The sequence below is a fragment of the Saccopteryx leptura genome, chromosome X (genome assembly GCF_036850995.1).
Source record: "Saccopteryx leptura isolate mSacLep1 chromosome X, mSacLep1_pri_phased_curated, whole genome shotgun sequence".
Classification (NCBI taxonomy): Eukaryota; Metazoa; Chordata; class Mammalia; order Chiroptera; family Emballonuridae; genus Saccopteryx; species Saccopteryx leptura.
This window is the reverse complement of record NC_089516.1, coordinates 17,549,196-17,693,374: the sequence shown is the minus strand read 5'-3', so window position 1 is coordinate 17,693,374 and position 144,179 is coordinate 17,549,196.

The window sequence follows — 144,179 nt, the reverse complement described above, 5'->3', positions numbered from 1 at the left end:
TATTTCAAAAAATTCAAGAGGAAGTAAGACTTCCAAACTCCTTTTATGAGGCGAGCATAATTCTGATTGCAAAACCAGGCAAGGACAACACAAAAAAAGAAAATTATAGGCCAATATCCCTGATAAACTTAGATACAAAAATCCTCAACAAAATATTAGCAAACCGGATCCAGCAATATATGAAAAAAATCATACACCATGATCAAGTGGGATTTATTCTTGGGAGGCAAGGCTGGTACAATATTCACAAATCAATCAATGTGATTCATCACATAAGCAAAAGAAAGGAGGAAAACCACATGATAATTTGAATAGATGCAGAAAAAGCATTAGATAAAGTCCAGCACCCATTTATGATCAAAACTCTCAGCAAAGTGGGAATACAGGGAACATACCTCAACATGATAAAGGCCATCTATGACAAACCCACAGCCAACATCATACTCAATGGGCAAAAATTAAAAGCAATACCCTTAAGATCAGGAACAAGGCAGGGGTGCCCCCTTTCACCACTCTTATTCAACATAGATCAGGAAGTCCTAGCCACAGCAATCAGACAAGAAGAAATAAAAGGCATCCAAATTGGAAAAGAAGAAGTAAAACTATCATTATTTGCAGATGATATGATATTGTATATAGAAAACCCTAAAATCTCAGTCAAAAAACTACTAGACCTGATAAATGAATTTCACAAGGTGGCAGGATATAAAATCAATACTCAGAAATCAGAGGCATTTTTATACATGAACAATGAACTGTCAGAAAGAGAAATCAAGGAATCAATCCCCTTTACCATAGCAACCAAAAAAATAAAGTACCTAGGAATAAATCTAACCAAGGAGATTAAAGACTTGTACTCAGAAAATTATAAAACATTGATAAAAGAAATCAGGGAAGATACGAATAAGTGGAGGCATATACCGTGCTCATGGTTAGGAAGAATAAACATCATTAAAATGTCTATATTACCCAAAGCAATCTATAAATTCAATGCAATACCGATTAAAATACCAATGACTTACTTCAAATATATAGAACACATATTCCAAAAATTTATATGGAACCAAAAGAGAACACGAATTGCCTCAGCAATCTTGAAAAGGAAGAATAAAGCGGGAGGGATTACACTTCCGGATATCAAGTTATATTATAAGGCCATTGTACTCAAAACAGCATGGTACTGGCATAAGAACAGGCACATAGATCAATGGAACAGAACTGAGAACCCAGAAATAAACCCACAGCTCTATGGACAACTGATATTTGACAAAGGAGGTAAGGAAATATAATGGAGTAAACATAGCCTCTTCAACAAATGGTGTTGGGAAAATTGGACAGCTACCTGCAGAAAAATGAAACTAGACCACCAACTTACACCACTCACAAAAATAAACTCAAAATGGATAAAAGACTTAAATGTAAGCCGTGAAACCATAAGCATCTTAGAAGAAAACATAGGCAGTAAGCTCTCTGACATCTCTCGCAGCAATATATTTGCTGATTTGTCTCCACAGGCAAGTGAAATAAAAGACAGGATAAACAAATGGGACTTTATCAAACTAAAAAGCTTCTGCACAGCTAAAGACAATAAGAACAGAATAAAAAGACAAACTACACAATGGGAGAACATATTTGACATTGCGTCTGATAAGGGGTTAATAACCAAAATTTATAAAGAACTTGTAAAACTTAATACCAGGAAGACAAAAAATCCAATCCAAAAATGGGCAAAAGAAATAAATAGACACTTCTCCAAAGAGGACACACAGATGGCCAATAGACATATGAAAAAATGCTCAACATCACCAATGATTAGAGAAATGCAAATTAAAACCACAATGAGATATCACCTCACACCAGTCAGAAAGGTGCTCATCAACAAAACAACACAGAATAAGTGCTGGCGAGGATGTGGAGAAAAGGGAACCCTCCTGCACTGCTGGTAAGAATGCAGACTGGTGCAGCCACTATGGAAAACAGTATGGAGATTCCTCAAGAAATTAAATATCGAACTGCCTTTTGACCCAGCTATCCCACTGTTAGGAATATACCCCAAGAACACTATAGCACTGTTTGAAAAGAAGAAATGCACCCCCATGTTTATGGCAGCATTGTTCACAATGGCAAAGATCTGGAAACAGCCCAAGGGTCCATCAGAGGATGAGTGGATTAAAAAGTTTTGGTATATATATACTATGGAATACTACTCAGTCATAAGAAATGATGACATAGGATCTTTTACAACAACATGGATGGGCCTTGATAACATTATACTGAGCGAAATAAGTAAATCAGAAAAAACTAAGAACTATATGATTCCATACATAGGTGGGACATAAACATGAGACTCAGAGACATAGACAACAGTGTTGGGGTTACAGGGTGGGGGGAGGAGAGGGAGGGGGTTGGGGGAGGGGAGGGGCCCAAAGATTAGGGTTTTTCAGCATTTGCCATATTCCCCCTTTAATGTATAGACAGACAGCAAATATTTACTTATGGTGTTTCCACTATAAAGACTGCTGCCTTAGGGACAAATGCTGATGAACTATTTCAGCAGTTCCTCCTTCTTCAAAGACTTATATGTCAACATAGAGCTCCATGTTTTATAGGACATAATCAAGCTCACGCCATGCTCCCTGGAACTTTAACACAAGGGAATGCCCTTTTTTTTCCTCTTGTCTTTTGTTGTTGTTGTTGTTGTTTGTTTTTTGTTTTGTTTTTGCTATTGTATTTTTTCTTTTATTTATTTATTTTTTGTATTTTTCTGAAGATGGAAATGGGGAGGCAGTCAGACAGACTCCTTCATGTGCCTGACCGGGATCCACCTGGCATGCCTACCAGGGGGGAATGCTCTGCCCATCTGGGGTGTTGCTCTGTTGCGACCAGAGCCATTCTAGCGACTGAGGCAGAGGCCATGGGGCCATCCTTAGTGCCCGGGGTGGCTTTGCTCCGGTGGAGCCTTGGCTGCAGGAGGGGAAGAGAGAGACAGAGAGGAAGGAGAGGGGGAGGGGTGGAGAATAAGATGGGCGCTTCTCCTGTGTGCTATGGCCGGGAATCGAACCCAGGAATCCTGCACACCAGGCCAATGCTCTACCACTGAGCCAACTGGCCAGGGCCTAGGAATGCCCTTGTTGATCAAGCTACCCAAAAGAAAATTATATGGAGCAACCATGACAGACCGAGCAAGTCAGTCTCATACTATTCATCACCAGAACGTTGCAGCCCAGTGTAAACAGCTTCAACTTTCTCGGGAAGCAGCACGGCAGATTGGGAAATCCTGTCCAAGGGGTCCTATACTGCCCCTTCATTTAGAGTTAACCCTCAAGGACCCCTACCAGGACAACTTTGGCAGATGGATGTTACTCATATACCTTCATTTGGCAAACAGTCGTATGTCCACATTACAGTGGATACATATTCCGGATCTATAGTAACCTCTGTCAGAACAGGAGAGACTGCTAAGCATGTTATAGCTCATGGTCTGTATGCATTGTTCTATTATTGGATTTCCTAAACTGGCTAAACTGAAAATGCTCTTGCATATGGAGCAAAAGCATTTACTGTATTTTGTCATGCTTACAATCTTTAAAGTTAAGGTATTATTAAAGTGTACTCAGCAAACATTTTAAGGTCAATTTAAAAAAAAAATTTTAAGGGGGTTGTCATATCCTAGAACTCCTATGGGTCTACTATATCATGCTTTTTACTTAAAAAAAAAGAAAATTTACATTTCTTTTGAATGCTGATGAACAGAAGATACCAAATCTTTTTCGCCTGCAAACTACTACCTTCTTTATTAGATCCAGCTAATAACACTGTTTTGTCTTTTTCCAAATAAATCCAGATATATGGAAAAGATTTATATAGGTGGATGGGGACCCTCAAACCCCTCAGCAAGATCTTCTGAGCATGGATTTTAAGATACCTAGAGGCAGAAAAAGCCCAATAGAGATCAGGGGAACTACCAGCTTTTAGGATACACCCTTAAAGGCTCCAACGCCCCAAAGGGGTCTCATAGGATGCCATCTGGGTCCTGCTTCAATAGTGGAAAGGAAGGTCATTGAGCTAAAGCCTGCCAGGCTTACATGCCTCTGCTGTGAGGAAACAGGGACACTGGAAGGTAGGCTTCCCCCTCGCTCCTCTAAGGGAGGGTTCAGTCTCTTCTAGCCCTGCTCCAGCCACCTATGACCTAACCTTGCCCAGAAAACTGGGGTTTGCCACTGAAGGCTGAAGGTGCCCAGGGCCATCGGCCCCATCTATGACACTGTGGACGAGCCTAGGGTATTTCTTCCAAGAAGCAGGTAAACTGATCTCATTTGCACAAGGGCCACTTACTATATTTTGCCTGAATAGTCAGATTTTTTATTCTTCCCTCAAAGATCTCTGTTGTGGGTGTTGATAGTCCTATTTTCTGCTGCTTTGCTTAATATATAGTGTTTCCTTTATCCCTCCTACCTCAATGCCCCACTCATATTTCAGGCTGGGACCCACTCCTAGTTTAGAGCTCTCTTTCCCCCTTTTTCCAACTTCTATTATGAATCTACCTTTGCCACCCAGCTTAGTGTATCCCAAGTTTCTCTTTACCATGCCATAGTTGCAGAGCTCCAGGGAAAAGCAACCTGGTCTCATCTCTCCAAGCAGAGGAGAACAGAAGCTCCATATCCACGCATGCTGCAAATGGCTTTTCCAGTCTACCTGAATCATTACCAGCTAGAAGCAGCAGTCACTGGGACTTGGACATGAGCTGCAAAGTATAGAATGGTGACAACAATTCCAGTGCATGCGGACTTTTCCTGGATGTGGACTTTTCCTGGACTCCTGCTCCCTGTGACAGCTCCTAACAGACTGAACTGTGGTTGGGTTGCATTTTTCAGGGATTTGGCATGGTGATGGGGCCAACTTGGACTTGGTGAACATGTTAAGGACACTACTCTTTTATGGATTCTTGCTGTATTGGCCAAGAGTTTGCTTAAAGGCTTTTAATCACTGTAAAAAAAAATAGAAGACTGGATAAAGAAGATGGGGCACATATACACCATGGTATACTATTCAGCTAGAAGAAATGATGACATCGGATCACTTACAGCAGAATGGTGGAATCTTGATAACATTATGCGGAGTGAAATAAGCGAATCAGAAAAAAACAAGAACTGCAGGATTCCATACATTGATGGGTCATAAAGGCGAGACTAGGAGACATGGACAGGAGTGTGGTGGTTGCGGGGGGTGGGGGGAGGGAAGGAGGGAGAGGGGGAGGGGGAAGGGAAGGGGTACAAGGAAAACTGGATGGAGGGTGATGGAGGACGATCTCTCTTTGGGTGATGGGTATGCAACGGAACTGAATGACAAGATAACCTGGAAATGTTTTCTTTGAATGTATGTACCCTGATTTATTGATGTCACCCCATTAAAATAAAAATTTATTTATAAAAAAAACAAACCAGCTTCTGGTTTCATTGATCCTCTGTATTGTTTTTTTAGCCTCATGTCATTTATTTCTGCTCTGATCTTTATTATTTCCTTCCTTCTACTAGCTCTGGGCTTTACTTGCTGTTCTTTTTCTAGTTCTTGTAGATGTAGGGTCAAGTTGTTATTTGAGCTCTTTCTAGCTTCTTGAGGTATGCCTGTAATGCTATGAACTTCCCTCTCAGGACTGCTTTTTCTGTGTCCCATAAATTTTGAGTTGATGTATGCTCATTATCGTTTGTTTCTAAAAATTTTTTAATTTCTTCTTTGATCTCATTGTTTACCCATTCATTATTTAATAACATGCTATTTAGTTTCCAGGTGTTTGAGTATTTTTCAGTTTTTCTGTTGTGGTTGATTTCTAGTTTTATGCCATTGTCATCAGAGAAAGTGCTCGATATGATTTCAATCTTCTTAAATTTGTTGAGACCACTTTTGTGCCCTAACATGTGGTCTATTCTAGAGAATGTACCATAAGCACTTGAAAAGAATGTATATTCTGCTGCTTTAGGGTGAAAAGTTCTGAAGATATCTGTAAAATCGAGTTGATCTAGTATGTCCTTTAAGTCTGCTGTTTCTTTGTTAATTTTCTTTCTTGAGGATCTTTCTAGTGATGTTAGTGGGTTATTGAAATCCCCTACTATTATAGTATTGCTGTTGATCTCACCCTTTAAATCCATCAAAGTCTGCTCTATATATTTAGGTGCTCCTATATTAGGTGTGTATTTATAATGGTTATATCTTCCTGTTGAATTGTTCCCTTTATCATTATGTAGTGACCTTCTTTATCTCTTACTATAGTCTTTGTTTTAAAGTCCATTTTGTCTGATATAAGTATTGCTACCCCAGCTTTTTTTTTTCATTTCCATTTGCGTGAAATATTTTTTTCCATCCATTTATCTTCAGTCTATATGCATCTTTTTTTTTAAGGTGTGTCTCTTGTAGACAACATATGTATGGGTCCTGTTTTCCTATCCACGCAGCTACCCTATGTCTTCTGATTGGATCATTTAATCCATTTACATTTAAGGTTATTATTGGTATGTAATTGTTTATTGCCATTTTATTCTTTAAAATTGTATTCCTCTTTTGCTATATTCTTTTTCTCCTTTGATCTGTTTACAACAGGCCCCTTAGCATTTCTTGCAGCCTTGGTTTGGTTGTAGTGAATTTCTTGAGATTTTTTTTTTTTTTTTTTTTTTTGTCTGTAAAACTTTTTATTTCTCCTTCAATTTTAAACGATAGCCTTGCTGGATAAAGTAGTCTTGGTTGTAGGCTCTTGTTCTGCATTACTTTGAATATTTCTTGCCATTCCCTTCTGGCCTCAAGTGTTTCTGTTGAGAAGTTGGAAGTCATCCTTATGGGGGTTCCTTTGTAAGTGATAGTCTTTTTTTCTCTAGCAGCTTTTAATATTTTCTCTTTATCATTTAGGTTTGGTGTTTTTATTATGATGTGTCTTGGTGTTTATTTATTTGGGTTTCTCTTTAATGGAGTTCTCTGTGCTTCCTGAACATGTGAGATGTTTTCCTGCCTTAATTGAGGGAAGTTTTCAGCTATGATATGCTTGAACAAAGTCTCTATCCCTTGTTCTTTCTCTTCTTCTTCAGAAACCCTCATGATGCGGATGTTATTTCTCTTCATGTTGTCACAGAGCTCTCTTAGAATTTCCCCAGACTTTTTGACTCTCTTTTCTTTTTTCTGCTCTGCTTCCGTGCCTTTATTTGTCGTGTCCTCTAACTTACTGATTCAATTCTCAACTTCATCCATCCTGCTTTTAATTCCTTCCATTGTGTTCTTCATTTCTGATATTGTATTTGTCATCTCTGACTGATTCTTTTTTATTATTCAATGTCCATTTTTATATCTGCTATCTCTTTATTTAGGTGTTCGTAATGACCATCTATGGTTGTTCTAATATCTTTGAGCATCCTAATAATCATTATTTTAAACTTTACATCTGGTAATTTGGTTATATCTGTTTCATTCGGGTCCTTTTCTGGGGATTTCTCTGCCTTCTCATCTTCTCTGTGTAAAAGAAGGTCTTGGCCACTGGAGTCCACTGGGTGTGGCCTCTGTTCCCTAGGTATGGTCTGTTTTCAGGCCCGCCACCCCCTCTGCTGTTGCTGCGTAGGGCGTTTGGATATGGGCGTTGCCGGTGCCTTCCCACTGGGGCTGTTGCTGTGGTTTCTGCCTTTCCTTCACAGGGTGGCTGTGATCACATGCTCGGGTGTACAAGCCTTGGTGGCCTTGGCCTTCACCCCGCCCCCGTGGGTGGCATTATGCTCGGCCCTGAGGTCAGTGGCAGCACCTTTGCTCAGCTGTGGGTCTCTGCCTTTTTCCAGGCTTCTGCCTCGCCTTTGCAGGAGGAGCCCACTCGTGGGACGGCTGCAAGCCTTGGCTCCACAGGCCAGGCAGGACTGTGTGCCCACACTCAGTAGTGGATTCCGCCTGTTCTGGGCTTTTGGCTCCACCCCTACAGGAGGAGCAGGCTCCCAAGTCAGGCCACAAGCCTTGGTTTCATGGGCGGGACAGGGCTGTGCTCCTGCGCCCTTGCTCAAGGGCTGGTCTCCACCCCTTCTGGGGTTCCCGCCCTTCTCCCACAGGCTGGATTACAGGTGTCCCGCAGCTGGGCTTGACCACTTTTGTATGCCCCCTCCTCCCCAGCCGTGCAAGACGGAGCTCACACCTGGGCCCAGTGGTGGCCAGCCAGCTTCCGCCCTTGCCGACAGAACTGCGCTTCCATGTCCCGCCACCGCCTGCCCTCTGGTGAGCCCTCAGCCGTGTGGGTGGGGGCGCTGCAGCTCAGACCCTAAGACTCACTACTATAGCCCTGAAAGCTCCCTTCTTCTAAGCGACTCTGCTCTGAGTGCCCTGGGAGAGCTTATTTGGCTGCTCTCCTGCTTCCCTTTGCTGGTATTGCTGTTTCCAGGGGAAATATTCACTTCAGATTTGGGGAGTGACTCATCCCAGGGTTTAGGGTGGCTGTCTCTCAAAATGTTTCTCCCTGTACCTCCTAAATTACACTCTCTTCCTGCTACTCCAGTCCTCTCCTTTCTCCCCATTCCCCGGAGCCCCAGGTGAGTGGTTGTGAGAAAGGTTTTCTGCACGGTCCCTTTAAAAGTATCCTGGGTCTGAGAAATCAGTCTCTTTCTCACAAACAGTATCCTGTCTTGTTTCCACCTAAATACTGTCCATATGCCTCTTCTAGGCTCTGGAGCTGCAGGCTGGGGCTTTGTTCCTGGGATTCAGAACCCTACCCTCTCTGCTAAACTCACTTCCCGCCACGCAAGTCTCTCCCGGCTGCCATTCACTCCAGGGAGCTGGGCAGCCCTCTCTGTGTTTCCGCTTTTACTACTAGTCTCAGTGTGGCTTCTTCAGTGTTCCTTGGTTGAAGAGTCCTCTTAGTTTAGTCCAAAGTTGGTTTTCCCAGATGATAGTTCTTAAAATTAGTTTGTAATCCACTTTGGTTCTGGAAAGTGGGAGTTGGTACATCCGCCTACTCCAGCGCCATCTTGTCTTCTTCACCACCATAAATTTTTATTGAACACCCATAGTATGCTTGACAACCCCTCTTTGTTCTTTTTCATGTCATTTCAGTATATTTAGTGCTCTCTATAATATTATTTGAAATTATCTAACTAAGATAGAAGAGATACATTGCAATTGGATACACATGAGAGCACAGGGTTATGCCTCAGATGACAGATGGCAGAGAAAAAACTCTAGAGGACAAACTTTTCACCAGACCTTGTTAATTTATTTTTGCTAAACGCATCACATTTGAATGCTGGATCTCTGACCCAGTATGTTCACTTTTTTATGAACTTATGATTAACTAGTACCATAGTAGCAGAAGCTAAATTTTCTTCCATTTAAAACTAAATTTTACTTATAGAAGTTATAATCCCTAAATACTGGGTAAAAAAAACCAAATGAGGATAAACGTATTATAAAAAGATAAACAAGACCACAAAATTTAAGCTTGCATTATAATTACCAGAGCATCTGGATTCTATGAGCCAAGTCTAGTCAGTTCCAACCCTGATCAATCTGAAATACAGGGTTCAAGAATTAGCTGCATCAACTATTTCCGAGTATCTTGATCCCCCTAATTAATATGATCTCTTCCAGACCATGCAGTAATTCACAGCCTTGAATGGAATAATAACAGTGCTTACATAAGGTACTTTTACATCCCTGTTATTCAAAAACTGTAAGGTATAGGCACTATAATTCAGTGCCTAAACATTGTGGGAAGGATCTAGACTTCCAAATATATGTTCAAGATGTAAGATTGGCTTTATACTGTCTTGGAATAAAAAATAGGGCAGGGTTAAGTTATCAAACACATGGCAGGGTCCCCTGGCCAGGTAGCTTTATTCATTTTGAATACCCTCCCTACTCACAATATACCCTGTGGTTAATGAGAGAATTTAGAAAATATTTATTAAAGTTGATGAATAAATACTGATTTAAAAGTTTTCCCGATTCAGTCCCTGGGTGCAGGTATACAACTATCTATCCTTTATTTCATGCAATTAACCAAATCAACCAAAACAAACTTACCATGAGCCCTGGACAGATAGTTCAGTTGGTTGGAGTGTTGTCCAGAAGCACAGAAATTGCTGGTTTGGTCCCCAGTCAGGGCACATAGAAGAACAGATTGATGTTCCTATCTCTCTGTCCCTCTCTTCCTTCTTCTCTATAAAATCAATATAACAAAACAAACAAACCTCCAAACAAACAAACAAAAACTTACCATGAAATCCTGTATTTGCTTTTTAATACATGTATGAAATCTTTCATGTGAATGAGTATGGTAGTGATCCATTTTAAGGGAACCTTAATTCAGAAATATTTCAAACTGGTACAAACAGAATAGACTCTGTCTTTTCCTTTAAGGCTAAAGACAGGAATGTCATGTTATACAGGTGCAACCCAATCCCTGGTAATAAAACCATGTAGATATAGACATTTTACCGTTTGAAGTAGCTATGTCCCAACCTGTTGCCATGGATATTTTGGAAATGGCTTTAGAAGTGTCAAAGTTGTCCTTGAATTGTCTAACCATGGGCATCAGCAGTTGCCTTCCTTCTACCATGCAGAAAAATTTCACTTAATTTTCTTCTATATATATGGGCATACCTGTCTGTTTCACAAAGCATTTATTTACTGTTTTTCTATTTGAATAGAATTATTAAATTTAAAAACCTTATTTGAAAAAATTAAAAATTAAAGTTTTCCTTATGGATACTGGGTCAAAGGTAACTCACAGAATGCAGCTGGGCCGGACCAGATGGTAGTGCAGTGGATAGAGCATCAGACTGGGACGTGGAGGACCCAGGCTCAAAACCCCAAGGTTGCCACTTGAGTGCAGGCTCACCAGCTTGAGCATGGGGTCGCTGGATTGAGCGTGGGATCATAGACATGACCCCATGATCGCTAGCTTGAGCCCAAGGTTGCTGGCTTGAGCAAGGGGTCACTCAGTCTGCTGTAGCCCCCCGGTCAAGGCAAGTATGAGAAAGTAATCAATGAACAACTAAGGTGCTGCAGTGAAGAATTGATTCTTCTCATCTCTCTCCCTTCCTATCTGTCTCAATAATAGAATAACAACATAATAAATATTAAACAGGAACTCTGTACTTCAAGAATGTCTAACAAATTCTAGTTTGCTTTCTTCAAAATTTAGCTCATTTTTCACATTCTGCAGGGGAACTAGGTGTGTTGAATGTTCCACAAAAGTGGATTATCCTGTATTCTCCCAGATGGTCATGTTTTTCTACCTTCTTGGAATTCAAGCACTTGTCCTTAGCACTTTTTTAATCTAGATTTTTATCATTTTCAGATAAAGTAATATATACATATTATAATTTATATGCTGGTGAGTTTCTGGAAATTAAAGACCTCATATCTGTGTTTTTCTATCACACACTGAACCTAAAAAAGTACTAAAAAGTGCTGATTAATTGGTAATTATCTCCCACCTAAGGCTGGAATTTGGCAGGAGTGACAAGAAGATCACGTTCAAATCTCAGATAAGGCAAGTCAGGATCCAAGAAACCAAGCATACATTCAATCAACAGTTACTGAGTACTCATTCGTTGCCAGACATGAAGATACAAAGATAAATAAAACATGATTTCTGTTCTCAAGGATCTTACCATCTAAAAGTAGAGGTAAGATGTTGTGTGATAGTGTTATAAAACAATGCTTTGAAGGTGTCATCATTATCATCACCACCATCATCATCCCCACTACCATTTACTGAGTCCTTACAATATACCAAGCAAAATTCTAAGAACTTCAAATGTGTGTAACTTTAAATTACATGCTTCTAACAATCCTCTGAGGCAGGTTTATCTATAGAATGATCAAGTAATATGCTAAAAGTCACACAACTGCTGAGGAGTAGAGCCTGGCTTCAAACCTAAGCAGTCTGGACCCAGGAATCCAAACTCATAACCACTAGGTAATAACACCTGTCATAATCCTCAGGCAGGCACCATTACTCTGCTAGTGGGTTAGTATGCAAGGTCATACAAAAGGACTTCCAGGGAAGGTGACATTTATTCTAGCTAACTCAGGAACAAAATAACAAGTTGAGTCTGTGGTCACCCTTTTAGATTTAACCAACTTTTAAAAATTAACTTTTTATTTTAAAATAATTTTAATTTTAAAAAATTTAATATATTGATTTTAGTGAGAGGGAAATGGAGAAAGAGAGTTCTATTCCTGTATGTGCCCTGACCCAGGGTCGAACCTGCAACCTCTGTGCTTTGGGATGATGTCAGGTCTGGAATAATTTTAGATAGTACAGACAATAAAGAGAGTTCTCTTATATCCCTTCGTCCAAATTATCCTCCTGCTAACATCTTACATCTCTGTGAGATATTTGTCAAAACTAAGAAACCAATATTGGTACATTGCTATAAACTAAACTCTATACTTCATTTAATTTCATCAATTTTCCATTAGTGTTCTCTTTCTGTTCCAGGATCCAATTCAGAATACCACACTGCATTTATCTTCTTTTTTTTAAAGATGATTTTATTTATTTATTTACAAGAGAAGAGAGAGAGAAGGGGGGACAGAGGGAGAAGAGTGGGAAGCATCAACTCATAGTAGCTTCTTCTCATATGTGCCTTGACCAGGCAAGCCCAGGGTTTTGAACCAGTGACCTCAGCATTCCAGGTCCATGTTGTATCCACTGTACTACCACAGGTCAAGCCCACATTGCATTTAGTTGTATGCTCCCCAATCTGTTCTGCTCTGTGACAATTTGTCAGTCTGTCCTTATTCTTCATGACCTTGACAGTCTTGAAGAGTACTGACCTGTTTTCCTATATAAAGTTCCCCATTCTGGACTTTTCTGAAGTTTCTCTTATGATCAGTCTGGGATTAGTGGTTTGGAGAAGAATATTACAAAAGTGAAGTGCTCATCTTACTTACATCATATATGGCATTCTCATTATATCACCTGATAATAATAGCATCCCTCACTTGGTTAATGTAGCATTAGCCAGGTTTCTGGACTGTGAAGTTACTATTTTCCCCTTTCTCTAGTCTATTCTTTGAAACGAAGTCTAGATCAAACTTAGTTGGGGTGGGAGACTAAGCCCCACTTCCTGGAGGGGGATATCTGCATATACTATAGGGCAGTAAGTGTCTGGACTTCAAACTTCTGACAAAATTTCTATAAGCCTCAGTGAAGTCATGTATAAAGTAATACAGATAATTTACCTTTGTCTCAGAGTTCTCATCAGAATCAAATACTATGCTTCTTAATTCATAAATCTTGGGATGAAAGTTATAGACCTTATTCCAATAAAATGCACATGATATACACAACTTTTCATCTATTATTAAGTATTCTCATCCTTGAGTCTCCAATAAGAACCCTGTGCTAAATGTTAAGTCTGATCACATCAAAGATGACACTATTTTACTGAAATAAATTTCCAGGGAAACAAAACAAAACAGGGATAAATCTAAAAAATAAAAAGCCTATTTCATTTCATTGAAGGCCTTACACAACACAGAACCACGGAAAGATGTCAGTCCAGCAGGGATTTCTATCACATCCCCAGCTCATCCAATGTCTGCACTGCAAACTCCATGCCAGGGGGCTTACATTGGGTGGGGCTGGGCGAGCAGGGAGCCCATTCAGACTTTAAAGACCACAGCTTTCTTGGCTTCAGTATTTGAAGAAGTGTAGTTTGTGCTGAGGCAACCATTGCAGCAGGATTTTTTAAGCACGCATTATTTATCATTTTAAAACTTAACCATGAAAAGAAAAGATCTGTAGGCGGAGATTATTTTACGAAAGATAAAAAGATTGCTTTTAAGTTTTTACTTAGATGACTGTAGTGTTTAGTAAAACTGTTCTTTTTTTAAATTATTTAAAACAAATTAATGCTTATAATTCTTCAGGTTCTGCCCACAGATGACACACCACACAGATTAAGACTGTATCTGCTGAAGCGAATGAGTAAATTGCATTTAAATACCAACATTATAAGTCTATTTGTTCTGAAATTTTCCTCCCAAAGATTCCTCCATCCTCTCACCTCCCTTTTCCAAGCCAAAAAGGTCACTCGTTCTTGCTGTAGTGCAGAACTTGACTTTTTAAAAAGATGTTAACATTAGTCATCACGTTAGTCATTTTCAGCTTCCTTGAAGCAATATGGGAACGTCCTTTGCCAACTCTGTTACCTCCTATGGATGGAGCCGAACTCACCCCTTCTCCACTCCCGAGTATGCCAAACTCTCAAGCCAGTGACTTACAGGATGTGCATGTGAAATGGGGTATGCCCGGAGGAGGAGACACAGCAGAAGCCAGTGACACAGGATATTATCGCACCTCTGCTCTGAGCACAGTCCCTCATCAGGAAGAAATTTTCTTTCCTCCACACAATTTTCTCAGTGGTTATACTACTTTTCTTGCAAAATTAAATAAGAGTTATAAAAAAAAAATCCGAGAGGTTCACGGAGCAGCAAGGGATGGGTATTGTCCCTGTACTTCTCCTTCTTCTTATGCCCTCTAAACAATATGATTGTTTCAGGGGATATAATTTTACATTTCAATTTCTTCCCAACACAAGGCAGAAAAAATAATTGCAAAACTGGAGCCTGAAAGCAGAGAGTCATGCAGAGCTTTGTGTGTGCTTTGGTGGGAAGGAGGGAGCGGTGACCAGAAAGGAAGCAGAAGCCCATTGTGCAGCTCTGGTCTGGAGCCAAACCGCCCCGCTTACTCCTGCTTCTGGGGCCTCAGGGAGTTTGTTTTTCAAGCTTTTTATGGCAAAAAAGAAAAATGTATTGGGAGCTGGGGAAAATGATATTATTTAGTCCTATCCCGACAATCTAGGACACACAAAGATGAAGGCATGCGATTGACTTTTTAAAAAAATCTAGGAAAGATTTTCACATGCAATTGCAGTATCCTCAGATCAAACAACTTCAATTCTTTGATGTTAAAATCTAGACTTAGTTTTTTATTTTTCTCAATATTCAAATAAGGGATTCTTGTCTCCACTTGGACATTTGGAAGTAAAAGAAATGACCATATCTGCTGGCATCTCAGTAATGCGTCACATGGCATCACGTGCTTCATTAGATCCTGACAAGACAGTGCGGCGCCATGCTGGAACACCAAAGGCTAGCAGTGAGCAGACATATCACCAAGGCTCATTCTCAGTTTGCTGATGTCCCTAAGGTTGGGGATCTTCTCTTTCAGAAAACTCCTCAGTCTGGAAAGTTGCACGGTTTACAAAAGTAAATTTTCCCTTCTGTATGTCAAACTATTTTCTTTTCCTAAAAGTGTGCAGAAAGTCATGGATTAGCTATTAACTGTTTCCAAATAAATGTGACCAGAACTTGGCCTGGTTATGTTCTTCCCAATGGTAACCTCTGATAGATCGATAGATAGATGATAAATAGATAGATAGATAGATAGATAGATAGATAGATGAATGAAAAATTTTGAAACCTATGTAACAGGTGATTTATAGTATATGTGACATTATGTCTCTTTAATGTTATATATACAGCTATATCTAAAATAATATATAATAAATATATAACATTCAAATGCACATACACTACTTTATTTCAAGCAGCTAGCAGCAGTTTGACAATTTTTAGCTTTTTTAAACTTATGAAAATGCAGATTATTTATAGTGAGAACAAAAAATATATACTGTTAGGAGCCTAGTTTGTATTTCTATGACCCCATTATTATATCAGGACTAAGTAATAGAAACTTTAGGCTTAAGTAAACAAAAACATCATAACAATAAAGGAGACTTACTGACAAAACAATGTAAATACATTAGTTTATTGTCAAACAAGTTTTTTGTTTTGTTTTGTTTTACTCTAGTAGATGCTCCATTACTAAGTGGGTACATTGATTGCTTCCAAAGCCAAATAAGACTTAAGTTGTTTTGTTTATTATTATTCATTTTAGAAAGGAGAGGGAGAGACAGAGAGAGAAAGAGAGAGAGGAGAGACAGAGAGAGAGAGAAGGGGGGAGGAGCTGGAAGCATCATCTCCCATATGTGCCTTGACCAGGCAAGCCCAGGGTTTTGAACCGGCGACCTCAGCATTTCCAGGTCGACGCTTTATCCACTGCGCCACCACAGGTCAGGCTTTTTAAAATTTTTTTATTTATTTATTAATTTTAGAGAGGAGAGGGAGAGACAGAGAGAGAAAGAGAGAGAGGAGAGAGAGAGAGAGAGAAAGACTTAAGTTTTATCAACAGTAGTATTAGTTCTCAAAACTCCCATGCTGTTAGCCTTTTGTACTAAAGCACTTGTAAGTATATCAAAGCCAAGTAGACAAATAATTATATGTAGCATTTCAAGTAGTTTTAATTTATGACAATATTTCCAGGAGTACGGAAATTCACCAACTCTCATGGCAGTGACAGAGAATCAGTTGTTAATGTTTCGCCAAAAAAAACTATTCATCCGTTTACCACTTATTATGTGCCTAAGACATACCAGACACTGTGCCAGGTGTAAGATGTCACACTAACTCTAAATTCTATCCCTGAATGTTTTGCTTGAGAAGAGTTAATTCTCCTATTGGATTCCACTAAGCACTTGACGCTCTGTAAACTCAGGAAAAACCAAAGTACAAAGTCTTTTCTGTTTAATTTTTCATTATTTATATCAATAAATTTTAAGAACCATGAAATGCCTTTTTATATTTATGAAGAATGTTTAAAGATGCTTCTCACCTTAAGATGGGGTTACATTCCAATATACTCACCATAAATTTAAAATAGCGTAAGTCAAAAATGCACTTACTATACTTAACCGACATCATAGCTTAGCCCAGCCTACCTTAAATGTGCTCAGAACACTTACCTTGGCCTAGAGTTGAGCAAAATCATCTAACACAAAGCCTATTTTATAATTGTGTTGAATATCATGCAATTTATTATGCATGTAGCTCTTGCATCATCGTAAAGTTGAAAAAGCATAGGTCAAACCATTGTCAGAGACCATCTGTATTGGAATCCCCTTGAACCTATAACTTTCCTTTCTTTTAATAACATGAGAGGGCGAATCTCTATCCAACCTCTCCATCTATGCTTTTCTCATATAGCTGTGACATTTTTGTTTGCCTCCTCCTCTCTTTAGGACATACTCTGTTGAAGTTATCAGCAGCCCGGCTATTTATTTACCTTGTGAAATTCTGCATCAAGGGAGGCAGATAAAAATTCAGCAATTATAGAAACCTCAGCTTTCAATTCCAGAATCAAGGAGACAGCAGTATTAGAGATGTAAATAAGGGAATTTTCTACCTTATTTCTGCAGCCAAGTTCAGAAGATGAGATCAGGTTGCCTACTTTCCAGAAATTAGAGCCAAGGGAGCCAGCCAACTTCTTCAAAGGTACTGTAAAAGGAGAATTTGTTCATTCTTTGTCTTCCCCCAGAAGTATCTTGAAATAAAAAAGGAGCCATAAGAAAACTTACAATACACTCACCAGTTCCAGTAGAAGACTGTTATGAATGGCTGTGTTTTCACTCTTCAGCACCGATCTCAAATAATAGATCTTAAAAATCCACTGTGGAATTTTCTTAAAACTATTGAAATAGTGACATTTTACTATATATCACTTTCTCCTGGTCAGCTTAGCCTCTTCTTAGATGTACCAGAATTTTAGTCAGGTTCACTCCTATTAAGAACACTTACTTGTGGACTTGGTATGTTAAGAATTTGTCTTTATCTACTTTCTTCTCAATTCATTTTTTTTTATTTTTGTCACATTCTGCACATCTACTCCTATTATGTCTTCACTCTCATAATTTCTTAAGTAAAATGTGTATCTGTAACAACTTGGTTGTTAAATATATAGAAAGATTTGCCTTTGCTGGATAGCTTGGTTGGTTAGAGCATCATCTCGAAGTTCAGAGGTTGCCGGTTTGAACCCCAGTCAGGGCACATACAGGAACAGATCTATGTTCCTATCCCTCTCTCTCTCTCCCTTCCTCTCACTAAAATTAATAAATAAAATTTTAAAAATATATATAGAAAGATTAGATTTTAGACTTACATAAACATCAAGCACACAAAGCCTTCTACACAAGGATGTTCGAATTTTGGCTTGGAAGTGTGATGAGGCGATGTTCTCAAAACATAGGCTTGATCCCTGGACCATGCTGGCAAACAATAAAATAAGTGAACATGAGATAAATACGCTAAGGTTTTCTCAAATACTTCAGCTGCTAATATGATGAAGACCTCATGGGTCCTAAAGGCAAACATTTGCGGAGTAACATTTTAGTTTGGCAAATTTCACTCTCCATTTTTTTGGGTGCAGTTGGGTGGGGGTTGTCACTAACCCTTTTGACATGCCTGAAAGAGAAGGATTTAAGTTGAGTTCATTATCTCTTTAGTGCAGAAGTCTGGGAAACGAAGAGGCTAGACCAGGGAGACTGAATCCAGCTAGCATTTCTTTTTGTTTTTCAAGCTGCCCTGACAATAATGCGGCAGGGTGAAAAGATCAGGAACACTTTATACACATTGTGCTAATTACTGCAAGTACTTAAAGTTGTAATTAGCTTATTATACTGCAGAGATCCTAACATGGCATGTCTTTCAAAAGAATTTCTCTCCAGATCATTAGTGGGAAAGCTAACAACATCTGCTTCAAATAAAATCAACCAATTAGCACAGGCAACTCCACATAGTTTGCAATCAGAGAATTATATTGTGCCAAGTGCTAATTTCAATGTGAATGCTATCTCCTTCTCATATCCCACGCTTCTCTGCCAGCGCAGCTGGTGTTTAACACCACTGACTTCAGCGAAGTCTCCAAAAACTTATGTAAATTTGAAATAACCTAATCAGAAGTGTGCAATATAGACTGAGGTTGATCTCAGCTTAATTAAAACTGACCTTGTTATTTGACTGCCTGTAAAACACCATTATCTAGCTATTTATCGTTCAACTACCACAAATACTCCATTTATGTGGAAACCCAGGAAGATGAGCTCCAAACCACTAGAGCTATTTTCAGAAGTTCCGTGAGCACTGGAATTTAATGGAAAGAAAGGTCTTCCTATAAGTACTGGGCAACAATAAAGGTAATTCAGCAAACTCAAAATAACTTGTCAGCCCTACCCATGAAGGCTGCTTCTGCCCATTTCCGTTGGCTTGAATGGCGTATTCACTCCAGAGACTGACAGGCATTAGCAGATGTGAAGGCTTTCATTTTAAAATTAATATCTCACCCGGTACCTTTCAGCAAGCTGAATCGTTCAATCAATAAGCATGACATGGCAGGTGTGATGTGTACAAGGCACTAAATTCTCCTGCAAAAGGTACTAGAAAACATCTGCTCACATGCGTGTGTGTGCATGTCAATGGATGAACTGCTGAGAAAAATGATTGCCAGTGGAATATGTAATATGCTTGTATTCACCGAGATAAAATTAAAAACAAAATAAGATCATACTTTTATGGTGTATACCTGTCATCAAACACACCTTGTTTAACCTGCCTTAAGTCTATAACCCTGTATTTGTCTATGTGCATGGTCAAATGTCTGTCAAATTACAGAGCCACTGTTCTGGTATTCTGCACATTAACTTGGCTTAAAGAAACCTCCAGAGGCCCTGGCCAGTTAGCTCAGTGGTAGAATGTTGGCCCGGATTGTGGAAGTCCTGAGTTTGATTCCTGGTCAGGGCACATAGGAGAAGTGACCATCTGCTTCTCTACCCCTTCCCCTTCTCAGTAATTTTAATCTCTCCCCCCCCACCCCACTCCTGCAGCCATGGCTTGAATGGTTTGAGCAAGTTGTTCCCGGGTGCTGAGGATGGCTCCATGTCCTCACCTCAGGTGCTAAAATAGTTCTGGTTGCTGAGCCATGGAGCAGCAGCCTCAGAAGGGCCGAGCATTGCCCGGTAGGGGGCGTGCCTGGTGGATCCCGGTCGGGGTGCATGCAGGAGCCAGTCTTTCTGCCTCCCCTCCTCTCACTGAATAAAATATATATATAGCTCCAGCTTCTCCTCCTAGGCTTTGTTTATTTTCATATCATCTTAGTCCATAAAGTATTTGAGGCAATGCTGCAGACATTAAAAAACATATTCAGGAAATGATTCAAATGATTTACATCAGGAAGACTATTTGTTCACAGATCACATGGTTAGCCACAACCCAACATATCTGTTGATGCTTCTCTTTCATTCAGGCAAGACTCCCTTTCAGGCTTGTTCTATCTACCTAGCCAAACCCAACCTCTCATTGCCATAGCCCACACTGACTTCACTCCCTGACACGTATTTGTATGGTCAATTCTTTTGATACAATCAGATATGGACTATCTTCAATTGTTTAATGTGTTCCTGTCTTATCTTGGCCAAGTCACAGAGATTCTCCGGTCTTCTGGAACAAAAACAGACATGGTATGAAAATATTTGAATTCTTATCTTAGTTTGCTGACTCTATGACCTTGGACAAGTGTGACCTTGAACCATACACCAAATAATCCAAGCGTAGGTGTCCTCATCTGTAAATGAGATTAATACTACCTACCTCAGAAAGTTAATTTTGAGGCTTAAAAGAGATATTATAATAGATGTGACTGAGTCTGAGAGAACAATGGATGTTTATGGAATGAGGTACATGGGAGGTAACCAAACAGTTGGTGAAATATTGATTGGAAAAATAAGACTGCCAGGAAAGACATTTAAAAGTAAGAAAACAGGAAGTGGCCATTTGATAATGTTCACATGACTAGCGTATGTGCAAAAATGAGGGGTTATTTACATTCCAAACCCTATTTTCAAAACTAAAAGATGGTATTCAGGCACAAAAGAACGAAGCCCATTTGAGCTGACATAGGTGAGTGAAGATTAGGGCCCCGTGAGATGTTGGTATAATTGGAGGATAAGAATGCTTTGTATAGTAGTGCTAAGTGCTAACTTTCCTAAAAAAAAAAATAATAACAGGATGAAGAGCTTCTGATTCTTTCCAGAGAAAAGCTGAAATTGCTATGCTATGACTGTTGTTTTTAGACAATGTCACCACTTACACTAATCTCTCTCAGGAGATGATAATTTGATGAGACACTTCAATTCCAGATTTATGAATGTTACGTGATTTCATTCATGCATCAAAAATTTGCTCTTTCCTACTTGTGTGATCTTGGGCAGGTTACTTCACTTCAAGTTTCAGACTGCTGTTCTGCAAAATGATAACAAGTGTCTATCATTTTGGTTGGTGGGTATATTATAAGAAGATAGTCCATGCCAGATATTTAGAGTTTTGCCTGGCACTTAGTACATGCCATGTAATTAATAACTAATCGTGATATTCTTGCTACTTTATTCCTGCTGCTATGAAAAGAAGTGATTTTTTACTTCATAGGATGATCCTGCACATTTTCAGATATCAGATATTATCTCCTCTATGGCTCTTCCCCCCAGGTTGAATTTTTTACTCTCTTCCTGATTTCACAAAACTTTGCACATACTTTTATTGTACCATTTTTTTTAGCATAGTGTATAATAACAATTTTTATTTATAGCATTGTTTTCCTGTCAAACTTTTTAGCTACTCAAGAGCAGTAATTTTAATCTCAGTAATCTTTTTTTGGCCCTAATGTTGATCAAGTGTTACTCATCAAAAGAATAAAATAAATATTTGTTGACTACACAAATGAATGAATATATTGTTATGGTGTATAAAGATATGAACATTCAAGCATTATTCTGAAATACCACAGACCTCTGAATTTTACAATACCAATCTTAGAAATTCATGAACTTTAAATATAACACAAGGTGTTGATTTTAAACTTTTGACATTTTTGAAGCTTTTCCTTAGGCTATCATGGTTCTCTCAGAGTCATTTGTGGACCCAATGAATTCAGTCAGAAGGATTCTATTAACGTTTTCCATATTTACTACCAACTGGGCAATTAAATAAGGGACTTTGCTACTTGAAAACTCTTTCCCAAAAGAGCCAAAGTTTGGTGAAAGTAACTACTGTAGGGTAGAACAGCAAATGGAGACGTAAGATGGAGAAATGAAATGTATACAGAATATATCCATCTCTGTTTTGACTAACAATCAGTTCTATATTAGTTTACTATTATTGTTAATATATTAATAATTACGATATAGGTTACTTTGAAAATCCATATGAAACAGACTCCAAATCAGAAATTAATTTGCAACTAATCTCTCAGATATGGTAGAAAGCTTCCCAATAAAAATCTTCATTGGCCTTGGCTGGCTGGTTGACACAGTGGTAGAATGTTGGCTGTTGTGTAGAAGTTCTGGGTTCGATTTCTGGTCAGGGCACACAGAAGAAGCGACCATCTGCTTTTCTACCCTTTCCCCACTTCTCTTTCTCTCTCTCTCTCTATCTCACTCTCTCTCTTCTCCTACCACAACCATAGCTTGAATGGTTTGAGCAAATTGGCTCTGGGAGCCGAGGATGGTTTCAGGGTCTCGCCTCAGGTGCTGAAATAGCTTGGTTGCCGAGCAACAGAGCAGCCGCTTCAGATGGGTGGAACATCACCCTGTAGAGGGCTTCCTGGGTGGATCCCAGTTGGGGAGCATGTGGAAGTCTCTATCTCTGCCTCTCTGCCTCCCTGCTTCTCATTTAATTTTTTTTTAAAAAAAGAAAAAATTATTTCTAAGAGAACCATTCTGACAGAAATTATAGCTAGTTAGAGCCAAAACAAAACAAAACCAAAACCTATGTCCACTAAAACATCATTTATCTTGAGTAGATATAAACTAAAATAGCTTAAGGTTCAAAAACTTTTAATTGGTGGTCTTATGACCCGAGATCATTGAATCAAAAGATACATATTTGTTCTATAGTTTAGGACTAAATGTATTTTATCATCTAATAATTTTAACATTGTTGAAATTTAAATGATCTAACTCTCTGGTGACCATTATAGCTTTTCCAGGACTTTAATTTCACATTTTCTATTGTTGTATAAGTAGACATGTATTTGTCAGACCATATATACCAAGTGGAGATACAAAAATTCTATGCTCTATATTTAATTACAAGTCCTCAGTTAATTAGAATGTGTAATGAGCTAGAAACTCCATTCCAGGTCATTGGTATTGTGCCTCCAAACTTAAGTATCTAATTTGTGTTTTAAAAGAAATATTTGTGTATCACCTGTATGTCACTTCATATGTGGCTTTATTAATCAAAATGAGAAAATTCCTAAGAATGGATTTAGGGTAACTTTGCTTTAGCACATATTGGTAACTACAGAAATTCCCCTATTGTCTTTTTCTCAGTTTTATTAGCTTTTTTTTATCTTCTGCTCTTACCACATATAAACCTTACTGCCTATATTAAAGCAACTTCCATTCCAAAAAGCCCAGACAATGGACATTTACTTGCTGTTTGCAAATAATAGAACTCACACTGTTGCCAGCAGATGTCCTTGATTCATTGTGAATGACAGAAGGAATTATAGGAAATCAGTGTGCATTGTGTGTCCAGCTGAGATGGACACTGGCAGAGCAGGCTCCAGGCAAAATTTCGGAGCACAAAAGTTTATCTTCTGGGCCTTTCCCACTACAGTGCATCCCTTTGAGGCTGACCATCTCCTTTGTACCTCTGTTTGAGATATATTCACTTTTTATTTCTTTAAAACCATCTTTCATTTTTCTCAAGACCTGCTAGTTTATCTGATAAAATGATAGCTAACATCATACTTCGCAGAAAATCATCTAGAGATTCAATATCCTAACCTAAATCAATAGATTTCTAAAACAAAAAATGCCTTGCCTGACCCGTGGTGGAGCAGTGGATAAAGCGTCGACCTGGAATGCGAGGTCACCGGTTCAAAACCCTGGGCTTGCCCGGTCAAGGCACATATGGGATGACGCTTCCTGCTCCTCCCTCCTTCTCTCTCTCTCTCTCTATCTCTGTCTCTAAAATGAATAAATAAATAAAAATGAAAACAAAAAATGCCTTGTACCACATCAGGTCAGTAAAGAACTATTTATCGAGGGTCTGAGATTTTATCCTCCTTGCAAGCTGAACAACTGACCTGCCACATTTTCATAGATACTGGCATGATACTCCTGGACCAGAAACAAATGACTATATTATTCACAGCACAAGTATCATATTTGCATGCATCGATTCCTCTTATTCCACATGTCCCACAGGGAAGGGCCCCAATGGATGCTCACCTGTAGTGGGTGTGTACCACAGCTGAAGAACTCCAAGCATAGAAAACCTGAATCTTCTATAATGGGTGATCAGCATGCCTGTCCTTTGCCCTACTGGGAGAAACTCTTTTTATTATACCAGACAGTGAACAAATCTGCCTCATCCAGAGGGTTGTGATCTCTAACTTCTGAGGCTCTTTGCCTACAAACATCTTAGAAAAGAGGTCCAGAACAAAGGCCAGTCAGTGCCTCTGCTCACAAAATGTGCAAAAACAAGAGATTCAGTGAAAATTGTCTCCTCCCACTATTCAGAAAGCGATTTTTACCAGCTATCCCAAATATGTATACCGCTCACAAAAATTAGGGGATATTTTAAAATGAATATGAAGTGATACAATATCCCCTAATTTTTGTGAGCAGTACAATATCTTACTGACTGGTGATACTCATCTGGAAAACTAATAAATGTGCATATGCTTACACAAAGTTAGCTTGCTTTTCTAAGCTCAAGGTTCAGAACTGGGGAGGTACGATCCTACACAAGTCTAATCTGATAGTCAAAGTTCACACTTAACAAAATGCCCCTGTGGTCATTTGTTTCGGTTTTTAATTGAACTCCATTTTACCCTGACCTTGAGACAGGAAGTAGGTGAAGTTAGGTTCTCCTCCCAAGAAACATTTATCTACTGACATGGTATATTCAAGATATGCATGTTCATATTGGCATCTGTCAAATTGACAGTACAATAAATAGCGATTTTTAATTTTAAAAAATTTTTATTGATTGATTTTTAGCAAGCGAGGAAAGGAGTGAGAGAGAGAGACAAGGAGAGAAAAGAACATAGTTCTGTTCCTGTATGTGCCTTGACCAGGATGGAACCAGCAACCTACGAGTTTTGGGAGGATGCTCCAACCAACCAAGCAAACCAGCCAGGGCTAAATAGTAACTTTTACTTGATAAATTTTATCTTATATGATTAATTTTATCTTATATGATATTCTGAGGAGTTAGGCCAAATTATAGCTTTATTTTTATAAATACAGTTTTTATTCATCTCAGAGGCAGTGGCACATGAGTATCTAGAAATACCAATAAATACCCTGTTACTTATTATTTTTTAAGAATGGCATGGTCTCAGTTTCCCAACAGTAGAATGATCAAGACATTTGGATCCAAAATTAAACTGCATATGACTTTAGGAAAGCTGGTTAACCACAGTAGACCCCAGTTTCCCTACAGTAGAATGAGAACATCTTAGGTCAGTGTCTCCAATGAACCTTTCTTTTTTTTATCAGGTTAGAGGCAGGGAGGCAGAGACACAGACTCCCACATGCTCCCGGCCTGGATCCACCCAGCAAGTCCCATCTAGGGCTGATGTTCTGCCCATCTGGGGTCGCTGCTCCGTTGCCCAGAAACCGAGCTATTTTAGTACGTGAGGCAAGGCCATGGAGTATCCTTAGCACCCAGGGCCGATTTGCTTGCTTATTCGAGCCATGGCTGCAAGAGGGGAAAAGAGACAGAGAGAGCTAGAAAAAGAGAGAGGGGGAAAGGGGTGGAGAGGCAGATGGCTGCTTCTCCTTTGTGCACAGACTGGGAATTAAACCTGGGACATCCACACACTGGGCCGACACTCTACCACTGAGCCAACCTGCTAGGGCCTCCAATGAACGTTAAGATGAGGATTCACGCACAAGAAATTTATTAAGTGCTCCCAGAGAAGATAAGGAATCAGGAAGACAGAGAGGGAAAAAAACAAATAAGGGTATGATCTTAGGTGAAGTCCCAACCTGAGCCTAATCAGGGGACAGCTGGGTCACACAATAAAGTCTAACACTGTCCCTACTTGAGTCAAGGTGGATGGACTTTCCTTTTCACACCTGTCAGTCATTGAACAAGGATCCTTGATGCAAGGAAGGGGCAAAGGGTGTGGGATAGTAACACTAAACTCCCAGGCGCTTTCAGCTTCATGTTTGGGCAAAGTGGCTCCAGTAGCCTAAGGACACTCCTCTGAAGAAAGTCGCACCGGAGGACTTTAGAAACAAAAGAACACAGAAGTTGTGGGAGGGATGGCATTTTAGGTCGAGGTCAGTGGCCATTAGAAAGAGTCGTGGACTAGGTGACATCTAAGTCAGTTTTCTGAATCAAATTTCAACCATAGTCTACCATATTTAATAGAGAAGATATAATTATTCAATCTATTTGGAGGACAAAATGAACGTATATTAAGTCACTGGTTGCTAAGTCAATGCACACTCAGACATGAATACCCTTCAGAAAATGGGAACATACAGAGCTCAATCTGAAAGATATTCTATAAGGAGGTAAATCTTTTGAGTTAGCCATGAAGGAAATATGACCTTGTAACTGAACTTCTTCAACACACATCAGTTGCCCTAAAATCTTAAACAAAATGTTTCCTTTGACTCCAACTTTCTCTCTCTTCCCCTCACCTTCTTTCCCATTGAACTTGCATTTAAATTCTATGACTTTCAGGCTCTCAAACCCTCTGTCTCATGCCCCTTCTGCCATTACTTCCTCACTGTTCCTTCCACAAACACATATATTTATCCATATGTGTTTTCTTTTTAGTTCTTCGATCCTAGAATATTCTTCTCCCTTTCCCCAAGGTATCTAAATCACAGTTCCACAACAATACCTTCAAAAGTACTTCGGTGATTCTCCTGTTCATGAACTGCCCACAACACCCACAAAATGATTAGAGACAATATGACAGTGACCGACTAACATCTAAGCCCTATAGTACTAAAACTGGCTGCTACACGCTTCTCCCCTTTCTCCTCCCCTGGACTGTAACCCTCCAAGGACAATGCATCGTAGCCCTTTACACTACCTGCAGAGATCTAGGCAAGCCAAAGGTAAAATGTGAAAGCTGACATTTCTCCTTGATAAAAATAATGATTATCAAACATAATCACACATGATAAACTTCATTTTATAAAATCACACATGAATACAATGCAGAATTGATTTACTGATGCATTATGACATGTAACTTCAGGATGATAAAGTGGAAAATGAAAAAAAAAGAGACTATCAAAAACATTTCACAAAATATACACCTCTAAATGTATTTTCAGGTTAATTCATTATGTATTTATATGTCTAAGGATCACAATTTATCACATTATTTTGATAAATAGCATTCTATGAACAGACAACTAGTTCTTCAGGAAAATATGAGACAGGAAAACCTAAAGCAGTTAGAATAGGAGCATAGTAATGTAAAGCTTTTCTGATATGCAGGTGTCTGATTATCACATAATGACTATGTTCTATGACCAGGATGTCAATATTCAATTTTTGATATGCTGCCTAGAGTCAGTCTTAAGAGAGATTTCAATTTCCACCCTATAGAATACTTCCCAAAATGAGATAAGTATTAATGCTCCCTAGGATTGTTGCTTTCAGTGTTACCAATCCCATGAAAATATATTTATCAACAAAAAAGAAGATTTGAGGAAGACAAGAATGAGTTCAGCAGGCTACGCACATGATCTGCCCACATAGCGGAGACACCCACTCACCCTCTTCAATGGTTTCAGCATCTGCTTCGTAAGCTGCCCACTTCATTCTCTGCTCTGTCTTTGGTTCCTTCAACTTCATATTAGTTAATTATTTTAACTCCTGGCCTTAGAACTCTGGATCTTCTTAGTCTTAAGCATCTCCATATTCACTCTGCTGCATTCACTCCTGAGCATGGCCATACCACAGGCACTGGCATCACCAAAAACCCTGCACCAGCTCACCGATGCCAGCTCTGCAACTGCCTTCTCTAGCCACTGTCTCCTGTCTTTCAACCTGTTACACTCAGTTTCACCTAACTTTCCTTTTCCTTAACTGCATCGTCAGTCTCTAATGTTTCGCTACCCTCCAAGAAAAGGTAACTTCCTTCAGTTTAATGGATGCAGATAATAGAATCTAGATTTCCTCATTCTATTATATACCTCTGATTTCTACCTAAACATTTACTAATGTTTATAAATTCCAATTTATCAATGTTTCCTTTATAGTCATATCTAAGAATTCTTTGCCTAAGAAGAAATACGAATGGTAAGTACACAAAAAGATATTCAACATCATTTACTATCAGGGAATGCAAATTAAAACCATAATGAGACACTATACACACCTATTAGAATGACTTTTTTAGAGAGAGAGGAAGGGAGAAAGGAAGAGAGACAGACAGACAGACAGACAGGAAGGGACAGAGATGAGAAGCATCAACTCATACTTGTGGCACCTTGGTTGTACATTGATTGCTTTCTCACACGTGCTGTGACCAGGGGGCTCCAGTCAAGCCAGTGACCCCTTGCTCAAGCCAGTGACCTTGGGCTCAAGCCAGCGACCTTGGGGTTATGTTTATACTCTCATGCTCAAGCTGGTGAGCCCATACTCAAGCCGGTGATCTTGGGATTTCTAACCTGAGTCCTCAGCATCCCAGGTCAAAGCTCTATCCACTGCACCACTACCTGGTCAGGCTAGCATGACTTTTTAAAATGGCAATCCAAGTGCAGAGGAAGATGCAGAGCTACTATAACTCTCATTTACTGTCTGTATAAATGGCACACATATGCTCTACGTAGCAGACCGACAGTTTCTTATAAAGCTAAACATAGTTACCACACGATCCAGCTATCCCACTTCTAGGTATTTACCAAGTGAAGTTTGAACAAAAATCTGTGTGCAAGTATTAATAGTAGCATTATTCATAATAATCAAAATTGGAAACCCAAATGCCCCTCACTTGGAGAATAGGTAAACAAATTGTGGTACATCTATACAATGGAATACTACTCAGCAATAACAAAATCAAGTACTGATACACACAACAACATTGTGACTCTCAAATGCACTTGAAAGAAACCAGACCCACAAGGCTTATACTGTATGATTCTATTTATATGACATTTTTGGAAAAGGCAAAATGATAGGGATGGAGAAGAGACCAATGACTGTCAGAGCCTGGAGATGAAGGAGGGATTGGCTTCAAAGGGGCAGCAGAGGGGATTTATTGGGGTGAGGGGGCTGCTCCATATCTTGATTGCAATAATGGATATATGGCTGAATGTATTTGTCAAAACCCATAGTACCATAGCAACTTACAAGAGTAAGTGTTACAATACACAAATTTTAAAAAAATTACAAACTGTGGGTAAGGAGGTAGAGCAAATGGACATTTATATAATCTTGATTATACCATGTAAACTGGTAAAATCACTTTGGAAAACAACTTGGTGTCATTTTCTAGAGTTCTGTAAGGACATATGTTATGATCTGGCGATTTCACCCCATAGAGAAGCTTGAGCATCTGAACCAGAAAACATGAATATATGCTCGTAACTACACTTCGTAATTTAAAGAACTGGAAACAACCCAAAGTTTCTCTGGCAGGAAAATGGGTGAATATATTGGGGAATATTGAGATTCATATTCAGTTCAAGCGGAGTGGGCGCAGCTGGCATCTGCTACATGATCTTTGGAGGAATTCTTGTTGGCCAGCTCTTGATCCTGTAAAACCTCCTGCTATGGTCTGAAAGTTTATGTCCCCCCTCCCCAAATTCAAGTGATGAGATCCTAACCTCTAAGGTGATGATGATATTAAGAGGTGGGACCTTTAGAAGGTGTTACATCATAAGAACAGAGCCTTCATGACTGGGATTCATGCCCTTATAGAAGAGGCCTCAGACAGCTCGCCTTCCCCTTCCGCCACCTAAGGGTACAGTGAGAAGATGGGCGTCATTGGGGAAGTCAGTGCTTTCCAGACACTGAATCTGCCAGCAACATAACCCTGGACTTCCCAGCCTCCAGAACTGTAAGAAATAAATGTCTGCTGTTTCTAAGCCAGCCAGCCATTTTATAGTGATTTTGTTACAATACCCCAAATGGACTAATACATCTCCTATCAACTCTTTAAGCCCCAACCCCTCTAGCAATTTTCTTTTTTTCTTACGATGACCTGACCTGGTTTATGTTTTTCTTACACTCAAGAACCCAGAAAGGTCCTAAGCCTAATCCAAACTTAACATCTGCCTTCCACATATGGCGACCCCTCGTCTTCCGAATCATTCACACTCGAACCTGGCATAACTTTGCCTGCTTCATCTGCCTTCCCAAGCTGTCATTTCCGCCTCTGTAACATGTCACACACCTGTCTGAAATCAACACAAACCTCTGTGAAATCACAGCAGCAGACAAAACTGTTTAAATCCTACTTATCCTGCAAGAACTTATTCAAAGCCAGCTCTTGTCTTCTTGTTTCTTATTCTAAGGCAGATAAAACCACCCTTCACTCTGAACTTTGATAGCACAAGTTACCTATTTTCCTGCCCTGATAAGTGTGTTCAACTAATGTTTATTGTGTACCTACTCTGTGTCAGGAATTTTTCGAGGGGCTGGAAATACAACAATAAACCAAGTAAACAGCAATCATTTTTTCGTAGGGAGCAGAAAATACACAAAATCATAAGTGAAATGTACAACAGGTTACAGTGATGAGTGTTAAGAAGAAAAAGGAAACAGAGAAGGGACTAGCAAATGTCAGGGGGGGTGCCCTTTTACAGAAGATGGGTGTGGACAGTCACAGAACAGGTGAGAGTTGAGAAAAGACCGGAGGCAAGTGAAGGAGTGGATCAAGTGAGTATCTCAGAGAAGATCACTCAAGACAGAGAGAACAGTAAGGGCAAAGTCCCCAAGCTTGAAGCAGATCGGATGTTCTGTGGAAGAAGGAAGAGGCAAAGACAGCAAGGGGGAGAGCAGAAGGAGACGAGGTGAGAAGAAAATGAAAAGCCAGATCGTGGAGGGTCTATGAACCCGGGTGAGGATCTTGGCTTTCCTCTGAATATGATGGGAAGCCACTGAAGAGTTTTCAGTAACACAGTCTGACTTATTTTTAACAGGCTTGTTCTGTGTTTGCAAATGGACTTTGCAGGGAGGCTGAAAAAGCAGGGGAAGAGCTAAGAGGTCGTTGCTCTTTGGCAAGATGGTGGTGGAGACAGCATAGACTTTTTATCATCTTACACTCATCTCAGAAATACTAGGGAAAAAATCATGTAGGGCAGCATAAGAAAGCAATTAGGTCAAATGCATCTCCATGAACCAGGGATAAAGGCTGAATGCGAGAAGAACATGGGAGCAGCAGCTCTGCATAAAAGGAGGGAAGACAAAGGGGTTTCTGGTTGTTTAGAGCCAGGAAACCCAGAAACTGCCAGCAAATCATCGCCACGGAAAAAGAGTCATCCCTCCTGGGAAAGAGGGTTCAGTGGGCTAATCTGAGAAAAAATAATGGAAACAGCAGGAGGCTTCTGACATCCCCACTTGAGATGCCTGCTGCAGGGAGGACTCAGTTGTGGGCAGCCTGATCCCACAGGCTCCAGAGATAGTCAAGAGTCCTGCGTGGCAAACATAGTCTAGCGCAAGAACTTTGGGGGCTCTAGATTCCGGGGTGCTGTGGTAGGAAGCCAAAGGAGACAGCTTTCAGAAATAACTGGAGAGACGGCTACGTTGAGAGACCATGCTTTCTAATTCTTCGAAGTCACACTAGAAGAGGGAGCCCGAGATCTTTGACGCGTGGAAAACTATCCCAGTCCAACCCTCAGGAACTTTCTTGTGAAAGTACACATAAACTCATCTTACTTAAATATGAGTAGCAGGAAAAGAGAACATTCAATTCAATATGCAAAGAAATCAGTTTTGTTTAAAAAACTTTTCATGAGGATAAGGGTGACATGTAATTGTTACATGCTCTGGCAATGTTGATTATAACACAACTATCAAAATTGGAGGAAGAGGGGAGGCTAGAAGGGAAACAAAATGAGCTCGCCAGTTGCCTTATGAGGGCACAGGAAATGATTTTATAATAGTCATTCTGGGAGAGGGCAAGGAGGAAAGAGGTTACTAACTAACTTAATATTGCTCGTGGTAGACAACCAGCAGACCGTAGTCAGGGACCTCTATCCCTCTGGGATATGGAGGCAGGAGACTTTGCATTAGGACACCAGAGCTTCTGCAAGAATAATGGGAACAACTTTGGAACAAAAAGTCACACTCCCAGAAAACAAGTCACATTCCCAATTACTTGAACAACTGGGGCAAAGTGCCCCCCTTGGAAAGACAAGGAACTTACTCTGCAGTAATGAGAAACCAGAAACCATATGTGCACAAGCCAGCATGCGTTAAGGAAGCATATGGAGGTGCCAAAGGACCAGTTCTTATACATCCTTCCAGGATATTTGATCTAAATATTTGATGGAGGAGACAAAAGACCTGTTACATAGAAGATACAGCATCTATTTTAGCACAGGAGGTGTTAACAACTGCGGTGAAAAGTAGTATGGCACGGTAGGAAAAACTGTGAGCTTGAAATCAGACAGATTTAACTTCAATTCTAGTTTCACTAGTAACAGTTATCTTGGAAAAATTCCTCACTTTCTCTGAGCTTCAGATTTCTCATCTCTACAGTGCCAATAAGAATATATGTAGCAATATCATCATAAGGACTGGAATGTCCAGGTCGGACATGTCTTAGTTCTCTCCTTCTCTTGCTGTTTCTCCCCTCCCCCACACCCATTCTTTATAGACATATAGAGATAACTCTCTAGCCATCTGTGTAGATCAAGTCTAACAATATCTTTATATAAATACATTGGAAGACCACTTCTTATTCTGTCCTCAGAACTTAAAATAGCTTGCTCTCACTCTCCAAAATCTTACTTTTCTTTTTTTATATATATTTTATTGATTGATTTTTAGGAAAGGGAGAGAAAAGCATCAACTCATAGTTGCTTCACTTTAGTTCACTGATTACTTATTGTATACACCTTGACTGGGCAAGCCCAGCATTTTAAACCAGCGACCTCAGCATTCCAGGTCGATGCTCTATCCACTGTGCCACCACAGGCCAGGCAAAAACTTAGTTTTCTTAAAGTTTAACATCATGTATTAAATGATACTTTCTAGTCAGGATAAATATTAATGATTTTTAAATAGCTTTTTATAGTTCCTGTCCTACTGTTTGTTGTAGACCATTAAGCAGCTGTTACATTTTATTTGTGATGGAAGTTGTCTTTGCTTTGCTTTTACTGTGCCATATTGGTTTGTATGTCATGTGGGAAAACTTCAGGATGGAAGGCCTTTCATCAATATAAGACATTAGTATTCTTTTAAAAGAGTTTACTCTCTGGGCATATAGAATTGAATCTAATTAAGGGTGTTTGCATCATTTACTTCTAGAAAAAGCAAGATTGTGATTCTGTCACATTAATTTTATTTCTGTCAGCTTAATGTTTAATGGCTGGATCTAAAAAGGTAGGATGTTTGGCCATGTAGGAGAACTGTGAAGTAGGCATTGTGAACAGTATCATCAATCAGTTTATACTTGTTGGCAACCTGAGGGGCTCCCTAAACTAAGCTCTTGTGTTTATATAGCCTTGGGGTTCCCACATTATAGTTTTTCACAAAGTAGTACAGCCCCAGAAGACAAGAAATTTGCACCCAATGGACGAATACACAAAACAGGCTGGTTAAGAACAATCAGAAACAGTGTCAGTCCTTTTTAGCAGAAAGTGAAGGGGAAGAATCAAAAACCTGCCAGATAGCCAACAACCATTCTATCTAGCTTGAAATAAACAACTGTGCATAAACAAATATTTATTGTAACAGGAGCTGAATAATCTCCCCAAATAAGCCAGTCAAATCTCCATGACCCCACACTATGTCACAGCGCTGCTTAAAACTCTCCCCATTGACCTTAACGTTAAAATCAAAATCCTTAATAGACCTTATATCAAGGATTTCAAACTCAGGACCAGTATTAGATGACAAATGACAATTGACCCTAGGCCTGTGTATCAGGAAGGTATAGGCCATGGTGGGAACTCTGGTGAATGGCAGGGCACAAAATCTATAACATAGCAGCAGCTTCCCCTTAATTTGTTGTTAGATATTATTGGAGCTCCAGTGGTGCAATCGGTTAGCATTCAGTATTTATACAGATATTATTGCCAGATTTTCTCATTGGTCAAGACCGGTCAGTGAGTTAGATTTTAAAATCTGACTTTTAAGTAAGTAAAACTTAAATTACAGTGCAAGACAACATTCTGTAGAACAAACAGAAGCAAATCTGGACTAAAGACCATCTGCCCAGAACTAGAAAGAGAAGGAAAGAAAGAAAAGTATGTGTATCATATTTATATTACTATAATTATATGTATAATGTTATAAATGTATAATAAAATATATAATATATAGAAATCTCTACATAAATATAGTTATTTACAACTATATATAGAGTTACATGGTTATATGATACACACACACACACACACACACACACACACACATATATATGAGAATAAATATATGGGAGAATCTTCAAATCAAGATAAGACTATATAACCAGAACAATTTCTATCATCTAGCCTGAATTCCATATTTTTAATCATTTGGGCAGGAGCTGAGCTGAAGTATCACTTGGTACTGATTATTAAAGAGAGCCTCACTAAGCAAATTTATAATATCAACAAGATGATAAGTAAATTTTTAACTTCTTAAAATTAATTAATTCTAGAAACCTCTGAGTATACACTAACACACAAGGCAATTATGTATTAACCAAGACAAAAACTGATTCTTCATTAAATTGAAACATATATTAGATTGCTATTTTTGTCCTGGGTCCAGAATACATTATTATTCTCAATTGTCATTTTTTATAATAATTCAAGCCTTTCACTAATTTATATAGACATCTTCACAAATTACTTAAAAATAAAGACTTCTAATATATGCTGCTCACAAAAATTAGGGGATATTTATAGCTTCATGTTCATTTTGAAATATCCCCTAATTTTTGTGAGCAGCATAATTTTTCTTTCAATTCATACTTTCTATGCTTAAAATATAAAATCATTTCAAGTGACTTTGGTTTTGCTTCTAACAATTGGAAAGTTGTGTTTGAGTTTTATAAGAGATATCACTAATATTCTTTCACTAGTTTCTTGCGTGATAAATAAACTAGCTTCAAGGAAATTCCAGAAAATGGTTTTCAAAAATGTTTGAACAATGATAACATCCATATAATAAGAACCTCCTCCCAGAGTATAATTTTGAACAATAAAGTTGTTGGGATGCCTAATATATAGAATATTTTTAATCTTCTTTCTTTATAATTATATTCCATGCAGGAAAATCTAACAAAAATTAAATGGAACTCATTTTTATCCCCTCCAGTATGTGGGTATACAAATCTGTATAAAATTGAAAGATAAACCAAACCTCATGATGATTAAGGATTTTTACCATTTCCTCATGAATAATTTTTTCATGACTGGGTCATCAGATAATTAACTATTATACTCAAAAATCCACTTAGCATATTGTGCATTTACATGTATGAAAGCTGAAATAATTAACTCCTAAGTTTAGAAACACTTCTTCTTGTGTCTTGTCTCACAACTGCAGAAATAATACTTGTGATTCTTGAATGTTAATTGTTGTATCACAGCTTTACAAATAATCTGGAGCTTACAAACACAGCAGGGGAAGGAATTGACTAAAAAGAATCACTGGGCTGGTCAATAGGAGTCTTCAGGATGATCCAAGTATTTATATGCTTCTATCATCATGAAAAATGTCAAAGCTCATCTGGTTCACCCACTGTCTGGAATGACGAGTACTGGTGCTTTCCAATTCAAACACAGCTGTAAGGACACCAACAGGTGTCCTTCTATTTTGTATCTATTGTTGCCTAATGGAGAGAAAAATGATTACTGAGTATCTGCCAATTTGATAAAGTGCTACAATTATCCTAACTGTGTAATACCTATCAGCTTTTTAACAAGGGTGTAAGTGGAATATGCCCAGGGAAAAGTAGCTTAAGTCTCTCAGTAGTATCAGGATAAATTTCATTATTTTTGGTTTCTCCTTAGAAGTAATAGAAAGAGAAAAGTATATTTTTTTCTCTTGAAGTCAAATTTGGACACATTAAGATAAATATTTGTTTGATTTGAAAAAGATTATTGTTTGAATATCAGTCAGTGTAATTCATCACATTAACATATTAAAAAAGAAAAACCACACGATCATATCAATAGATGTAGAAAAAACATTTGACAAAATCCAACACTAATTCATGATTTTTAAAAAAATCAGTAAACCATAAAGAGAGGGAAACTTTCTCAACTTGATAAAGACTATCTACAAAAAAACCTAAAGCTAACTTTCTACTTAATGGTGAGAAACTCAAAGCCTTCTCACTAAAATCAGGTACAAAGCTAGGATGTCCCCTCTCATCACTGCTTCTCAACATTGTACTGGAAGTTATTGCTAATGCAATAAGGCAAGAAAAGAAATTACAAGGGACACATGTTGGGAAGACAACATAAAACTCTCATTGCTTCCAGATGACATGAAGGTCTGTGTAAAAAATTTGAAACAATAAACAAACAAACAAAAAGCCCTACTGGAACTAATAAGCAATTATAGCAAGGTTGTAGGATACAAGGTTAATATACAAAAGGCAACTGAGTTCCCATATACCAACAATGAACCAGTGGAATTTGAAATAAAAAAATACAACACTACTTACTTTTGGACCCCTAAAGTGAAATACTTAAATATAAATATAACAAAACATACACAAGGTCTATATGAGGAAAATGATAAAACTTTGATGAACAAAGTCAAAGTAGAACAAAACAAATGAAGAAATATTTCATATTCATGACCAGGAAGATGCAATGTTGTCAAGATGTCAGTTCTCCCCATTTGATTAATTAATTCAATGTGATGCCAGTCAAAATTCAAACAACTTATTTTATGGATATTAAAAAACTGATTTTAAAGTTTTTATAGAGAAGCAAAAGACTCAGAATAGCCAACACAATATTGAAAAAATACAAACATGGAAGACAAAAATTACCCAACTTCAACATTTACAATAAAGCTACAGGAACCAAGATAGCATGCTCAGTATTGGCAGAATAATAGATAGAACAGAATAGAGAACACAGAAATGGATCCCCATAAATATAGTTAACTGACCTTTGACAAAAGAACCAAGACAATACAACAGAGCAAACAGAGTTTCAAATGGTGTTGGAACAACTGGACATCTGCATGTAAAAATAAATAAATTTAGACACAACCTTTACACTCTTCACAAAAATAACTCAAAAGGATTATAGACCTAATATGAAATATAAAACTAAAAACCTCCTAGATGATAACATAGAAAACCTAGATGCCCGTGGGTTTGGTGATACCTTTTAACTACAACACCAAAGGCATGATCCATGAAAGAAATCACTAATTAGCAGGACTCACTAAAATTAAAAACTTTTGCTCTGCAGAAGACAGTATCAAGAGACTGAGAAGACAAGCAGATTGGGAGAAAATATCTGTAAAAAACACATTTGATATAGAACATTTAGCCAAAATATACAAAGAACTCAAGATTAAACAATATAAAACAAACAACCCAATTAAATTATGGGCCAAAGACTTTAACAGATACCTCACTAAAAAAGCTATACAATGTCAAGTAAGCATATGAAAAGATATTCCATGTCATATGTCATCAAGAAAATGTATTGATAAATGAAAATGAGATACTACCACACATCTACTACTAGAGTGGCCAAAATCCAGAACACTGACAACACCAACTGCTGAAAAGAATGTGAAGCAACAGGAACTCTTACTGCTGGTGAGAATACATAATGGTTGAACCACTTTAAAGGACTGTCAGGTTTTTGTTTTTGTTTTTACAAAACTAAATGTACTCTTACCACACAATCCAGCAATCTCACTCTTTGGTGTTTACCCAAAGGAGTTGAAAACATATCCACATCAAAAACTTTACAAGGATATTTATAACAGCTTTATTTATAATTCACAAAACTTGGAAGCCACCAAAATGTCTTTCAGTAGGCAAAATGGATAAATAAACTATGGCACTTACAGATAATAGAACATTATTCAGTGAGAAAAAGAATTGAGCTGCAAGCAATGAAAAGAGATGAAAAAACTTACATGCATATTACTGCATATTATTAGTAAGAGAAACCAATCTGAGCTATATGATTTCATTAGACATTCTGAAAAAAGTAAAACTATGGAGGTAATAAAAGGATCATTGGTTGGCAGGGGTTGGAAAGAGAGGAGTTAATAGGTAAAGTACAGAGGATATTTAAGTCAGTAAAAATACTCTGTGTGTGAGGATATTTAAGGCAGTAAAAATACACATGGATATATGTATGTCATTATACATTTGTTGCCAACCCATAGAATGTACAACACCAAGAGTGAACAGTAACATAAATATGGACTTTGTGTAATTATTATGTGTCAATGTAGGTTCATCGATTGTAACAAATGTACCATTCTGGTAAAGGATATTGATAATGGAGGACAGTGATATATGTACTGCCACAGGGGGTATATGAAAAATCTCTGTATCTTCCTCTCAATTTTACTAGGACCTAAGACTGCTCTGTAAAAGTAGGGTCTTCATTTAAAAAATTAAAACAACTTTTCCCATTATTATTATGGATTTATCTAGTTCTCCTTGTTAGTCTGTCCATTTTTGTTTCATGTATTTTGAACATATGTTACTAGGAAAATACAGATTTAGACTTTTTTAATCTTTCTTGGTAATTAGAAATTTCATCATTATGTAGTATCCTTCCATATCCACCTTAAAGTTTTATATCAGCTTTTGTGTGTGCAAAATGGGACATTAGTGTTTTCATAGTGGGGGTTTTTTTCATCCTTTAGCTTTCAACTTTTCTGTGTTCTTATATTTTAGGCAGATCTCTTATAAACAATGGATAGTTAAGTTCTGTTATTTTTTTCAGTCTGAGAATGTTTTGGTTTAATTGGAGACTTTAGTCCTTTATATTTAAAATAGTTGTTGATACATTGGGGTGTAAATATACCATCTCACCATGCCTAAATAACTTTTTTTCTTTTGCTTTCATTTGAATAGAATAAAAATTTTTTTCTGTTACTTTCTTCCTCTGTTGGTTTGGTATTTGTGTATTCTTTTACATTGCTTTAGTAGTTAGCTTATAGACTATATCTTGTTTCCTTATTAAGTTTAAAATAAATTGGCACATTTACTGCTTCTCAAACAATAAGAAAACTGTAAAACATTTCACTCGATTTATTCTACTACCAATATAAGGTGTCATCATATATGTTGATGCCACACATATTGTAAACCTCACAAGACATTATTATTGTGGTTTTATACAACTAATAATTATTTAGGTTTTCTGACATATTTACCTTTTCCATTGTTCTTAATTCCTTACTGCATTTTCAAACTTGTTTCTGGGATTATTATCCTTTTGCTCAAATGAGACCATTTAGTATTTACTTTTATGTTGTTCTGCTGGTTTCATATTTTCTTGATATTTGTTTTCCTAAACATTTTTTGTTTTATCTATATTTTTAAGGATATTTTTACTTGATATAGAATCCTGGATGGCAGTTTCTTTCTATACTTTGAAGATATAATTCCATTATATTGATTTACTTTATTCTCTTGAGAAATAAGTTGTCAGCATTATTATTGCTGTATTTGAAGATCATGTATCTCTTTTTTCTGAATTGTTTCAATACTTCTTCATTGGTTTTGGTTTTTGCAAGTTTTCCTGTGACGTACCTCAGAATTGTTTTCTTTATATTTATCCTTCTTGGGTTTGGTAGTACTTCTTAAAACATGAATTGATGTCATCAGTTTGTTATAATTCCCAGCCAATAACTCTTCAAATACTATTTCTGCACCATTATTTACCTTTTCTCCTTCTAGGACTCCAATTACATCTATGTAAAAAAATACTTGTCTTTTTTATGCATTTTCTATTCATGTTTTAATTTGGTTAATTTCTGCTGACCTATGTTCCAAATAACCAATTATCTATTTCACAGTATTTACTCTGCTAAAAAAACTCATCTGCTGTATTATCAATTATTGTATTTTTTATTTCTAATATTTCCATTTTTTTCCTAAAAAATCTAATTTTTGCCAGAGATTATCTATCTTGTCCTTTATTTCCTTAAATACATTAAGCTATTATTTTATAATGCTTTTAAAAGTGGCCTCTACTTATTCTTATTTAATGTTATTCTAAAATTCAATCTCATCTTAAAATTCTTAAATATTCTATTCTGACATAGATATAGATATAGATAACAGGACAGCAAATCCTAGAGGGAAGGGGGGAGGGAGTTAGGGGGAGGGGGCAAAAGGGCTATAAAAAGGGACACAGGGGTGGGGGGTGAGGGAGTTATGTTCAGTGGGACACTTGAATCCATGTAAACACAATAAATTAAAATTAATAAAAATTTATATATATATATATGAACCGATGCATGTAATGATTTGACAAAAGCATTATATTTAACTTTCAGTCCCATCAGAATCAACCTTATGATTAAAACTATTATGTAGAATATCAAAAAATATTGTAACTCTATAAACAATTCACTGAGTACAAGACCTACAAGGGTCTCAAAGGTCAGACAAAAAGAAATATTTTTTTGTTTAATATAAAAGGGTCTCCAAGGTAAGAAAACATAACAAACCAAAAAAAAAATACCAAAAACATAAACTAGCCAAAAGATATGAAGAACAAGGTGGAGGCTACCAAAGGTGAGGCGTTTGTAAAATGGAACAAGAAGCTAAAATAATAATGCATTTTAAAAATATGAAAGAGAAAAATGAAAATTTTAAATGCAGTACTATGATTCCTGTTGGAAATGATGCGGGTAAAGCATTTGAGGTCATTATGGCTGGAAAGTTAAAACTATACACGCTGTGAACAAAAAAGGAGCCACATGCTAAACCTGCCAAGTTCAGGGGAGGCCTGCATGGCAGCCTTGCAGACTCAGAGACCTAAAGTAACCACCCAGGATGGTGTGAAAGTAAAATTCTAACTAAAAGTTCATGGCGGGTAGTCCTGTCCTAGGACGGTATTTGCTAACAAAGGTCCATGCTTACCGTAATTGAGCCTGTCCCTTATCCTCTGCATCTACAGTAATGTACCTGTTAACATACTTTTGTAATGTAAGAATAATCTTCTTTTCCTGTCCCCTCCAGGCACAACTACCCCCACCAGAGCAAAAGCCATCGAACCCCCTCATTGTTGTTATCATATTAATTGTAAAGTGTTACCTATCTTATCCCTGTCTATGTAAAAGAATTTTTGAGTCAATACATTTTTACTTTTTATCCTAAAAATAAAAAGTGAGGTAACAAGTGTTGGTGAGGATGTGGAAGAGAACACTTGTGCACTGTTGGTGGAAATGTAAATTTGTACAGTCATTATGGAAAACAGTATAGAAATTCCTCAAAAAAATTAAAAATAGAGCTACCATATGGTCCAGCAAACCCACTTCTGGTTATATCCAAAGGAAATGAAAACAATATCTCAAAGAGATATCTACATTGTCATGTTTCTTGAAGCATTATTCACAATTGCCAAAATATAAAAACAATCTGTCTGTAGATGAATAAATGGATAAAGAAAAATGTGATATAGATACATCATATATATTACATATAATGGAATTACACACACACACACACACACACACACACACACACGAATATTATTCAACCGAAGGAAAGTCTGCCATTTGTGGTGACATGGGTGAGCCCAGAGAACATTATGCTAAGTGAAATAAGCCAGAAACAGAAAGGCAAATACTACATGATCTCATTTTTATGTAAAATTGAAGAAAGTGGAGAGTAGAATGGTGGCTGCCAGGGGTAGGGGGTTGGGGAAAATGAGTATAGAGTTTCAGTTATGCAAGATGAGTAAATTCTAGAAATCTGCTGCTGCACATCACACCCTTAGCTAACAATACCATGTTCTATATTTCAAAATGTATTGAGAGGGTAGATCTCTTGTAAAAGATCTTACCACAATAAAAAAAAAAAAATTTTAAGACAGCAACGTTCCAGTGATGACTATCAATCAGCTTGGATCCTAGATTGAAGACAATGTGGAGTAAGACTCCAGCCCTCGATAGATACATACCATGAATGAAAAATAAAACTCAAATATTTAAAGTAGAAAAAAAATTCAAGGGGAAAAAGGGACCAAAAACTCTATGGGGAAAAATGAGCAAAACATCAGAGATAGTACCCTAAAAAAGATACAAAAATTGCTCCTAAATATTTGACTAGATGTTTAACTTCATTTAAACTGACAGAAAAGCAGGTTAAACCTACACTATTTCTCACCTAGTAGATTAATCAAATCAAAACCTCTTTGTAACACATTCTGTTGAGGTTGCAGAGAAACAGACCTTTTCATTCTCTCAAAGCTTGGCTCCTTTGTCAACTCTGGTGTCACCTCGTCAAAATGACTTTACTTCATCACCCAATCCAAAGAATCTGAAAATATCTTTTTCTTAGTTGTCTATTTATTTTTAATATTTTTTATTTTTAATTACAGTTTACATACATTTATTAATTTAAAGTGTAAAACCCAGTGATTAGACATTATATAACTTACTAAGCAATCATCCTGATAAATCTAGTACCCCTCTGACACCGTACATGGTTATTAGGCTATTAATGATTGCATTCTCTATGCTATTCTTTACATCCCCATGACTATTCTATGACTACAAATTTGTACTTCTTATTTCCTTCACCTTTTTCACCCACACTTCCAACCCCTCCTCCCATCTGTGACCATCAAAATGTTCTCTGTGTCTATAAGTCTGCTTCTCTTCTGCTTATTTATTTTGTTTTTTAGATTCAAATGTTGATAGATATGTATTTACTGCCATTTTATTATTTATATATTTTATCTTTTTTTTCTTCTTTTTAAAGAAGGCCCTGTAACATTTCATGTAATACTGGTTTGGTGGTGATGCACTCCTTTAGCTTTTTCTTGTCCGAGAAACTTTTATATGTCCTTCAGTTCTGAATGACAGCTTTGCTGGGTAGAGTAATCTTGGTTATAGTTCTCTGATTTTAATCACTTTGATTATTTCTTGCCACCACTGAGAAATCAGCTGAGAGTCTTATGGAGGCTCTCTTGTAGGTCTTCTTATTTGCTTATTTGTTTATTATTTCTTGCCTCTACCTCCAAAAATAAGCTCACTGGAGGAAAGGATCTTATCAGTCCTGTTAAACACTGCATCCCATATAAATGTTCAACAGTTACACACTGAATGAATGAAAGATATCTAAAGGTTAAAAAAACTCTTTAGAGAAAAAAATATATCTAAGACATGACAACTTTAGAATAGAAGACAGTATTGATAAATTCCAAAAATATGGATTCTCTTAGAATTCTAAGGGCAGTTGATATACCAGCATTTCTTAAGATATGAAAATGTAGCAGGAGTAAAATTCTAGTTTCTATAGGTTACTTTTAACATTGTTGTTTTAATTTACAATTACTTTTTTCACAAAGTAGTCATGATATATTATAATTATAAGCCTTGAGAAGCACATATCACTGCTCCTTTAGAAAACATATAACAAAGTTTTCCCTGGGGGGTGAAATTATAGATCTTTATTTTGTTTTTCACTTTGGAAGTTTTGCACTGAGAAGCAATTACTTTTGTAATTAGAAAAAAGCAGTAAATGTTATGTTTTAAAGGCAAAAAATAAGTATAGCTCAGGAAAAAGCAAGAAGGATGATTTTTGATGTGAATACATCTTATCCCAAACAGTCTACCTGCCAAGCAGCATAATTGGGAAGAAAATACCAGGTGTTTGCTTTTCAGCTGCTCAATTCAATTCAAGGAGTTGGCTGTTGTTGTTTTGTGTTTGTGTGTGTGTGTGTGTGTGTGTGAGAGAGAGAGAGAGAGAGAGAGAGAGAGAGAGAATGAGATAGAGAGACAGAAGAAGAAGGGAGAGAGATGAGAAGCAGTAACTAGGAATTGCATCACTTTGTTCGTTGATTGTTTCTTATATGTGCCCTGATAAGGGGAGGGAGAGACAGAGACTCAAGCAGAGCCAATGATTTCTTGCTCAAGCCAGCGACCTTTAGGCTCAAGCCAGTGACCATGGGATCATGCTAATGATCCCACGCTCAAGCCAATGACCTCAGGTTTTTGAACCTGGGTCCTCAGCATCCAAGGCCAATGTTCTATCCACTGCACCACTACCAGTCTGGCTGTTCTTGTTGTTTTTAACATTTCTTTCCCACATGCTGAGACCAGATTCCCCAAGCCTTCAAAAAAAAATTTTGATGTATGTGAGTCCTGCCAGCCTAAATCTGGCTGGGCAAACATGAAATCTAAGTGTATTAAAAAATAAACTTCACTTTTGAATATATACTCCAGAAAGATGTTTTCTAAGCTGGTAGTATCAAATTTGCTACTTGAGTACTTGTTCCAAACACAGATTCCTGGGTCCCATCACAGAATTCCCATAAAAATCTCCAAAATCAGTCTAGTTCAGGAAACGTGAAGCTAGAACTTCGGTTAAGCTAGCTCCTAGTCCACATGTATCACAGGTACCTTGGGGGAATGATTTTTCTTTAAAGAGAATCTTTATTTTTCTCCAAATGTAGTGCTCTATCATCATGCCAGAGCCCCATACTTATGGTCAAATGGCATTAGCACAGCCAATGCCAAAATGGAAACATGAAAATAAAGGCTCTGAACTCATCACACTAGATAATTCATCACAGAAGTCACAAAAGTGATTTTCATGCATCTTCATCTTATTTTTATGTGAACCCTTTAAAGCAGTGGTCCCCAACCCCCGGGCTGCAAACCAGTACCGGTCCATGGGCCATTTGGTACTGGTCCGCAGAGAAAGAATAAATAACTTACGTTATTTTTGTTTTATTTATATTTAAGTCTGAACGATGTTTTATTTTTTTTAAATGACCAGATTCCCTCTGTTACATCCGTCTAAGACTCACTCTTGACACTTGTCTCGGTCACGTGATACATTTATCTATCCCACCCTAAAGGCCGGTCTGTGAAAATATATATTTTCTGACATTCAACCGGTCCGTGGCCCAAAAAAGGTTGGGGACCACTGCTTTAAAGTACTTGTTTGAGTATTTGGTTATATTTTCTGTGAGCATTTACAGAGGTTTGGAATCTCTAACAAGTCAATATTACTTTCTCAATAGCTCTGGAAAGAGTAAAAAAATTAGTGATCACGTAAGCACAGAGCATTTTGCCACAGGGACACTGTCTTCTCCAATATATACTGACAAAGACATTATGTCCAAAGGCTAACCAATTCATCTGTTGCCAGAGTTGCTCAGGAAAAGGAAGGTCAGGCTTTGCTCATTTCTCCTTGCTGCCATTACACATTCTTTGAAATCCACATGTTTGCATGTGCCCTGAAAGAAAACTAATGAATTCTATTTCTTCCACTGATGGCAATCCAGAAGAGTACAGGCAGCAGTGATGCAATTGGTTTGATTCATCATGCTCACAGTCTGCACCTGTGTCACTGCCAGCAGGAATGAGACAGTGTAACATAACACTTTGCTCATCCACATCCCCAGGGGTGAGAGAGTGTACACACCAAGGAAAATCAACTCATCCCGCAAATTATTTATATTAACAATCAATACATATGTACAGTTTATACAAGCTATTTCCTAAAACACATCTTAGGAGACATTAAAAAATATCATATATATATATATATATATATATATATATATATATATATATATATATATATATATATATATATCTGTAGCTTCTCTGCTCATCAGAAGGATAAAATCCTTCAGGGCTGTGGCACTTTTCCTTTTGTGGCCATCAACAAGGCAGCCAGTTGCTTACAGGCCAGAGCAGATGGAATATCCCAGCTGCTCTGGGTGCTTCTTAGAATTTAACCAGAGGGTCCTGACCCCATGGGGACTCATTAATCTGTTCCATTTTCTTTTGGAAAGTATTCAAGAGGGCTCTTCCTCCTTCTTTTTCTGATCTTACACCATCTCAAATAGTGCGACCTACCTCCCCCCCAGCCACATCTCTCAGTGAGAATCCTGGGGGAAGGGGAAACAGCTCTCAAACATGCTGGGTCTCATTTATTCCACATGCCAGTTAGTCTTGCTCACTTCTCTTCCACCTACTTGAGAGCTGACGTTAACCAAACATGTATAAGAAGCAGTGTCATTCCAGTCAAAAGACAGAAACTGACCCAGTAATTTGAACAAAGAAAATTCAAAAAGAGAAAAAACTCATGAATATAGACAACAGTGTTGTGATTGCCGAGGGATGGGTGGATTGGGGGAGTTAGGGGAAGGTATAGGGAGATACACGGTGATGGATGAAGACTTGACTCAGGAGATGAACACAGTACAATGTACAGATGACATGTTGTAGAATTGTGTACCTGAAACCTGTATAATTTTGTTAACTGGTGTCACCTTAATAAACTATAAAAATAAAATACGAAAGAATTGTTAACTAGGAAAGCTACAAGTGACTAAAAGAAAACTCTAAAGAATACAGGAATAGCAAATGTAGAGAGCAGCAACTCCCTCTAAGACTGAAGTAGATTATCTCAAGAAGACTCAAGCTTAGAAGAGTCTCCATTCCTATCCAAGACCGAGATTTTGATCCCATTGTAGGAGGTTTGACTGTAGCCCACTAAATAATAGAAGATTACAGGGATGCCACAGGCTGAGCTGATTCACAGCCAGTGGTCCATGATGATGAGTGGAAACCAGCCAGTTTGGTACCAAAGAAACTCCATGAATGGTGAGTATGTTTGAGTCTCTTACATAGCACTAGTAGCCATGCCATGAGAGTAAAAGTTAAAGTACTTGAACTGAGCAAGAGAAGCTCTTCTTCTGCTATGCCTTGCGTTAACATACAAGCATACTATACTGACAAGGCTTAACATTGTACTGCCTAGAAAAATAAATGTTTACACAATCAAGCTCCTGTATCGAAAAGCAGGCATCCTCCTCACCACTCCATTTCAAAAGCATGCAGGAAGTCCCGGCTAATGCAACAAGGAAAGAAAAGGTATATATATTAGGAAGGAAGACAGCAAATTGCCTTTGTACTCAGATGACACGATTGTCTATATAGAAAATCTCAAAGAATTGACACAAAAATACCTCTTGGAACTGAAAAGCAATTATAGAAAAGTACATAATACAGTGTGTCCATAAAGTCATGGTGCACTTTTGACCGGTCACAGGAAAGCAACAAAAGACGATAGAAATGTGAAATCTGCACCAAATAAAAGGAAAACCCTCCCAGTTTCTGTAGGATGATGTGGCAGCATGTGTGCATGCGCAGATGATGATGTAACACCGTGTATACAGCGGAGCAGCCCACGGCCATGCCAGTCAGATGTGGACAGTACAGAGGAAAGTTCAGTGTGTTCTGTGGCTCACGAAATTCGAATCCGTGACCAAAGTGCAACATGAATATCGGCGCGTTTGTGCTTGAGCTCACATTGAACTGCACTGAATAGGTATGAAACTGGGAGAGTTTTCCTTTTATTTGGTGCAGATTTCACATTTCTATCATCTTTTGTTGCTTTCCTGTGACCAGTCAAAAGTGCACCATGACTTTACGGACACACTGTACAAGGTTAATATTCAAAAGTCAATGTTTCTCTATACATCAACAACAAACAACTAGAATTTGAAATTGAAAACATAACATCATTGACATTAACACCAGAAAACAAAATATTTGGGTATAAATCTGACAAAATATATACCATATCTATATGAGAAAAACTACAAAATTCTGATGAAAGAAACCAAACAAGATCTAAATAAATAGATATTCCAGGTCTATGGAAAGAAAGACTCGATACTGTTTACATGTCCGTTCTCAACTTGATTTATAGATTCAATGCAATCAATCTCTCAAAATTCAGGCAAGTTACTTTGTGGATGTTGAAAAATGATTCAAAGTCTATATCAAAAGGTAAGAGCCCTAGAATAGCCAACACAATATTAAGGAAAAAGAACAAAGTTGGAAGACTGACACTACCTGATTTCAAGACTTACTATACAGCTGCAGTAATCAAGGTGGTATGGTATTGAGAAAGAATAGACAAATAGAGTCAATGGATCAGAATAGGAAGCCCAGAAATAGGCCCACACAAGTATAGTCAACTAGTCTTTAACAAAGGAGCAAATACACTTCAACAGAGAAAGGGTAGTCTTTCCAACAAAATGTGTTGAATACCTGGGCATCTGCATGCAAGAAAAAATTAATCTAGACACACATCTTACACTTTTTAGAAAAATTAAGTTAAAATGGATCACAGAACTATGTGTAAAATGCAAAACTATAAAACTTCTATAAAATAACATACAGTAAAATCCAGGTGATCTTGAGTTTGGCAACAAGTTGTTAGACACAACACTAAAAACACAGCATGAAAGAAAAAATTGATAACTTGGAATTCATTAAAATTAAAAATCTCTGCTCCACAAAAACACTGTTGAGAGAATTAAAAGGACAAGTTAAAAATTGGGAGAAAAATAATGCAAATCTTCTATCTCATATGAACATGTATCCACAATATACAAAGAACTCCTAAGATTTAATAGAAAGAAAAACAATCCAAAAGATCTGAACAAAAACCTCACCAAAGAACATATACAAATGGAAAATAAGCATATGAAAGGAAATACGTCATTAAGAAATTGCAAATTAAAATAACAACATGCCATTACACACCTATTAGAATGGCTAAAATCCAAAACACTGACAACACCAAATGCTAGCAAGAATATAGAGCAACAGAAACTTTCACTTGCTGCTGATGGATATGCAAAATGGTATAGCCACTTTGGAAAACAGTTTTGCACTTTCTCACAAAGTTAAACATAGTCTTACTATATGATTTACCAAATGTACGAATTAATATTTACCCAAATGAGTTGAAAAGTTATGTCCACATAAAAACCTGCATGTGAATGTTTACAGCAAGTTTGTTTTTAACTGTCAAAATTTGGAAGCAACCAAGATGCCCTTCAGTAAGTGAATGAATAAGTAAACTGTGGTACATCTATACAATGGAATGTTATTCAGTGATAAAAAGAAATAATCTATCAAGCCATGAAAGACATGGAGGAACTTTAATGCATACCACTAAGTGAAAGAAGTCAGTCTGAAAAGTCTATGTACTGTATAATTCCACTAAAGGGTGGGGACTACCGATAGCTTGTAGACACAGGACAAAGGGATGATTCACATCCAGGACAGGACAGAGCGGGACTCCAAGATTTTACTACACTACTCAGTTTAAAACTAACCAATTTTTTATTTATGGAATTTTCCAGTTAATATTTTTAGACTGTGGTTGACCACAGTAAATGAAACTGCAGATGGGGGGGACGACTACTGTAATTTGGTTTCTCCATCCACAATAGTCTCTTCCTTCACCTTTCCTTCTATTTCCCTTATTCCTTCCCTTTTCCAACATGACGCAGGTCTTTCCATCATATGCCATTTTACAGACTTTCTAGGTCCGTATTCACATTTGTAATGGTTTACATCCACCCACAATGATCATACAACAAATAAAAGCACTAAAGGTACAATTTTTTTTTTTTAATGTCACACTTTCAAACTTCCATATACTAACTAAAAGTATTAAAAGAAAAATGTCGTATTAGGAGAAACATTAGCAGCCTACATCTCAGAAAATATGTTATTTTCAAAGCCGCATAGACACAGCCAAGTTGAGAGTCAAGTCACTGCAAAAAAATGTTAAATGATGGTTATCTCTCAGGCATGTGATTATGGGAAACTTATTTCTTTTTTGTGATATTTGTATTTTCCAGAGTTTCTACAATGAATAGGCCTTACTTTACTAATCAGGAAAATGTTAAAATAATTTAAAAAATCACATTAGCTCAGATCAAAGTTTCTCAGCCTCGGCACTGGTGACCTTTGGGGCTGGGTCATTCTTTGTCTCCAGGCTGTCCTGTGCACTGTAGGCTCACCAGCATCCCTGGCCTCTACTCACTGGGTACTGGTAGCACCTCCTCACTTGTGACAACCAAAACTATCTCCAGATATTGTCAAATGTCACCTGGAAACAAAATCGCTCCCAGCTGAGAATCACTGACCTAGAAGGGAAATCTGCTTTTGGCATACTTTAGTGAGGAGAGAAAAAACTAAAATGTGATTGTCTTTCCCATCATTAGCCCTCTGGGAAAGGCTTTATGTTTGTCCAAACCATACAGTAATAAAAAGATAGTGAGTACGAGAGCAAATGTTGGCATTAAGATTGTGGTGGTACTTGCAACATTAAGTTCTTGTTTCTACTTTTTCTGAACTGTCTGATTAATCAATGCTCTGGACTTAAAACCTTAAAAGAGGGCAGATTTGAGGACATAGTGAGATAAATATACTAAGTCACATGAGTTATGTAACCATGAGTAACCACAACACAGGTTACTCAGGCTCCTACAATTGACAATATGAAGGTGATTCTTATCTTACCAGCTTATCTTTATATGATGTGAGGAAAAGTTTTGTGTCCAATGTATTCAATTGTGAAATATTGCCGAACTATATAGTAATCAGGTACTAGCACATGTAATGCACAAATAGCTATTTTGTTATTGACTGTTCCTCAACCTAAATCCATTCAAGTGAATCTCTTTGAAGACATGCCAACTACAGGTCACGGTAGTTCAACATCATTGAATTCTATTCAAGTACAATCTGTGACAATTTCTTCATTTTTACAATATTTGCCCTTTAAAATAGGCCTTGAGCTTAGGCATCTAAAGGGGGGAGTGGGACTTAGAGACTGTCAAGCAAGTTAAATGATTTGGGATGGTTCATTCTGTTTTGTCCCCATGAATAGCACGTGATTTGTGGACTGCAAATGGAACATTGCACAGGATAGGATCATCATGGGGCACTGCAGGATTAGTCTTGAAACACTCTCCAAACTTCTCTGTTTCTTTCTGACCAGATGGGCAAGACAAACTGAAAATATGCACAAATCTTCTAATAAGGGTAATTTTGATTGCACTTCAAAACATCCCATAACAAATGGCACTAGGAGAAAATAAAGAAAGATGGCAATGGAGTAGGCAGATGTTCCAACTGCCACCTCCCAGAACCAAATTGGATTAAAACTTAAGAACAATCATCTTGGAAAACCAACTTTGAACTAAACTAAGAAAAGTCACCAAGGATCATCCAAGGATCACCGAAGAAGCCACACCAAGACTGGTAAGAAGGGCAGAGATGTAGAAAGGGCTCTCCCGCTCCCATGAGAGAGCGGTGGCCCAGAGAGACTCTCACGGCAGGGTGGATAGCCCTGAGAGGTGTAGGTCCTCAGCCCCAGCCCTGGAGCCCCAGCCTAGAGTCCCAGAGCCTAGAAGAGGTGCCCAGACAGCATTTAGCTGTGAAAAGAGCCGGGTTTCTGTCCGCGAGAAAGAGACACACCTCTCAGACACAGACTCTCTTTTAAAGGGCCCATGCAGAAAACCTCGTTCACAGCCACTTACCCGGGGCTCTGGCGGGTGAGACCTGAGAGGATTGGAGTTGCATGAGGAGAGTGTAATTTGGAGGTCCAGGGAGACACACTGTGGGGGACGGCCAACAAAACCCCTGTGCTAAATCAATCTCCAGTACTAGAGTCACTATCTTTCTTGGGTGGAACAATCCCCTCTGAGTAGCATCAGCCTGGGGAAAAGCAGCTACTCCGCCCTTAGGAGTCTCTCATATCCCAGTCTTGTCAACGGGTCATTCTGAGAGGCCAGGAAGCAGGGGATGCATCAGTGGCTCAGTTTTCTGGTGTTGAGATCGGTGCTCCCCCCCACACACACACACACTCTCCTGAGTCTATGACTGGTGCTTCCACCTCACAAGAGACTCAGTTGAAACTGTGGGCAGGCAGGCCACACCTCTGGGTCTCAAAGGCCCTGACCACCAGATTCCTGGGGCCACACCCTACTGAGGTTTGTGAAAAAAAGCTGGACAGACTAACACCTGGGACCAAGGGGGAGAGCCACACCCACCACCCTTCCTAATCACTGAATTGGCAAAGGCCCTAGACTCTAGCACAGGTTTTTTCAGCTGCTGAGCCCAACAGGCAGCCAGCAGACAGTCCATAGGAAGCAAGACTCAGGGAAACTTGGCCATTTAAGTGGACTTTCCTGCAGGACCAGAGTGGGTAAAAGTCAGCCTAGGAGTGCAGCTTGTCATTTCCATGTACACCTGGGCCCAGCAGAGGCAGCGACAAACTCTGAATTTCTTATAGATCCAAGAAGGTTGCTGAGGGCCAGTCACGGGCAGCCATGGCTCAAATGGTTTGAGCACACAGGCCCCTGGTGCTAAGGGTGGTTCCATGGAGCCTCCACCTCAGGTGCTAAAATTAGCTTGGTTGCAAACATAGCCCCAAATGGGCAGAGCATCAGCCCCAGACAGGGACTTCTGGGTGGAACCCAGTTGGGGAGCATACTGGAGTCTGTCTCTCTATGTCCCCTCCTCTCATTTAAAAAAAAGAAGAAAGAAAGAAGAAAGAAAGAAAGAAAGAAAGAAAGAAAGAAAGAAAGAAAGAAAGAAAGAAAGAAAGAAAGAAAGAAAGAAGGAGAGAGAGAGAAGGGAGAGAGGGAGGGAGGGAGGGAAGGAGGGAGGGAGGGAGGGAGGGAGGGAAAGAAAGAGAGATAGAGAGAGAGAGAAAGAAAGAAAGAAAAAGAAAGAAAGAAAGAAAGAAAGAAAGAAAGAAAGAAAGAAAGAAAGAAAGAAAGAAAGAAAGAAAGATGTCCAAATAGGTATCAGCAAATCTGAAATAGCTGGATTCTATATGTTATCCTTGATGATGTTGATAATATTCTTCCTGTGTAATTATTTTTGCATGTTATTTTCACATATATTCTTCTTTCATATATTACATGTTTTATTTCTAATTAACTCTACTGCCTGACCAGGCAGTGGCGCAGTAGATAAAGCGTTGGACTGGGATGTGGAGGACCCAGGTTGAAGACCCTGAGGTCACCAGCTTGAGCACAAGCTCATCTGGTTTGAGCAAAGCTCACCAGCTTGGACCCAAGATTGTTGGCTCTAGCAAGAGGTTACTTGGTCTGCTGAAGGCCCATGGTCAAGGCACATATGAGAAAGCAATCAATGAACAACTAAGGTGTCGCAAAGAAAAACTGATGATTGATGCTTCTCATCTCTCTCCGTTCCTGTCTGTCTGTCCCTATCTGTCCCTCTCTCTGACTCTCTCTCTACCTCTGTAAGAAAAAAAAAAACTCTAGTACTGGTTGTAAATACATTAAGTTTATCTTTAGATATCTAACCTTTTTGCATTTATGCATTCATTCAATGACTACTGAGTACAAACTAGACTCAAGGCACTGGGTTAGGCTGTCTAAGGCATTCAAAATGAATAAAACATATTAGATCCTTTTAAAAGTCTGCGTTAGCTTACAGGAGATTAAACACATACACAAATATCCATAACATTATGTAGAGCGGGACAAGCGTCAAGAAAGAACTAAGAGAATTTGGATGAAGAAATCACTTCCAGGTGAAAGAGCAGGGGAAAGTGGCAGCAGCATCTGAAGTGGCCTTCACCCCGACAGAGGTATGGATAGATGAGAAGACATTATACAGTCAGCATACCACCTCACATAATATATTCAACTATTCACATTTGAATATATTGAATTACTGATACTTTTATAACATATACATAAGATCTAATGGAAACTAGCAAATTATTTTTTTCAGAATAGAATGTAAACAGAATAATCACAAATTCTGTTATTCTCTATTATAGATTTGATCATTCAAAGCTTTTGTCAGTAATTAGTAAATACCCAGAGTGTAAAGATTTATAACACATCCTTGCTAATAGCAAACACTTTCTTGGGTTAGAGCACACACATATGCACACACACACACACACTCACACACACACACACACACACACACACACACACACACACACACAGCTTGAATTCTTTGCACCTAACACTTAAAAGCAGAAAGATAATATTGTTATTTCCACCATCTTATCCCCAATCTTTTAGTGTTTTAGAACATACTCTTCCCACCAAGCAATGAGCCATGCATAATACATACCATATTTGGAATCTCATTTCCAATTCTGAATAAGTTGCAATTTGAGAAAGGCATTGACAAGAATTTATATAGGGGAAATAGTTTAAAAATCATAGTTTAAGAGAAATGGATGAAATAAAAGGTTATGAATAGTCCACAGTGAGAGGACTAAGGATGAATATTAGAACTGCCTTCAAATATTCAGCAGACTCTTGTGTTTTACTCTGGAAATGGATGGCAAATAATCCATTATTCATAATGGTTAGAGTGCGGTCTTTGCAAGTGATTTATTTTTATATAAACTAGAAAGGGGTCAATGTTACCAAGATACTCAACTTCCTCATTTACATTTCAGTGTTTTCTTAAGTGGTTCAAAAGTATAGTTATGTGTATAGCCAGTTATTTCTATTACCCATATTTCCACAAATGTATCAGACAGTAACTTCCCTAAGATTCAAACACTATAATATAAAGGGTGACACTTGCTACTCTGGAGCTAATGCGTAGAATTAGAAGCAGGCAGATTTAAAATCAACCAGGAAAACATATAATCTTGTTCCATCAAGGAAACAATCTCCCTAGAGTACTCAGCTGCCTGATACTGAAAGTGTCCAAGCAGAATCTACAGGATTTTTTGAATGCTGACATTAGGGGTCACCACAGTGAATATGGTCATAATCTCCAAGACCCCTTTAACAATGGAAATGCATGCAAAAGAATAGATGGAAACTTCTGGAAGACACACTACAGTTATTTAATTGCAAAGCCAGTATTTGCCAAAGCCAAAAAAATTGCAACAATCTTTCCTCTTTCTGAAGTTTTCTAGTAACACAATCCCTTCCATACGAGATGCAGTAGAGATAACTTTGACAACTGTGAGTCTCATTCCCTATATGTTAAATCCGTAGACTCCATTACACATCTAGCATCAAGGGAAATGCTATGACTCACAATTTACTAGAAGACTGAGAACACAGTTTCTCTAAGGGAAAATCATACACAGTCACATAAATAAGCATTTGAATAAGGGGCAACCCAAAGATAATTTGTTTAAAATCTTAATTGTTTTGTCAAGCATAGAGAACTGAATTAAAGACAGGCAATCAAAAGCAGTGATTATAAAGTACTTATCTAGTTGGAGTCACGCTAACAATGGGACTGCCTAGCCATCATGCTAGCACTGATATTATTTTGACACTTTTATAAACAATCTGTGAGAGGGAGACATCTCCAGATTTGAAGAATACATTTAGCTTTTCCAAGTACTGAGCTGTCAAACTGGTTAGGGATAAACTGCCTTAAAATGTCACATGATTGAAGGAGTAGGCAGCAGAAAAGAGGCATATGGGCTTCAAGATGAGTACCAGATAAACAAAAATTACCCCAAGAATCAGCCAGTTAATAATGGATGACTCTCCAACCTATACCTCTAATTCTGATCTCCCTTCATGAAGACCAGGCTTTTATAGCCCTCTGCCAATTATATATTTCCACCTGCATATCAAACTCAAGACATCCCAATATGAAATCTTCATCTCTACTTCTCCCCCACTTCAAATCCTCCTCTTGTAGTCTACACATTTGCTAGAACCCTCAATCATCAATTGCTTAAGCCAGAAACATGACAATCACCACATTCTACTTATAGCAGAGACTGCCAGCTCTCCACCAAGATCTATGCTCTCCTATACCACATACCTCTTCCATTTTAGAAGTAGTCTTACAACAAGGGTCTCTCCAATGAGATGAGAACAGAAGTGACGGAGGGAGTGCTTTCAGGCCTAGCCCATGAACTCTCCTGTGCTCACACCTTCATGCACTTTCCCCTCTTTGATGATCAGAATAGCAATAATCACAGCAAACTTGCAAGACATATATTGAAGATGGTCCAGGCCTGATGAACTAGGATCCCCAAAAGATGAATCAGATCCACCCACCACCACCATTAACAACCTAGAACACACTCTGAACCTGAAAGAGAAATATAATTTGACTGTTCAAACTATTCCATTTTGGAGTCTTTTTGCTATGGTAGTTACCTTAGCTTAACTAATATACTATTCTTATCTCCCCATAATCATAAATCACCAAATCCTGCTTGGCCTCTTCATCGTCTCTCTTCATACTTTTATGATCAAAGCCCCCTAGATGGAATTAACCAATCAGAATAGTTATGTCCCCCTTGGCCCAGTGAGTGGTGCAGTAGGCAGGTAATATCAGAAATTTGATTTGGTTGAGAGATGCTCTGTGTTTCTCTTTTTCTTCACTTTATACATGGACAATGAAGTAAGTACATGGTCCCAGGAGCTATCAGAAGCCATCTTGCAACAGGAAGTGGTAGAAACATCACAGAAGGCAGAGCTGGGAAAAAACTGTATCTTTGGTGATATCATTCAGCTACAAAGTAAAGCCTACCTTGCCACCTCTAGACATTCTACTTATGTGTGTCAATAAATTCTCATGTTATTTAATCCAATTTGAGTTTGATTTTCTATTATGTACAAAACAAAAGGTTATAACTGAAACACTCTTCATTCCAACCATAGTTCACTCTCTACATAAACCACTAGAACAGTGGTCAGCCAACCGCAGCTCACGAACCACATGTGGCTCTTTGGCCCCTTGAGTGTGGCTCTTTGGCCAGCTTAGGAGTACCCTAATTAAGTTAATAACAATGTACCTACCTATATAGTTTAAGTTTAAAAAATTTGGCTCTCAGAAGAAATTTGAATTGTTGTACTGTTGATATTTGGCTCTGCGGAATAATGAGTTTGCCGACCACTGCTGACTAGAACAGTGTCTTTGAAATGAAAACCTGATCATATAATCCCCCACTTAAAATCACTGAAAGATTCTCCATGGCCTTAGCCCAATGTAGAGGGCCCTTTACCCCATCTAGTGCTCCAAGATCATTTTATGGCTTTCAAATCCAAATATTTCACATCCAGAAAAACCAAAGGCCTTTTTGTTTCAGGAACACTGAACTGTTGTTTCCCTACACTACACTATCTTCCCCAAACTGCTTTCCTTATGACGCAGTAATGTCTTCCTCTTAGATGGATGCAGTAGCTCTTAGAATTACATACACCCTTCTCCATTTTGAAAGACAGACAGAGACACATTATTAGGAGACATTCATGCAGCATTGTGTGTAGTGGTAGAAAGTTGGCAACAACTCAACTGCCCATCCACAGGAGCATGGATAAATGAATTATGATATACTCAGCTAAAACTGCAAGGCAATAACATAAATGGCATATAGCCACATGGATAAATCTCCAACATATGATGTTGAGGGAAAATAAGCCACAGGAGAATTCACTCAGTGTCACTGAAACATGCAAAACAATAATATTTATTGTAGAAGTAAAAATATGTTTGAGAATGACATTTCTATGACTAGAATTATAATAAAGGTCTGGTTATCAAACTTTAGAAAAGATATAATCAAGCTCAGGAAGGTTCACAGAAAGCAATTGAAATAGTGCACTTTGTTGGTGGGACTATGGAAAAAGAGCTTTCGCACACTATTGGTAGAACTATGAATTTGTATAACCTACATGAGAACAACTTGACAACGTCTATTAAAGGAAAGAATGGAGAAAAGGAGGGAAGGGAAGGAAGATGAAAGAAGCCCAAGCCACTTTACTAGGGTTTTGGGTAATGCCTCCTGAAGAGTGGTCTGAGCTATTAATAAAGATTTCTAGATACATTAAATGCTTAGTTTGCTAACCAATATGACAGGAGGTAAAGCTATACTATGTCTTTTTCATTTTCTTTTCAAGCTTTACTTTAGTTTTCTTATAACAGTAAATGTCCTTAACCATAAGGTTTGCCTGTAAGAGCTATCAACTTATATTTCTACTGACATAGCAGCCAAAAAGTTGCTAGGTTACTGGAGGGCAATTTTTCATAAAATTGAATCTGGCCCACCATTCCTAAATCAAATAACGTCAAAAGGCCCAGGCAAAGCTAATGAAAGCCACACACATAGAAATTTTATACTTTACTTTGTTGTCAAATACAGCTAAATGATAGAATATGTGTGTGTGTAATATTCAATTATATGTATTTAGAGAGAGACAATGACATTTAGGTATATGCAGCCAAGAAGTTTATACTAACCACTTATTCTGATCACTGAATGTAAAGAATCACATGCAAACATAAAATAGGCTCCCTACAATTTTTAAGTTGTCAGTGTGGTAGTTTGATTATATCAATCAGTAATGTGAGAAACTGCATCATAAATTAGAAATAATACTGAGATTCTGGGCATTTACTGTGTGGCGGTCAAAAACTACCTTAATTGTAATCTTACTGTGCCCTTAAATCTTAGTTCTATTAAGGAGGAAAGGAGTATTTTAAGGAAATTCAGAGAAGAAACAAATTGAAGGTTCTAAAGGGAAACAAGATATAGAAATAGTCCTTGGAACCTGACCAGCGGTGGCACAGTGGATAGAGTATCGACCCAGCACATTGAGGTTCCAAGTTCAAAACCCTGAGGTCTCCAGCTTGAGCTCAAGCTCACCAACTTGAGTGCAGGGTCACCAGCTTGAGCCAGTCATTGACATGACTCCATGGTTACCGGCTTCAGCCCAAGGGTTGCTGGCTTGAAGCCAAAGGTCGCTGGCTTGAACCCACAGTTGTTGGCTTGAGCAAGGGGTCACTGGCTTGGTGGGAGCCACTTGGTCAAAGCACTTATGATATTCAATCAATGAACAAATAAAATGACACAGGTAAGGGTTAATGCTTCTCATCTCTCTCCCTCCCTGTATCTGTCTCTCTGTCTGTCTATCTCTGTCTAAAAAAAAATAAGAAGAAAAGAAACAGTCCTTGGTATGAAGAAAGGATGGAGAAAGCAGTAAATCTATTTCTAAACACTGATTAAAAGCACTACCTATCATAAATTTCAATTTTGTTAAATAACATTAACTTTTATATTAATTATAAATATAAATATTATTTGTTCTGATTCATAAAACACCTACTTTAGAACCCTGGCACACTACCATCAGATTTGCAATTATTTATTAACCACAGCACTACTCAAAATCTACAACACATATACACACACACACACCCTGAAGTCTCAGGATGTGTTGTTCAATAGAAGTCTTGACTGATATAGCCGTTGACCGGTTGTCTGTAAACTGTCAAACCAAAGTCCTCAGGAAAGCAGAAGAGGAGAGGTCATGAAAATCTAAACAAGCATGGGTGTGAGAATGACTCATTTCTAGAATCCATAATTTATCATAGAAAATCTTAAACTATTCTTGTAGCTGTATTCAGAATATATTTGTTAAGCACCTCTGCTAGGGACTGTAAATAAACAGCAATACAAAATTCTCCCTCACCTCTGCTATGCAATCAATCACCACATTTCATAAATTCTGCCTCCTTGTGTACTTTTTTTTCTAATTCTCTCATCTCCTCTCACTCCAGGTTCTTATGGCCTTAGTTCAAGATCTATGCCTGACCTGTGGTGGCGCAGTGGATAAAACATCATCCTGGAACACTAAGGTCACCAGTTTGAAAACCTGGGCTTGCCTGATCAAGGCATATATGGGAGTTGATGCTTCCTGCTTCTCCCCCCCCCCTTCTCTCTCTCTTTTCTCTCTCTCTAAACATGAATAAATAAAGTCTATAAAATGTTTTAAAAAGAAAGTATATTGTTTGAAAGTCAGTAAAAAAAAATCTATGACATTCTCACATCTGGGGGAAATGACATATATACATATAGAGTAGTCACTACAGTATTGTCTATAGTAGCAAAAAAACAAACGAAAAAATCAACCAACCAAAAAAAAAAAAGAAAGGAAAAGCCAAAATATCTAACTATTCATCAATAGGAAACTGGTTAAGTAAAATTGTGGTTCAATAATTGAATTCTATGAAGCTGCAAAAAAGAATGAGGCAAACATTTTATGTATTGATATGAAATGATCTCTAAGGTATATTAAGTAAAGAAAGCAAGATGCCAAACTTGTTTACAATGCACTACAATTTGATTTTAAAGTTATAATTGTTCAAGTAAAATAAAATGAAGATGAGGATTGAAAAGTCCCAAAGCAGACAAAATCATTTAAGCCACAGAAGCAAAACTAAATCTAACTTCTTTGAAGAGCACAAGCAAAACTTAGGTTACTTTTTGTGAAGGACTCTAATAAGCTTAAAAGAAACAAGTCTTTCCAAAATGGTATAAGATAATCACTTCTCACCAATGCTCTGGCAACCCTCTTTGTAATAAGCAATCAGTGTAAAGGTCGAACAACTTCCTCATGATAAGACGTCCTGTAAGGGCATGCATCTGAGCTTCACTGCAGCTTTGGACTTGAGACCCCCAATGTGAGAACTGTTCTTCTGTGTACAATCAACTTTTTTTTTTTTTTTTTTGTATTTTTCTGAAGCTGGAAACGGGGAGAGACAGTCAGACAGACTCCCGCATGCGCCCGACCCGGGATCCACCCGGCACGCCCACCAGGGGGCAACACTCTGCCCACCAGGGGGCGATGCTCTGCCCCTCCGGGGCTTCACTCTGCCCCGACCAGAGCCACTCTAGCGCCTGGGGCAGAAGCCAAGGAGCCATCCCCAGCGCCTGGGCCATCTTTGCTCCAATGGAGCCTTGGCTGCGGGAGGGGAAGAGAGAGACAGAGAGGAAGGGGGGGTGGAGAAGCAAATGGGCGCCTCTCCTGTGTGCCCTGGCCGGGAATCGAACCCAGGTCCCCCGCACGCCAGGCCGACGCTCTACCTCTGAGCCAACCGGCCAGGGCCAATAAACTCTTACTAACTCCTATTTGATGGATCTGGTTTTAATTGTCACTATTTCTGGATTTTTTATTATATATAATATAGATTAGATATAGACACTATATAGCCATACACACTTATATATATATATACACAAATATATATTTTTATGCATCATTTCTCTCTCTCAATATTTTTCTCCAAGTAAAGGGAATTTGATGACTGGGAGATAGGGAAGGATGGAGACTTATATTTTAATTCAAATCTTTTGTCCTTTTTCAAACGTGTACATGCTTATTCGCAAACTATACAAATGCAATGCTTTTAAAATAAAAATCTTTTTAAGATGTATCCAGACTGCTGCTGCAGTAGTCTCCTAACTGCTCTCTCTCCCACTCTGTTTTTTCTATTGAAGTGGAATTTACATAACATTAAATTAACTGTTATAAAGTGTACAGCTCAGTGGCTTTTAGTACTTTCACAATTTGCTGCAACTATCACAACTATCTAGTTCCAGAGCATCTTCATCACCTTATAAGGAACCCTGTATCCATTAAATAGTCACTTACAATTCTCCCCTCTGGCCCTGGCCGGTTGGCTCAGCGGTAGAGCGTCGGCCTGGCGTGCGGAGGACCCGGGTTCGATTCCCAGCCAGGGCACACAGGAGAAGCGCCCATTTGCTTCTCCACCCCTCCGCCGCGCCTTCCTCTCTGTCTCTATCTTCCCCTCCCGCAGCCAAGGCTCCATTGGAGCAAAGATGGCCCGGGCACTGGGGATGGCTCTGTGGCCTCTGCCCCAGGCGCTAGAGTGGCTCTGGTTGCAACATGGCGACGCCCAGGATGGGCAGAGCATCGCCCCCTGGTGGGCAGAGCGTTGCCCCATGGTGGGTGTGCCGGGTGGATCCCGGGTCGGGCGCATGCGGGAGTCTGTCTGACTGTCTCTTCCTGTTTCCAGCTTCAGAAAAATGCAAAAAGAAAAAAAAAAAAAAACAATTCTCCCCTCTGCTGGCAAACACCAACCTGCTTCTTATCTCTATTGATTTGCCTATACTGGACATTTCATATCCATAAACTCCTGCATTCTGTGATTTTTTATGTTTGCTTCTTCGGTCACCCTTCACTCTACTCCAGAGTTAAGTGCCCATCTCACGCATGGCCAGAGCCCATGCACTTGCCTTTCATGCTGTTTTCTAACTGGCTGCTTATCTGTATACTTCGATAAAATTCAGATGTAAGAGGGCAGGCTCCATGCCTGTCTTGTTCCCGTTGTGTCCTCATTGTCTAATGTGTATCAATAAACATATGACGGTGAATGAAGGCTTCTAAAACAATCTGATCAGCTAGCCCCTCACTTATATAACTGGTTTATTGAATAAACTGGACTGGTAGGACAAAAGCAAGAAATGACTTTTCTTCCCACCATTATTTCCAGACCTGCTTTGTGGGATCAGTCTCCTGATACCACCCCTAGTGGTATCTCAGCTTTTTGGAGGAGCAGAAAAAGTCCAGTTTCCTAAATAGAAAAAGTCCAGCTTCTTTCCAAAATCTGAAAAAGCCAGCATCTTTCCAGACTCTAAGAAACTAGAGTCCAGCCTCTTTCCCAAATCAGGAAAGAAGCATGAATGATGGATCTTAACACAGGACAGAGGCGCAAGGAATTCCCAGGTGTCTGCAAAAGGAGGTTCCAGGGTGGGGGTGCACTCTGGGCCTGGAGAGCAAGCCATCCTGCCTGCGACAGGAAGTTGGGATTTCCCAAAGAACTGCGCGAAAGAAAAAAAATGCCGCTCATAGATTTCCACACTATGTCAATCGTACGTTCAAAAGTTTGTGGTAGACATACTGAAGGGAACATAGAAAACTAAGCAATTATCAACACCCGGAAGAATAAGTAATACAAGGAAATATAACTTGCTCAGCTGTAAATCTGCCTGTTTACATACAAATAATATTATAAACATAGAATACTTAACAAAAATAAATCACAATAGAATTCTGTCGGGAAAATGGAGGGCAGTCAAGGGTAGTAATGAAAGATAGCTAAATCCACATTGACTCTAGACCCAAGTTCACAGAAAATGTTCAAACTTGAAAAATCAGGATATAACAGGAATTTCAAAGTAAATACCAGAAGCAGCAGCTAAAAGCACTGAGTTGAAAGTGATTGCCTCAAAAAAGTAGAAATCAGAGGGCAGAACGGAGTGGGGCTAGGGTCATGTGTTTTTGTGATCAATGTGACAGTACTGTTTAAATTATTCCAGTGTGAGTACATTACTTTCATAAAAATAAATCAAAAGGTCCAATTCCCACTCAATTTAAAGCTTCTCCCTTCCCCCAGCTCAAGCCTGACTGTGTAGAAACAGAGGCCTGAAGTCCACAGAACAGGAGTGTGGTCTCACAGCGGCCCTCTCTCACCTCGGCCTCCACACGCCTTGTTCCTCTCCTGCGCTCACTCCAAGTTTCAGACTAACACACCTCTTCCATTGTAAACAATGCCTTCTCTGGCCTGTGTTATACCCTGGGCTTGAAAAATTCTCTCCCCCACCTCCTTTATCCAGTAAGTTTGATCACACTTCAGGTCTCAGCTCTGATACTAGGGGTTTCCTCCAGGAACACTTTCCGAATCCTAGCATCCACCTACGTTACCTCATACTTTGCCCAGGACGACAGTGATCACACACGGAGAATAGAAGCTTCATCAACTCTGTCTCTCCTGGACTGTAAACTCTGTGAAAACAAAACTTCAATGCTATGCCCAGTAGATATTTGTAGGATGAATGAATGAATGGCCATGACGTTCTCTCTTATGGACAGAACTCTGTAGGAAAGCCAAATGTAATGAAAAGCGTGCTTAGTGAACACAGAATCAGAGTGAGGGAAGTTGAGTTAGGATTTTCCCAGGACAGTCCTACCTGCACTGATGCCCTGAATTAATTATTAATAGCACTTCCTTTCATTCTTTCTAATAATTTCCTGGTTTGGCTGATAAATCATACATTCATCCAATAGGATGAATCAACACCGTAGCCATAGGAGGCGACCTGTCTCTTGGAGCAGTAACTGAGCCAGGGCACCCCCGCCGCGGGATCATGCCAGATACGTAGTCATAATCTCCCTCTGTCACCCTGTTTTCTATGTTGTATAGCTGGTTAGCCCTCCCTACTCTCTGTCCCACCCCCAATGATCCAGTATTTCATTAGATGGACGAATGTCTAGCCTCAACGAAAAGGCAACACACCCTATCTTTAGGGTTATTTCTGCGCAACTATGTTGGGATCTATTATGTTTCATTTTATAATTTACCCCCTTAGACCATCTTCATTTCCTGAGGAAGAGGAAGTGGCCAGTGGATTCTGTGACCTGCAAGTTGTACCTACAAAAACCTTGTTTGTTAGCTTTGCACCCTTGATAACCCAATCACAGCAGAGTGTAACCCCTTCCTGTCTGCTCACATATACTTTAGCTGTGGATACAAAGATGACAGGTGCTTTCACATTCATCAGACAAAGGAAGGACATTTGATTTTGGCGTAAAGAGCCTCTCACATACTGAATAACAACATTCAAACTTCTGCCAGCAAAATTCAATAGCTGAGAAAAGGGCAAGAGGGAATACTGATCTATCGCGCCTTTAAAACTGTGCACCTGAAACAAGAAACCCCAAAGGTTCCAGCGCTGCCAGAAAAGACAGCTTGTTTTGGAATTGCAGGATTCAGTTCTCAGGTTAGTTGGATTTGTTTTGTGGAGGGTTGTTTTTTTTACTTTTATTTATTATTTTAATCCCTCTTTGGGGAGGAAAAAAAGCATGACTGCTGTAGAACTCTGAATTTCACAGTTGGTAAAACTCAGGATGTAACAGCAGGATGCAGAGGGTTGCGGTGCCAGAGGGCTCGTCAGGACGCTGGGAACCGTCCTGCGCTCTTCCACTCCCTTCTCTAAGCTTCCAGTTCTCACTGCCCTGGCTGTTGGCTTTGTCACCACCTTCCAGCAACCGCCTCGGCTCCCAGCCAGCAGCGGCAGCAGCCTGTTTCTTCATAAGCCATGGGTACAAGGCAGCTGTGGCTGTGATGGGGGTGAGATTAAAACTGTGAATTCAGTCTTATTTTTGTTTGTTTTACATGGTAATTGTTCTTTTTATTGCACTTTCTGTATTTTGAAAACAGTCAACTATTTCCTAAGCTTACAGGAAAAATATTCAACACCAATATTTATTATGTTGTCTGTGGCAAAGGACTTATACTTTATTATGTACGATGACAATAAAGAAGTTAATGTCATGGGGGAAATGTCATTAAATATATCAATTTATTACATGTATAAAACAAAGCAAAGACAGCATACAAACCATCTATATTATATAAACCGTAAAATTTTAAAAATATCTATCACCTCTACATGCATAGAAAAAAGACTAGAAGGAAATAAAGAGAGATTTTCTTAGCAATTCCTGGCGGTAATTTTTTAAATTTTATTTTTATTTTATAAAGAAATTCCTAAAACTGCCTATGCTATTTTCATTTTCAAAAAAGGGCTACTACTTTTGAATGACAAGTGGACAATCATTTTCAGTTTTAAACTAATGCCAGCTAATCCTGTGGCAACAGAGAGGATAACTGATGATAATTTCATACAAATCATTTCTCTTTTTTCCAAAAAGCATTTTTTTTCCTTTTTAACATAAACTTATTCACAATCAGCCCTCTTTCTACAGCAAGGGTACATGAGGGCTCTTCCAAATAACATGACATGTGTGATCTTTTTTTAAAGGCTTACCTCAGTCCTCCAACCGGGACCTTTATCAGATTTTCTCATTTCATCTAGGCTCTGGCCATTCAGACTTATGGTCCACAAACAACACACTAAAAAATAAAGCTCTATTAATGTATAAAATTTGGACAACTGCACTATTCTAGGACAGCTGCAGCCTGAAGAAAATTTCAAAATATTATCTCAGTCTGCCAAAACCCTGCAATTCAATAAAAATAAGCAGATTAGCTTTAAACAAAGGGATACTTCTCCCACATATTTCCTAGTCTCATAAAAGAATTATATGCTTGCATATACTGTAATAACAGTTCCCATATAATGTTGAAATTTGGTCACAGGTAGGGAATAGGAAGAACCATATGAACCAGATACCTTTTAGAAAGACACAGACTTCTGAGAAATCTTTTCTCTAGTATTGAACAAAGATAAGAGAAAACATCAAAAGACAAACTGATGAGTCTAAGTCAAAGAAACTATTACATCCCAATGCCACAAACTTTGTAAGTTGATAACAAAAGAAAGAAACAGAATTCCAAACCAAACCAGCATGGCGTGGCAAGCCTTGACACATAATGTCCCCCCTTCCCTCAGACACTAAATTGTGTCTCATCAAAAATCACCAGGGCCCTGGCCAGTTGGTTCACTGGTAGAGCATCAGCCCAGAGTGTGGAAGTCTCAAGTCCTATTCCCAGTCAGAGCACACAGGAGAAGCAACCATCTGCTTTTCTACTGATCCTCTTCCCCCTTTTCTCTCTCTCTTCCTCTCCCACAGCCATGGCTTGAATGGTTTGAGCGAGTTGGTGCTGAGCGCTTAGGATGGCTCCATGGCCTCGCCTCAGGTGCTAAAATAGCTCGGTTGCTGAGCAATGGAGCAACAGTCCCAGATGAGCAGAGCATTATCAGGTAGGGGGCTTGCTGGGTGGATCACAGACAAGGCACATGCAGTTGTCTGTCTCACTGCCTCCTTGCCTCTCACTTAATGTTTTTTTAAAATCATCAGAATTCTCACTCATATCCCCAAATTTGGAGAGAATGTAACTAAACTGGTAACACTGTTTTCCCCCTTTCAACAGGGGCACAAGGGAAATTGCTGATGGGGAAAAATTGGTGAAATAGAAGTTAAAAGAGGCTAACCTTTGGATGAAGTGAGGGCTCTAGAGATGCGGGTTGAACCAGGGAGCAGATACAAGTCCTATGGCATCCAGCCCCTTGCCTCATGGGTATGAGATACGCCTATTATCTGACAAAAAGGAAACCTGCTTCAAGTCATTTAACAAGTATCAAAAGCCCAGGGATTTTTAACTAAAATACACACTCCCTTACTGAGCTCCCCATCCTCTGCCATGTCCCCAGATTATAAAAAGAGATTAAGCATTAAATATCCAACTTTCAACCATGTCTTATAGTACAAATAACATTGTTCCCAGATATAGATACCTACACACAAAACCTTAATTTTTCATATTCTCTTTTGTTTTAATCTAAAATAAATCATAGGATTATTTAGGAAATAACTCTGGTAAAGAAACTTATTTAAACTTCAACAATTCTATTAGGTTTATTTCATTGTGATTTAATTTTTTTAAGTTTAGGTAAAATTAGAATTATATTTAACAAATGGCTTAGGTAGTATAATCTTATTTTAAAGCATACTTTCTATATAAGTGCACAGAATAATATTTGGAATGATGGTCACTAATGTTAATATTGCTTTTTTTAGGTAGTAAGATTTGGGGTAATTTCTTTTCTTTATAGCTTAAATTCTTTATAATTAGCAAGTATTAATTTTTCTAAAATAATAGAAGTGACATCCTAAAAAATAAAAACCAAATTGTACCCAGACAAAGTTGATTTTCATTTCAATTTTATGAATATTTTAATAAGCACTTACTATGTTCCAAGTCTAATGTTTAGCCCTGGAAATAGATTGGCAAACAAACTAAAGATCCCCCCCTGCCCTTACCACTCCAGTTTTTATTTCATTCAGATCCACTCATCTGAAACCATTTGGACCTCAGTCTCTACAGATGACAATGTTTAATGGCAACTTTATGGAAGGCATTCTTTGGGTTAGATTTATAAAGAGGCCATGCAGACAGTTAACTTTAAGAATAGCAACATTTTTGCCCTGGCCAGTTGGCTCAGTGGTAGAGCATCAGCCTGGTGTGTGGATGTCCCACGTTCAATTGCCAATCAGGACACACAGGAGAAGCACCCATCTACTTCTCTACCCCTCCACCTCTCACTTCTCTCTCTCTTCTCCTCCCCTCCTTCAGACATGGCTCAAATAGAGTGAGTTGCTCCCAGGCACTGAGGATGGCTCCGTGGCCTCCACCTCAGGTGCTAAAAAATGGCTCTACTTGCAATGGAGCAAGGGCCCCAGATGGGCAGAGCATCGCCCCCGGTGGGCTTGCTGGTGGATCACGGTTGGGCCAATATGGGAGTCTGTCTCTGCCTCCTCTTCTCTCACTAAAAAATAATAATAATAATAGCAACATTTTTGTTTCAATATTAAAATTTTAATCTGGTACATTTTACCAGTGATTTGGATAGGTAAGGGGGTAGGGAGGGATGGGAAGCTAAGCATGAATTCACAACCCAGCTCACTTAATGTCGGCAAGACATTTAATCTAAGCCTTGGTTACTTTTTCTGTAAAAACTGGGAATATTATGGTATTGTTATAAAAACACAGCTAAGTGTTTATAAAGTCTATAAAGCCCTTAAAACAGCTTAAAACACAGTAGAAACTAACTGTTAGCTGTTGTTATTTTTTAAATTGCATTACTTCTATCAAAAATCATGGTTTAATCAGATAGATCCTGCCATCATTGTCAGTTCCACTGTAATCAAGGTGTGAAGAGATAATGAAGACATTTAAAAGCAGGAAAGTTCTTTCTGTTGTTAAGAAATTACTTAAAGTAAATTAGCTCTTTAACCTTTCTGATAATTAAAACTCGATGTAGTCATATTACAAATGACTAAAGGCATTATATATAATAAAAGATTTGTATTCACCAAATTACAAAGTACCTTACCAAGTATAGATATATGTTTGATTAGCATTAAGGCAAGCAGCTTGAAGTACCTTAATTGTTTGTTACTTTTTCTCCCCCTTCTATTAATAAACTTGGAAGATAAAAGAGAGTAAATTTGATTTACTCAGGCAAAAAGAGCAGATATTGTAAATTTTGCTAAAAGCTGATAAGATAAGAGTATGCATTTACATGGTTGTCTAGCTATTTTCGATTTAATTTATGTGGTACAAGTAAAAAAGAATTAAGAAAGTTTTGCCTCTTCCTGCCCAGTGCTGATTAAATCAATCTGAAGAATCCCACTAATCGCTCCGAGACAGTGTTGTTTATGGCTTCTAATGTTATCATGACCAGAGGAAGACTAGTGGTCATTGATTTCTGATAACAGGACCAGGGAACAAATCAAGAAAATAGAAGGATACATAAAATAAGTGGGAAGAAAAGTAATTTATAGATTAGATAACAATGGCTTAGGGTTAAAAGTCTCAACTATTAGCTCTCTGGAGGAGAAACTATCCTTACCAGTTCAGTGAAGAGTCAGTCATTGGTTATGTACAGCTTGAAGGGGGAAAAAGGCACTGAGTCAGCAACACATAGCAAACAGAGAACGAGAACATATAAGAGGATGGGCTGGTTTTTACGGTAATGGGAGCTTTATAAGGAACTCCTCTGCTCCCCCAACTGCCATACTCTAAAAGTCTCCTCGAAGACAGGACTATGACCTACAGCTTTCACAGCTTTAAAAAAAAGGAAAGCACTTATTCCTCCTTCCTTCGATTTACGCCCAGACAGAAATACTGTCCTACAATGTTAATCACCCAAGAAGGGACAGGTCAAAGGGATGCAACGTAACCAAAGTTATTCAGTGTGTAGCAGAAGATGGATACTGCCATTTTGTTCTGTATGGTCCTCTAGGAATTTTAGAAATGCAGGGTTGTAATTAACTTGGCTCTGTGTCTTAAACAGTTGAGAAAAATAAAGTGGAAGTTGAGTAAGAGGTCAGGCCAAGTTTTTATTATAAATGCAGATGTACTAATATTAATTACCATTTATAGAGTACTTAGTATGTTCCAAGTATGGTGCTAAACCCTTTACATATATCATTTATTCTCCCATAAAATTCCTAGGAGGTAGATACTACTTCTGTTTTACAAAAGCAAAAGCACAAAATCATAAGAATTAAGTAATCAGAGGTTGCACATCTGCCTATGACATCACCATGCTATCTCTCACACCCTATTTTCCTTCTAGCTAACACCTCTGAAGGCGCACCTGGCATCAAAACATCCAAATAGGATAAACTTACAAAAACAGCATTCTGTAATGGGGGTTTTCTTCGCTGCCTACTTTTATGCATCCTGGGGCCAGGAATCTGCACCTGTATAGTCTGTTAGTTCTTCCCCATCTAAATGACTGTAACAACTTCAGGACTGCATTAAAAACAACAAGAGCTGAATCTCCACTATGGAATGAAACAGTTGAGCAGCAATCAGTTCATCAAGCAAAATTATGTAACAACCTACAAATGGAACGTGTTATGGATCCTATCTTGATGTCGAGTCCTTTCACACCATTAGCAAATGTGGAAGAGGAAGCTGCACTGCTTTGCCCTGCCCAGCTTTCTATTCCCATGCTGCTCAGGTCCTGTGGATCTCTCTTTGTGTGGCTTGTACACTTCTGATCCCATGCCAGTTCTCAATGGGATAAGATTTATTTTATGTGAACCTGCAGGATAATTGCAGATGTGTTCAATTTCTGTCCGGAGACATACAAAGATCACTTGAAATGATAAATCTTGATCAATGGCACCCCTTTGCTGGGCTCTGCACAAAATGCCCAGCACTCAGGAACTAATCCTACCACCTTGCCTGTGCTGGCTTCCCTCAGGCTCCTCTCCCCTGCCCAGCACTCAGGAACTAATCCTACCACCTTGCCTGTGCTGGCCTCCCTCGGGCTCCTCTCCCCTGCACTTCCTCAGCATTCCGCCTGGGAGTCAGCTGTGGGCGTGGCCTCTGTGGTTCCAGAGAAGGTTTTCTCAAGGGAAGAGTAACTTCCTGATGGCGGTGACATTTGAAAGCCTTTTCCTCACCTGGGTCAATTTTCAGATGCTAAGTAATATGGCTACCCAGATTTGTAGCTTTTAAAATATTTCCTCCATTATCTTTCAGGTTTCCCTTCTTCATCCCCCATAAGCTCCTACTTTATTTTTTTATTTTTTATTTTATTTTATTTTATTTTGCATTTTTCTGAAGCTGGAAACATAAGCTCCTACTTTAAACGATCTTCAGGACAACATAAGGTTTAAATCTAATCCAAATGTCAAAAAACCTTCAAATGTCAGAAAACCCATGTTAAACTTTGTTAATTACCAAATAAGGAAGAAGAGAAGAAGGATGAGGAAGAGGGCAAGCAAGACGGCAACAGGAAGGAGAAGAGGAGGACATTACCCTTTAATAGAGGGATGCAAACATTGGGAGTAAGTCAAAGAATGCCATGTGGCTCACAGCACTGTGACTCTGTCTGTGCCCTGCCAGCCCAGGAAGAGTTCCAAAGTTGTCTCTGACATCAGTTCTGCCTTGTGGGTCCCCCATCCTTCCACTGGCCCAAAGCTGTCAAGTACCATAAGCAGACCTTTAAGTCTAATACCTGGTCCAAAGCCGTAGCAGCATGGAACTTCAAATTCCTGTCATTTGGAATGCCATTATGATATTCAGAAAAAAATATGAAATTGGTAGCTTTTCAATCATAATTTAATTCTAGGCACGATCATATTTGATTTTACTCAATATTTTTAACAATGAAATTAGATAGTAGAAAGAAATTTGGGGTATAACTATTGGAAAGGAAAGGCAAAATTATCCTTGTTGGCCCTGGTCGGTGGCTCTGTGGATAGAGCATCAGCGCAGCATATGGACGTCCTGCATTTGTTTCCCTATCAGTATACACAGGAGAAGCGACCATCTGCTTCTGCCCCCACCCCAGCAGCCAGTGGTTCAATTGGTTCAAGCATGGCCCCAGGTGCTAAGGATAGCTCCATTGGATCACATCAGCCTCAGGCACTGAAAACAGCTCAGTACTTGGGCATCAGCCCCAGATGGGGTTGCCAGGTGGATCCTGATCAGGGCATACATGGGAGTCTGTCTATCTCCTCTCCTTCCATTAAAAAAAAAATGTTATCCCTGTTTGAAGCTGATATGATTGTACACCTGGATGACCAGAGGTGGATTTAATGGCGGGCACACTGGGCACACACCCTAGGCCCCGACTTCTGAAGGGTCCTGCAAAACCCCAACTTTACACTTTTTTCTAATGTAAGGGGCCAAATATTTTCTTCTGCGCCCAGGGCCTCAACCAACCTTAATCTGCCTCTGTGGATGACCTAAAATAATCAACTGGAAAACAAATAGAGGACAAATATATGGGACAGAAAATGATTTGACTTTGGGCACACAATACAATCAACGGTTCAAACTCTATAGAAATGTTTACCTGAAACCTATGTACTCATTGATCAATGTCACCCCATTCAATTTAATTTTCTAAACAAAAATTTTTAAAATATAAAACAAATAGAAATAAAGTAGAGTATAAAATTAATACAGAGAAGCCAACAGTCATCCTACACCAACATTAATGACATGACCTTGGTGGCAAGACATGCTTGAGCTGTTTCCACCATACCTGTTTCTCCTAAGGTTCAGAGTCCCAAGTGGGACTCAGTCTTGGAGGGAAAAGGTGGAGACTGGGAATTCTCCTGACACTGGTCAATCAGTAGCTCAGGGTACCAGGGCTAGCTGTTTGAAGGGAATGTTTGAAGAACTTGACCTCTCTCCTAGGGTTACCATATAAAATACAGGACACCAGTTAAACTTTAATTTCAGAAAACAACTACTGCTTAAATACATCTCAAATATTGCATGCAACATTTTTGTACTAAAAAAAGTATTTGTTCTGTATCTGAAATTCAAATTTATTTCAGCATCTTGTATTTGTATTTGTTAAATTGGGACAAATCTCCTTCCCCTTCACTCTCGCCCGGCTCTAACTCTATATTATGAAATGGTGATAGAGTGGTCTCGGGCACCCGCTGATCAAGAAAGGGGGGCGTTGACCTGGAAATGCTGAGGTTGCCGGTTCAAAACCCTGGGCTTGCCTGGTCAAGGCACATATGGGAGTTGATGCTTCTAGCTCCTCCCCCCTTCTCTCTCTCTGTCTCTCCTCTCTCTCTGTCTCTCCCTCTCCTCTCTAAAAAATGAATAAATAAATAAGAAAAAAAAGAGTTCCTAGTGTTTAAAAAAAAAAAGAAAAGAAAGGGGGGCAGAGAGAAGGGATGTCCAACAGATGAATGGATAAAAAAAACACAGTATATATATATATACAAAGGAATCTTAGCCTTAGAAAGGAATGAAATTCTGACAACACAGGTGAACCTTGAAGACATTAGGGAAGTAAGTCAGATGCAAAAAGATAATTGTTGTATGGTTCCACTGTATGAAGTACATAGAATGAGCAAATTCATAAAACAGTAAGTAGAATAGATTACCAAGGGCTGGAAGGAGGGGTGCATGGGGAAGCTGTATAGAGTTCGTATTTAGGATGACAGAGAATTTTAGAAATGGACAGTGGAGATGGTTGCATAATGTTGTAAATGTTATTAATGCCATAGGGGAGGGGGACAAAGGGGGTATAATGGGGGGCACAGGGGTGGGGGTTGAGGGAGTTATATTGAGTGGGAAACTTGAATCCATATTAACACAATAAATTAAAATTAGTAAAAAAAATTTAAATGTTCTTGATGCCACTAATCTGTACACTTCAAATGGTTAAAGTGGTAAAGTTTATGCTATATATATTTTACCACAATAAAACAGAATGTAAAGCGAATCCCTGCGGCTCCCCGCCACCAGCTGGACAGAGTTTTCCCATGCCATTCAACCATTTAATCAGTAGGGATAAACATTAATTAAGGGCTACTGCATTATTTTTTCATGATCTGCATGTAGGTGTACGGGGTTGGCAGAAGTAGGTTTACAGTTGTTCTTATGGAAAAAATATGGAACGAAGTCTGTGTTGCATGTGATCACAATTGTAAACCTACTTCTACCCACCCTGTATACAACTAGATCATAAGCTCCTTGATCTTACAAAGTCATGCTTCTTTATATCCTCTTTGGTGTAAAACACATAGTAGATGTTGAAAATTACTTAGTGAAATAATTAATGCCTTTAGCCATATGTTTCTTTTCAGTCAGTGCAAATTAGCTTATGTTAGGAGCTTCCCATATGTTGAACATTTTTACCAATGTCTCATGACTTCTGAGTGGCTATTCTGGACCAATTTTTACTATTTGAACAGATTTTAAGGCATTATATTAAATTAGTTTCAGAAAGTCCATATCATACACAAAATCCCAACCTACTTGCAGCTATCTGTTGTCTACAGAGCAATAAAGAATTTAGCCCCAGCCAGATAGCTCAGTTGGTTAAAGCATTGTCCCAAGTGCAGAGGTTCCTGGTTCGAGCCCCACTCAGGGCACATACAGGAACAGATGTTCCTGTCTCTCTCCTGCTCTCTCCCTTCCTCTCTCTAAAATCAATAAAATAAACATTAAAAAAATTAAGAAAATTTGTACATCAAATACTTAAGAGATCAATATCTATCAAAAGAACTTAACAAGAACTTGGAATCTGAAAAATAATACCTGCAATGTTCTTGAAAACATTGATCTTTTAAGTATTTAAGTAATAATTCCTTATTCCTCTGTGAACTTGAAATCAGATGAAGGCTATAATAAGATACCAATGAAATAGTTCATTATATTTTATTGTAAATTTGATAACAGTAACCCCTAACACAACCACTGTGAATATAACTTACAAGAAGGATTTATCAGATTGTACTGACAAGTAGAGAAATACTGAATGAATTGTCAGAAGATTTTGCTTAAGCTGGAGTCTCTACCCACTTATTTCTTAGAATCTACATGCATAAAACAATATATAAAAGTACCTGCTCCAACGACCTCATAAAGTTGTTTTGAGAGTCAGATGGGACAATAACCTTGACCATACCTTTGAAACCTATGAAGTACTATATGCCATCATGTTGAAATTATAAATTTCAGGAGTGAAACTGAACTTATCCCAACCACAGACAAGGTTCTGAACTGTCAGAAAAACTTTTGCACTAAAATGTCCAACGTGTCTAATCTTTAGGAAATTGAATTCACAGTTTAGAAAACACATTAGATTTCAAAGCAATAATGAATAGGATGGTAAATGGGACCACATGTCTGAACCAATTCCTAGGGCTTATTTAAAAAACTCACTGAAGTAACTGACATTTGACTTGGGTGTATTTGAAGAAAATGTTTGACATATTCAGCAGGTAAGAGATACTTAATTTTCTAGAGATGAAGTCAAAAGCCTAATTTTTTTAAAAAGCATAATATGAAGAAGTCATCAAATAAGTTATAGACAAGCTTGTAAACTGCATAGTGTTCCTAGTACTGACAGCTAATATCTAATGAGATCTTTCTCCTTGGTAGAATCTAGATGTCATGGCAAAGGTTATGCTCATTAGAAGTCTAAATGTTCCAGTTGGAAACAAGTTTTGCTAACCGAGCCAAAAAACCTTAACTGGTTCCTAACATAATTGTATTGTCTTGGCCTCATCAATATTCTGTTCTAGCCAACTAAACAGAGAGCCCCTCTTCCTCTCCAATGACCTTCAGGAATGTATACAAGAAGGTCCTTTTTTTTTTTTTTTTTTTTTTTTTTTGCGAGCATGACATAGGAATGGAAAGACAGACTCAGAAGAAAACAGCCCATAGAATAATAATTTCAATTTTGAAAAAGATGACAAAGCTCTTGGACTTTCTAATTTCTAGGAGGAAAAAAAAGGTATCTACAGCATCAAATATGTTCTAAGAGGTTTGTAAATTCTATCTGTTAACCCTGAAAGATAAATTAAAAGGATGAAAATAGCCCAACTTTAGATGTTCTTAGGGATTCTCCAATTTTGTTACAAAATTAAATTCATTTACTTCAAGACTCTCAGGATTAATAGATTTACTCTTAAGAAGCCATTAGAAATTATTATTGTTGAGGACAGACTTAAAATGCATTAGGTATATTCAGAATACTAAGTGGAAAAATAACAACACTAATTGGGCTGACCTCTCCTGCTTCCAGAAAGTTAAGCTATATGTTTGACAGGTAATTAAATGCAGTATTCTAAACTGGGAGTGAAATCAACAGAGAAACTCTGCAGAATACCAATGGCAGGGTGGCTTATGTTTGTCTTCTTTTGACTCCCACAGAATGTTTTCCACTAACTAAATTTATTTGAGCCACTGCCAAAATGAAGAACTTCTTTTTGGCAATAATGTATATTTTGTATATTTAGAGGGGCAATTTCGTGCTGAAAGAAACAAAGGGTGTGGGTGTGTGTGTGTGTGTGTGTGTGTGTGTGTGTGTGTGTTTATACAGTGAGAGGAAGGGAGGCAGAGAGACAGACTCACGCATGCGCCCGGAATGGGATCCACCCAGCAAGCCCACTAGGGGGCGAAGCTCTGCCCAAATGGGACGTTGCTTCTGCTTGGCAACCGAACTTTTCTTACTGCCTGAGGCGGAGTACAGGGAGCCATCCTCAGCGCTTGGGGCCAACTTGCTCCAATCGAGCCATGGCTGCAGGAGGGGAAGAGGAAGAGAGAGAGAGAGAGAGAGAGAGAGAGAAGCGAGAGGGGGAGCAGTGGAGAATCAGATGAGCGCTTCTCCTGTGTGCCCTAACTGGGAATCAAACCCAGGACATTCACATGGTGGGCTGATGCTCTACCACTGAGCCAACTGACCAGGGCCAAAACACAGGTTTTATTATCTGGTAGACATGGGTTCAAATTCTGGTTTTGTTACTTACCAACTTGTGATACTAAGTTATTTAATCTCTGCAAGCTTCAGTGCTTTTTTTTTTCCTGTAAAAAATGGGGACAGTAATATGCAAAGTTGTTAGGAGAATAGGAAACTTTATAAATATTTATGTAGCCCATTGTCATGCTAGTACATAATATATTCACAGTAAAAGTTAGTTGAGCTGCACTATAGTAAAAATGTCAATGTCAGATGTTATCTCTGAAAGAAAATATCATCATTGCAAAAACAATAGCTATTATTTACCTGAAAAGGGTGTAGTTAACTTCTATTGGAACTATTCTTAGTGCTAACAGCTTTCAAAAAATTATCTCACTTTGCTCTTAGCACTCATACCCAACCACAAGCAGATTTAATCTATATCAGTCTTCTCTTCAAAAAGGATTATAATAGCATCAAACATTGAAAATTTTGATTGGATAACTGAAAGAATTTCCCACCTGCTGTGATTCTGATTGGTTGAGGAAACAACATATGTGGGTCGACCTACAAAACATATTTTCCAAACAAATAAAGAGCATTTTATTTATTTATTTTCTTTTTAAATTAAATTTATTGGGGTGACACTGGTTAATAGGATCATACAGGTTTCAATATACACTTCTATTGTACATGATCTGCATATTGCATTGTGTGCCCACCACCCAAAGTCACATCATCTTCTGTCACCATATATTTGGCCCCTTTTACCTTTTTCTACCCTCCCCACTCTCTTTCCTCAGGTAACCACCATATTTTTGCCCATGTCTATGAGTTTCAGTTTTATATCCCATATATGAGTGAAATTATATGATTCTTAGCTTTTTCTGATATTTCACTTAGCATAAAACTCTCAAGGTCCACTCATGTTGTCTCAAATAGCAGTATTTAATCTTTTCTTATGGCTGAGTAGTATTCCATAGTATCTATGTACCACGTCTTCTTTATCCAATCCTCTATCAAAGGACACTTTGGTTGTCTCCATGTCTTGTCCATTGTGAATAACGCTATGATAAACATAGGGGTGCATATCTTTGTGAATAAATGTTTTCAAGTTTTTCAGGTAGATACCCAGAAGAGGGACTGCTGGATAATGTGGTAGTTCTTTTTTAAATTTTTTGAAAAATTGCCATACTGTTTTTCATAGTGGCTGTACAAGTTTACATTCCCACCAGCAGTGAATGAGGGTTCCTTTTTCTCCACAGCCTCTCCAACACTTGTTATTACCTGTCCTGTTGATAATAGTCATTCTAACAGATCTGAGGTGGTATCTCATTGTAACTTTGATTTGCATTCCCCTAATAGCTAGTGAAGTTGAGCATCTTTTCACATATCAGCTGGCCATCTATATGTCTTCTTGGGAGAGGTGTCTGTTCAGGGCCTTTGCCTCAAAAATAGGCATTTAAAAAAAATACCTCCAAATGGGAGGAGAGAGTTGTGTTTTTAATCATATTATTCATTTTCATCTTATTGCCCTATTTCTTTAGGGCAATTAGGAATAAGATTTGCAAATAAAATGAAAAAGGGATGTCCATGTTATATTTAAGGGCTTAGAGAATGCTAATAAGATTTTTTTTAACTCTAAAAAACCTTAAAGAAATAAAAAATATATTGAAAAGAAATCCATAAAAAAAATAGTCAAGATAAATTCAGGGGGGAAAAAAATCAAAGACTTAGTACATATTAGAATCCAATGAATCAGCCTGCTTAGGTTTAACAAATATATATAGATATGGCCTATATGTGATTTCCTTTGGTTTGAGCATGGACAAATTTTCTCTCCACTAACAATGGGTTCTTTTATTCTCAGTTTCATTCCAGTAATAGTGGACTCAACTTTTCCTTAGTATTGTGGGATACCATGCTGTGGAAATGGCTCCAAATAATGAACACTGTAGGGTGAATGAAATGCTGCTCATGTTTACACTGGCACAAACAAAAGCCCCAGCACACGGCAGCATTCTGTTGATCTGCTGATTTCCTCCAATATGGTTCCTGCCAAGACACAATAACAAGGGAAAATAACAAAAAGTCAGCTAAAAGCTCTGTTATAGGGATAGGGAGACACATCTTTGAAAAATAAGACTATAATACGCTCATATAGTGCTAAAATTTACCCACACTCATCAAAATAATTTATGAAGACGAAGTTTCAAATCTATTCAAAATACTGCTAGAGAAAGCTCTATTGGTGTATTAAATAATAGAGTCCAAGAGCGTTAGCGAGTCTAAAGGAGATGTTCATTATCTATACTACCCCTTTTCCCCACCCTTCTTATCCACCACACAACTCAAAGATATTGTTGGAGGCAGCCAATACTAGGTCATGTGGCCAGAAATGGACACAGTTCACAATAGGTGAACTGTACAGTACTTAACATAAATAGAGTAATTTCACAACTTGTGAGCTTCACCATTATGCTTCCCATATTTATGAAACAATAACAATTTTTATTAATTTATGAAATTTCCTATCAGAAGACTGAAATCAATATCAGGTATCTAACTGGCCTTTCCGTCCCTGGGAATATTATACGTACATTTATTAAAGATTAAATTTCATTAACTTCAGGAACTTCAGATTATGGGATTCCCTTAATTAGTTATAATGTCCTGTATGTCTGTAGAGAATCTTACATCAGATCCTCAAAATCAGTTACCATAATGGAAGGCATAGTTGATATTGCAGTGATTTGTTCCAATATCTATGTAATGAATCAACAGCAGTTCTGCATGCTATGGTGCTCCTGGGTACATTACAAAAAGAAATCTAAGCATAGAAAAATGGCTGGTCTTAACCCACAAACTGTTAGGAGATGGAATACAAGTGAAAGCATCACAAGAAGCCATATAATGAATTTAATGATACTCAAATAGCTTGGTCTCTGCTGGTTGCCACTGGCCTCCCTCTAAACAGCCTATTTATGCTTCTCACAATACTGGTAGCATCAATTTTACCGACAATTTTCAATTTGCTGCGACTCTTTGGACCAATTCTACCACCCAATCACTGCAATTGAAGTCTTGTAACAAAGGTAAGTTAATGGCTCAAAATAATTTTTTAAATTTATATTTAAGTTCACTTCCTCTATCACCATGAATCTCTCCTTCCCCTCCCCCAATTCTTATCTTCTTTTCTATATGTGTGTATTCAGTGGAAGAAAGGTTAAAGAGAAAAGAAAGAATTGGAAGGAAGACAGAAATTTAGTAACAATTCTTGGCACCTGAAGCCCAATACCGGAACCTGTGATATCATTCTACCAAAGACATAAAGACTAGAAGAGACTCAGAAATAAATCTGTCAGTGAGGCCACATTGGGAAACAGTCTTAAACTTAGATGACAGCATTTGAATTCAAACACTCCTCGATAGAAAAGCAATGAAACCTAAAGGAAATGGATTTTAATAAGGATCATGATGAGTGGATTAATCAGAAATCTCTCAGTTGTGAATGACAAAAATCAAACACAAGATGACCAAAATAAATGGAGTTTTTGAAGTATTTGCTAAAATTCCAGGGTGATTCTGGCTTCCGAATGGTTTAAACCAGGGGCTCAAACAATGTCTTCAGAACTCCATCTCCCTATCTCTCCATCCTTTCTTTAGCTCTGTTTTTCTCAGCAGGATCCTTCCTGTCTTTCATCCCAACAGTGCAGGTGGCCCAGCAAAAGAAAAAGGAAAGCTTCACCTCTTTCTAATTAAAACAGCCAGGTGTGAGTCTCATGAATCAGGCAAGATCACATACCCATCCCTCTAGTGAGGGGGAGTATAAAGAAGAGGGAGCTAATGACCCTACCCTGACTTCATGGATTGACAGTTTTCCAAAGAAAAATTGAGGTGCTATTACCTCAACAGTGATGAATAAATACAGGACAGGACAAAGCAAAAGCTATCTAGCACATTAGGGCTACTTGCTAAAGGAGGAGATATAATCTAAAGATGTACAATTTGGTTAATATAACAGAAATTGCTAATTTCCCCCAATATCCATTTTCTCTTTCTTTGTTCCAGTGTATACTCCTCAAGTTTTATCTGGTACACCACCACCCTGACAGCTAGGGGTAGCTGTTTGACAAAGTTTAGGCTGGGATGTGACAGGAAGCCATGTGCAACTTTCAGAGCATCTCAAAGATGCTCTTTCTCCTTTCTTGCTCCCTGAGAAACAGCCACAACTATGCTGCCACCTTGTATCAAGATCTGGAAGCCACATATATTGAATATGGCAAAGTTGACGGAATGCTTGCCCAATCTCAACTACCTATCTATCTTTGAACTTTCACCTGAGACAAACATAAGTATCTTATCCATCTATTTTATATGTTTTATCTAAGCCACCATATTTTGGGTTCTTTTTGCTTAACCTGTACCGTAATATATTAAAAGATTCACAATGGCTAAGTTCTAGAGGAAAATAGTCAAAAGTATTATAAAATAATGGACCTATAAGTATTTATGAGTACATTTCATTACATATATGTAGCATTTTATGTAACCACCATACTAAGGTATATAAGAGCATATGTTTTAACCTTATTACATCCCTACACAAATAAAGATAAAAATAGTTATGTTTGAGTGGCAGAACTGGACATTATTTTTACTCCCTTCTCCATGCTTGACTTTGGCTTGTAAATTTTTTTAAATTAACTTATAATATGTTTGAAGTAAAATAGATCGTTATCAATTTTATAAACAAAAAAAAAGAAGAAGAAAATGGTTTTTCCAAGGATATTTTGTTAAAGAAATTAAGGCACATTTCTGGCTCAGTGAAAGATGGTGTCGTAGTGGTCAAAAGCCACATACATAATCTCAGATATTGTGGTAGATGGCAAAAATGGCCACAGAGTTTTTCCATTTCTGTACATACGCCCATTTGCAATGTGACTTAACAGCTCCCTCCATCAAGAAATTTGAATGTGGCCATGTGACTTGCTTTGGTCAGCGAGTCATTGCCAAATGTGAATGTCCAGACTTGAAAAGTACTTACTTGCACATTGGAGCCTGCTCTTTCTTGCTGCTCTCGGGAACCCTGAGAATACCATGTGTGAGCAAGCCTAAGATGACATATGGCCAAGTTATCCCTGTTAACCCAGATGACATCAAGCCAACCACCAGACTTGTGAACAAGGGCATAACAGACCATACAGCCCTGGCCAGAACAGTCACCCAGATGGTTCATGCACAGAACTGTGAGAAATCATCACACTTGTTTAAAGTCCAGGTTTTGGGGCTGATTGATACGCACCCTGTTAAAATACAAGATATCCTCTAGTTTAATCATCTTGAAAAGTACATGTTCTACAGCTTTAATAAAAATGAAAAATTGACCAGTGAATGCACATGATTATTTTAGTTTTTTAGGCCTAAAGCACAGGAAAGAAATGACTAAAGGAGGAAATTAAAAATTGAAAGCAATATATAAAATCAATAATAATGCCTTATGGAAAAAAAAGAATGAAATCTTATCATTTGCAACAGCATGTTTGGACCTAGAGGGAATTATGCTCAGTGAAATGAGCCAATCAGAGAAAAACACATATCAAATGATTTCATTTATATGTGAAATCTTAAGAACACTATAAATGAAGAAACAAAATAGAAATGGATTCACAGATACAGAGAACAGACTAATAGTTGCCAGAGGGGAGGGGACTTGGGGGACTGGGTGAAAGAGGTGAAGGGATTGAGAAGCACAAATTGGTAGTTATAGAATAGTCGTGGGGAAGTAAGTACAGCTTCGGGAATATAGTCAATAATATTGCAATAAATATGCATTGTATCAGGTGGGTACTGAAAACGTTTGAGGGGAACACTGTGTAAAGTATCTGACTGTCTAAACCAGGGGTCCCCAAACTTTTTACACAGGGGGCCAGTTCTCTGTCCCTCAGACCGTTGGAGGGCCGGACTATAAAATAACTATGAACAAATCCCTATGCACACTGCACATATCTTATTTTAAAGTAAAACATCAAAACGGGAACAAATATAACATTTAAAATAAAGAACAAGTAAATTTAAATCAACAAACTGACCAGTATTTCAATGGGAACTATGCTCCTCTCACTGACCACCAATGAAAGAGGTGCCCTTTCCGGAAGTGCGGTGGGGGCCGGATAAATGGCCTCAGGGGGCCGCATGTGGCCCGAAGGCCGTAGTTTGGGGACCCCTGGTCTAAACACTAAGCTGTATACCTGAAACCAATGTAAAATAAAACTGGAATAAAAATGAATAAGCCTTTCTAAAAACTTACAAGGTTCAAGTAGCATTATTCAACATTTTCACTCATAGAATTCTCAGGAGACATGTAAAGAGCAGAAAATCAGATTCTTTGAATTGGAAAGGAATTTACAGTTCCTAAGACTCACACAATCGGCTTTACAATTGAGAAAACTAAGATTTAGAAGGGGAGTATTGAGTTGCTGTTTTACACAACTTACGTCAACTCTAAAAAAGTGTTTCACTGCATTATGAAGTCCTCTTGATTCAAACCCTAGATAGTAAAACAATTTCAGAACCTCCCAGACAATAGTTTTGGGAATTTTGATTCAGAACATTGTCTGACTGTAAGAGCTCAACATATGAAAATCACGACAATAGATGTAAACAAAGTCTCAGCTAGTTCAAGAAGCTGTCCATAAATGTTGGCTCGGTTCCAAAATAGGACCCTTGTGCCCTGTCTCCAAAATACAGCCTGAAAAAATCTAGGGTGGACAAATTTTTGAAAGTAAAGGATAGATATATTCTTATCAGCAATCAGAGATAGCAAGAAGTTTGTTAAAGGCTTAGATTTCTTTGTGCCACACATTCCTGATAAAAAAAACTTCACTGTGGACTGAATGTCTGTGCCCCCCAAAGTTCATATGTTGAAACTTAATCCCTAATGAGATGGTATTTGGAGGTGGGCCTTTGAGAAGTGATTAGGTCATGATGGCAGAATCTTCATACATAGGATTAGTGTCCTTATAAGAGACCCTAAATTATTTCCTGGTCCCTTTCACCACAGGAGAACAGAAGGACAAAATGGCCATTTATGAATCCCGAAGCAGGCTCTTACCAGACACTGAATTTGCCAGCCCCTTGATCTTGGATTTTTCAGCCTCCAGAACTGTAAAAAATAAATGTTTGTTGTTGAAGCCAGTGGTTTTCAACCACGAGTCCGCAGATCGGTGGTGTTCCACCAGAAATTTTGTGCTTGTCCATGAAAGAATTAACCACCCTATTAACCACTCACAATGCTAAAATGAAAATCCTCTAGGATTGCACACTCCAGTTTACTGGTGCAAACCAATCACCTCAAAACTCAGGAGCTTAAAACAGCAATTTATTATTTTTCACAATTCTGCAGGTTGACTAGGTAGTTCTGCTGTGTCTGGTAGACTCATTCGTATACCTGTACTTGGATGGCAGATCAGCTGGATCTGGGCTCAGCTGGGACAAATGGCATAGCTAAGGCTCTCTCTCCATGTGGCCCTTAATCCAGGACTTATTAATGAAATGATGATCCCAAGGTAAATGCTAAAAAATTACAAAGACTTTGGAACTTGCACATTTATTGGCCCAAGTAAGTTACATGGCCAACTCAACCTCAAGGTATGGGGCAATGCCACTTTTTGATTGGTCAACTGCAAAAGATTGCAGCCATGCTTTTCAATTTGCCACAGACACTCTGCTCCAGGCTCAGACATCTAATTTTCTGCCATTTACATCTAATGAAAATGACATCATGGAAATGAAAGTTCCCTAGACCTACATATCTAAATCTTTCCGTTGAATCAAACTAAAATTTGTCTAGAAAGAAACTGTGGTACTTGCTTTATTGTGATTGACAAATACATTAATAACCTTTCTGAACAAGATGCCACATTAGGAATCATACTGAACAGTTATCACCATTAGTCATTTACAAGATGATTACACATTCAGACTTGCCAACACACAACTCCAAAACAGGGAGTGTTGGAGTTTTTATGAATCAAATTTCAGATTTAAGATTTGAATGTTAAAAGGTGTAGGAATAGCCTGACCAGCCAGTGGCACAATGGATAAAGCGACAGACTGGGATGCGGAAGAACCCAGGTTCGAGACCCGGAGGTCACCAGCTTGAATGCAGGCTCATCTGTTTGAACAAAAGCTCACCAGCTTGGACCCAAGGTCACTGGCTCAAACAAGGGGTTACTTGGTCTGCTGAAGGCCCGCGGTCAAGGCACATATGAGAGAGCAATCAATGAACAACTAAGGTGTCGCAATGCGCAACGAAAAACTGATAATTGATACTTCTCATCTCTCTCTGTTCCTGTCTGTCTGTCCCTGTCTATCCCTCTCTCTGACTCTCTCTCTGTCTCTGTAAAAAATAATAATAAATAAAATTTTTAAAAATTTTAAAGGTGTAGGAATAGGAAATATACCATCTTTAGGTGAAGCTTTTTTTAAGCATGACTCTCCCAGACAGAAACCATCAATGAAAAGATTAATGGATGTGAATATATGCAAACTTAAGACCCTGTGTAATAAATAGATCACATTAAATAAATAATAACAAGTACTTACCGTGTTTATTAAGCACCAAGAACTATTCTAAGTACTTTGCATATTTAAATTTATTTGACCCTTATGACAGTCCTATGATGTAGACACTATTATTTCCCCTATTTTTAGGTAAGAAAACTAAGATGTAGAATGTAAGACACTTAGTATGTAAGATACCAAGGTCAGGTAGTAAGTAGCATAGCTAGTATTTGAATGCAAGCAGTATTGCTAAAGGGTATAAATTCTAAATCACTGTGCTCAAAACTTGTAAAACATGGCTTCATATGACAAAGGCTTAATATCATTGAGATGTTAAGAATTCCTGCAAATAAGAAACAAAAATACGTCATTTTCTATGGACAAAGAATTCACAAAACAGAAATGTAAATGACCTATAAAATATGAAAAATGTTCCTCCTCACTAGGAGTCATGAGAACTCTAACAAGATAGATGCCTTTTGTCTCCTGGCCAGTTTCGCAAAGATAAGAAAATGCGATAATATTCATGTGTAGCCTGACCAGGAGGTGGCGCAGTGGATAGAGCATCAGACTAGGACGCAGGTTAGAAACCCCAAGGTCGCCAGTTTGAGTGTGGGCTTATCTGGTTTGAGCAAGGCTAATCAGCTTGAGCCTAAGGTCCAAGGTCACTGGCTTGAGCAAGGGATCACTTGGTCTGCTGTAGCTTCCCAGTCAAGGCACATATGAGAAATCAATCAATGAACAACTAAGGTGCTGCAACAAAGAATTGATGCTTCTCATCTCTCTCCCTTCCTGTCTGTCTGTCCCTATCTGTCCCTCTCTCTGTCTCTCTCTGTCTCTGTCACCAAAAATAAAAATAAAAAACTCATGTATATTATCTCCTTGCTGGTAGACAGGTAAATAATAAAATGTCCCTGGAGAATAATTTGGATATATATATATACCACTCAACCATTCAAATACACATATGGTTTGATTGAACAATTTTACTTCTAGCAACTTTTGCAAAGAAATAATCAGACAAGTACATGAAGATGTAGGTTACAGCAATTTTTTAATTTGAATTTATTGGGGTGACATTGGTTAATAAAATTACACAGGTTTCAGGTGTACAATTCCATAACACATCACCTGTATGTCGTATTGTGCATTCACCACCCAAAGTCAAATCTCTTTTCATCACCATTTATCCCCCTTTACCCTCTTCTCCCTCCCCACCTCCTTTTGTTCCCATAATCACCATACTTAGTTTGTGTCTACGAGCTTTTTTTTCCTTTGTTTGATTCCTTTATCACCTGTTTTACCCAGTCTTCAACCCCCCTCCGCTCTGACAGTTGTCAGTGTGTTCTCTGTATCTATGAGTCTGTTTCTATTTTGTTTGTTAGTTTGTTTTGTTCATTATATTCCACATATAAATGCAATCATATGGTATTCGTCACTGGCTTATTTCACTTAGCACGTACTTCCCATGCTGTCACAAAAGGTAAGATTTCCTTCTTTTTTACAGCTCAGTAGTATTCCACTGTATAAATATACCAGAGCTTTTTTATCCACTCACCTACTGATGGGCACTTGGGCTGATTCCATATCTTGGCTATTAAAAATAATTCGGTAATGGCCCTGGCCGGTTGGCTCAGCAGTAGAGCGTCGGCCTGGTGTGCAAGGGACCCGGGTTCGATTCCCGGCCAGGGCACATAGGAGAAGCGCCCATTTGCTTCTCCACCCCCCCTCCTTCCTCTCTGTCTCTCTCTTCCCCTCCCGCAGCCAAGGCTCCATTGGAGCAAAGATGGCCCGGGCGCTGGGAATGGCTTCTTGGCCTCTGCCCCAGGCGCTAGAGTGGCTCTGGTTGCAGCAGAGCGACGCCCCCCCGGAGGGGCAGAGCATCGCCCCCTGGTGGGCGTGCTGGGTGGATCCCGGTCGGGCACATGCGGGAGTCTGTCTGACTGTCTCTCCCCATTTCCAGCTTCAGAAAAATGCAAAAAAAAAAAAAATCGGTAATGAACATAGGGGTGCATATATTTTTTTCAAATTAGTCTTTCAGAGTTTTTTTGCCTATTTTCCCAGAAGAAGAATTGCTGGTTCATAAGGCAGTTTCATTTTTAATTTTTTGAGGTAACTTCATACTGCTTTCCACAGTGGCTGCACCAGTCTGCATTCCCACCAACATGCACATGAGGTTTTCCTTTTTTCACACCCTCACCAACACTTATTGTTTGTTGATTTATTGATGAGCGCCATTCTGACAGGTGTGAGGGGTTATCTCATTGTGGTTTTAATTTCCATCTCTCCGATGGGTAGCAATGTTGAGCATCTCTTCATATGCCTATTGGCCATCTGTATGCACTCTGTAGAGAAGTGTCTGTTCTGGGCCATTTCTTTTATTGTTGTTTTGTTTTTGTTAATGTTGAGTTTTATAAGTTCCATATAAATTTTGGATATTAAGCCTGTAACAGATGTATCAGCAAATACATTCTCCCATTCAGTGGGTTGTCTTTTCATTTTGTTGATGGTTTCCTTTGCAGGTTACAAAATTTTATTGTAACATTTTTTATCATATTTACTAAACATAAGAAAAGTAAAATATTGATTAAATATGCTAGGATTCTTTCATAAATGGAATACTATTTAGCTTTAAAAATTATTCATATTTCTATTTCCTACCATAGAACAAGGGTCATGAGATACTGTTACTAAAACAGTAGGTTTACAAAACTGTTTAAAGCATATGATACCATTTGTTATGTCTGTGTCCATATAGATTATATATTCTCCCTGGGTTATGTAGTGTTTTTATGACTTTATAATGTTATGTTTTAGTCTTTTATTATTATTAATTTTAATGCAGTGACATTGATAAACCAGGGTACATATGTTCAGAGAAAACATCTACAGATTATTTTGACATTTGATTATGTTGCATACCCCTCACCCAAAGTCAAATTGTCTTCCGTCACCTTCTATCTGGTTTTCTTTGTGCTCCTCCCCTCCCCCGACCCCCTCTCTCTCCTTCCTCGCGCCCCCTACCCCCGTTACCATCACATTCTTGTCCATGTCTCTGAGTCTCATTTTTATGTCCCATCTTTGTATGGATTCATATAGTTCTTAGTTTTTTCTGATTTACTTATTTCACTCCATATAATGTTATCTTATCAAGGTCCATCCATGTTCTCCAAAGAGGACATACAGATAGCCAATAGGCATATGAAAAAATGCTCAACATCACTAATCATTAGAGAAATGCAAACTAAAACCACAATGAGATATCACCTCACACCAGTCAGAATGGCGCTCATCAACAAAACAACACAGAATAAGTGCTGGCAAGGATGTGGAGAAAAGGGAACCCTCCTGCACTGCTGGTGGGAATGCAGACTGGTGCAGCCTCTGTGGAAAACAGTATGGAGATTCCTCAAAAAATTAAAAATCGAACTGTCTTTTGATTCAGCTATCCCATTTTTAGGAATATACCCTAAGAACACCATAGAACTGTTCCAAAAGGAGAAATGCACCCCCATGTTTATGGCAGCATTGTTCACAATAGTGAAGATCTGGAAACAGCCCAAGTGACCATCAGTGGACGAGTGGATTAAAATGCTTTGGTACATATATACTATGGAATACTACTCAGCCACAAGAAATGATGCCATTGTATACTTTAGTTTTATTATAATTCTTCATGTATTTCATGAATCACTTCTATAATTTTTTAAAAACTTATCACCCCATTTCTAGAAGTTTAAAACAATGAAATTCTTACCACACCTTAAAATGATTCCCTTTAGAAAACCTACATGCAAGAAGACATTTCTGTTCCCTATCTCAGTGAACACCAACGTGACTGATTTTGCTAGAAACATGAGGAGAACATATACTGTTACACAGTAAGGATAACTGGATGCTCAGATCTACCCAAGGGTCATTGTCTATTTGCCTCCAACACCACATCCCTTGCCTGTTCAGCTTTTTAATCACCAGTCATCTGAGAGACGAAAATGATGACAGAGATCACAAATCATAGCTCTCCGTAGCTCATCGGCCAATCCCATTCAAGGGGGAGAAACAGCCCAGTAATGTATACTTTCCAATGGGTTTGAGGACAGAGGTCGAGAGCCCAGGAAAAGTCACTTTGTAAGTGCAGGCAATTAACAGTCACTGCATCACCGGCCTTCTTAAGCAAAAATGTCACATGCTCAGAGCCAGGGACAATCAGAAGCTGCAGAATGTCTTCGCCTGCTGACTGATGAAAATGACTGACGCTGGGGTGCCAGCTGGAAAATCAATTATTCACATCTACTAGGCAACTGCCCCCTACACACCAAGCAGCGGCAGGTCGCAGGAAGGGGAGATTGTTGCGGTTTGTCGTTAACATGCACTATCCATTTTTCTGCCTTGAAGCACAGCAATAGCAAAATCAATAGGCTGCTCCAAACTAAGAAACAGAGAAGTGGGGCACCAACTGCATCCCAAGCACCTGGAAACCTCCCGACAAGTCTGTCACAGACAAATGACAAGGGGGAAGATTTTTTTGTCCCACTGTCACCAGTTTCCATACTCTGTCTTCCCTATTTCCCATAACAATAAGAAGCAGAACGCAGAGGTTTGTGTATTCCTAATGATTTGATCACTTTTGCTAAAAGCAGGAAAGTAGGTATTCCCTATCAAAGGCTCCTCAGCTGTTTTATGTCCTACCCATCACTTGCCTTATTTCCTGGTGGCCCAAAGTCCTCTTCTGGTGTATCGAGGTATCTTTTCAAAGCGCAAGACCTAATAAGATGAAAAGGTTCAGAAAACTAATTTCAGTATTTGCCAAGCATTGTGAAATAAAAAATATATACATTTTCTCAAGTTATTTATGTTTAAATGTATCTTAAGTAAATATTTATTTGTATGGCTCTAACATCTGCTGGTTTTCATAAATAAAAGTTATAGACATATGAGGATTCAAAATGGTACAGACATTTTGGGAAACAGTTTGGCAGGTTCTTATAAAGTTAGGAATACACTTACCCTATGACCCAGCAATTGCAGCCCTAGATGAAATGAAAATTTATGTTCATATTAAAACCTGTACATGACTCTAGTAGCTTTATTTATAACATCCCCAAACTGGAAACCATCAAATTCCCCTCCACTGGGAGATATGGACTGACTAAACACACTGTGGTAATTAAGTAGAATGGAAGACAGGCCACTAACTACTGAGACATGCAAAAAAATATGGGTGGATTTCATAAGTATTATGTTAAGTGAAAGAAGCCAGACTCAAAAGCCACATACTATATGATTTCATTCATAATTTATATTCTGGATAAGGCAAAACTATAAGAATGGAAAACAGATCAGTAGTTGATAGGGGTTGCGGGTGGGGGAGGGGCTCACTACAGTGGGGCAGCTGGGCACAATTACTTAGAGAGATAGAACTGCTTTGTGTTTTGATTGTGATGCAGGTTATGTGACTGCATGTTTGTCAAAACTCACAGAGCTGAGCCAGAACTCACACTACAAGAGTGAATTGTACTGTATATAAATTGCACCTTAAATTACAAAAATTGAAAAAAAAATAGGGAGGAAAAGAACTCAAGGAATTCCTCCACAATGGTAAACTACTTTGTCTCACACCTTAATACATTTTTCCACTGTGTCACAAACCTTGCTTATGCCACATTCTCCTGTTGCGTGCCGGCTAGAGCTGCAATGCAATTTAGAGCTGAAGTAGCCAGGATTCTAGTGTATCCCTCCCTAAAAGGCAGAGAAGCACTAGCCAAGGCTCGTCCACATAAAACAATGCATTCATAGTTGCTCAAGTTTCAAAGCCTATCCTGCAAAAACTTCCTGAAATAATTAGATCAAACAGGGATGCCACTTGGAGCACTAAACAAAAAGGATCAGGAGTCCTGGGTAGAGATTTACCAAATCTGCCACTAATTCATAATGTGATCTTAATAAAACATGGTGCTTCCCATTTATATATGTCAAGGTCTCAGCAGGACAAAAGTCGCCAGGTAGAGTAAGAGCCTACCGGAAGTGTTGGGAGGCTGAAGGGAGTCAGCAAGGAGTGTTGAGACACCTGGACATTAGCAATAATGGGAAGCTGTTTCCATCCTTAGTCTTGAAGATGCAAGGGGAGGAGGCAATAGGGTTACAGGGACTCAGTGAGATATGAAGCTCTGAGGGTGGGGCTTTCCTGGCAGGAGCTCTGGTCATGAAAGAACCAAAGCCAAAATCACATCCCAAGCTTGGAAACGCCATTTCTCTCCTCCCTTCCCCAATCTCCTATTGGTGCTTCCCATTGGCTAAATTCAACGGGCCAGTCAGAAAGGGAGCTTAAATGATGTAAGTCTTGGTGGTCAGCCTCCAAGACTCAAGTCAGGGCAAAGAAGGACAGAGAATGAATCCTAGAAAGATGAAATGGGAGAGAAAACTCTAAGAATAAGAAGGACCCATTATTTACTAAAGTCATGTAGTTCGACAACTTCTAAAGTCCTTTATGCATAGTCTATGAATCTACCTCATGGTCAGCTTTTAAAGTTCCCTCCATGTTTTCTAAGAGCCGGGCTTTCACATAAAATAATTCATAATTCCTCAAAAATTAAATTACTGCCTGACCAAGCACTAGCATAGTGGATAGAGCATTGGCCTGTGACGCTGAGGCCCCAAGTTTGAAACCCTGAGGTCACTGGCTTGAGTGAAGGTTCATCCAGCTTGTGTAGAGGGTCGTCAGCTTGAGCATGGGATCATAGACATAACCCCATGGTCGCTGGCTTGAGCCCAAGGTTGCTGGTTTGAGCAAGGGGTCACTGGCTCAGCTGGAGCTCCCCAGTCAAGGCACACATGAGAAAGCAATCAATGAACAACTAAGGTGCCACAGCTATGTGATGATGCTTCTCATCTCTCTCTCACTAAAATAAATAACTAAATAACTAACTAACTAAATTAATTAATTAATTAATAAAAATAAATTTTAAAAAGAATGAAATAACCTTCAGCCATTGGGCTAAAACAAATTTTTCATCTAGGTAAGTTGAATTTTATCCAGGCAATGGGATGGTCAAGCAGAACTTTTTTTCGAAAAAGACTTAGTTTCCGATCAAAACTTTGACCAAGATGTTTAAAAGGAATCAGTATGTGACTAAACCCTGGCTTTATCGGTTAAAGAGTTAAAGATCCTAGAGATTTGTTCTAGAAATAGGTACAGCATTTGGTAGCCATCTTAGTATAGAGAATAATCAATATAGATATAAAGCAGAAATAATCTGAAATTATCCTTCAATTTTTAAAACTTATTCTTCACTCTGTATGTAATATATGTCTGTCCTGACTCCATAACTCTATAAGGGGTGATAGGTGTATATTTTTATGTATACGTGTATATATATGTATATGTATATGTATATTTAAAGTTCCAGAACTAAAACACATACTACATGGAAAACTGGGTCACCGGAAGATAAACTCAGTCTATTTCAGTCCTTAGAAAGGCACTGCTTAATACTTATGAAACCTGCCTTACTTTGATATTTTTACCACAATCCCCCGAATGACACTCTTTATTCTTTCCTTAAACTCAGAAAAATTTTTATCTCTGTGCATGTTTTCAGCTGCAAGAGGAATAAAAGGCATTCTGCAACATGAGAACGAGATCTGTAAAGGGAGGCAAGCCAAGCACGGCCCTAGGCAGTATAACCTCTGTTGTGCACCTGAATCTACAAACTATTCAGCAAGGCCCGGGTGTTGCCACCCAATAATCATAAGCCCTGCAGCTCCCCCTCTGAAGTCTCAGTAGTGGTTGTGTCTAGGGAACTCCCTTTGAGGGTATGAGTGGTACTGAGGCTATTCTCCCTCTGTTGAAACCTTACTGCTCATCATCCATCAGGCAATGAGTTGTTAGACTGATCCTTAAGTGTAACAATGCATTAAGCAGGTCATCTGGGGCTCCCAAATTGAATAGAAGGGGCTAAGTAGCATGTGGCTTGCTGACACCCTTCCAATTTAGGGTCTTCTTCTAATTTAAAGACTGCCAGACTCTATTCCCAAGAAAAACAGACAACCAGTGGCTGGGTTTGAGCCACGCTGATTTTCCCCACAGTTTCATCTAAGGTGACTGACCATCTGGTTAGTTTGTCTCACAGTGTGAAGGTAGAGGTGTTCTGGGAGTGTTCCAAGGGCTGCACTAAGCAGATTCTCAGCGCCACACAAGACTAACTAGTTCTGACCCACTTTCAAGGCTTGAGGTAAAACTGCAAAATAGACTTAGAAACATTTCCTTCTTCTGAATCACCTTTCCCTCTGTTCCCTATCTTGTCTTCATAAAAAGCCTCCCTTTCTCCTCTGTTTCCTCTCCTGTCTTAATAGCGTTCTATGGCTCTCTGAAGCCCCAATCTGCAGGACACCCATGGAGTGGCTATCCAAAAATTACTTCTCCCTTCCTAACATCCCATAAGATGTGGTTGATGGATAAGCTTAATATTCTCACATAATACCTGAATTTTGAGAAGGAAATTGTTAAACTAAAATAATATCATACTCAAAGAAAATAACTAGGAGATAGGCCTCTCCATTTTCAATGAACTTTGACTCCTTAAGCTGTCCAGAGTGAAGACAGTGGAGGAACAGGGAACTCTCCATTATTTCAGACTTCCTTTCCCAAAGAGAAACGTAACTTCTTGTCTGGCTTCCTCCAGGAGGAGGTAACGAAGGAACACCTCTCCCGCCTTCTGGAAGCTGCTATCTCCTTTCTGATATCCCATTTCTACCTTATAAATAAGGTTTTGATGAGGTCATTAAATCTATTTTAACAATTTATATTAAAATATCCCTTTGGAAATAAGTTTCTCAAATGTTTATCACAGCCTGACCAGATGGTGGTACAGCGGATAGATCATCTACCTGGGATACTGAGGACCCATATTCAAAACTCTGAGGTCATCACTTAAGCGTGGGCTCACCAGCTTGAGCGCAAGGTCACCAGCTTGAGCATAAGATCAACATGACCCACTGTGTCTGGCTTAAGACCAAAAGTCACTGGTTTGAAGCCCAAGGTCGCTCGCTTGAGCTCAAGGTCACTGGCTTGAACCCAAGGTCACTGGTTTGAGCAAGGAGTCACTGGCTCAGCTGAAGGCCCCCAGTCAAAGCACGTATGAGAAGCAATCAATGAACAACTAAAGTACCACAATAAGTTGATGCTTCTCATCTCTCTCCCTTCTTGTCTGTCTGTCCCTGTCTGTCCTTCTCTCCCTCTCTCCCTCCCTCCCTCCCTCTCTCTCTCTTTCTCTCACTTTAAAAAAATGTTTATCACAGATCCCTAGCTTCCAAATTTATGCCACTAATAACATAATTTTAAATTACTGTTTTTAATTAACCTCTCCAACTTGGGTGATCTTGATGCTAGCTTTCAGCTTACTCCAGGTAAACCATGTTAATACTTTTTTGAAAATAGTTTATAAGTAAATGGCAATAAAGTATATTTTAAAACCTCTGTAGATGACTAATATAATTGTTCTGATTCTAGCAACCAGCACTGAGTTAAATGTTCATTTAGGGGTAAGATATTAACTCCTATGTTATAAGAGGACCCAGGGCCGAATAAGTTAAATGTATCAATAAGATGTTAGTAACTTACTCTGTAGAATTGGACTCACCAGCGATTATAGCAATGCACACATATTAAACAAATTGACCCTTGGAAGGCTTCTTTCCCCAAGAAAGTGACAACTCCCTTCCATCAAAGATGCATCCATCTAAAGTGTTATCTCAACTTCTGCAACTGACTCCACCCTGCTCCTACTGACATTATCAGAATGTGTGAAGACCATAGTAGATCATTTCTTGTTGCATAGGGGGCTATATGAAAAAGGGAGCAAAACTGGCAAACAGCAACTGAAAAACCCATTAAATTAATCTATCAACAAAATGCAGAATAAGCTTGAAAAATAATGAGACCATTACTGAATGAGGCAGATGGCTTGGCAACCCTAAAAGACTAACATCAAACAAACATTCATTTGAGTCTTCATCCAGCTTCACTAAATTAGTATGTGAATTCAAACATTTGTCTTTGGATATTTCTTTCCTGGTGATGGGAACTATATGACTAAGGGCCACTAGCAAGAGGAGGAGGAAATGTTAGCCAAAGAAAATGACACTTGTAAATCATGCTGACACTAAGCCTTATGGGGGTATAATAGAAACTATTAGAGACCATCCATCTATACCTCAAAAGCATAAGGACATATTTGAGTTCTTCTCTCATGTATAATTATCCATAATTATTGCCCTAAGTTTTTCAAACTTTGTCACCACATTCTTTGTGCATTACAGTAGAATCTTTACCATGCTATTAGTACATGGATCTTCAATAATATACATGGTCAAAAACAGGAAACATCGATTTCTACCCTCAATGAAAGTTCATAGAGGGGCGGGGATCGAGGGAAGAAAATCTCTTGCTATCTTCATATGTAAAATGAGGTATGGAGCCTTATTAAAAAAACACAGCCTTTAAATAGTTCACTATTTAGGAATATCAGATCTTAGTCACCAAACCATGCAAAGACTATACCAACTGTGTATGGCTGTGTGTGCATGTGTGTGTGTGTGTGTGTGTGTGTGTGTGAGAGAGAGAGAGAGAGAGAGAGACAAGACTTCCTCAGATTTTCTACTCAAAAATTAAAATTTCAACACATTGAATATTTATAGGAGCTCACAAAAAAATTAACAGTTAAAAAAGAAAACCACTACAAAGGAAAGTATTTACCATTCACTCTAGAAAAGTCCATGATAATCTCTTTTAAATGACTCACTATGAAAATAAAAGATATTCAAAACCCATCAACAGAATATTTGAGCAGGATTAAAGGCAAATTAAAAAGGCCAGACTTATTCTCTTTTTCAGGATGTCAGTCAAAAGTATTCGTGTGGTACTGGGGGAAGGAATTACTTCTCCAGTCATCACACGGAACTCATAATCCTAATGAGAAGAAATGATGATTGGTAAGCATAAAACATTGACATGTGATGTGAGCCTGTCTTCAGTGAAGAAATACTCCCAGTTGGATGAGAACTGAACTAGTTTTAGAAAGAGACGTTACGATCTTTCTTTCCTGGATCCAAGTTGGCTCTGTGTGTTAGAATCTAGGCCAAAAAACCTGAAAGACTCACCCAAGTGTATACATTATAGTCCAAGAGAAAAAATTACCTAGAAGGAAATATATGAGAATGTTCATTTATAGTAAATGCCCCTGGGTAGGTCGTGGATAAGTCGTTAACTTTCTGCTGTTCCCATATTTTTATAATGAGCACATACTGTCGTTATAATCAGAAAAAAAAAAGACTGCATGTTTTCAGATGGTGAGATTAAATTATAGAGGTAATTCTTAAAATTGTTTTTCATATTTGGCAATTAGGTAAATTAGGCCAGCTTCTACCCTGAGGATCTCATATAAAACATTCTTTTCCCAGGATCACTAAAACCACTATTTCTCATCCTTTAAAAACCCATATGATTTGTCAAACCAAGAAATTGTTTCCATATTTGAACTTAAAAAATGTCTAAAACATTTTTTGCATATAAAGTTATTAGTCAAAGCCTCAAATTACAAATAGTTTCCTTGCTCTAGCTCTTTTTCTTAGAGCATGGAACCAATAAAGGAGGAGTTAATAGATAAAAGGTTTTTCCTCTTGATACCAATTGTGTTACATCGATTATAATGTAAAATTCAAGTGTATAGAAATTCACTTGACAGCTACTAAACAAGACAGTATGAACAAGAGGAGTCTAATATATACTAATTTCAGCAGAGAAAATAAATGTTTGTGGGAGGGGGGAGTTTAAAGTGGTATTTAAATGTAAGTACTATTGTAAGTATTATTCCTCTGTAAGTTCCCAACTGTGCTTCATACAATGCTCAGCGCACAGTGAATAGTCAAGTGGTTTAGTAGAAAGAACCCTGGCTTAGAAGTCAAAAGGACTGGATTCCTGCTCCAGCTTCACCACTATGTAATTAGCTAACTTTTAATCTATCATTTTATCCATTTCCTCATTAGCAAAACAGGAATTGAATCTACCTCGCCTGCCTCAGGGGTCTGGGTGAAGATAATGAGAGAATGAATGAGAAGGAACATTTTATTTCAATTATAAAGCACTTTTTGGTTGACTAACTTCCCCCCTTTTTATAATCCTGATAGAAAAAGAAAAACTTCGTTATAGAATTGCATTTCATCATTATTAAAATCCCCTAAGATCAACAATAATCAAATTCTACCTGCTTCTATAAGTCAGTTTTGGAACATCAAATGGTTGGGTATTAATAAGGCATCAAAGATATTTGAAGGTCTGCTCTCCAAGTTTTTTGAAATTCTTACTGAATGTAATAAAAAAAAACACTCCCTCTTTCAGAATCAAGCCACACTTGTTTAGGTTTTCATCAACTGGCACACCCCATGGGACCAAACAAGAACTTAGTTTCTTCTGCAAGACCCCCCACTGCAGAAAGTTACAATCCCTCCCTTGCTGTATAGAAGAGTGGTGCTGGGAAATCCTAATTCATTTTTGTTTCTGTCTAGAGTGCCATAAGGACACTGAAAAGGCTTATGAGCTGATGCTCAAGTGGGCCAGTAGTGATCAAGCCTGGAAAAAGCTCCACAGCGAACCACACCAAGCTGGTCAGGTTATCCCAGCAGTCAGCAGTTTCTCTGTGAAGGGCCAGAGGGTAAATATTTAAGGCCCTGCAGGCCATGTGGAAACTGTCACAACTACTTAACTCTACTGTTGTCTTGTGCAAGCCGCCATAGGTGATGTATGAAAAAGTATATTCCAATAAAATTTTATGGATGTGCAATTTGAATTTCATCTAATTTTCACATATTATGAAAACGTTCATGTATTATGAACAATTGTTCTTTTGATTTTTGTTCAATCATTTCAAAATATACAAACCATGCTTAGCTTGTAAACTGTACATGAACAGGCCACAAGCTGTTTTTGTTCCATGGACTGTAATTTGCTAACCCGTGTTTTAGGTAGAGAAATAGCATGAATTTAGGCCAGGCTCCCCTGAAGCAGATCTTGAAACAAGAATCAGTGTACAGTGATTAATTAAGGAAGACCTGCCATGGGAAACCAGTCAAGGGAAGGAAGAAGCAGGGAACAGAGGAAGAAGAGAGACACTATGACTTAGCCAGCAAGATACCTCTCAACTTTCCACTTCTGCTTATTCATACCCTGTGTGGTCCTCTCCCACAAGGTAGCAGAGTTAGTCTGTGTACAACTGAATGTGACAGAGGTGATGGTATGGCAGTTCCAAGATTAAGTTATAAGACTGCCACTTTTGGCTCTGGCTCATGGCTCTGTGGATAGAGCATCGACCTGGCATATGGACTTCCTCGGTTCAGTTCCCGGTCAGGGCACACAGTAGAAGCTACCATCTGCTTTTCTCTCCCTCCTCTCCCCCTTCTTTTCCTCTTCCCCTCCCACAACCAGTGGCTCAATAGCTTCGAGTGTGGCCCTGGGTGCTGAGGATAGCTCCACCAGAGCACATCAACCTCAGGCACTAAAAATAGGTTGGTATTAGAGCATCAGCCCCAGATGGGGTTGTCAGGTGGATCCTGGTTGAGGTACATGCAGGAGTCTGCCTCACTGTCTCCCCTCCTCTCATTCAAGAGAGAGAGAGAGAGAGAGAGAGAGAGAGAGAGAGAGACTGCTACTTTTGTCTTGGGGTTCCTCTCCCTCTCCCTAGCTCTAGAAGAATGCAGCTTCCATGTCTTCAACACACTCAAGCAGCCCTGTTTAAAAGCCCACATAGCAAGGAATTGGGGTCTGTGGCCAACAGCCATGTCAGTGAGCTTGGAAGCAAATTCTCTGGCTTCAAATGACTGTAGCCTCAACTGCAACCTTAGGAGAAACCTGAGACCAAACCAGCCAGCTAAGCCACTCCTGGATTCCTGCCCCTCAGCAACTGTGTGATAAAACATTTTTATTGTTTTAAGATGCTAAGTTTTATAGTAACCTGTCCAACAGTAATCAGAATTCCAAAGCCAAGCAAGGAGGTGGGCTTCGGCATAGCTGCGCAGAGCCGCTTTGGCCCCGCTGATCCTGCAGGGACGTCCTGGGGTTGAGGTGCCTCCTCAGAGTTGCCCTGACCGGAGAGACCAAGGCGCTGAGGCTTTCAGGCTCTAGTTCCCATCAGGTAAGAGCCACTTCAGAAGGAGCAGAAGTTCCCAGGCATTTCCATCTCTCTGCATGTCAGGGGGGAGTGGAGGAAGGCTGCACAGAGGGAGCCACAGGTGTTCGTGCTTGGAAGTCAATGTTTACCACTGTGTTTTGGATCTGAATAGAATAGTGACATTATTCACTATAGCAGTGGTCCCCAACCTTTTTTGGGGCACGGACCGGTTTAATGTGTGAAAATATTTTCATGGACCGGCCTTTAGGGTGGGACGGATAAATGTATCACGTGACCAAGAAGCATCAAGAGTGAGTCTTAGACAGATGTAACAGAGGGAATCTGGTCATTTTAAAAAAATAAAACCTCGTTCAGACTTAAATATAAATAAAACGGAAATAATATTAGTTATTTATTCTTTCTCTGTGGACCGGTACACCAAATGGCCCACAGACTGGTATTGGTCCATGGCCCGGGGGTTGGGGACCACTGCACTATAGGATATAGTGGATATAGGCCATTTTAAAAACTGAGATATCACTGGCATGTAATATGTGGAAGTTTAAGGTGTACAACATGTTGATTTGACACATTTATATACTGTGATATGATTAACACCATATAGTTAGAACCTCTATCACATCACATAATTATCATTTTTTGTGTGTGAGGGATCAATTAAAATCTACTCTCTTAGCCACTTTGACATTTCTAATACAGTATTGTCCATAATCACTGTGCCGTGCCTTAGATCTCCAGGACTCATCTACTAGTTGCAAGTTTGTACCCTCAAACAACATCCTCCAATTCCCCCAACCCCCAGTGCCTGGTAACTACCATTCTACTCTGCTTTAAAAAGTTCGGCTCTTTTAGATTCCATATATAAGTGAGATCATGCAGTATTTGTCTTTCTGTCTGACTTATCTTACTTAGCACAATGTACTATAAGCCATTTTTATGAGTTTGTCAAATGTACCATACATGTTTAAAGCTGAATTTGAGTGTACAGGTTTGTGACATTTTGTAAATGAATTAACTTACCAACAAGGTTCAGCATTCTAACTTCATATTCAGTACATGTCTGAAAGTCAAGTTGAACATTAAGATTGTTTACCAGGAAAATCAGGTATTACTGCCTTTAGATAACCTAGGATGAAGACAATCAATAAATTCACTTTGCCAGTTACAGATGTTAGAATAAATGATGAAAAATGGCATGAAACTCTTTGCATGGCTACAAATATCAACTTTCTCAGCAACAGTGTTTTGGTCTCTAAATTCCTGAGTAAACTTAGGAGAGTATTAATAAAGCTTATAATAAATTCTGTGATAAATCAAATAACTCTTCAACTAAGGATAGGCCCCCGAACCAATATTAAAACTTTTATATCACCCTTGGAATTTTTTAAATGAAAAATAAAATAGTCATCACCTCTACATCTTAAATATCCTGCTGCATCTCTGTAAATGATCCCACTTTTCTTCTAATCTAAAAGTAACTCAAACTGGAAAAAATAACTCAGCAGAATTGTAATATTGCCAAGCATTGATCACACCAGGGTCTGGCTGTTTTAATCTGCCACAGGGGCCAAATGAATATAGCACAAACTGACCTTGGCCAGTTGGCTAAGTGGTAGAGCCTCAGTCCAGAATGTGGATATCCTGGGTTCAATTCCCAATCAGAACACACAGGAGAAGCAACCATCTGCTTCTCCACTCCTCCTGCTTCTCTCTCTTTCTCTCTTCCTCTCCTGCAGCCATGGTTCAATTGATTCAACTGTGTTGGCCCCAGGCACAGAGAATAACTCTGTGGAGCCTCTGCCTCAGGTGCTAAAAATAGCTCGGTTGCAAGCATGGCCCCACAGTCAGGGTGCATGTGGGAGTCAGTCTATCTCCCCTCCTCTCACTTGGAAAATTAATTAATTAATTAATAAAAGTAGCATACACTTAGCAGGGCTGGACAGATGAGCCATAAAGCTGACAGTACATGGCAGTGTAGTAGATCAAAGCTTGCATCACACACACACACACACACACACACACACACACTATGCAGGTCAATTTTTGTTTGTCCTCAGATCTGTTTCTGTACTTGCTCTGCTGTGCTCTATATCATAGAGAGGCTGACCCCAGCATGTCAGTGAGCTTGGAAGCAGATTCTCTGGCTTCTGGGGACTGCAGCCCCAGATGACTACTCAACTACAGCTCATGAAGAGACACCCTGAGTCAGAACAACCCAGTTAAGCCATGCCTGGATTCCTGACTCTCAGAAAACTGATCTCTGCAGTCAACAGGTTTCTGGCTTGGTTCAGCTAATAGGAGGCACAGGCAGAACAGTGGAGGGGAGGAGAAAGGGAGGAGCCAGAGTCCTCCCAAGCTCACTTGCTATATGGCAGCAACTATGTCTTCATAGTTCCACCTCCACTGGAAAATTCCCTCCCTCCTAGATCCTGCCAGGGGACTTCGGCTTCTGTTCTTTGATCACACTCCCAATTCCTGTTGCCCTTCAGCAAAGAGTTGGCAGCTCTTCTTAATGTTGTTAATATCTGTGCTGCCTCACAATTCCCTGTTCTACTTCTCAGTTCTTCCACCATCTGTGCAGCCAATTCCCTGTACTGACGCCCTTCTATTTGAAATACCTGTCATGGTTTTTGCTTTCCTGAGTGAACCCTCCTCCTCACACTGGGTATGTCTGGGCTCAAATGGAAATTTCAGCACCACTGTGTGGGTTTCAAAGGCCAAGTATTTTTATTAATTCAATATCTGTAGAACAAGAAAGCAGCAGCAAGCTGTTTTTTATTTTATTCTATCTATCTATCTATCTATCTATTTTTATTAAATGAGAGGCAGAGAGGCAGTGAGACAGACTCCTGCATGCACCCCAACTGGGATCCACCTGGCAAGCCTCTACCAGGGGGTGCTCTGCTCATCTGGAGCTGCTACTCCATTGCTTGGCAACTGAGTTATTTTAGCACTTGAGGCGAGGTCATGGCGCCATCCTCAGTGCCTGGGGTCAGCTTGCTCAAACCATTCAGCCATCACTTTGGGCAGGGAAGACAGAGAGAGAGAGAGAGAGAGAGAGAGAGAGAGAGAGAAGGGGGAAGTGGAGGGGTGGAGAAGCAGATGGTTGCTTCTCCTGTGTGCCCTGACCAGAACTTGAACCCAGGACATCCACACGCCAGGCCGATGCTCTACCACTGAGCCAACAGGCCAGGGCCAGAAGTAATCTGTTTTTGAGTCCCAACTCCGCCTGCCATTGTGCTGAACACAACATCTAGAAGCTTCTCAGAGACTCTGAGGATCACGCTGGTTACTCAAAAAGCTACTGAGAATAAGTCACTTTAGTGCTTCCAGTTGAGATCTCCAGGTCTGCATCCCAGGATTTCTGGAGGCTGTAGCTTTCCTGACCTCTGTTCTCACAGTTTCTCAATATTCCTCTAAGCTCTTATTCTTATATTAAACCACTTCATTTGCAAATTATTTAGAATATATTGGTTTTATTGATTAACCCCAGACAAATACATCATATGAATATATTTTAAGTGCACTGATTTAAAACCTAGCCAAGCAGCCTGATCAGGCGGTGGCACAGTGGATGGAGCATCGGACTGGGATGCGGAGGACCCAGATTCAAGACCCTGAGGTCGCCAGCTTGAGCGCAGGCTCATCTGATTTGAGCAAAGCTCACCAGCTTGGACCCAAGGTCACTGGCTTGAGCAAGGGGTTACTCGGTCTGCTGTAGCCCCAAGTCAAGGCACATATGAGAAAGCAATCAATGAACAACTAAGGTGTCACAATGAAAAACTGATGATTGATGCTTCTCATCTCTCTCCATTTCTGTCTGTCTGTCCCTATCTATCCCTCTCTCTGATTCTCTATCTCTGTAAAAATAAATAAATAAAACCTAGCCAAGCAGTCTGCCATCTGAAATTACCTTATCTTTATATGACATCCCTTCTTCTCTCAAAGTAACTAGCATTACTGAAGCATATACTATAAACTCTCCAGATCGTTATCATTCCAACCCTTTCTTACATGTCTTCTTTTACTATAAAGTCAGGACAACTGAAAGCTCACCTTCTCAGACTCCCTCACATCTAGGGGTGACCACATGACTCAGTCCTGTCCAATGACTCACAAGAAAAGTTCAATGGTGCTTCCTCTTGCCCAGATCGAACATTGCACTCAAAGTGAAACAGACCTTGGTTACGAAGGTGCAGCCAGAAGAGAGGAAGAATTTGCTTCCTTGAGGGTATCCTTGTGTTATATTCTGCCAGACTTTTGAAACAGTAGACAAATAATCCCATTAATTTTTTTAAACCACTGCTTGTTAGCTTTTCTGGGAAAATCTGCAAATGCAATCCCTAACTGCCGCAATTATGCATAGGGAAGAAATTGTGCTTTTTAAAAAAATCAAATTAGCTTAAACTTATTGGGTCTCAAAATACACTCCCCGCTGGGTAAAAGCTGTGTGTGTCTTCCAGTTTCTCCATTGTAATCATTATTTAGAGCAATGTGTCTTTACCAATCATAAAACTAACTTTTTTTGCAGTTGTAGTTTACTTTACAAAATAAATATGTTGCTAGTAAAGTCAACTAAAAATTCAATTATATTTTAATGTACACCAGAAAAAGTTACTGTTTAAAGTTTAAACTTTTGGAGCCTGATAGGTGGTGGCACAGTGGATGGAGCATTGACCCTGAATGCTGAGGTCCCTGATTTGAAACCCTGAGGTTGCTAGCTTGAGCCTGGGCTCAATGGCTTGGCAGGTGTGGCCAGGTTGAGCATGAGGGCACTGGCCTGAGCACAAGATCATCAACATGATCCCAATGTCACTGGCTTAAGCCCAAGGTCAATGGCTTGAAGCCCAGGGTCACTGGTTTGAGCGAAGGTCACTGGATCAGCATGAGCCCTCTGGTTAAGACACATATGAGAAAGCAATCAATGAACAAGTAAAGTAAAGCAACTACGAGTTGACACATCTCATCTTCCTCTCTCTCTCTCTCTTTCTCTCTCTCTCTCTCTCCCTCTCTTCCTGTTGTTGCTCTCTTTCTCTGTCTCTCTCTCTCTCTCAAAAAAAAAGAGTTCTCCCTCCAATCCCTCACTTAAAAAAAAAGTAAAAGAATAAAGTAAACTTTTAGAGAACATTTTTATAATGGAAAGACTGTTTTAATTTATTTTGAATCCAAATGTGCAAATATCAGATTAGATTAGTTTGGGACTTGACTGTCTGGCTCTAGTTTATAAGTTTCATATCGAGCTAAGAATGAAACAGAAGTACTTTTTTCATAAAGCAATATCACACAGGTAGGTATACATGGAGGTGTCCAGAGTCTATAGCAGGAAACATTTTCCTACACAAAAGGTTTCTGAAGCTAAGAAGCAGATGCCATGTGTTGCCAGATGTCCCCAAGTGCCACTGGGAAGCAACCATTTCTCCTCCTTTAGTTTTGTCATCTCAGTGAGTGCAGCGCACAGAGCAGGTAGGGACAGTGCAGACAGAAATAGAGCTGCTGGTATCTCAGAAAGAGTTCTTTGATTCTCCATCTCCCACTTTCTGGGCATTTGTCTCCCTCCTTGATAAAGCAGCAATCTGCTCCTCAATAGCATCTTCCATATTAAAGACGTTGCCCAAATGATATGCATCCTGTCTCACTAACAGGCAGTTCCTCTCTACCTGACCCTACAGGAGAAAAAAGAAAAGAAGAAAAAACTAAACCAAAATTACACAGTTATTTGCCCTAATACAAGATTCTGGCCCAGCTCCCGCTGTTTCACGCCTGGACGCCTGGACCACTGCCAAATTTTTAGCTGGTCTTTTAAAATCCAGAGTCTTCTATTCATTATTTTAGCCATCATAAGGTTCTCAAATGAATCTTATTTAAAATGCTACATTTGTCCAGATCAGTTTGTTTAAAAGCTTTCTGCAGCTTCCTGTGATCTATGACACCAAAATAAAATTCTTCTGTTTGGTTTTCAAAGCTCTTAATGACATCCCTCCTCCTTCTGACCTGATCACATTTATTTCCCAGTCCACACAAATACACATAGGTCTCTCTTACATCATCTTTGTATGCTGTGCATTGAAAATAGAAAAGGAAATCCACACAGTTTCAATAGCTGTATTAATTGAAGAAGTCTAGAAAGATATAAATTACGAGACTGAGTAATTCAGTGTCTTCACAATATAATCAAGCATCCATCTCTCCCTCTGCTCCCTGACTCCCCAGGCGCACAGCCCATCCACAGCAGGGAGCTGGCCCTCAGCATCACTCTTCTGCACTCAAGCCATCACAGGCAACAATGTCCAGTGCACAAAGAGAAAGCATTTCTTCCTCTTGTTCTCTTTTCAACAAAAAGGAGAGCTTTTTCAGAAGTTCCCACAATGTCCCCTCATGACTCCCTGGTTGGTTATTGAACAGGGACCACCAGAGCTATCTAAAGAAGGACAGACACCTGGAAGAAAGGGAAGGCCTCTGCTAGCCAAGAAGAAGAGCGAATGGCTGTAGGACAGGCAACCACAACATCTGCACTGTCTCAGCTTATTCTTGTCACTGCAGATCACCCTCAGACCAATGTGTACCCCTTTGTTCTTACTGTCAACATCGAACACCCTCCTGCTTCCTTTCTACCTATACAAATGCTTTCCATTCCTGAAGATCACTTAGATGTAAAAAAAGAGTTAGACACTGAAAGGTAAAATAACCAAGGTCACATAGCCAGAAAGAGGTCAAGCTGGGATTAAAACCCAGAATTGTCCAGCCCCAGGTCACCTGTACCCTCTCCACACTCTGAGGCTCGCCTCCTCTGTAAAATCTCCAGTTGCCATAACATATTCTCAATGTTGTTTCAAGATGACAACCTGGTCCCATCCAATTAAATTCTCTCTTTCCCAAATTTCCATTATAATAACCAAGGAAATAGAAAATAGGCAAGTATATATCACTGCTGGGAAACTTGGAAGGGTGACATGCTGTGTAAATGGGATTGGATTAAGGAAAGAATTTATCAGTGGGTCAACACATGGGAGTAATGGATGAGATTTTACAGAAGCTTCCAAGATCAAAGAAGCTCCAAATAGAAACAGGAAAACTGTGACCTATGTGGGAAAGAGAAAACTCAAACATTTCCAGACATATACAAATGCTTGTATATGGCACCAAAAGAGACCATTGGACATCACTGCCAGGCTCATCTTGGTGGACAAAGGATCTAAGAAGCAAGGGTGTTAACAAGGACAATCATGATCTTGGAAGACTCTGAATAGGATCCACCATCTGCTACAACAAACATGGCAAAGAAAATACTTGGCCCAGCAGTTTGCTTCCCTGTCTCATGTTTGTCTCCTTCATTAAACACTATATTTCTTCCAGGCAAGTGACACCTCTATTTCATTTGTGAAATAATAGAAATTTTAAACTTTTCCTTGTGTCTTATATTAAAATATTTAAATTGGGACCCACGACAAAAGAAATGAATAGACACTTCTCCAAAGAGGACATACAGATGGCCAACAGGCATATGAAAAAATGCTCAACATCACTAATCATTAGAGAAATGCAAATTAAAACCACAATGAGATATCACCTCACACCAGCCAGAATGGCGCTCATCAACAAAACAACACAGAATAAGTGCTGGCGAGGATGTGGAGAAAAGGGAACCCTCCTGCACTGCTGGTGGGAATGCAGACTGGTGCAGCCACTGTGGAAAACAGTATGGAGATTCCTCAAAAAATTGAAAATTGAACTGCCTTTTGACCCAGCTATCCTACTTTTAGGAATATACCCCAAGAACACCATAGAACGGCTCGAAAAGTAGAAATGCACCCCCATGTTTGTGGCAGCATTGTTCACAATAGCGAAGATCTGGAAACAGCCCAAGTGACCATCAGTGGACGAGTGGATTAAAAAGCTTTGGTACCTATATACTATGGAATACTACTCAGCCATAAGAAATGATGACATCGGATCATTTACAATAACATGGATGGACCTTGATAACATTATACGGAGTGAAATAAGTAAATCAGAAAAAACTAAGAACTATATGAATCCATATATAGATGGGACATAAAAATGAGACTCAAAGACATGAACAAGAATGTGATGGCAACGGGGGTGGGGGGGTGAGGGGAGGGGGGATGAGGCGAGGAAGGAGAGAGGGGGTGAGGGAGGGGAGGGGCACAAAGAGAACCAAATAGAAGGTGACGGAAGACAATTTGACTTTGGGTAAGGGGTATACAGCACAATCAAATGTCAAAATAATCTGGAGAGGTTTTCTCTCAACATATGTACCCTGATTTATCAATGTCACTGCATTAAATTTAATAATAAAATAAATAAATAAATAAATTGGAACCCACAAAGTCTCTGACATGTCAACCCAAGTAATGGTTAAATATAGGTATCAGGAAGAACAAATAGAAAAAAAAACTTACTGGATGAAGAGAGAGCCAAGAGTTTAAAATATAAAGACCCGCTAAGGATTCAGATCAAAAACTTTTAAGGGAATTCTTTTAAAAAGAAAAGAAAAACAATATAAAAATCTGTCATTTGGATTTATAATAAAGTTAGAAATGATATTTCACACCTAAGGACAGGAAAGGCTGCTCTCAGATGAAAAAAATATACTGGAGCTAGGTGGCCTACTGCAGAAAATTGAACTAGAGAATTAGAATGAGTTCGAGAAAATGTCCCCAAACTCAGAGGAAATTGATAAAAAAAAAAAAGAGAGAGAGATAAACGTCATGAAAAAATATAGGATTAGGAGATACATATCTTAACTGTAAACCAGATGTCACCTGGAACCCTCAATAGTTGAGAACCTAATTGACTTGGACCTTCCTATTCCCATGACTCAAGAAAGTCCAATGCAATCCACTCAATTTCTGCTACCTAAGAGTTTAACCTCCCAGGACTCCTCTGATCTCAATTTCCATATTTTGTCTCTATTTCTTGTCACATCAAACTGGAAAGGACTCAATTCTGTTATGAACTCACATTACAAGTCCACTCAGTACTAAGTTAGTATATTTGAGAGCCATTATCACTTGCCTTTTCAATGTCTTCCTTCCTTTTTACCATCTCCCATCTCTGCTCCTCACCCTTCCCTTCAAAATTGCCCACATTCATTCATTCTTTCATTCATTCAATGAAGATCCATTATGATGGAAATACAACAGTGATCAATACAGGAAGCCCCTGCTCTCATGGAGCTTATATCCCAGTACAAGGTAAAGAAGGCAACTAACAAATATATAATGTCAAGTAGTGTATTAGCACTAGGGCTACCATGACAAATTACCACAATCTGGGTGACTCAAAAACAATGGCAATTTATTCTCTTAAAATTCTGGAGGATAGAGGTCCACAACCAAGGTGTTGCCAAGGCTATGCTCCCTGTGAAGGCTCAAAGGAGGAATTCTTCCTTGCTTTTTCTAGCCTTTGGTGGTGGCCAACAATCTTTGGCATCCCTTGACTTGTGGCAGCATACAATCTCTTCCACCATCTTCACATGGCTTTCCTCTCTGTATTTCTCCTCTGTGTCACCCTCTTTTTATAAGGACATCAGTCATTGGATTTAAAGCCCACCCTAATCCAGTATAGCCTCATCTTAACTTGATTACATATGCAAAGGTCCTACTTCCAAGTAAAGTCACATTCTTAGGTACCAAAGATTAAGACTTTGTGATGGGCTGAATTGTGCTCCTCAAAAGTTTGTATGTTGAATTCCTAACCCCCAGTACCTAAGAATATGACTGCATTTGGAGACAGGGCCTTTAAAGAGGGAATTAAAGTTAAATGAGGTCATTGGGGTAGACCCTAATCCAATTTGACTGGTATCCTTATTAAGAGTTTAGGATACAAACACACACAGAGGGAAGACCCTGTGAAAAAAGAGGGAGCAGACGGCCACCTACAAGACAAGGAGAGAGGTGTCAGCAAGAAACAAGCCTGCCTACCCCTTGATCTTTGACTCTAGCTTCCAGAATTATGAGGAAATAAATTTCTGTTGTCTAAGCCACTTATAGTCTGTGGTATTCCTTATGGAAGACCTAGCAAACTAACAGATTTCAACATATCTTTTGAGGGAACACAATTCAACCCACAATATATAGTGATAAGTGCTAGAAAAACCAATAAAACAAAGGAAGGAAAGAAGTGGGCAGAGGAATTCAGTTCTCTCCATTTCTGCTCCCAAACTTGCTTGCCCAAAACAATCAAGGTGTGCAACAGAACAGAGAGTTCTTTATAGAATTGGCTCTTCTTTCCTTGGAAGGTGATTGGATAAATATAGCAAAATGTTCTGTTATATTACATGAATAATTATTAAGCACTTATTGTCAGGCACAATGCTAAATTTTATTTGTATGATCTCATTTGATCTTTATAATCTTATGCATTGAGTACTATTATTTTCTCCATTTTACAGATGAGAAAACAGAGGCTTAAGTGGTCAAGTGGTTTATCCAAGTTCAAATGGCTAAAATCTAGACCCTGTAACCCCAAAGTCCCTTTCTCAACCACTGTGACACACCACCTCCTCTTTATGTATAGATTATAAATGAAGACTTATTATATAGAACTCTTCTAGTGTCAAGAATTTCTTCCAAATATAAGAGCTCTGTGTAACTAACTGCATATCAGATATATGAATGACTTAGCACAGCTTTCCCTGTGTTGTTTTCAAATATGAAATCCATTAATGGAAACATTTAATATCTTATATTACAAATCAATTTCTTTCAGCAATGGAGAAAGAACCAATGACTCATGTATCCTCAAAATCAAAGCCAGGAGGACTTCTCCAAAGCCAAGCTCTTCTAAGCCAGTTGGCCCTCCTATGACAAAGGGATCCCAGACACAAGTCTTCACCACACTCTCTAAACTCACTGAGGAGCTACTGATGAAGAAGGCAGAGAAAGGTTTCAGCAATCAACTCTATGCCCCTCACAATACATTTACCAAGTAGGGCAGACTAACAAAGAAACCCTAAAAATGCAGCTCTCGCAGGAGATTCTTCAGCTGACTGCATTATTGCACTGCTGGAGAAACTGAAGTCCCTGACTCAGCCAGAGGTCTTCAAACACACGAAGCTGGGTCTTCTAAAGGAAGACAGACACTCCAGAAATGAGACAAAACAGAAATCCTATACCAAAGACCTGGAAAAATGGTCCCACCACCATGAAAAACAGGAGTCGTAATTAAAACAAAGAGAAAGGGAAACACAGACTGAGAAGCTCATGCTGTGATGAGATGAAGTACAAGGCAGTTTCCAACGGGAGACTGGGAGGAGGGACTTCCATTCCCAGCCCTTCCTACTGAGCGACATTTATAGCTATTACTTTCTTGCTGTTTGTAGCAAGTCTTTATAGATGTCTTGAGAATACTATATCCAAAATAGAAGAGGGCCTGTTGTTTTGCCTTTCTTACCGCTAAGCTATTGATGTTTTAGGAGAGTAATTGAACTTTTCAGTACTGACTTGTTTTCTTCATGAACTAGTATCCCCCGAAGATAAGTGAGTTTCCATAGAATACACAAAAGTAACTGTAGATCCACTGCCGAAATGGCATCCGTAGTTTATCAGCCTTTGAAGGGGAAGGAGGCAGCCTAGCTGTGAGGAATTGCCTCTGGTTTAAATCGGTCCTTTCCACATCTTACACACATGCACATACATCTTGTAAGTTGGGATTTTTTAAAGAATGAGCTAAGAAAGGGGGATTTATTTTTGCACACTAAGAGGTAATAGTTCTCCAGGGGAACTGCCATGTTTGCCTGCACTGAACCCTGTTTTCATGCCACACAGCCCAGCTATGACTCTCAGGTTGCTGCAATAACAAGCAGCATTACATACCAGCCACAAAGGCGCACAACCACATTTGGTCCCAGGAAGGTTAGAGCCTCGTTTGAATGGTGGTGCTCCTCTGAGTCAGTGCCCCTCAACACTCACAGTGTTCACCTTTCAGCACTGTCAGGTTATTAGCATAGCTGGGGAAAGCATGAGCCAGTGTCCCCCAGCATTTACCACCAGTGGAGAAAAATTAGTTTCAGTCTTATGTCGCTCTGATGTTTCTTTCATGCCTCAGCTGCAAAGTGGCCGGTGCTCGAGTTAATGAATCAGCACTTCTTAAAGGCTCCACTTTTCACCCAGACAGACCCCTATTAAGAGTTCTCCCCTCTTCTGGCTATGTGACCAGTTCTCTCTCTTGTCACAGTTCACTGCATTCATTTAACTGTATCTTAAGTGCCTATTATGTGGCAGGCTCTGTGCTACAGTTAGAGCTAGCCATGTTGTCATCATCCCTAACTGTGTGGCACCTGAACCTCAGAGAGCTGACCTTTTAGTAGGAGAAATGGCCAGTTGGACAAGCAACTACAACACGAACTGTAGTGAAAAAGGGAAGAGCAGCATGGAAACCACACACTAGGGCAGCTAGTGTCCTCTATCTAACCATAGAAGAGGCTCTTTAAGAGGAAGTACTCCTAAATTGAGACTTGAAGAAGAACTATGAATCACTGAAAGGTGGCAAGAGCAGTGTTTCAGGCAGTGGTAACGATGCAGGTGGAAAGCTCAGCGGAGGAGGAGTGCAAGCAGGTTGCAGTAATTAGAAGCCATTCAATGTGCTGAGGCATGGTGTTAAGAGGCCATGGTTTACTATGCTTCTTTGAACAGCTTATTCTCCTACGCTCTATAGTGTTTGTTTTCTCAAGCTTCACAGTGTTTGCTAATCAACACTTGTGACCTCCCTTTTTAACTCTCAGAACATGATATTACCTACTACTTTAAAGACAAAATAGAGGCCTCCAGACAGAAACTTCCTCAACTTTCTGCTATTGAACATGGAAATCCATATACTTCTGTGTGCATTCTGAGTGCTTTTTGGGTTGGAGTCTGCCTCCCATGTAAGGCCAATCCCCTGATGCTTTGGAACCCATTTTCCTCTGGTCTGTCCTAGAAACAAAAATCTTTACAGTGTTTCTTCTTTCTCATCTTATATAGCCAACCTCCGCCCTCAAATAGACCATTCCTATAACTTTTTAAATATGCTTAAGTTTTTTCAAAAATACTTCCTTCTATCCTATATCCCCTGGGTAAATAGTGACCTAGCTCCATTTTCTGCTTCATAGTAAAACTTCTCCCAAGAATTGTCTATACTTGTGGTGTCCATCTGTTTGTTCCCTAAACATTCTCTAGTTCATTCTAAAGTGGTTACCACATCTCCACCCCACTATGCAGCTCAAATTAGTTACCAATGACATCCATGTTGCTACACCCAAAGGAGACATTTTTTAGTCTTTTCCTCTTTGATATCTCAAGAACATTTGACATGTGATCCAATCATTTTTTAAATACTCTCTTTCCTTGGCTTCCACAACACACTCCCTTCCTCTGTTTTCCTTTTTTTTTAAGTGAGAAGCAGGGAGGCAGAGAGACAGACTCTTGCATGTGCCCAACCGAGATCCACCCGGCATGCTCACCAAGGGTTGATGCTCTGCCTATCTGGGGCATTGTTTCATTGCAACCAGAGCCATTCTAGCACCTGAGGCGGAGGCCATGGAGCCATCCTTAGCGCCCAGGCCAATTTTTGCTCCAATGAAGACTTGGCTGTGGGAGGGGATCAGAGAGAGACAGAGAGAAAGGAGAGGCAGAAGGGTAGAGAAGCAGATGGGTGCTTCTACTGTGTGCCTAGCCTGGAGTTGAACCCAGGACTTCCACACACCAGGCTGACACTCTACCACTGAGTCAACCAGTCCTCTTGTTTTCTATTCATTCTATCTAAGCCTCCTGTTCATAGTTTATCCCCTACTAAGTTATTAAATATCTAAGTTCATCAAGACATAGTTTGGGGACCTATTTTCTTTCTGGTATTTTCTATATAAAATCATAACCATAACTTTGATTACCATCTTTCTGTACTCCTAAATTGAGACTTGAAGGATGATTATGAATCACTGAAAGGTGGCAAGAGCAGTGTTTCAGGCAGTGGTAACGATGCAGGTGGAAAGCTCAGCGGAGGAGGAGTGCAAGCAGGTTGCAGTAATTAGAAGACATTCAATGTGTCTGAGGCATGGTGTTAAGAGGACATGGCTTACTATGCTTCTTTGAACAGCTTATTCTCCTACGCTTATTCTCTTCATAAATTTATATTTCCAACACAAAGCTCTCCTGTAGGTTCCAAAATTGTGGACACATACATCTGCCTATTTGACATTTCATTTGGTTGCCTCAAATGCATCTCAAACTCTGTATATCAAAAACTAAACTCATAACCTCCCACACTCTTCATTCTATGCACAAACACACATACACTTAGTCAAATATGTTATTCTTCAAGCATTTCCTACTTCAGCAAATGGTACCACCATTCATCCATTTTCTAAGCCAGGATGAGAGAAATAATTTTTTATATTTCCCCTTCAGTCAGTGCTTCCAATTTATTATTGAATTCAATTCATTTTGCCTCCAACATGTCTCTTGAAATCACACCTTTCTCATCATTTCAGCTGCTACCTTCCCAATCCAAGCTAACGCCATCTGTTAACTAGACTATCACAGTGATCTACACATAAACCTCATTGCATCCTCTCTTACTTTGCTCCACAGATTAATCTTTTCAAAACACAACTGAGAACTTCTAGTGCTGGCCATGTGGAAATAAGCCCACTATAGTCTCTCTCTCCCAATGACTACAACTAAATACTTGTAATACAGTGATTACAAGTAAATATTCTGGCTACAAAAGGCTGCCCAAGGACTCTGCAAAGTAAACAACAGCAAGAAAGTTTGGGAGAGAAGTCAAAATTTAAAGAAGCCACACATATGGTAGTGAGTTTCCACATACTCTTTTCCTCTCTTATCTCTTTTAGCTTTGACACCAGTTACAAAGACATGCACTGGATCCAGGCAGCACAACCTCTGAAAGAAGCCTCTTATTCCTGACCAGGGGACCTGAAAAAAGGGAGTTTGCAAATGGAAAACTGTAGAATTCCTGTATTTTTCCCCCTCTCCTTGTCTTTCTCTGTGGAAGACCTCAGTCATGGAACTACATGCTGGCATCATGGACAGCCAAAACTCAGAGAGACACTCTGTCTTTCTAGACAGAAAAGTTAGAAAAAAAAAGACTTATGATATGCATACTGTATGTGTGGAGAGAAAACCTTCTTTTCTCTCTCTTCCCCTCCCCCTCCACCTCCCTTCCTTTTTCTCCTCTCCTGTCTCTCTCTCCTTCTCTCATCTCATCACTTTGTCCCAAGGAAGTTGCAATCATGCAGAAATGCATGGTAGCAGCACAGAAAATCAAAATGTAAAGAGAAATGTTGACTTCTGGTCAAATGACCAGAGAGAGGGGCATCTGAGATCCATAGAATATGGGAAGAATCCTAGAAAGGAAAGATCTGGAGAAAGGAATTCCTCAATTTTTTGTATAAACACCACAACTGTAATCATGTGGGACAGATTCAAAGCAGCTAGGATGTGGAGGGCTTGAACAATATTATCAATCAACTTGACCTAATTGAGATTTATAAAGCACTCCACCTGAAAACAGCAGATACTACTGTACACTTATTACAATGGTTAAAATGAGAAGCTCTTTGACATGGTCTTGGCAATAATTTTTTTTTGATGTGATACCAAAAGTACAAGCAACAAAAAGGAAAACCTAAAAAGCTTCTACACAGCAAAAAAATAAATAAATAACCCCACAAAAAAACAATCAATAAAATGAAGAGGCAACCTAGGAAACAGGAGAAGATATTTTCAAACTATGTATATCACATAAGGGGTTAATATCCAAAACGTATAAGAAACTCATACAACTCAATAGCAGAAAGACATAACCCAACTTTAAAAATTGGGCAGAAGACCTGAATAGACATTTTCCAAAGAAAACATACAAATGGCCAAGAGACATGAAAAGATGTTCAACATCACTAATCATCAAATCAAAACCACAATGAGATATCACTTCACACCTGTCAGATGGCTATCATCAAAAAGTCAACAAACAACAAGTGTTGACGATGATGTACAAAAAAGGGAACCCTTGTGCAGTGTTGGTGGGAATGTAAATTGTTGTGGCCACTGTAGAAAACAGTATGGACGTTCTCAAAAAACTGAAAATAGAACTACTATATGACTCAGCAATTCCACTTCTGAGAATTTAGCCAAAGAAAATGTAAACACTAATTAGAAAAGATACATGCACCCCTACGTTCACTGCAGCATAATTTGCAATAGACAAGATATAGAAGCAACCTAGATGTCAACTGATAGATAAATAGGTAAAGAAGATGAGGTACACATATAAACAGTGAAAAATTAATCAGTAATAAGAAAGAATGAAATATTGCAATTTCTGACAACATGGATGGACCTAGAGGGTATTCTGCTAAGTGAAATAAATCAGACAGAGAAAGAAAATACTATATGATTTCACTTAAATGTGGAATCTAAGAAAACAAAACAAAACAGAAACAGGCTCATTGAAACAGAGAACACACTGGTGGCCAGAGCAGTGAGGGATAAGGGGATGGGTGAAAAAGGTGAAGGGAATAAGACATACAAACTTTCAGTTATAAAATAACTAAGCCATGAGGATGTAGTGTATAGCACAAAGAATATAGTCAATAATAGTGTAACAACTTTGCACAGTAATAGATGGCTACTAGACTTATTGGGATGATCATATCATAAGGCATATGTGTCAAATCAATATAGTGTACACCTGGAACTAATATTTATTGTATGCCAACTATACTTTAACAAATCATTTTAACTTAACTTTCGATCTAACCATAAGAAATGATGGGAACACAGAAATCCTAACAGAAGTAGAAATTCTAGTGAACCAACTCTAGAAAGATAGGTCCCTTGGTTACCACTAAAAATTAGTGAAAGACATTTGGGAATAGTCGGGTTTCATGCAAAAGATGTGATAAGACAACACTGAACTTAACCTCAGATAGTTAGACAGATACTATCAACTTCAAGGTCCTGCCCTTCCCAATTTATTCATTTAACCAATGCAGAATGACTTAAAAGATGCATAAAAATTTGACTTCCATACTATGCTCTGAAAAATGTTAGGTAAGTATATACTAATACAGATTATCATCTCGTCTGATTTTCTAATATTGCTCTCCTAAGACATTTTAGAGGGTCGGTAACTTTTCAATTCATTAAATCATTTCTGCCAACACGATAAATTGCTAGAAGCCTAAATCTGCCATGTTCTGTTCCTTGGTGAAAATGTAAATCTTTCCAAACATATTGATTGTATCGTTGTAAAAGCAGCGCACACTGTCTAGCACTTTGCAAGACTCTAAGTCACACTGTGTGATGGGAATGTTAAAGACAGATGCCACCAGTTTGCCCATCGTTATCATTTCTCCCTTCCAGAGAAATGAAATGATCCTAGACAGTTTACCAGATCACACCTGGGATATGCCAAAGGTACTGGCTATTCTTTTCAGAAGACTTTGTGATACACAGCACTGTGACACTGTGGACAACTGAGCTGCTGAATTTGGGGGCTGAATTGAATGTTGATTAATGTCTATTTTCTCTTTGGATGTAGAAAGATGATGCTAAGGTGTTCTTTTTTCTGCCTTTCCCAGATGGATGACAGAAAAGGCAGCATGGCATAGTTAACAATGCTCTCAGCACCATTACTCCTGACCTAGCATCTGAAAGAGGTAAATTACTTCACTGATTAGAAATCAACCTTGAAAATGCAAGCTGCACAGAATAGCGGCCCAAAATTGTACAAGTATTTGAATGAATGCTGGAGAACAACTTCATTTAAAATTACTACCTGTGAAAATGTACTATTAAAAATGTGTGTTTTGGTCCAATGGTCATCACTGATATTACCATTAAATATTCTTTCATGTTACTAAATGTGAGAATAGCTTGGATATTTAAATATGCACATTTTAAAAAATTAGGAATCTAGCTCAGTTCACACCAGTCCATAGGGATGGCTATGTCTTATATCTACAAATGAGTCCCTTCTATGGGTGAGGAGGTCATATCTTAATAGTATATCGAAGTTGAAGAGACGCTGTAAGAGTGGGATGTTGATTGTGATAGCCATACTGACACTTTTATAATATATTGGATGTGATAACATGGGGAATTAGTTGCTTCCTGGGTGTAAGGTAGACACTTTGAGAGGTGCATTAACTTGTTCAGCCTACTAGTATACCATTTAGTAAATTGTATTTCCAGGGCATTAAATAGCATTGTAATGGTCAGTAACAAGGTTAAGAAAATGGAAAATGCATTATCTGCTGTGCCAAGAGTACTTCATTCACCCCATGAAACCTGACCCAATTATTTAATCCAGTGTGTTGAGAATTTCTAATTTGGTACACAAAATGTGGGCAGTATAATCTTTTGTCTTCGGTACACTGAGACATATTCCCTTTACAGATATTTCCACATTTAACATCTACAAAAGACATTAGACCACAAAAGCTGAACAAGAGATGGTTAGAAGTAATGAATATTCTTTCTATCCTATCTCTATCAGTTATCACTTTTGTTTTCTCTCCTTTGTGGAGGAAGCTATAGGGTTATTTCCCCAGAATTCTTTCCGCATCCAGTGAGGACCTAATCCCCAAAATGAACCAGTTTACAAACATCATCAACAAATATGGCCGCAAAGAAAATCCAGGGGAATACTAGTAGCAGTTGTGCTGTTTACCTTAAAGTTATTGCATCTACACTAAGACAGAGGCCAAGTCACAGTTATTTTATGGTTTACTGATGACAATCAAATAAATATAAAACAAGATAAAATACAGCTCAGGTGAATAAAAAAGGAAACAGAGAGGAGTAAGATAGCAAATAAGAAGTACATTTTTGGTGGTCTTGATGTTGAAGTTATATGGGTGGCCTGGGACAGGGATTCAGATAAGAAAACCAAGGCTATGTCTGACCAGGTGGTGGCGCAGTGGATAGAGCATCTGACTGGGACATGGAAGACTCAGGTTGAAACCCAAGGTTGCTGGCTTGAGCATGGGCTCACTAGCTTGAGCAAGGGGTTGCTGGCTTGAGCATGGGATCATAAACATGACCCCATGATCATTGGCTTGAGCCCAAACTCACTGGCTTCAGCAAGGGGTCACTCACTCTGTGGTAGCCCCCTGGTCAAGGCACATATGAGAAAGCAGTCAATGAACAACTAAGGTGTCGCAACGAAAAACTGATGATTGATGCTTCTTATCTCTCTCTGTTCAGGTCTGTCTGTTCCTATCTATCCCTCTCTCTGACTTTCTCTCTGTCTCTGTCAAAAAAAAAAAAAAGAAAGAAAAGAAAAAAGAAAAAGAAAATCAAGGCTAGCAACGCAGTCTTGAGTCAGAATTCTCATACAAGTTGGGGCTTAAGGGAGTCCCATTTTTAATTACATCACTTATATAATGAGGAAGCTGAGGGGCAGAATAACTTGTTCAAAGTCCCATGGATTAACAGGGGTCCCCAAACTTTTTACACAGGGGGCCAGTTCACTGTCCCTCAGACCGTTGGAGGGCCACCACATACAGTGCTCCTCTCATTGACCACCAATGAAAGAGGTGCTCCTTCCGGAAGTGCGGTGGGGGCCAGATAAATGGCCTCAGGGGGCCGCATGTGGCCCGCAGGCTGTAGTTTGGGCACGCCTGGATTAGCAGTTACAGTGACAAAGTGATAGGACTAGAAGGCAATATTATTTCTGTCTTTCTCTCTTTAGCATTAAACAGTGACAATGGCATGTATACAAAGAAGAAATTGGTTCCTGGTCCTAGAGAAACTGAACTGTTCTTCTGACAGTTTGAAGACCCCATCTCCTTCAAGGGCACCATCCCATGCCAGAAAAAGCAAAAACAAACCAAAAAAATGTGCATAACACATCTCTATTTATGCATAGCTTAAAACACAATTCCAACATATTAGTAAATTCCTTGAAATGAACTCAACTCCTCTATGTGACCATGCATTTTTATGGCATTGTTGCTATTCTGTGTATTTAGCCCAGGAAAACAAACAAAATAATATTGTTCTGCGAACAGAGCTACCAGATTGTATTATTTAAGTCTCCTGATAGACAACAGTCATTTTTGCAAGTGGCATCTGGCCAAGATTGCAGGTCTCAAAGAGTGTCTCAACTGTGCTCAATCACTGCATCTCCCTCTATTAAAAAACCGTATTGAGATTTCTAGAACCCACAGCAATCAATCTGCTTGATTAATGAAATTTTTTTTAAAGCTTTTGTTTTCCTGGCACTGGCTTTAGATACTCATTTCCCCCTCCATTTGTGGTTGATAGGAAAGAGAGATTTGGTGATAAATATTTATCATCTTCCAATTCTTGTTTCCCTTCTGGTGGGGTTATTGCTTTATTCAGTTCCAGAGCTGAGAAAAATGTCCACCGTGTCATTAATAATAAACAAAGCTGGAGTGTGTGTGCAATAATGAATTAAGCTCATCCCAGCCCATCTGTGCATCACCATTCACAGGAGTCTTGTCAAATGAAGGTCTTGCAGGATCCACAGGTCCTTAGTCCTCTCATTATGGAAGTAATCTGTGGGAGAAGACGAGTTAAACTGTAAAATATTATTATACAAAATGAGCAGCCTCTTTTCCCAAAGAAGTATCTGGCAATGAAGCAAAACTCTAGCTATTGTTGCCCCAGGGTTGAAGGGAGAAAAAGGAAAAATCACCAAGGCTCATTTGATCTTAGAGAATCAATGCAGCAGCTTCACAATGGAAACTAAGCAGCTGGACAGGGGCAAGGATCAGCCTGGACTTGTTAGCTTTTTCCATCTCTTGGCCAAATTAGAATGGTTCCTTCAATGTGTGGATAAGCCTTTTCCAAACTGCTTGGTGAAAATTTCACTAACATCTCTACTGTTTTTCTTCATTAATCGTTCTCTAGTAAACAGCACTGTAAGTATTTATTATTCTGACAATAAACTTCTGTTCTCTTCTAGAAAAAGGCTTCCACATTGCCTTGCTCTTACTGCTAACATAACAGACTGCCTAAATCTACGCTTCTCAAACTTGAGTGAGCATACACGCGAACTCCCTAAGAATTTTGTTAAAATGCACATTCTCATTCAGTGGGTCTGAGATGGCCCCCAACATTCTGCATTTCCAGAAGCCCCTCGAGTGATGCCATGGCTTCTCTCAGCAAGACCCTAAATGATTCAGCTCTCCCTTTGGAACTTCAAAGAGTCAACCCAAGGCAATAAGCTAAGAAGCCCACAAAAACAAAGATCACATTTTTACTGAATTGTGTGGGGGTGACACTGGTTAACATAATTACACAGGTTTCAGTTACCCAATTCTACAACATAACTCTGTAAACCCTATGTTGTGTTCACCTCCGCAAGTGTTGTTTCTTTTTAAATTAGAACACTCTACGACTGGACACCTAGGTAAGCCCCACAAGCTAATGATGTGAAATATCAAAGTGCTCCTAGGAATGGAACCATTATAAAAAGGTTCTTCTGCTGTTTGTTGTCAGTATGCCTTCTCCTCATCTAGATCGGAAGTGCTCTAAAGCTACAAGAGATATCTACTATTCTATCTTAATAGGCCCTCACTTAGCATGTTGTCAAATCCAGTCCAATCAACATTACTGAATGCCTACTGTATGATCAGCACCATGCTGAGAACTGGAGATGCTGAAAGAAATAAGAAAACATCAACAGGCTCTCAGGGAGTTTAGCAGTAAGTATACGTTCTCCTTGAACCACTTAAACAGCATTGTTAGAAAGCTAAATAAAGTCAAATCGAGGCAGGCAAGATTATCTTATGATGTAAAGGTAAATGTATTCATTTCCAATGCTGGTATTTTAAATAGAAATCTTGTCCAATGTAAACATCATACAACTCCTTGAATTCTTTGGAAACTGTAAATAAACTTCAAGAACCATAAGGTTTTTGTAAACCTGATGCATTCTCATGTCTTTTATACACTAATAAGTGACAACATTTCAACTGACCAAGTGTAAACAAATGAGAAAAATGAAAATAACAAGAAATGTATTCTTAATTCTCTTGGGCAGCCTGACGACTCTAATATCCATGAATTCTATATCCCTGGAGTGGAAAGCATTCACAAACAAATCGAAAGAAAAATATTTTCTCCTACTTACTATTTAGTAGGCCAGTCACGCCATGGTTAAAAATATAATTTCCATATTCTTATCTTAGGGGACTCAATCAAACAAGACTCCTTTCAACCCTCATTGTGACAGGAAGGAACAGATGTAAAAACATCTGCCCTGCTTCAAAATGATGAAAACACCACCATGATATCAAAGACAGCTCTAGGTCACTCCACAAAAGTCTCTAGTCTCAACATGAAAGTGTTTTATCGACTGTCATTGTGGTGAAAAATCAAGAATGATACAGAGCAACATTTTAATTATCAACCTGAAAACTGAGCTATTGGTCTCCTCTGTTCCCTCTCATAACAATATCACTGATATCCCTAATTGATGCTTCCTTATGTGCCTTTTGGGGGACTGAAAAAAATGCTTGAATACTTGATATTTTTGGTGCAGCAACAGTGACATCCAGTGGGTAGCTAGATTAACCCCGAAATTCTGTGTAAACTCAATGAATGAGGCTTAGGATATTCTCCAAAATGTTTTTGGTTATTCATGGTCACTTAGTATGGGAACTATACAATTTTAACTCTCTTGGGATAACAATCTATCTAGCTGTTACAGTAGTTAATAGACCAAGCAAAGACACATATTGCCTAACTTACCAAAATGCTGCTACAGTTTCTGCCCAAGTCAATGCCACTAATTATAACAAAAGAAACTATCAGTCAAAAAAGTCTTTTTAAATGTTTACAAATAACATTCTTTCTACAGTTGCTTAAATTGCATTTATGGTTTGCAAATACCTCAGTAAGTTTTTTACTTTAGCTGAATTTATTACTTGAAATGTTTCCAATTACCAAAAACTTGCTAAAATTCAAATGAAGAAACATAATTATCAGGTTTTCTTTATGTATATTTTCTCTACTTATAAATATATTTATATATATTTGAAGACATATTTAAAGTAAATCTACACATCTGGTTGAGTTGATGGCTAACAGAATTATGTAACATAAATACAATGTTCATGGATTTCCAGATTTTATTTCAGGAATCTGTTTCTATCACTGCTGCACACCATCACTCACAATTCAGTTTTAAGTCACCAGAGTGACTTCACTCTAACTTCTGGCAAATCGATACCACAGAAGTATAACAGCTTTGGAAAAATAATTGTTCCATAGAAATGAATCCCTCAGGCTTACTTGGAAAGAAGCTAATTACCTACACCCTGAGAGCCCACCAGAAGAGACATCAATACTGCTGAAATTCCTCTGACAGTCAAACTCGATTTTAAGGTGTTTGGGGGAGGAAAAGAAAAGAGACCAGTGAATCTAGTTCATTAGCCCAAATGCACTCCCTTTGCCACAAAGAAGCTGGGGCTCTGTAACAAATAGAGTACTCATCAATTCACCCATACACCCCCCAAAAAGTGATCCACCGAAACTAGACTGGATTCACTGTATAGAAAAATAAAAATCGATACAATTTCAAAACCAGCAGGAAGCCCAGAATTCCTGGATTCTATTAACCCTATAGGTTTCATGAGGCATTGGAATAGACACATCAAATCTTTTAGACAAACTAAATGTTGGTATATGACGTACATGCAAAAAATAAAATAAAATAAAATAAAATAAAGGAAAGGAAAGAAACTTGTAATAATGCCTGAAAAGAAAAAATACAAAGTAAGGGTCACTCCTAAGACATTCAGTCTACTAAGCCGACACTGTCCAATATGACAGTCACCAGTTACCTCTGGCTATTGAGCATGTGAAATGTGGCCAGTCCAAACTGAGATATCCTGCAAGTGTAAAATACACACTCTGTGGAAGACTTAACATGAAAAAAATAATGTAACCAATAATTCACATATTGATTACATGTTAAAATAACAGTGAATGTATTTAATTAAGTAAAATATATTATCAAAGCTATTTTTCCTGTTCCTTTTTACTTTTCTTTTTAAATTTTATTTTGAAAATTAAATTGAATGGGGTGACATTGATCAATAAGAGTACACAGGTTTCAGGTGAACATCTCTATAGCATTTGAACTGCTGATTGTGTTGTGTGCCCATCACACAGAAAGTCAATTCATTTTCTGTCACCATGTATTTTTTCAAAGCACTGTCCAATAAAAATATAATTCAAACCATGTATACAATTTTAATCTTTTTAAAAGCCAGATCAAAAAAGTAAAAAGTTTAAAATTAATACATGGTTTGCATTATATTTTTCTATTAGACAGTGTTTCTCTGAAAAACTATGCAAGACTGGACATGTTACTTCACATAAAAAACTACATCATCATTTTATTATATATAGCATACCATCCTAATATATTAATCTAATCCTCAACTGCCCTGGCCTTCTCTCTTGCATTTTCAAATTCACATACATGATTTAAATATATTTTAATTTAATGATTACAGTTTTTGCTACTATCTTGATCATATAGGCACAATATATAAACACAGCAGCACAATTCAGTGAGAAAACTTGCGGATTCCGAAGCCAAACTGGCCAAATACAAATCCCAAGACTGCCCCTTACTAGCTTTAAAACTATGGACAAGTTATTCAAATCTTTCTATGTCTCAATTTACTCAAAGGCAAAATGAGAATAACAATAGGATTATTGAGAGGATAAAAGAAGTTAATAATTAAATAATTCTCAACAGTGGAAAAACCTCTATTATTAATTATATAGTTGATTTACCCTCTAGAATTGACAGCTTAAAACAGAACAAAGAACTATATGACTTCACACATAGGTGGGATATAAAACTGCAACTCATAGACATAGACAAAAGTGAAGTGGTTACCAGGAGGAGGGAAATGTGGGGGAGGAATGGGGGGAAGGAAATAAAGAGAGACAAATATATGGTGATGGAAAGTGATTTGAATTTGGCTGATGTGAATACAACATAATCAACAGTTCAAATGCTATAGAAATGTTTACCTGAAACCTATGTACTCTTATTGGTCAATGTCACCCTGTTAAAGTTACTTTTCTAAATAAAATTTTTTAAAAAGAAAGAGAACAACGAATATCTGATATTTTCAAATATTCTTGGAACTTTAAAGAAATATTAACTATATATGCATTTAAAATTTCATCACACTCTTCAAATAATATGACTTATATAGTAATCTTTTCTAAAGAAATTAGTCACTTAGCATACTATTTCTTCATTTTTTCCTTTTTAAGAAAACTCATAGTGTATTTTCTTCAGTCACTCTGGAATTTTTTCTGAAACCCTACTTTCTGTGTACTTTGGTTAATCTCTTGTAACCATGTTTACCCAGAATTCAAAGCTTAGTCATTTGAACTCTTCATTCTTCCATCTGCTTCTAAAAAGCACTTTCTTCCTATTCTTCCCCCTCCATTTCTAAAATCCCTCCTTCCTTATCACACCCACCATTTTTTTTAGATTTGGTCCAAATTCCATCTCTCACACAAGGCCTTCTCCATCCACACCCATTCATTCATTCAACCTTTCGCTGCCTGCCTATGTCAGAGTCAGGCTCAGAGAATACCAAGAAAGACAAAACGCATGTGGATCCTCATCCTCATGGAAATTACAGTCTGAATGGGAAAACAGATATCAAATAAGTCCCATAAGAGAGACAAGTGTTTAATGTCACCCCATTAAAATAAGTAAGTAAGTAAGTAAGTAAGTAAATAAATAAATAAATAAATAAATAAATAAATAAATAAATAGAGAGACAAGTGTAATGAGATATAAGACAAAGGACTAATTTACTTACATGCTTATGTGCGCTTACCTAACCAGGCTGCAATCATTATGTCTTTTATTTCCTTAATAACCTTTGCAGCATCAAATATAGTACTAAGTACATAGTAGGAGTATAAATACTGATTGAACAAATATAAACAATATTTTTTATTATTTAGACCCTATTTCTTTTACATTACTTACCATTTGATTCCCTAAGTTTGAACTTTTACCCTTTATTTTTCCATAGTATAAAGCAGTGGTCCCCAACCTTTTTTGGGCCATGGACCGGTTTAATGTCAGAAAATATTTTCACGGACCGGCCTTTAGGGTGGGACGGATAAATGTAACACCTGACCAAGACAAGCATCAAGAGTGAGTCTTAGACGGATGTAACAGAGGGAATCTGGTCATTTTAAAAAATAAAACATTGTTCAGACTTAAATATAAATAAAACGGAAATAATGTAAGTTATTTATTCTTTCTCTGCAGACCGGTACCGAATGGCCCATGGACCAGTACCGGTCCACAGCCCGGGGGTTGGGGACTACTGGTATAGAGGATAGATCACTCCACTCAGATCACCTAAACTAGATCCCAGCACCCAAATCCACAACTGTATTTACATCTGTTAACCAAAGTGTTGTGCAAATATAAGATAGTGATACTGTAGGTCCATTCCTGAAACATCTTCACCTCTTTAGAATTCAGTAACTTTCCCCAAGGTCCTTTTCTTCTGTAAATTAAAAAAAATTAACTATTATTCAATAATGTAAATATAATTAATGTTAACATTTTCATGTCAATCTTTCCAGTCTTTTCCAATGCACACATAGACATATATTTCACTCTCTAAAATTAAAGTCATATGATACACACATTCTTACAATCTAATTTTCATCTAAAATACAATAAATGTTCTCCCATGTCACTGAATCTTTATCTACATAATGGGGTTTTTTGTTTGTTTGTTTTGTTTTTTGTATTTTTCTGAAGCTGGAAACGGGGAGGCAGGCAGACAGACTCCCACATGTGCCCGACCGGGATCCACCCGGCATGCCCACTAGGGGGCGATGCTCTGCCCATCTGGGGTGTTGCTCTGTTGCAACCAGAGCCATTCTAGTGCCTGAGGCAGAGGCCATAGAGCTATTTTCAGCGCCCGGGCCAACTTTGCTACAGTGGAGCCTTAGCTGCGGGAGGGGAAGAGAGAGACAGAGAGGAAGGAGAGGGGGCGGGGTGGAGAAGCAGATGGGCGCTTCTCCTGTGTGCCCTGGCCGGGAATCGAACCCAGGATTTCTGCACGCCAGGCCGACGCTCTACCACTGAGCCAACCAGCCAGGGCTACATGATGGTTTTTAATGATCACAAAATATGGATAGAAAGTAATTATTGAGGCCCTAGCAGGTGGCTCAGTGGATAGAGCATTAGCACGCCAAATAGACATTCCCAGTTTGATTTCCAGTCAGGGCACACAGGAGAAGTGACCATCTGCTTCTCCCCCTCCCCCTTCTCTCCCTTTTCCTCTCCCACAGCCAGTGGCTCAATTGGTTTGAGCATTGTTCCAGGTGCTAAGGAGAGCTCTGTTGGAACGCATTAGTTTCAGGGGCTAAAAATAGCTCTGTACTCGAGCATCGGCCCTAAATGAGGTTGTTGGGTGGATCTCGGTCAGGGTGCATACTGGAGCCTGCCTCACTATCTCCCCTCCTTTCACCTAAAAAAAAAATAGATAAAGTAATTATTAAACATTAGCATTCATTTTATTGCACAGTTTTCAATTTTTCCATTGTGTTGGACTCCCTATCAGCTGATTCTCAAGCTTTACGACAAGGGAGGAAGTAAGTAACAGTAAATAAAGTTTCAATTCTTCCTTATACTCCTCAGTTTAACCCAATGGGTGAACCCATATTTATTTCCCAGCTTATAGCAAACAGACTCTATTACCACTCTTCTTTAGTTCTCTTCATTCATATTCCTTCAGTTCTAAATGAGATGATGGCTATGGAAGCACCCTGTAAAGTACTTAATGATGCAGGATTAGAAGCATAAATGATTGACTTTTATGAGTTAACAATGGCATGTATAAGATGCAGTGCTAAAAATAAGAACTGGTAACAAAGCCAACATGCACAGTATAATCTTATGAGAGAGCAGGGAATTATATATTTTATATAAGTATGTTGGCAGGCTCGATCACAAAAATGTAGCAATGATTGTCCCTGGGTTTAGCACATTTTGTGATGTCCAGTTTTTTCTTTTTTGTTTTTGCTTGCTTTACTTGTAATTCCTCCCATAGCGATGTATTGTTTGTATAAAGAGAAAACTTATTTTGAAGTATTGTCTAAATAGGATTTTGGTGATGCTGTTGCTTACTTTTATAACTTTCTGTATTATATCATTTTTTACTTATATGCTTGTACTCTAACACCTATCAAAAGGGTAATTTTTTAAAGGGTAATTATTTTTAACTCTAAACAATGATTGGATTAGCTTCCTAGGGCTGCCATAACACTTTACATCAAACTGGGTACCTTAAAAGCAACAGAAATGTATTATCTCATAGTTCAGGAGGCTACAAGCCCAATATCAGGGTGTGACCAGGACCATGCTCTCTCAAAGGTTGTAGGGGAAAATCAGTTCCATATCTCTCTTTGCTGCTGGTACCACCAGCAATCCTTGTCATTCCTTGACTTGCATCTACCGTATTTTTCACTCTATAAGACGCACTTTTCCCCCAAACGTGGAGAGGAAAATGCTCATGCATCTTATGGGGTGAATGTTCATTTTTTTTTTTTTAGCTGCTGTGGGGCACTGTGCCAGTAAATATATGTAGAATGAGCTCCAGTGGGAGCATAATCATACCCGCCACAGCGGCATGCGGAACCCTGACATCCGGTTTCCACAGTTGCATGCAGCACAGGAGGGAAGGTGAGTGATGTTGTGAGGTCGCATTCATCTGACATCATCCAGGGAAGATATGAGAGGTGCGCTGCAGCAGTGGAGGGCTGTGTGCAGCTGCTGGAGCTCTGTGTGAAGTGCTGGCGTCACTTGCTGCCCTATTAGTGCTTGACCAGTTTAGAGCACATATTAGCGAAACTACAAAAAAAAACACTTTAAAGAAGTGAAGACTCTTCTAGCTGTAATTCCTGGGTGTCTTACCAGCCAGTTGCAACTTCTCGACGTTTCCATCAACAAACCGTTTGAAGTCTTCATGCAAGAAGAGTGGAACAAATGGATGACCTCTGGTAATCATGCTCTGACACCAACCGGACGAATGAAGAGACCCGCTATCACTCAAGTTTGTGAATAGGTGAAAACATCATGGCAGTCACTGAAGAATGAAGCCGTGGTAAGGTCATTCAAAAAATGTGGCATTAGCAATGCCTTAGATGGCACTGAAGATGGTATCATATATGAAAATAGCGAAGAAAGTGATACCAGTGATTGTGAGCAACTGAGCTTCTTAAATTCTGACACTAGTGATGATGAGTTCCTGGGGTTCCCAGACAACTAGAAGAGTGTTTGAACATTAAAGTCTCCTCTCATTTGTTAACAGTGCTAATGGTTGTTAATACTGATGCTGAGTTTACATTGTTGAAATATTATTGTGGTATATCTTATTAAATATTTTAACACACCATTGGGTTCAGAATATTTTTTTCGTATTTTCCTCCTTAAAATCCTAGGTGCATCTTATGGAGCAAAAAATACTGTACATAACTCCTAATCTCTGCCTCTATCATCACATTCTTCCTCTGTGTCTTCACATTGTCTTTTTAAAGACCTCTGTCATATCAGATAAGGGCCCACCCAACTCCAGTATGATCTCATCTTAACTTATTATATCTGCAACAATCTTATTTCCCAATAAAGTCACATTCTGAGGTACCAGAGATTAGGACTTCAAAATATGTTTTGGAGAGGGAGAGAGACAATTCAACCAGCAATACCGATCAAGGAATTGTTTCTAATTTTTATTATTTTTAATTGAATATATTGGGATGCCATTGGTTAATAAAATTATGTAAGTTTCAGGTGTACAATTCTATAATACATCATCTGTATATCATATTATGTGTTTAGCACCTAAAGTCAAGTCTTCTTTCATCACCATTTATCCCTCCTTTATCCTCTTCTACCTCCCCTAACCCTTTTTCCTTCTGGAAATTACCATACTGTTGTCTGTGTCTATGAGGGTTTTTTGTTTTGGGTTTGTTTGTTTGTTTGTTTTTGCTTAATTCCTTCACATTTTTTACCTAGCTCCCTAACAACCCTCCCCTCTGACAGCTGTCAGTCTGTTCTCTGTATCTATGAGTCTGTTTCTATTTTGTTTGTTAGTGTCGTTTGTTCATTAGATTTCACATAGGAGTAAAATGATATGGCACTTGTCTTTCTCTGACTGGCTTATTTCACTTAGCATAATACTCTCTAGGTCCATCCATGCTGTCACAAAAGGTAAGATTTTCTTCTTTTTTATAGTCAAGTAATATCCCATTGTGTAAATGTACCACAGCTTTCTTTAAAACCTACACATGTTAAATAAATTATTCTTTTAGTTGTTTATATGTCTTGCTTTGCTAAAATTATTATAGTAAATCACTTTCATGGGTCCAAACTTCTCAGAACACCATTCCAGAAGTGTTGTTACAATAACCTAATTCATCTGCTCTACATAATACATTGGAAAATTATCATCTATACAGAATGAGTTTGAAAACTAACAGGCCCATGTATCTGAACCATTTCTCAATGCCCTACCGGGAGCAGATACAGCTCTGCTGTCACTTGGGAAAGTGAACATTTCATAATGTGATGCCTTGTGAATTTGAAATAGATTAACAATTTTTTTTCTTTTGCCAAGAATTTGTTGTTCAAGCTCTTACTAAAGTATCATGAGAAATAAAACACATTTTTCTTTTATTTTATGCTCTACTCAGAAACAGTTCCTTGAAAAAAAAAAAGTGAAGAACCACAACCCTTGAGTAATCAGGATGAGCTCTTCAAGAGCAAAAAGCTACTAAAGTCTAAAAAGCAGTGGATCCACCACACTATGAACACCTTCTTATTTTTTTTTGAAAAAGGATCTTTTCATGTACAGCTGATGATGACCATTCCCTGAAAAAATGAAACCCCTATTAAAGAGATACCATTTGAAAAAGTCTGAAAAGCCAGAATAGAAAAAACTGTCATCATGTTATTTAAAAAAGTTAGGTTACCAATCCTTTTTCCCAAAAGACAAAGTTATCTCACAATGTCCCTGGCAACCAGTAAGTGCTAATGTCAAATGGTTGAGAAACTCAATCTCAGGAAAGATCTAACTGGTAAGACTACAACTTGTTGGATTATTTCAGTGAGAAATATAATCACTAAAACTTAAATATTCTAGCCTGACCAGGCAGTGGTGCAGTGGATAGAGCATGGAACTGGGATGTGGAGGACCCAGGTTTGAGACCCTGAGGTCGCCAGCTAGAACATGGGCTCATCTGGTTTAAGCAAAGCTCACGAGCTTAGACCCAAGGTCGCTGGCTCGAGCAAGGGGTCACTCAGTCTGCTGTAGCCTCCCGGTCAAGGCACAATCAATGAACAACTAAGAATCCGCAACAAAGAATTGATGTTTCTCATCTCTCTCCCTTCCTGTCTGTCTGTCCCTATCTGTCCCTCTCTCTGACTCTCTCTGTATCTGCAAAAAAAAAAAAAAAAACCTTAAATATTCTACAGGAATAATGTATCAGTTAGACACACCCACAATAACGCTGCATGACAAATATCTACACAAATCTCAATGGAATTCAACAATTATCATTTATTTCTTGCTTATGCATCTATGGGGCAGTTGGGTTTATTGACATTGGCTGGATTCAGCTGTGATTTGAGGCTATTAGTCAGCTCCAGTATTCTCTATGTATCTCATTTTCTTCTTGGAATCTCCAAGCAAGAGTCAAACAATTAAAACTCCTTTAATCATGCTACAGCTATTTTCTGTCATGTCTTCACGTCTTCCTCTGGATAACCAATGATATACACAGGCTTGATTTTTGTCCTTCTAATAGGAAGCAGGGAAAATTTATAACAAGAATACATGTTCACTTGCCAATTCCCCAGTCATAAACTGCAGAAGTCAGTTCACCGTGAGGAAACCCTGAAAAGAATTAATTATTTCAATACTGTTAGCCTGCAATATTCCCGGGAGAGAAATTCTTTCAGATGGACAGCAAGAACTGTAAGGTAGATTTGGAAATGCTGGGTCTTGAACTTGGTTAGAAGTTCGTTGCTACCATTTAAAAAATCTCTCCAATTTTCAGGTTCTTCCCATTAAATTGAAAGAATAATGCTTCTTTTATAGGGGATCATACTGTTAAATGGATATATATAAAGTCTCTAGCATTACACTTGGTAAAATGAAAGATTCAGGCACAAATCTAAGGAGTATTGATATTATAGCTAGTTGAAGGAAAGCAAGTCCTGTCAAGACAAAACATGCTATCAATGAGTTCCTGAAAGTTTACCATATAATTTCTGGCTTTATCTAAAATTGTTGTAAGTAAAAATCATTGTAGTCTGCACAGTAAGAGCTGTTTTCTTCAAAAGTCAAAGGAGAGGAGTTGTGAGGGTTTTTTTCCTCCAGTTTCTAGACACTGCATAGAGATTCCTATATGTTGAATGGTAGCATTAGCAGAAGCAGCATTTAGCAGTTCAACACATGATTGAGTAAAGCCTGGGGGAGAATTAGATAACATTTCAAGGGGAAATTGTCAATGGACAAAAATAGCAAAGAGGCAGGTGGCCTAGGATTTAGCAGCAGAATTTTTAAAGAGGCAAAGCTACAAAGTCTTGTTCTTTTCTGCAAGTATTCTCCTGAGAACAAGCTCTTTACCTCAGATCAGTGCTGTACCAGCTGAAGGCTTTAGCCTTTGAGGCTAAAGAAATTGCTCAGAGACAGGCTGAACTGAATAACATTTAATTGTGCATTTACCGTTTCTTCCACTCAAAAATTATGGTCTGCACCCTGCCTGATGTCAGCACCAGACTATACAAAACTACTTTTGCAGATGTGATGTTTACCATAGGAAGAGGTTACATGAAGGAAAAGGTCTGTAAGTTACAGCTCATACTTTTGCCACCGTGAAAATGAATCTTATAAACTGACAATAATCTGGCCTGGCTGGTTGGCTCAGCAATAGAGCATCGGCCTGGTGTCTGGAAGTCCCGGGTTCAATTCCTGGCCAGGGCACACAGGAGAAGTGCCCATCTGCTTCTCCACCCCTCACCCTCTCCTTCCTCTGTCTCTCTCTTCCCCTCCCACTGCCAAGGCTCCATTGGAGCTAAGTTGGCCCGGGCCCTGAAGATGGCTACATGGCCTCCACCTCAGGTACTAGAATGGCTCCGGATGCAATGGAGCAATGCCCCAGATGGGCCGAGCATCTGATCCTCCTGGTGGGCATGCTGGGTGGATCCCGGTTGGGTGCATGTGGGAAGTCTTTCTGTCTGTCTCCCCACTTCTCACTTCAGAAAAATAGAAAAGAAAAAAAGAGTAAACTGACAATAATCTGGAGGATGATTATCCAATCTGAGGATAATCCAAGCTTTCATACTTCTCACTTTTGGCATTTTAATAATTTTATAAGTCTTTGCAGAGGTTATGCATTGGCCCCTCAAAAAATGAAATTCAAATAAATACATTCTGCCATTTATTAGTGCTTTAGAGAGGTCTTTAACGGAGGTCATTTCTTGAGTTCTCCTTTGCTCCATTTATGAATAGAGACATGACTCTTATCACTGAAAGTCAGATGTAACGATTTTACATTTGACTTCCCCTTAGTTGCTGGAAATGGTTTTAGGACCAAGCATTAAAGCAGGTGAGCTATCAACAACAAAATATAATTACTAAGTAGTTTAAAATTGATGGCCTCAGTGTGTATATGATTATATAGAGTGTAGCACCAATTTTGCTGTAATCTCTCCCTCCTTCTCTGTCTGTATGACTATGTGTCTGTCCTTCATTCTGTCCTGGTCTTTTGAAAGCTTCCCAGAATCCTATAGAGATATGAACTGAATTCAGGCAACAACCAGAGTGAATTTAGAAGTAGCATCTGCCATGGTTGAGTCTCCAGATAAGAATACAGTCCAGCTGACACACTGATTGCATCTTTGTGAGACCCTGAGCAGAGGATCCTCAACCAAATAGTGCCTAGACTCTTGGCCTACAGAAACTGTGAGATAATACAATGTACATTATTTGAAGCTGGAAAAAATAACAAAATGGCTTCAGTATCCTCTCCTTCTAACACCTATTTTTAAAAAAAAAATAGCTTATGTAAAGTCTCTAGCACTGGTGTGGCACCTAGCAGGTACTAAATGAACATTAGTCCATCTTCACAGTACACTTGTATCCCTCCCCCCGAACCTACCATCTAATCTACTCTCCATATCTACCTCTTCTAATAAATGTCCTTAATGCTAGAACAGCTAGAAGAGTCTACAACCAGGGCCACTATGTGCTTATCTCCAATTCTTCAGAAAGTTGCTTGACTTAAATATCATCCCTTGAGAACAGATTCTTTGCTTTATGAAGTATCATGAAGTAATATAATGAATTAATTTGCATTAATGTGAGAACAGTAAAATCCTAGAAGCTGGCAGAAAGGGTGTTAGTACCTCTCAATGGCAGTTAACATGCCTAGTGGATAAGCATTTCTTTAAACATGGGAAAAAGAGAACTGAAAGAACGTGGTTTAATTAAAACCACCAAGATTTCAAGATTTATGTATAACAATGTCTTAGAAATTAAATATATATTTCCTTATAAATTCAACAATACTTGAGACCCAAAGAGAATATATATATATATATATATATATATATATATATATATATATCTCAAAGTAAGCCTCCCTGTTCTCAGTAATTGTTTATAAGATTATTCAGATAAAATCATCTTTTGAAAATAGGGATAGAAATGGATAGAATTGTTTTAACCACTTTAAAAGCATCAAATTACCTTAAGTCTAAATTTTGGATTAAAGAGTAAGGGTACTACTGGAGCACCAAAGCCACTTTTTCCCAGAGGGCTTCTGCCTATACTTACTACACAACTGGTTCAGAGGGGACAGAAATCAAGGCCCAGTGTCAGTCAAGCATAGAAGTCTTAGAGGCTCACATATTAAACTGTGATCACAAAGGTTTACACATTCACATCCAAAAATCAACCCCTAGTTTCCAAGACTAGAAGTCTTCCTTAGCAGAGAAAAAGTGAACAGGTAAATAATCCACAAGACATTTTGCCAGAGACAAGCCCTCAAAAGGATTTGCAGCTGAATTAGCCAAGGAACCAGGTTTGAGATCATCTCTGTTAATGTGTCTGGTACCTGGAAAATCAAGCCCAAGGCATCCCTGGAGGAGGGTACATCCATTATAGGCTTCAAAGAACCATACGAATAATTGCTTAAGGTCAGAGAACCATAAGCAGTCAAAGATGACAGGGACACAGAAAACAAAACAACAGTAACTTTAAAAAACCATAAAAATGGACAGCAGAAACAGATGTGCACAGTTTCCAATACTGTAATTGTCAGAAATAGATACTGAAATAGCAATGTTTAAAGAAATACATAACAAACTTAAAAATATCACAAGGAATAGGATACTAAGTGATAGAGTAGGTAAAAAAAAAAGAGCTTTTAAAAATAAATATATATATATAATTCTGAAATTTAAAACTCAATGAATGTATTTAGCAGCTGATTGGACAGAAGAAAAAAATCTGAACTGATAAATATGTCAGAAGAAATTAAAGATATTTCTCTCCTCTCTTTTTTTGATCAAATATATTTAGATCTTCTCACTGTGTTTTTTATCTCATTCTTTTTAACTTTTTTATTCTTTTCTCTTTGTATGTTATTGTCTTTAGCTATAACAAGAGACACCAAAGAAATACAAAGCATTGTAAGGAAATATTACAAACAACTACATGTCAACAAACTGGACAATATGGATGAAATGGATAAATTCCTAGAAACATACAACCTTCCAAAACTGAATCAGGAAGAAAAGAATCTGAATGAACAGATTACAGCCAGTGAGACTGAAGCATTAACCAAAATAAATTCCAACAGACAAAAAGTCCTGGCCTGAATGGCTTTACAGGTGAATTTTACCAAATATTCAAAGAAGAATTAACACCTATCCTTCTTAAACTATTCCAAAAATTTCAAGAGAAGGAAAGACTCCCAAGATCATTTTACAAGGCCAGCATTATCTTAACTTCAAAATTAGATAAACACACTACAAAGAGAGAAAATTATAGGCCAATATCCCTGGTGAACATAGATGCTAAAATCCTCAACAAAATATTAGCAAACTGGATCCAGCAATACATTAAGAATGTGATTACACCATGATGAAGTGGGATTTATTCCAGGAATGCAAGGATGGTGCAATGCCCACAAACCAATAAACATGATACACAACAAATAAAATAAAGGCTAAAAATCACATGATCATATCAATACATACCAAAAAAGCATGTGATAAAATCCAGAATCCATTTATGTTAAGAACTCTCAGCAAAGTAAGAATAGAGGGAACTTACCTCAATGTAATAAAGGCCATATATGACAACCCACCCCCAAAATCATACTCAATGGGCAAAAATTACAAGCATTTCCCTAAGATTGGGAAAAAGACAGGGATATCTGCTTTCACTACACTTATTCAATATAATACTGAAAGTCCTAGCCAGCACAATCAGATAAGAATAAATAAAAGGCATCCAAATTGAAAAGAAAAAGTAAAACTGTCATTATTTGCAGATGACATGATACTCTATATTAGAGAACCCTAAAGATCCCACTAAAAAACTACTAGAACTGTTAAATGAATTCAGTAAAGTAGCTAGATACAAAATATATATATTCAGAAATAAGTTGCATTTTTATACATCAATAATGAATTATCAGAAAGGGAAACCAAGAAAATAATCCCATTCACAATTGCTTCAAAGAGAATAAAATACCTGGAAATAAATTTAACCAAATATGTAAAAGACCTATACTCGGAAAATTATAAGGCATTTAAGAAACAAATGGAAGAAGATACAAATAAGTGAAAGCATATACTGTGTGTATTCCTGGATAGGAAGAATGAGCATCATTAAAATGTCCATACTACTCAAAGCAATCTATACATTCAATGCAATTCCTATCAAGATATCAACGGTGTATTTCACAGACATAGACCTAATATTCCAAAAATTTATATGGAACCACAAAAGACTCCGAATAGCCACAGAAATCTTAAGAAAAAAAGAACAAAATTGGAGAAATCACGCTACTTGGTATCAAATTATACTATAAGGTCATAGTAACCAAAACAGCATAGTACTGGCATAAATACAGACATCTAGATCCATGGAAAAGAATAGAGAGCCAGGAAATCAACCCACACATATATGGTCAATTAATATTTGATAAAGGGGGCAAAAACATACAATGGGGTAAAGACAGTCTATTCAATAAATGCTGTTGGGAAAACTGGACAGATATGTGCAAAAAAAAAATGAAACTAGACCACCTTCTTACACCACACACAAGAATAAACTCAACATGTATTAAAGACTTAAATATTAGATCCTGGCCAGTTGGCTCAGTGGTGGAGCATCAGCCTGGCATGTGGATATTCTGTGTTCAATCCCCAGTCAGGGCACACAGGACAAGCACCCATTTGCTTCTCCACTTTTCCCTTTCTCTCTTCCGCTCCTGCAGTCATGTCTCAGTTGGAGTGAGTTGGCCCTGGGCGCTGAAGATGGCTCTATGGCTGCCACCTCAGGCACTAAGAAGAGCTTGGAGCAATTCCCCAGATCAGCAGAGCATCGCCCCCTAGTGGGCTTGCTGGGTGGATCCCAGCCAGGGCTCATGTGAAGAGTCTATCCACCTCCGTGCCTCTCACATCATAAAAAAAAACTTAAATATTAGACATGAAACTACAAAAATCTAGAAGAAAATATGGAAAAATATGGGCAGAGAATCTCAAACATATCTTGTAGCAGTAATTTTTTTTAGCTATATCTCTTTGGGCAAGGGAAATGAGAGAAAAAATAAATGAGACTACATCAAACTAAAAAGTTTTGCACAGCTAAGGAGGCCATCAACAAAATGAAAGGACAATCCATTGAATGGAAGAACGTATTTTCCAATACATCTAATATCCAAAATTTACAAGGCATTCAAACAGCTCAACACCAAAAAAACAAACAATCCAATTTAAAAATGGGCAAAGGACCAGAATAGACACTTCTCCACAGAGGATATACAGATGGCCAATAGACATGAAAAGATGCTCAACGTCACTAATCTTCAGAGAAATGTAAATCAAAACCACAGTGAGATATCATCTCACAGCTGTCAGAGGGCTATCACCAATAAATCAACAAACAACAAATGCTGGCAAGGATGCAAAGAAAAGGAAACCCTTGTGCACTGTTGGTTAGAATACAGATTAGTACCACCACTGTGGAAAGCAGTATGGAGCTATCTCAAACAATTAAAAATAGAACTATCTTTTGACCCAGTGATTCCATTTCTGGGAATATATCCTAAGATGCCTGAAACATTCATTTAAAAGACTATATGCACCTCTATGTTCACTGCAGCATTTTATACAATAGCCAAAATCTGGAAATAGCCCAAGTGCCCATCAGTAGATGAGTGGATAAAAAAGCTTTGATACTTTTACATAATGAAATACTACATATCTATAAAAAAGAAGAAAATCTTACCTTTTGGGACAGCATGGATGAAACTGGAGATTATTATGCTAAGTGAAATAAGCCAGTCAGAGAAATACAAGTACCATATGATTTCACCCATGTGTGGAATCTAATGAACAAAATGAACTAACAAGCAAAATAGAGACAGATTCATACATAGAAAGCAGGCTGTTAGCTGTTGAACAGGGGCTTGGGTGAGGGAGGTAGAGGGATAGAGCAAAAAAGGACAAAAATCCTCATGGACATGGACAACAGTGTAGAAATTGCTGGGGAGAGGTAAAGGAGGGTATAGGGGTGATAAATGGTGATGGACAAAGACTTGACTTGGCGAGGGGGTGAACACACAATACAGTGCACAGAGATGTGCTGTAGAATTGGGCATCTGAAACCTGTATAGTTATGTTAACCAGTGTCACTCCAATAAATTCAATTTAAAAAATTATACCTATTTTTTGTCAGATCAGCAAAAACATATATTTTTTTGGTGTGCCAAATGAATCATCTGCCAACTCTCTGGGAAACACATATCCTACTACCAAAGAATATTTTTTTTAGAAAGAGACAGAGACAGACAGGAAGGGAGAGGGATGAGAAGCATCAACTCGTAGTTGCAGCACTTTAGCTGTTCAGTGATTGCTTTCTCATACATGTCTTGTCCAGGGGACTCCAGCTGAGCCAGTGACCCCTTGCTCAAGCCAGCAACCTTTGGGCTCAAGCCAGCAACCTTGGGCTTCAAGCCAGAGACTTTTGTGCTCAAGCCAGCGACCATGGGGTCCTGTCTATGATCCCACACTCAAGCTGGCAACCCCACACTCAAACAGGTAAGCCCACACTCAAGCTGGATGAGCTTTTGTTCAAGCCAGTGACCTCAGGGTTTCGAACCTGGGTCCTCAGCATCCCAGGTCAACACTCTATCCACTGCACTACCGCCTGATCAGGCCCAAAAGAATTCTTGTTGCACATCCTTGCTCCCCAAAACTCCAAGGAGGAACTTTAAGGACTGTTACTTAAGATGGGAAGCCGAATGAATCCTGGGCTGCTCGCTCTAACTTAACCCACAGCAAGTCATCTTGGGTCTCTGTGATACATTTTCGGGTTTGGCAAATGACTTCAATGGGAAAAATTATCCTCTGGAAAAAGAGTTACAAAAAAATCTAATAAGAGGTCTAAAACCCACTTCTCTGGAGCACTCTCTTCTGGTGTGAGCCTCTCTGCGGCCTTTCATGCAGGTGGCACATGACATCACTCGGCCCCAGCTGTTCCTTATTAACTCAGCCTCTCAGTGAAAGATACAGCTTTTCACAACTTGACTTTTTAAAGGAGGGAGCCCATTTTGCAAATCAACCAAACACATTAAACACAGACTGCCACATTTCACAAATATGAATTCATCAAAGAAACCCCATGTCTTCACAGCTTCCACTAAAACATGGATGGATTTGAAGTTCTGAAGGACACCAGGTTTAGTGGAAAAGCATCCTTGTTTTGTCACTGTAACGCCAGTGGCCGAGGCCAGGCAGGTTCACACTGGATTCAGGCAGACAGTAGAGGAACTGCAGAGCCGGAAAGCCTTGGACCATTCCTGTTTATTAGATTTCCGCCGCAACAGCGGGCAAGCAAACCGGCAGGGGAAAACTTCTTCTTCCGGCTGGCAAGCAAACAGGAAAACCGCCCCTCGTGGTGGCAAACGATCCATGCCCAGGGAAAGTCCCTGTAGCCTTGTATAGGCTACACACATATGGCTCTGCCACGTGCTCATGTACTAATCATGCAAAGTGCAAGCAAGTCTAACACAACTGTTTTCCCTATAGTCACCCTAAATAAAATTCCTGCCAAACCAACTGTACCCCCAGTGGGTCAAAGCTCAAGGACGACCCAGAAACCTATAACCCTCACCGAGGCCTCAAAACCATCTCCAACACGAACAGACTTTGTAACTATGTTCCTTGCCTGCTCATTGTGCCTAATTAGGCCCTGACCAGGAGCCTAAGAAGTGGGCAAGAAAAGCCAGGACACTGCAGGTTGCCACTTGTATTCACAGCAAAATGACAAGCAGCATGCATGATCCAAGGGAAAGAATCTGACAGTCACACTTTAGTCTTTCAGCCACATCCTTTACATGGGGAGATTGTGGCATCAATAGTGTCATCTTCTAATAGAAAGGACAACTACACAGAATGAATAATTGTTAGTCTAAATGACTTGTTATTTTGACTATCTGTTTTAAAATGTCTGTAATTGCTTCCAATGAGACTTGGAATAAACGATAAGTTAGCACAGGCAATCACTGGTGGAGACATGGCATGGCTTTGGGAAACAGTACAGATTATTTTGTCATGTGTCAATTTCCATCACGTCCTGATTATGATCACAAGGCGTTTGCACTGCTTTACTGGGTATTTCTTCCAACTTGTCCCACTTAAGCAACAGGAGTTTCACATGTAGGTGTACAAAAGAAAAGGCAGTTTATTTTCAAGGGCAATGAGCAGAAGCTGGCTAAGCCTGATAAATTAGTTTTACAGAATTTTAGCTCGTGCCAAATCCTTTCTGTAAAACAAAACCTACTAAGGTAGAAGCACACCTCACAGAGAGTTATTGCCATCTCTCCAAATGAACGTTTTCCTTCCCTCATATGCTTGTTTGCCAAGTCTTAAAATAACAAATCACTTCTTTATAACAAAATTGCCTCCCTGGAATAATAGGCTTTAGTGTGAGTTCTGATAGAGCAATAGCTCCTCTAAATGACAGCGAAAGCTTGCAGCAGGGATGTGAGGCACATCTATTTCAGGGCTTCCCATTAAGAGAGAAAAGCAGTTCAGTAAGAAATGAAGTCATTTCCTGACTCATTGGGATGCCATGTTTAAACCACAGTTTTCTGCCTAAGGATATAGAGAGTGGGAAAATGTGGCTGGGCCAAAAAGAGATGACTCATCCGTTACAGATCCAGGACCAACCTTTTAAGGTCCTCCACGTGCTACTAGAACATATTAGATAGAGAAATAAGCTAACCAGAGCCTTCACCCATTCCTTCCATAACAAAGAGAAGGTTCTCCACCCTACATACCTTGTTAAAGCCAGTTCCATAAATGGATTTTAAGTGTAGATGTAATAGAAACATATTAAGGTTTAGGCATTTTAAACATCAGAAGATAGGGGAGAAGATAATTCAAAGCCTATTGATTTTTATTCTGTATGTTTCTAAAATAAGTGACTCAAAGTACCAAAAAAAAAAAAACAAAAAACAACAACAACACTATTTTTGCCTGACTGGTGGTGGCACAGTGGACACAAGTGTCAACCTGAAATGCTGAGGTCCTTGGTTCAAAATCCAGAGGTCACTGGCTTGAGCACAGGTTTACCAGCTTGAGCATGGGGTCACTGGCTTGAGCACAGGATCACTGATATGATTCCCAAGGTCACTGGCTTGAAGCCCAAGGTTACTGGCTTGAGCCCAAAGGTTGCTGGCTTGAGCAAGGGGTCACTGGCTCTGCTTGAGCTTCCTTGGTCAAGGTACATATGAAAAGTAAAGCAAATACAAGTTGTTGCTTCTCATTTTCTCTCCTCCCACTCTCTCTCTCTCCTTTCCTCTCTCTCTCTCTCTCTCTCAAATTAATCAATAAATAAAAACTATTTTTGGAAGGATGATATACAATAATTAAGTAAGGATTCTGAGGATTTGCTTATTTATAGAAAAATATTTAATATTCAGTGTGCACTGTTGGTGGGAATGCAGACTGGTACAACCACTATGGAATTCTGTATGGAAGGTCCTCAAAAAATTAAATATGGAACTTCCTTTTGACCCAGGAATTCCACTTCTGGGTATATACACACAGAAACCCAAAACACTAATTAGAAAGGATTTATGCACCTCTATGTCCCCTACAGTGTTATTTACAATAGCCAAGATACAGAAGTAACTCAAGTGTCCATCAATACACAAGTGGTTAAAAAAGCTGTGGTACATATGTACAATGGATTATAACTCAGCCATAAGAAAGAATGGCATCTTACCATTTTCAACAGCATGCATGGACCTAGAGTGTATTATGTTAAGTGAAATAAGTCATAGAAAAACAAATACCATATGATTTCAGCTACATGTGGAATCTAAAAAACAATATGAATGAATAAACAAAATAGAAACAGACATAGATACAGAGAACAGACTGATGGTTGCCGGAGGGGAGGGGAGTTGGGGAACTAGATGAGAAAGGTAAAGGGATTAAGAAGTATAAATTGGTAGTTACAAAAACAGTCATGAGGATGTAAAGTACAGTACAGCGAATAATATTATAACAATTATGTATGGTGTCAGGTGAGTAGTAGAAATATCAGGGGGAACACTTTGTAAAGTATATGACTGTCTAGCCACCATGCTGTACAGCTGAACTAATACAAAATAATATCAAATGTAAACTGTGATTTCAAAAATATTGCCTGGTCTATGGTGGCACAGTGGATAAGGAGTCTACCTGGAATGCTGAGGTTGCTGGTTTGAAACCTTGGGCTTGTTAAGTCAAGGCACATATGACAAGAAATCAATGAACAACTAAAGTGAAGCAACTATGAGTTGATCATTAAAGTGTTCATAGTCCTTAAACCAGTAATTCTTCTACATGTTTATTTTTTCTTTTTCTGAGATATAACATTGTTTAAGGTTAATAACAGGTTGATTTGATACACTTATATATTAGGAAATGATCACTACCTTAGTGTTAGCTAACACTTCCATCAGGTCACATAATTAGCATTTTATTTCTTGGGGGGTGAAAACAATTAAGGTCTACTTCCTTAGGATTGAGGAGTATAGTTTGGTAGTTACAAAATAGTCACAGGGATATAAAGTACAGTATAGGAAATATAGTTAATAATATTGTAATAACTACATCTGGTGCCAGCTGGGTACAGGAAATATCAGGGGAACACTGTGTAAAGTGTATGATTGTCTAACCTCTGTGCTGTACACCTGAAACCAATACAAAATAATATTGAATATAAACTGTAATTTTAAAAAAAGTATCTAATGTCTTAGCAACTTTCAAGTATATAATACAGTATTGTTAACTACAGTCATCTTGCTGTACATTAGATCCCCAAAAGTTATTCAACTTATAACTGGACATTTGTATCCTTTGACCAAAATCTCTCTATTTCTCCCACCACCCCCATCCCCAGCCTCTGGTAACTAGGGTAGAATACTCCATATGAGTTTGACTATTTTACATTCCACTTGTAATCTATATACAGTATTAGTATATATTTACCTTTCTCTGTCTGACTTATTTCACTTTTCATAATAACCTCAAGGTCCATCCATGTTGTCACAAATGGTAGGATTTCCTTCCTTCTTAAAGCTAAATAATATTCTACTGCATTTGTGTATGTGTGTGTATATGTGTGTGTGTATCACATCTTTTTCTATTCATCTAGGCGTCTAACTTAAAGCAATAATCTGATATTTGGACAGAAATATATTCACAAAACTGCCACTACTGTGCAAAACTTAAAAAGCAACTTAAATGACTAACAATAAAAATATATATATTATTGTGGAACGCTAATATGGGGGAACATCGTACAACCAATTCGAACTATATTTAGGGATTATCTTTAATAATAATGAGCCATACCAATGAAAAAAGCAGTGTGGGAAACTAATAAACAGAAAGAAAAAATATGCAAAGGAATTCCACGCTGAAGAATGGGCTGAAACAATCTTCCCCGTCATAAATATACCGGGTCATTACTGAAGTCATATTGATGTATTTACACAATGAATCTTTTTTTTTAATAATTTTATTTTTTAATGGGGTGACATCAATAAATCAAGATACATATATATTCAAAGATAACAAGTCCAGGTTATCTTGTCGTTCAATTATGTTGCATACCCATCACCCAAAGTCAGATTGTCCTCTGTCACCTTCTATCTAGTTTTCTTTGTGCCCCTCCCCCTCCCCCTTTCCCTCTCCCTCTCCCCCCTCCCCCCGTAACCACCACACTCTTTTCAATGTCTCTTAGTTTCACTTTTATGTCCCACCTACGTATGGAATAATGCAGTTCCTGTTTTTTTTTTCTGATTTACTTATTTCACTTCGTATAATGTTATCAAGATCCCACCATTTTGCTGTAAATGATCCGATGTCATCATTTCTTATGGCTGAGTAGTATTCCATAGTGTATATGTGCCACATCTTCTTTATCCAGTCATCTATTGACGGGCTTTTTGGTTGTTTCCATGTCCTGGCCACTGTGAACAATGCTGCAATAAACATGGGGC